The sequence below is a fragment of the Ochotona curzoniae genome, unplaced genomic scaffold (assembly GCF_017591425.1).
Source record: "Ochotona curzoniae isolate NIBS_2020 unplaced genomic scaffold, NIBS_Ocur_1.0 contig_1274, whole genome shotgun sequence".
Taxonomy (NCBI): domain Eukaryota; kingdom Metazoa; phylum Chordata; class Mammalia; order Lagomorpha; family Ochotonidae; genus Ochotona; species Ochotona curzoniae.
The window spans coordinates 16001582-16136218 of NW_024465023.1; the positions used below are offsets into that span (position 1 = coordinate 16001582).

The window sequence follows — 134637 nt, forward strand, 5'->3', positions numbered from 1 at the left end:
CCCGGCGCCATTTCCTTCTTCCTCACAGCTCATGAAATTCGCGCCATTCTAGCCATCCACCAATCGGATGTAGCCCGGCATTCCAGGTGTGACTCCCACCCCCAATCTCCCAGCCCCTTCCCCAACCCCGCCCACTCACCAATCATCCCCAGGCATTCACCTGCAGGCACCAATCCCCTGGCGCCTGCCCTCAATCCCTCCCAATCCCCGCCCCCTACACATGGCCCATATAAAAGCCCCCCCCCCCCCCAGGTGCGGCGCTCTCTCTTCTCCTTCCGTCCTCTTTTCCCCTTCCGGTTTCCCGCTGATCTCCACCACCTAAGATACCTCGTTGCGTCTGGCGTTTTCAGCTCACGGTAAAGAACCAGGTTACGGGAATTAGCTGCGCGTAAAATATCGTAATATCGTATGAACTAGAACTCAAACTGTTTTAAATAACTAACACACACATAAACGAGATCTTTTTGAATCTTCATGGTTTATAAGAATTATAGAAGTAAAAAGTTTCTGGGGGCAAACTTTCGGAAACCACTGCGTTCAGAGAGGTTAGGAAGCTTTGTCCTTCAGGCAGTTCTGTTCTCCAAGCTGATAAACCCTGAGGAGTCCTTCCTGACCCTTCCTCCTTTTGTCAGCTAGATCCGAAACCTAACAATTGCTGGATGCCTCTGATTTATTTCACATACCCGTATGTTCCCATTATGTCTTCTAAAGCAAAGGGTTCAGTGGCCTCGATTGGATTTTCAGATTTGTTGGCCTTCGTGCTCTGGCATTGGCAAAGCGTCAGTTCTCTCCCATGAATAGCATATTTATAAACCAGCTCCGAGAGGGAAATGGCTCAACTGAGGCGTGAGTGGCTGGGTTCTGCTAATCCCAGAAGAAAATGTCAGCGTTTGTTATTTTGATTATTTTATTTTCAAGTAGATATTAGCTTATTTTGGAAGGACCCAGTGGGGGAAGTGGGTTTAGAGAGAGTGGGGGGTCGAGCCTGCCCAGACAGAGCAAAGCAAGCCGGGCGAGCCTTTGAAGCCAGGCTTATTCCGACCCTGAGAAGATAGCTGGGGGATCTGCAGAAAGGCTCCTTGTTGAGGCTGACAGTGCATTGTCTTAGCAGTTTGGAATGTCCCAGGTGTGGCAGCAATAAACATGAAACTAGACTTTATTTACATCTGTGCCCAGTTTCATCTGGTTTACGGATTTAGACCCCCTAGTGGCCTTACAGATTCTAATAAATCGAATACTTTACCATATATAGAAAAATATGTAAAAAACAAGAAAATAAAGAAGGGGAAGGAGGGAAGGAGGGAAAAAAGTTGTGATGTTGGGTTAGGGAGACGGGACAGTTTCCATGGCTGCTTTCTGCTGAGCGGAGGTGCAGGTGGTGGGGTAGTCCCTGCTTCCCTGAGAGGGATCCTGGAAAGAGGGATCCTGGAGCAGTGACTGAGGTTGAGTACTGCTCAGTAGAAGGGTATTGTTGAAACATGTCTGAGTGACTGTTGTGTTGTGGACCACTGAATGAATGATTCATTTCATTAGCTTCATGACCCTAGTTAAAGCCAGATTTTTTTAAATGAAAGAATTGAAAGAGGGCGTAAGCCAAGGTAGCCAGGAGGGCTTTTGAAAACAGTTGCTCTGTGAGTCAGAAGTCCACTGTTGAATTCTGGATGCTCTGCCAGCTTAGAAGCAGCATCATGAGCAAGACTGGATCGATTGACATAAAAGTAACATAGATTAGCAGAGACCCTTATTTTCTGCTGTCAGCAAGTCCAATCTGCATTGATTTTTTTGTAATTTAAAAAAATTTTTTGCATGATTATTCCTGCCACTGAGTCAACTTGGTCTTGAACTTTTAAAAGAATTTTCATGCTGCTCTTCCTGACCGCACCTGCCTCCCTGCTGCCCATTTCCCATGCAGGATTTTCTTGCTACACATCGCTTAGAGCATACACTCAGTCTCATTTTGTCACTCTTTCTCATAGATACCCACAAATGTTTGATTCTGTACAAATATAAAATGTCAGTGGCTTGTTTTGGCCGCATGCATATTAAAATTGGAACCAAAACAAAATATCAGGTGCAAACCCCTTCCAATCTCCCACATCAGTAGGCACTCTCAGTGTCTGGGGGAAGGAAATCAGGAACAAAACAAGGGACTTACGTATTTCTTTGTGCTTGTGAAATATGTACTATTCCATTGAATATATTGTTCATAAGAGGCTAAAATATGCCGGGGGCTAATAATTGTTTAAAATTTATGTTTTATTTTTCATGATGTTTACATAGTTGATCAGGGTAGGAAATGTGAAGGATTAAGGGAAATTGGATGAGACCATTGTTTCCAAATTTTCTATTTCTTCTCCCTGTATCTGGGGTAGGAGGGAGATAAGGGGAGAACACGCACCCAGCCTCCCAGTTGCCCCAGTACATAGGGACCAGGAACGGCCACCCAGCATCCCAGGGCCCCCAATGTGGAGCATGCTTCAAGGGGTCTGCCAAAGTGGTTTCAATAGTTCTGATATGCTGTCGATCTCACCAATCCAAGGATGAGGAAGTACTTCCGAGGTCCATTGGCTGACATAGTCCAATTTAGAGTCTCCATTTGCCCAGATATTTGCTGTCAGTGCTTGGCTGGGGTAATTGACCAATTTGTTCTGTCCTCCTTCCTCTGCTATGGTATCAGGTATCCTCTGCAGACCCCAGTGGACTGCCATATTCTCCATGTGCATCTGGGCATGCCATCCGTTGCTCTGTCTTAACCACAGAGGAGGCCCAGTTCTGACACATGTACTGCATAGTTGGAGTAGCTGTTCAGTGGGCGGAGGGGGGGAGGGATGGAAGGGTCCCCAAAGAAGCCTTGTCTGATGCGGTTCCAGACCTGACTCTTGTGTGTTTGTATGTATAGGATTCAGCTCAGTTCATCATCCATATCAGCCTACACACACACTGGCAGTTGCAATTGCTGGGTCAATTCTGTCTCCAGTTCCATCACTTAAGCGAAACAATGGATGCTGTGTCTCAGCCTACCACACACTCAGACCTCACGCACACCAGCAGGAGCTGCAGCCTAGTCAGAGCGACCCCCAATAACCTCCACCAGGCCTGCTCCTAGCCCTGGTTCCTAGCCAGGGTTCCTGTGCATGCCGGTATGTGAAGCTAACTGGTTCAGTCTGTCCCACATCCCATTCAGCTCACACATCAGTGGGTGTTGGAGCCTAGTTCAGCCCAATCAATCCCACTATCCTGCTCATATTCATGCCCGCGGGTGCCACACCCTGTCTAACCGGGCCTTCCCTCAGCCCTGGTTCTCATGCTCATCAGTGGGAGTTGCAGCCCATCAGAGAGGTGCCCACAGTTTCCCTACTGGGCCCACTGCCTGACCCAGATCTTGTACTCTCCAGGTGGTTCTGCAGTCTAGCTTGACAGGATTTGCCCCCAGTCTCAGCACTTGCCAGCTGATGCTGCAGCAAAGCCTGACCTGGCACTTATCTGGTTTATGCATGTACCAGTGGATACAGTCGTTTAGCCCAGGCTGGTTCTCCTCCTAATCCAGTTCACACACAGGCCAACAGGTGTTGTAGCCCTGCCTGGCCTGGTCTGTCCCCAGCCCCAGTTCTCACACTCACCAGTGGGAGCAGTGGCTCAGCAGGGAAGCCCGTATTGCCACCCCCCCTACTGGGCTCGCACCCCTCCTCTCAGGTTTTGTGTATGCTGGTGGGTGCTACGACCCAGTCTGGTATGGTCTGCCTCACCTTAGCATTTGCCAGCGCATACTGTACCCTGGCCCAGCCTGGTCTGCATCTGATTCGAGCTGTTGCTGGTGGATGTTGCAACCTAACCCCATGGGGCTAATATTTATTTAGCATCCACTCTAAACCTACAATTTTACATTACTTCATTTCATCCTGCAAGCAGCTCTGTGACATGATACTACTCCCATTTCACAGATGAGAATGGATTAGACAGCTGCTCCATAGCAGTGGAGGGAAAAAACCCAGCCTTAGTGCCCAGAAAGCAAAGCGACAGTGAGATGATCTGGGCTGTGTGAATACTTTACAGTGGCACCTTATGGATGGGGAGATGAAAACATCTCAGTCTTGAGAATTGCCTCAAATCAGTGATTCCCAGAGTGTGGTCCTAGGATCAGCAGCCTCACTACCCTGGGAACTTGCAAAAATATAAATTCTCAGGCCCCATTCCAGAGAAGCCTGAGTGTGGGGCTTGGTAATCTGCATATTAACCAGCCCTACAAGGAATTCCTTTTTTAAAAAAAAAAACTTTATTTATTTTTGTTTGAAAGGAAGATTTACAGAGAGAAGGAGACAGACAGAAAGATCCCCTGGTTTACTTCCCAAGCGGCCACAATGACCAGAGCCAAACCGACCTGAAGCCAGGAGCCAGGAGCCTCTTCCGGGTCGCCCCCACTGGTGCGGGGTCCCAAGACTTTGGGCCGTCCTTGACTGCTTTCCCAGGCTACAAGCAGGGAGCTGGATGGGAAGTGGAGCATCTGGGATAGGAACCAAAGCCCGTATGGGATGCCGGTGGTTGCAGGTGGATGACTGACCAATTGAGTAATTGAGCTGCCTCCCCCCGCCCCACTCCCCTCAAATTATTTTTTTCTTAAAAAGGAAGGAAAGGCAGAAAGAAGAGAGGAGAGGAGAGGAGAGGAAAGGAGAGGAGAGGAAAGGAAAGGAAAAAGGAAAGGAAAAAGGAAAGGAAAAAGGAAAGGAAAAAGGAAAGGAAAAAGGAAAGGAAAGGAAAAAGGAAAGGAAAAAGGAAAGGAAAAAGGAAAGGAAAAAGGAAAGGAAAAAGGAAAGGAAAAAGGAAAGGAAAGGGAGTTCCATCCAGGTATCCCAAATGGGTAGCAGAGGCCCAAGTACTTTGGTCATCTTCTGCTGATTTCTCAGGTGTAGGGGTGTAAGGGGCTGGATCAGAAGCCGGTTGCCTCCTCCCAGGGAATTCACTGGAGTGGGAGGATTGCTAATGTGGTTAACACAACCGCAGGAAGTTCGCGTATAGGGCAGACAACTGAAAAGACTCCAGTTTTCTTTCTTCCTGATAGTGTAAGCAGTGTTGTCTAAAGAGGAAACGTTGAGAAAGGCGAAACATATCTATAGGTTTGAGTTGAGAATGAAGTCAAATGGCGTGCACGTAAAAAAGCAGACTTTGAGGCTTTCTGAGAAAAAGTTGATTATATTTGGCAAAAAAGATGCCTGAAGAAAAAGGCTACACTGTGCATCTGATTTAAAAATGACCAGGAGAATGATGAGATTTTGTGGTTGTGAGGGATCGTGTGGCAAGGCGCAGGGTCCTTCTAATGAGGGAAATTTGAGGATGAACTTGAACAACCCATCTGATACCTTCTGGAAAAATCATCCCCACCCTCTCTGCTGAAATAACATACTCCACTAAATCCCACTCTCTTTTGTAAGTGCTTCCAATAAATTATAATAGACATAAAAGTCACTCTTGACACATACTGGGGAACTAATTTTTTTCCCTGTAACATCACGAGCTGTTTTTTTCCCACAAGATGTTTTTATTGCATCTTCATTGCAAATTTAATTTTTGCTTGCTTCCTCATTTAAACGATAGTTATCTGCTGAAGATTATCACTCAACCAACATGGAAATCATCTTCTAATAGTAGAGTTGGAATATAAAGAAATACATTTTTTAAAAAAATTTTGTAAAATGTGTTATTAATTTTTTTTTAATTCCACTTAGGCGATTTAACATTCTAACTAAATTTTGTCAAATTATATAACAATTCAACAATACAAGCTTTATTCACTCTTAAGAGAAATCAAATTCCAAATACACAAGAATAATTCAATAACACAAATTCTGATTATTCCAAACAATTGGAGGGAAAAGACAAGCTAAAATGCAGCAAGGTGTAGAGTTAGGGAAACCTCCAGTGTGGGTATAAGTAGATGTAAGAGAAGCACGCGGATGTGAGAAAGTTGTATTGGAGAACTTGAGCTTAAGAAGATGTTACTCTGTAATGGAACTTGCTTAGCTGACTGGGTCTCCAGGGTTTCAACACTTGCTAACAGAGGCTTCTTTTTGACTTGTAACATTAAGTATTCACTAACAAAAAGAGGTACATGATCTTGAAAGGGGCTTTGCACCCATGACTGGAAATGAATCTAGACTTTGGGCACAGTAACAGCTACTTTCTAAGAATTTCATGCTTTGCATTCACAAGTGAGTATCTGTCTACTTTATTGGTCTGAAAGCTGTGCCACCTGTGCAGGATGTATCATTTGGCTTGTTTATTGGTCCTGGGGAACATATAATCACAGCTCACAGGTCTGAATGCCTGTTAAGTGTTTACTTATAAATTAGCCTGGGTGATCATTTATTAAGGTAATAAGCCAAGATTACATTTAATAGCTTAGATGTTGTACAATATGAACATAGTATTTTATGTTTATTTGAGGCAAATGTGTACAGTAATTAATATAATACCAAAATGTACCTCAGAAAAATTGTAAATTAGAGTTTAAATCAAGCCAAGAATTATGGTACCTCAGCACTTCACCATGGCAAAGCACTAGCATGCAGCTAGCTCCTTCACACCACACGTTAGGAATTTGTTTATGTCTTACACTCTTTTCTCCTTTCTCCATAAGCTCGTCCATTCTATCACTGAAGAACAGTGTCCTTCTCTTGAGAAATGTCATGTCATCAAAACTTCGGCATCTGAAGCTGAGGTGAGTAATCTGTTAGCAGGGACACCATGACAGCCTGGGAAAATGCAAGGTGGAAGAAATGGAGAAGCATTAAGAACTGTCTGCTTTGGGACCTGCAGAACGGGAACTGGATTTCAGCTTTACAAATCCAGAATTAAAATGTTTTCCCAAGAAAGTAAGGGAACACTTATGAAATAAGATTTACACTGCGGGGAGGGCATCAGAAAATGTCAAGAGGCTGACCCCAACATGAGAGAACTTTTAACAGTTGGTGGAAAAAGAAAACATAAGGTACACAAATTTTGGTGAAAAATCCGACATTCATGTATACATGTATAGCTTTTAAAAATAACCCACATTTCCACTAATTGTTGGATGTCCTCCAGCAGTACAGACTTTAATAAAATGCTTTGCACCACAGCAGACTCTCTTAAAAGTTCCTTCATATGTGCTAACCAACAGGCTTACCCAAGCCTCATTCCAAGTCCAGGGCGTCAGAGAGCTGAAATGAGATGTCATGGTGGTGGCGATGCTTAGATTGCCCAGTCATCAGTGAAAGTTAGGCATTTCTATTGGAGGGCAACAATTCCTCTCAATCCCAGTGCCTCCAATTTACAATATGTTTTGGTTATTTGCAACCTATAGAAGCTTATTTATTGTTATTGAGAAGGCAGATTTAGAGACAGGTTTTTTGTTTTTTTTTTACTGTACATGTGTTCAAAAAGTTCACGGATCATATTTGTACTAAAAAAATAGTTGCTATTTTTTTTCTAAAAATTTGTTGTTTATCTATGTACTCTGTATTTTACTTGGCCATCCTAACTTGGATAGAAGTATAAGCCTAACATCCTCGAAAGCACATTTGCAGCAGCATTAGGCACATATACTTACAGTCAGCTGACACTAGTGCCCTGAGTATCAACTCTTTTTGCAGGCTCTATTTAGCTTACTTTAAGCTGCATAGTAAAATCTGTGGGAGGAGGAAGAGAGCTACCTGACATTTTAGGAGTCCTACAGCAGCAGTACCACTCTTTGGTGGTGGTGGGAGGGTGCGGGTAGAAAAGGATTGTTTTTGTTTTCCTTGATAAAAAAAAAAGGGGGGGGGAATCCAAAGGTCTGTGCAGAGTGGAGAGGATGCTGTGATTACTGAAGTGTTTTGAATAGCACTGCTGGACGTCACCCTGCTTGAAGGGCTTCTAGTGCTCCTTCAAGTGCCACTCAGAGTCCAGTCTTCACCTTCTCTGGGTTAAACACCATATATCCATTGTAACAGGTATAACAGGCATCTTAGAACTGGAAGCCAGATTGTATCTCTCTCTTTCTTTCTTTCTTTCTTTCTTTCTTTCTCTCTCTCTCTCTCTCTCTCTCTTTCTTCCTTCCTTCCTTTCTTGCTTGCTTGCTTGCTTTCTTTCCTTCCTTCCTTCTTTCCTTCTTTCCCTTTTTATATTCACATAGTTAAGAAGGCATGGGTTCTACTCCAGCTGCTGCACTTCTAGTCAAGCTCCCTGCGTAGTGGCCTGGGAAGGCAGCAGAGGATCACCCAGGTGCTTGGGCCCCTGCACCCATGTGGGAGGTTGGGGGGAGGCTCCTAACTCTGGGATCCAGGCCATCCCAGCTTTGGTCATTGGAGCCATTTAGGGAGTGAACTGGCAGATGGGGGAGTCTGTCTCTCCCATTTATATCTGTCCAATTCCTAAAGAAAAGAATGGAAGGAAGATAATGGGGAGAAAGGGTAGGAGAGTTAGTTTCTTTCTTTCTTTCTTTTCTTTTCTTTTCTTTTTTTTTTTTTGAGTGTTTATTTTGTACCAGGCTTTAAATTAGGGGCTTGCATAAACATGCACAAGGAGATTCTGAAATAAAAATTATAGTTTATAATGGTCGCTAGGCAGTGGTGACTGGTGCTCAGGCTAATGGAGGCCAATAAGAATTTTGATTAATACAAGTTTATTTGGAAGGGACTACATTTTATTCCATGAAAAAGTACTATACTAATGAGTGATAATGATTTACTAAGGATTTTCAGGAAAAAAAATACATACCATACAAGCAAGTAATGTCATTGGCTACTCCTGGCTGCTTAGGATTCACTCAAAGGCAAGATCAACCAAGCTAGAGTACACAGAGAACTCGCCTTTACCCCCTGCGCCCTATTTCTTGCTTACCATGATTGTCCACTTTCTGTTTTCTGCCTCTGGAAACACCAGTGATCGTGGAGAGTAAAACACTTCATCATCCACTTCTTCTGGCTTTCTGGGCAAGCAGTGTAAAAACGTCCAGTCAGAGGCAGCAACTTTAGCAGTCTAAAGAGATGGTGACACGATCATTGTACATGGCAGTCATACTTGCCTACTTCAGTATTTCAAAACATATATGTATGGTGACCGGAGCTGAACACAGAATAACATAAAGGTCAGAGGGAAGGCTTTGACTTTAAGCATTCAGGGAGAATACATGGTATTTCGACTTTCACAATTTCATAGTTTTTTTTTTTGATTAGCTAAAATATCACTGCAAGTTAAATCACTCAGTTTTTCAGTATTCTATAATGAACAGTTCAGTAAAGGCCTCTGTGAGTATAACACATGGCTGATAACAAAATCGCCAATTGCTCTCCAAAATGTAAAATAGTTGCTTTGATGTGGCAATATTTTTATTGAGTTGATCTCCAAATCAATGCTTTTTTTTACATTTGAAGAAAATTTTGACAATCACCAATGATTAAAATAATTTTGGAAACAGCATAGAATGTATTAAACAATTATGGGCACTATGCAATAGATAGTTCATTCCTATGCAAATGTAGTAGCAGATGCATTAGCAGATTTCATTTTCTTCAATAATTATTCCTTTAAAGTTGCATTTCCCTATTCAGTTCCATCTTCCACTAACAGATCCAATATTACACTTCCTTATACATTCTTACCTCAGTATTACAGCTTTTGTACTTCATAGTGTCTTACCTCTCATCCTAGCTCTACATTCAGAACATTACGCTTCTAAAATACAAGACAGATGAAATGGAGTAACATTTACACTTGTCATATATCAGTGAAATGACTGTTGTTCATACCCTTAATTTCAGCAACAGAAAAATACTATATATTGGTGAAATTAAGTATGGGTAAACTATAGGTAGGTCAACATTTCCCACATATAGGACAAGGGATCAGCCATCACATATAAAGAGATTCTATATTCAATAATAAAAATTTTAAAATGAAAATTGGCAAAAAATATGGAAGCAAGGCATATACAAAGAAGTGGAAATTGCCAATAGCATGCTTCCAGATTTATATAAAATTTAAATGCAAATACCATTTAAGAATAGAGAGTATGTGGAGAAAGAAATATACAGTTGGAGGAGTACAAATTGTTCATCATTTTATGTGGGAAATTCAGCAACATCTCCTATATTTTATAAAGTATATACCACTTCACACTGAAATTATTCTTTTGAGGATCTTGCTTCTACTGATGACTTGCAAAAAATATATAAGGATGTTCAGTGCAGCATTGCTTGTAATTTAGATCCTGAGAATACAGCCTAATTTGTCAATATGATATATTTGAGGTAAATTACATCCACTTATGGTTTGAAATTCTACACAGCCACAGAAGAATAATGAAAAATAACTAAATTAATGGATAAGAATATATAAAGCTTGCTGGATGGAGGAAGTAAGTCAGAACAGTATGTCTTAAATATTATTTATGAAAAGATCAACAGTTGTATGCAAAGGCATATATGGAGTGTGTTTCAAAATTTGTATGGAAACTGGAATGAAACCAAAAATTTATTTTGGTGCAAAAAAAACTTTGAAATCTATGCTTATAAGGGGTCTTTTAAAGCTCATAGAATAGGGCCTGGTTCAATAACCTAGTGGCTAAATTCTCGCCTTGCATGCGCCAGGATTCCATATGGGCACCAGTTCATATCCCAGCTACTGTGCTTCCCATCCAGCTCTCTGCTTGTGACCTGGAAAAGAAGTAGAGGATAGCCCAAAGCCTTGGGACCCTACACTTGCATGAGAGACCCAGAAGAAATTCCTGGTTCCTGGCTTCAGATCAGCTTAGCTCTGGCTGTTGCGGCCACTTGGGGAGTGAAGATGGAAGATCTTTCTCTGTGTCTCCTTCTCTTTGTACATCTGCCTTTCCAATGAAAAGTAAATATTTTTAAAAGCTCACAGAATATTCATATTATGAACAAAGCATAGATTCCTTTGCTAACTTTTATTGATTTGTATTTTAAAGGCAGAGAGACATTGGGAGACTAATAGTTGCACAGTGGCTGGTCTCTCACCTGTTGCTTCATTCCCTATGTATCCCCAACAACTGGGTCTGGGCCAAGCCAAAGCCCAATCCAGGTCTAACAAAGAAGTGGCAGATACACAAGTACTTGATCCATCACTTGCTGCCTTCCTGTATGTGCAGAATCAGGAGCAGGGCTGGAATCCAAAGTCAGGCACTCTGACATGAGATGTTGGCATCCTCAGTGCTGTAGCAAATGCCAGCTTCTACGTATGAATCAAAGACAATTTTTGCACCAAAACAAATTTGGTACCAACAAACTCCTATTCTCCATGAACCTGTTAAATGTCCCCTTATACATGTGAATGTGCAGAAAAGGGCTGCAATGATACATGTCAAATTGTTTAGCCATGGCTATCTCTGTGAATTTCTTTTTGTTTGTTTTACTTTTTTAAAAAACATTTTTATGATACAGTTCCTTAGGCTCAGGGAGTTCCCCTTCCACCTACCCACACCCTTTCCCTTCATTTTTATTTTTAAGACTTTCATTTTATTTGACATGTAATAGTCAGGGACTTCTATTTATGTATTAGTTTATCAATAAAATATTTATTGTACTTGCTCAATCTTTTTCACTGTCAAAGCCTATTAGTTGTTCTGTTGACAAAACTCCATAGGCACCTGACATTTTAGGGTAGACCTCTTCCAGAAGAGGGATTCTCAAAATGTGATCTTGAAACAAACAGCATCATGCCACCTGGGAACTTAGTAAAAGTGCACAGGAAGGAATCAGGGTGAGTGATAGCCCCCCGGGAATGCCCCAGCGGGAGTTGGGAAAGCTGAAGTGCATTTAGGGGGCATTAGAAAATAAAGGCAAGGACTGCTCAAAGAAGCCTAGTTATGGGGCTTTGCTTAAGGGAGAAATCAGAAGGAGTTGCATATATTGGAAATAACTGCAAGTCTAAGCTGGCAAAGAGCAAAGCACTCCGACACCTGTGTGGCTGGCCGTGGCAGAGGAAAGCTTGGCTTTTCAATTGCTCCATCCAGCACAAAAGTGTCTTTCCAAAGAGAAGGAATAGAGTTAGCGAGTCCTTTATAAGATATGCAAGGACAGTTTGTTCTCCTTAAAGTGAGTTAAGTGATGAGGTGGTTCTGGCGTTTAAGAATGTAATTAATGAACCTTCAGAGAGGCATCAATTTGTACCTTCATTGTAATCTGGTAACCTTGGAAAGCCTGGAGTCGCTTTTTTTTCTCTTCTTCTTGTCCCATGCTTATCCAAGTGTCTGTAATTAATACATTGCCTCCACGCGCGGCTTCCAACGGCTCATTCGTCAGTGACAGCTTGGTACCATTCTAGCATATAGAAGCACGCCGGTTAAACAATCTCACGGGATAGAGAAAGGCAATTATAGTTTCACAAATAAGAAACATACCTCCTTGGCATACTGCTCTGCCAATTTGGTTATCCTAGGATCTGGCTCATAACCCTGAAGGAGTAAGAAGTTAACTGTTATTTAGGCAATTTCATCACATGTGTTTACTTATACATGCACCATTTTCTTCGCAAAAATATTCCCTCTCTTTTCCATTAACAAAAGTATTTGGAAGGCAGATTTACAGATAGAAGGAGAAAAACAAACAAAGCTCTTCCATCTGCTGGTTCATTCCCCACTTGCCACAATGGCCAGAGCTGAGGCAGGCAGAAACAGAAGCCAGGAGCTTGAGCCAGGTTGCCCATGTGGGTAGCAGAGGCCCAAGAACTTAAGCCATCTTCTGCTGCTTTGCCCAGGCCATCAGCAGACAGCTGCCTCGGAAGAGCCCTCCTGTGGAAAGATGTAGCCCAACCATATTCATTAAAATACTATTTTCACATCTAGAATTTCCAATTATAATGTGCCTTTTGGAATTTAAAAGGCACACATTTCCCCATTTTTCTGTTATTATCACTCACCTCTGTAGTTACAAAAACAAATATAGAGTCAGTGTTTTTTAACTCTTGGTAGAGACTCTTCTTATTCCCCTAACAGCATAAGAGGAATATATTTTTAATTGTATAGCTGAATGCATTTTTGTCTGATTCTTTTTCTTTTCCTTTATAAGATTTATTTGGTTTTTATTTGAAAGGCAGATCAGACTTACAGAGAAAGGGAGACAGAGAGAAAGATCTTCCATCCACTGGTTCACTCCCCAGGTGGCTGCAATGGCCAAAACTGAGCCAATCAAAAGCCAGGAGCTTCAATCAAAAGCCAGGAGCCAGGCGCTTCATTCAGGTCTCCCACATGGGTGCAGGGTCCCAAGGCTTTGAGCCAGAATCCTCCGCTGCTTTCCTGGACCATAAGTGAAGAGCTGGATGGGAAGTGGAGCAGCCAGGACATGAACTTGTGCCCATATGGGATTTTGGCACTTGCAAGGCGAGGATTTAGCCTGAGCCATCTCATTGGATCCGATCTGAGTCTTTTCAAGCACCACTCCTTTTGGTTTTTTTCCCATCTCAGGTTAGTTCAAATGTGCCCCCCTCCATGCCAGCCCTAGAAGATTCTTCCCTGGCCACTGGTCAAATACTTACAAATCTCCCCAACACACAGCTTATTTTTGTGCATTTTCCAGCAAGAGTCCTGGGTACAGGGCACTTGATTTGGATTGGTATTTATGCAAGTACAGTTTTCGCTGCAAATTTGTGTTGGTTCGGGAAGGCTTGCTGAGGGTACAGTCAGAATCCAGTGAGGAGAGTGACGTATGGCAAGACAGAAAATTCAAGGAGACAGTAAAAATATGTCAAGAGGCACTCATTCTTAGGGCCACAGAGACATCAAGTTTGTGCTCTGGCTGCCTGATTTGCTCACCCAGGTTCCATCTTCGGGTAAGCAGACATTCTGAAGGCAACTAAAGTCCCTGGATCATCGTAGGCCTTCCCGAGGAGCCACACTGCCTCCCTTCACCCTTCTTCCAGCTGTTCTGTATACAGCAGTGAAAATTGCTTCCTCTCAGGCTTTCAATGTTTACTCCTTGTTTCTTACGTCAAAGCTGATTAAGCACAATCAAGCCTCCCCGCCCACATTCCCTGCTACTGTCCCTTTCAATTCTTCTCAACATCCTGCTGCAGGAAAGCCAATCTTCTTGTCAACCCTGAATACATTATGCCCTTTTCTGCCATTACAGCCTTTCACCCTTGAACACATCCTTCCTTCTCCCCTCCTGGGGATTTTCAGCAGAGTAACTCCTCAAAGCTGGAAGCCAGCCTCACCTTCAGGCCCTCTGTAGGCAAGCTTTGTCAATTCCAGCACCGTAATTACCCTCCCCTTTCTCTATCCTTCTGATTTTCCTGAATTCTTAACATTTCTTATGTCGGGTTCCCCCCCTAATTTTCTGTGGGGGCATTATGGTAATATGCCCCTCCCCCAACACCCCATTTCCCCTTCATGAATAATCATGAAGAAAGGACTGTTCCCTGCAGCTGCTGGGAACAGAACATGGTCTACTCAGCTGCAGAGAGCTGTCTCAGTCAAGGTCACACACCCTTCCAGGGCAAGCCACATTTCATCAGTGACTGGCAGGACAGTATGAAAACCTGACTCCCTCTGTCCAACTCTGGACGAGTCTGAATGACCATTCCCCCAAGAAGCTGGCCAAGACTGTTTCAGGACTTGCATCACAGCTGGGCTTTTCTCTCTGCCCACTCCTGCTTCCTCCATTTCAAGGTCATGTGTACATCCTACAAGCTGAACTCTGTCTGAATCTACTTCCTGGGAAACCGCTAACCTGTGACAAACATGTCCACGTTTTCTCCTCTGAAACTGTATTTATTTACATGTGACTGTTTGCCACAGTTCCTTTTCTCAGTACAAACTCCTTGAGAAAACAAACTACACAGATGGTGATGGTGATGGCTGCAGACACTTTAACGGCTAAGCTACCCTCAAATTGCTGTGAATTCTGCAGTCTTGCTTTTAGGGATTTGAGGAAAGCAATTAACCAAGACTTGCTAATTTAGCAACTAATGTTGTGAATAGTTATCCTGGTACGTGCAAGTGAAGAGATTTGGATATTACCCCAGGTACCTCCTGCCTTGAAAATTTAGCCTTCCCTTTAGAGAAGGGGTTTTACTCCCTGAGTACAATGATTCTCTGAGAAGGAATCAATACGTACTTAGAAAACCAACAGAGAAATTTGGAAATTAGAAAATCACCCAACCTTGCATGCACTGAGCCGTGACTTAGAATACTGAGAGGGATTCTTGACTCACATCTCAGCTTTCAACACTAAATCACTCATTGGCCTTTCCATAAATCCTCAAACCAGATGAAAAGGTGACTAACAAATCCACCTCAGTCTAAATATTCACTCACAAATATGTTAGAATCATTACCACTGGTAGTTTATGGAGCACATTAATGACTACGGACAGATATCTATATATATCTATATATATCTATATACTTTTTTTTCCTGAACACGTAAGTTATCCTTGGTTGAAGGATGGGAAAATAGGTTAATTACAGCCCTGGAAACTTTTCAATATTTCTTACGTTTACTCTTTGTCCTAGCTGTATCTTTAAAGGTCTACTAACAACTGAATACTCACAAATTGCTATTAGATTTGCCAGAAAATTTTCTAAAACTCTAGCTCCCACCAAGATTTAACTAGTTGTTTTTTCTTTATCACTTAAATGAGTTTCTCTAATACTAGACATTTTTTTCTCTGATGCTAATAAAAATGCCTTTGACAAACAATAAAATGTTCAAACCATACATTTCTTCAACAGAGTAAAGGTTTTCCAAGAGCACCTTATACCACGGAAAAATTATTCTTAATTTATGCCCTATCTGTGAAAACTAAATATAACAATAGATTTTATTAATATAGATCCTTTCTTTAAAACTAGATTTTGGGACACCAGTGTGGTGACATAGCCCATGGAGCCAGAATTCCATATGGACACTGGTTTGAGTTCCAGAGGCTCCACCTACAATCCAGTGCTTCGCTAATGGCCTGGGAAAGCAGTGAAGGATGGCTCAAGACCTTGGGCCTCTGCACCCACATGGGAGACTGGGAAGAAGCTCCTGGATCCTGCTTTGGATCAGCTCAGCTCCAGTCACTGCAGCCATTTGGGGAGTGACCCAGTGGATGAAATCTCTCTCTTTCTCTTCTCTGTAACTCTGCTGCTCAAATAAAAATCAAATACATCTTTAAAAAACTAGATTTTCAGCAAGAATAGCTTCACCCTTTCTATATAGTGAGCAGTTGGTTTAAGTACATACCTCAGGTTGCAAGGATTTGCTATGGTGACCTGCTCTGGTTTGAATAAGGCATGACTTCCGAACTCACGCAATTAGATTCCAAAGTCAAACAGAGTACTAAGAGGGTGGAGATTTAAGTCAGCTCTATTTTGGGGGGGCCAACTAAGGAGGTCCTACATCCCTAGGGACATACCTTCTGAAGGTACTTGTCATGAGAGGGTTGGTTAGAAAAGCTGGGTTGGGCTCAGTCACTCCCTCAGCTTCCCTTCTTCCCATAAGATCTGCACACTCTTTGTCATAGCCATCTTCTAGTTTGATCAGAGAGCTGAACCAATGTCTGCTGTGATCAGGGATTGTGAACCTGCAAAACTATGAGCCAAAATCTAGTTCTTTCTCTAAGTAGCTTGTCTCATATACTCCATTATGGTAGTGACAAGCTGACCAATCCACAATCCTGGGAAACTAAGAGAGCAGGATACATTGTTTCAAATAGATTTATCCAGAACACCAGAGAAAAACATTTGATGGCATTTAATTTTGCTTTGGCAGGAGGTCACACACAATGCTAGGGCTCTAGTCAGGTGCCCGTTTAGGGTTTGGTTTCACCTCCTTATTTCAGCACCTGTGGTTTTTCTTCAGTAACTTATGGACACCAGACTGCTTTTCCTGCCAAAAGTTCCAGGATATTTACCACCTGACCTCCTCTGCTGCCCTCAAGTGATAACTGGTTAGAAAAAAAAATGAATGCCTATGTCCCTCACAATGGATTGGGACAATTCTGGGAGATTACTTCTACCCCCAGCACACCTGCGGCCTCAGGCTCCTTTGTGTGGGGTTATGCATGAGGGGACCAAATCATCCAGCTGAGCACCCGGATCCCCTCAGGATGCTTGCTCACCATCAATACCTTTGCTCAGACTTTTCCCCCTTGCCTGACCTACTTCCCAGGTCCCTTATCAGTTTCCCCTGGGAGTAGTTCCTTAATAAGTCACCTGTACAGACATCCTCCCTGTGGGGTGTGCTGTGAGGGTGTTTGGCTTAACACATTGCTGCTGGCAGGTGAGGGTTTGGAAAGTGCACAAGAAACTCAAGGAATTGAGTATTTTTTCATTGTAGAAATTAAGCATATAGTCAACAGTGTATAATTCACGTCCCCAATCGTTGGCAAATAATCACCTCAAACTCAGGAAGCAGGAGCAGGGAGGAATGTTCAAGTCTCATATATTCGCCTTTGGCTGTTTTAGCTTTTCAATGAACAGCAGTGGCTTTGGAGATGACAGCAAGCATGCGCTTGATCAGAAACATGCTGCTGTGTAAGAATTGTGAATTGCCCTTAATGAGATGGTCAGTTCTATCTTCTACCACAAATGAAGATTTCATTTCTGAAATGTTTTGTATTTAGGGGGGATTTTTCCCTCAAATGGCTCTTGATAGGGTCTTACTAACCAATGAAAAACATAATGGGGAAAACAATCCAGGAGAGATTGGATCTTTAAGCATCTCAGGGGGGTGGGTATCCTTTTAGAGTAGTGTACTTATTGATTTATAGTATTATGTAAATAAAGCATCTACGTGTTAAGGGATTAAACTCTATAAAAAGATATGTGGTGGAAATAACATCTCCCTCCTCTGTTTATTTGTGAAACAGCCAGTTCCTGTCTTCAGAAGCAAAACCTATTAGCAGTTTCTTGTGTAACTAAGGGCATACATATGGTCTGTGGAAGAAGGTCATGCTTCTTACACATTTTATTCCAAGAGTTAGCGCCAAGGAAATATGCACGGGTTATTTTCGCAGCCACACTAGACTCAAATCTAAAAGCTCAAAGATCCCTAGAGTTAATTTTTGAAACATTAAGCTAGTGTAGTGCTATGCACATTGGATTGACATTTCTTCTCACCAAACTGTGGTATTTAAAAGAAACAACAACAGAATTCTTGCCCTGCAAGGAGAATTCTATGCTAGCCGGATGCACTGCATTCTTGAGCCGTTGTGGTGATACTGCACAAGGATGCCAGTCATCACAATGGCTGCTATTAAGACATCCAAAGGCATGATTCAGACATGTTTAACACAGACTCACAACAACAGGCACAGGTCAAGGCTACCTACTATGGTAGGAATGGGAAATTGGACTCTCCTGAGGCCAGACAGCTATTTAATAGAGCTGACAATAGAACACAGTTCACAGGCTCACCTGTGCTGTCCTTGAATGGCAGAGAGCTCTGTTGTCACTGGGTGACTGCATGTGGGTCTGATTTCAGAGGAGGTTATTTTCAAGGCAGAAAGCTTTCGTACCTTTGGAGTAGCTGCCTGAAGGTGCATTCCAAATTTCGCTGCGCTCATCATGATGGAATGCAGGATATTGTTCCCATCCCCAATCCAGCTGAGAGTAAGACCTTTCAGAGAGCCATAGTGTTCCTAAAAGGCAAAGGGTGAGCGAGATTACATTGAAAGCAATGCCACCTGGATGCAGCAATTACTAGGGGTGTTAATATAGGAAACGAACTTCACCTCAGTGTTTAATACTTTGTTGGAATGAATAAGTGATTATTTTTATATTGTACAGAGCAATGACATGAATGTAGAATCAAAAAAAAAAAAACAGCTTCAACTACTCTATGAATCCCACAGAGACTCAGATTTTCATGCATTTCAAATCTTAACCTTAGTTGTGCTCATTCATTCAACACCATCAATGTCTAGGCAAAGGAGTCAAACATCACTGTTGTTACGTTGTTTACATTCTGTGGTATAAGAAAGGAAGTACAATGCACCTGGACCAGGATAGTGTGGCAGCTCTGAGCTGTTTCCATCAATATAAAAGTGAAATACATACAGAATACTGTATTACACATAGTGTAAGACTAGTACAGTAAGATTTATGGATATACATGTGTGTAAGTTAAACTATAAAACATGCCTAGGAATTAAAATACAAACATTCAGATAATTTCTTTCTAGAGTGGGAGAAAACAGGATCAGGCAGAATTACACAATGGCCTTCAGCTCTGTCTGAAATATTTTATTTATAAAGACAATTCTAAAGTAATTGCTCCACCACTTTAATATTTGACAAGACTGTATAATGGGCACATGGACAAATGTTTCCTTTTTTTTTAAGCAGTGTTTTTTAAAGCATGTATAAATGTTTATAAAGATAAGATGAAAAGGAGAAAGGCTAAGAAATTTGGACATCATGGAACTACTTCAGAGCTAAGCTAGGACATACATCCTTGTCTATCTGATTTGAATCCCATGCTTTAAATAAGCTGCTATTTATTCATTGACATCCTACTTAGAGTATCTCCTACATAAAACCATTGTACTAGGTTCTGAATAAGATACTATGATGAGTAACAAAGTTCATTGTTCCTCAATTCTTTTATATCCTAACAATGATAAAGTCTGTGGGAGAGCATTAAATTATCTGATGTTCATGTAAACCCACACCCACAGCCAGCCACTTGTATCTGATATTATTGGCTCACCCCTGCATGGGTGCCATTATCAGCATCTGGAATAGCATTATTTTGAGTTTAACCTCACATTTCAATGTGTGTTCTTACGTAAATTTGGAGGAAAATATGACTATCTGGTTTGTTCTATGTTCTCTGAGTCTTTTATAGACACAATAATTGTAATTATAATTGTTACAGTTCAAGTGGCAATACCATGTAGATAGGTTGTGGCAAAGAAAATCCTGATTTGGAGGAAAGTGGCTAGATCTGAGCCTCAACTCTATCCCCTCTTCCAAAGTGGTTTTGTGATTGGCCATTATGAATATTGAAAACAAGTTCCAATAGTCTTTACTCCCAAGCCACAGAATTGAATGTTAGACCACACAAGGCTTGTCCATGCTGTGTCTTCCAGCATTCTCTTTCAATATCTGTGTTTACTATGGCTCCAAAAGCAAAATGGTGAAGAGAACGAGGAGAGACAGAGAGAAGCTAAAAGGGGCTGAACACAGGTGACAACAGAATGATATTAATGTCTTTCAACAATTTCCCATTTCCCCCAGGTATATTGTATGCACACATATGTAACAACTCATTGCCAAGATAATATAAGAAAATAAAAAGCCAATGCCATCATACAAGTAAATGGCTGCAGTTAAGGTTGTCAAGTAATTATCTGTCTTGTTCTTTTGTAAAGCAAAAAGATAAACCAACCTGAAGTGTAAGGTAATCAGCCAGGATCTGGATAGGGTGGTACAAATCTGAGAGCCCATTGACCACTGGGATGGATGCTTCTTTAGCCAACATATCCAGATCTGATTGTTTATACACTCGAGCCAACACTGCATCTGTCATGCTAGACAACACACTATGGCAAACCAAGAAAAGATACTCTAAGTTAATTATGCTTGACAATCCCCTCTGTAACATAAGATCCTAAGCAATAATAACAAATGTAAATAAATTACAAGTTTTGCTAGATTACAGCCTGTCAACATGACAGATTTCAAAGCCAATGCTAAATATGTAGTCATTACAGAAGCAAGTAAATAAAATTAATTTTACTTTTATCTGAAAGGCAGAGTTACAGAGAGAAAGAGAAACAGAGAGATCTTCCATCCACTGATTCATTCCCCAAATGACCACAATGGCCAGAGCTGAGCCAATCTGAAGCCAGGAGTCAGGAGCTTTTTCTGGGTCTCCCATGTGGGTGCAGGGTCCCAAGGCTTTGGGTCATCCTCTACTGCTTTCGCAGGCCACAAGCAGGGAGCTGGATGGGAAGAGGAGCAGCTGGGATTAGAACTGGCGCCCATTTGGGATTCCGGAACATGCAATGTAAGGACTTTAGCCACTAAGCTACCATGCTAGGCCCACAAAAATTCTTAAATGAAACAAGTTGTGTTTGTAAAAGGTCATAATGTGTATAAGAATAGCTTCTTCAATGACTAGTTTTCCTTTCCAGCATGGTAGAGTTACATAAACTCTGAGAAGGTGTGAATGTAGTTTCTTATGGGGAAGACATTGGGTGCAGTAGTTATATAACTCTGCTTCCCATATGGGAGTGCAGGTTAGTGTCCTGGCTCCTCTACTTACAATCCAGCTTCCTGTTAATGTGCACGCTGGGAGGCAGCAGGTGATGGCTCAAGTAGTTAGACCTTTGTCACTCACATGGGAGACCTACAAGGAGTTCCAGGCTCCTGCCTTCAGCCTGGCCTTGAACTCGCCCTTGGAGGCATTCAGGGATGAACCAGTGAGTGGAAAATTTCTTTCTACCTGTCTCCATCTTTGCTTCTCTGCTTTTCAAATAAATTGAAATAAATAAATAATGTAAAAATAGCCTCTTCTGGAAATCCTGACAACCAAGCAGTGTGTAGAACCGTAAATTCCAGAACCATTTAAGTGTAAGGATAGAAGGAGATTTAAGAACAAAAAATAAAGTTAAATCTATGATATTAACAGTCTTGTGCTTGGTTTTGTTTTCAAAATAAAAATCATCTCTATAATCAATGTGGTATTTTATGTGCATTTCTTTTCATTGTAAAACATTTATAGCAATGGAGGAAATCAGAAATGCCAGTCTTGTGATTAACTTAAGTGCTTAAAAGCATTTGATTAAGTTTGCAATCAATGTTTAAATGGTTAAGGAGATTTGTTCATTTACTACGCATTTGATTTATTGGTTGTATAAGTAATACGTGAATATTTAAAGCAATGCCAAATTGAACGTGCATCAGAGGCACTAGCAGGGCTTCCTGGAACACAAATGATTGTGTTTCTGACTCAGTGGGTCTGGGTGGAGGGCTGGGAATTTGCATTTCCAATAAGCTCCCCAAGGCTGCTTGTGCTGCTGGTTATGTGACCACACTCTCAGAATCAGTGGCTTAGAGAAGTGCTTGCGATTTTATATTGCAAAATGCTAAATAAAATGCTTGGTAATTTTATAAGATTAATGAACAGGGTGGCGAACAAAGAAGCAGGAGAACATTCCTGCAGGCATAAAATGCCACTTGAACATTAAAGCATCCATGAGCAAAAGGGAGCATGACAGGCCAAAAAAAATGTCACTTAATCCTCTTTCAGTCGCAAAGGCTGCATGTGACATGGAGTCCAGTGATACTGGGTGCCAGAGGATGCAGCTCCCAAGTTTTTTTTCATCCTGGAATCACTAGAGCAACAAAAATACCAAAGATGCCTAATTAATCAGTTTATATTATTTTGCCATTGACACTGGTTTTTACTGTCATGCTTAAAGTTGTTACAAATCATGGAGAAATTAACTTTCTTATACCCCCAGGCTAATAGAGATTCTTAAAATTACTTGAAAAACAAACCTTTTCACTGCACACATTGACAGCCCTGCAACCAGAGATGAACTACCAGAACATTAACAGCAATCTAGGTTTTCTATAGCTCTCCACCAATTTCAAAACCTTGCCTTTAAACATTGCTCGAGCTTTATTATATGTTATATACAAATGAAAGGCTGACAAGTTAAAAATACTCTGATTCTGTAAAGACTTTTCATTAGGGCCTCTTTGCAACTCCATTGATCCTATGGATTCTTGCCCTCCACTGGATTCCTGCAGCGTTGTAGGCAGTCTCAGGCATTTGCCAACAATAGTAACAAAACAGCTTTTGCAAAACCTGCACTACCTACATTTCAGGTTCTCCACACGTATCGGCTTGCACTGGACATTCAATAAACCAACATTATGGCTTTTCAAAAACAATTAACAGGTTAAAATATTCAGTCAACCAATTTGGACTAAAAATTTAAGGTATAATCTATTTTCATCCATCATTTCTTTTTCTTCTTAGTTAAAGTGCAGTTATGGCAAGGCACTTTAAATGGAAAGGCAGTTCAGGAGATAAAATGTTAACATGATTATTGCTGGATGATGGTGTTATCATTGGATTTATTAGAACTTTTATCTCTTAATATTTCTATCAAAAAGAATATTCCTATAATAGAGCAATCATATATTAAAAAAGAAATTTCCTGCAAATATGATTTGGAAAGTAACCAAAAATGAACTGGGGCTCTCTAGAATAATGGCTAATTGTTGATCTTAGTAAAAAATACACAAAATGAGCCTGGAACATCTTCCCATAACAAAGAACAAGAGGAAATTATGAAAAGATAAAATGAGTTAGGTCAAAATGACCCAACTTGAACACAGATCACTTGGTAAATATGGGACAATTTTAGAATAAATAAGAAAAATGACCATAATACTTCGAAAATTTCAAATGTATTAAAATTGACAAGTTTATAAAGATACTAAAAAGCAGAGCACTGTAAGTCATAGCAAGACCAATTTCAACTCAATTTAAGAGAGAATTCTCATATTGCCTAAATCCTTAGAGCTGTCAAACTACAGAAAGATAGAACAAGATGGGTTAGTCTGTGAAGATATTTTTATGCAGAGCTCAATAACTAGTCTGAAGGAGTGGCATGGAGGAGACAGGAAAGGGATGATTGATCCAAACAGATCCTTCCCATTCTCAATTTTCTGCTATTCTGGGATATTTTCCCCTTTGGCATAAGATACAATATTTTTTTAGTAATTAACTAAATCATCTCAAAGGTCAAATAAATCAAAGAAAAACAGAATTAAAAAATACAATAAGCAAAGCCCCCTAACGGCCCCAGGAAGGCCTGATTCAGTCTTTATTTCTGGGGAACAGATACTCAGAAAGTATAAATACTGTGGAATCAGGATAGTGATGGGATGAATAATCACACAGCATACTTGACACACTTAGAAAGGGTCAAGCTGTCCCTAAAATATTAAAGCAAGCTGAGTGTGTCACAAAAATGAAGAAAAATAGAAGTTGCATTTTCATAGAATTCTTCAATCCAGTCTCCTTTTTGACCCCATCCTGCCTTGAATCAAACTGCATATACCCTAAAGTCCAATTTGTAGTTGAGTAGCTTACTGAGAAACAGTGGGAAGAATTCTCGGTCACGTGTAATGATACCTTCAAGAATCTTGTAATAATCTTTATAATATATATTTTCTATTTTTTAAAATGAAAGCAGGCCAAAGCCTTAGAAGAGATATACAAATGAATCAAGGGATCAAAGCCAACTCTCTGAATCTCCCTTCAGGAAATGAACTATTCCAGATATCTGGTCTCTCTACAAAGACTATCATTTTAGTTACATTACTAGAAGAATCATGAAGAAGTTACGTAGTACTATCAGCAAACCAAGATGCGATTTCATCAAAAGGGTGGCTTTTGGAAGAAGTCACAGATGTTGAATGAAATGGCCATATTCACTTACTTATCAAGGGCTCTATAATGGCCGGATTGTTTTAGAGTAGAGTTAGATCTCAAGTTTGAAGAGCTTGGAGCAAAATCAATAGAAAATGCTAGAATTGACGATGTTCACTTCAAAATGTGCTGTAGGAAGTTCAGTATTGGGTCAGCTGTCTAGAAAATTACATCATAGATATGGCCAGAGTTAAATTAGATCTCATGATCTCATACTGAAATTGAAATAGAGTATAACTTGATTCAACTGACATCTGAATTTCTTTCTATACGCCTATCATTGACAAGCACCGGCTCATTTGTCTTCATAAAGCTCACTGGAATGAGAATTAGTGTATCGATCTTGCAACTCAGCAACCTGAGACTCAGAATCAACGAGACCAAACCACAAGGGCCACTATGTGGTAAAGCTGTGAATTGAACTTAAACCTGACCCTGATTCAAAGCACCTGCTCTATCCACTATGGAACAGTGCCTCTAAGAATACATTGTAGTCCTGGTGTGGAAGACTGGTGCTTATCACCATTTATCCAAGGCTATACAACTGCCATGCTTGCTGGTGTCTTGATGTCCTCTATACCAATGTATCAGTACCTAATTAGGTACATATTTCTCATTAGGTAGCACTATTTTAAAGTCATTTTACTGAGAAACAATGATTTTTACTTTTTGATCTTAAGTATCAATGGTATAAGGACCTTAATAATGGTATTTCAGTTTTTACAACCATTCCTTTCTGTGTCACAATTGCTTATGTCTTCTTTTGAGGACCTTGCCTTTTCTGTGAATCCTTCTATAATTTCTTTTATATGAGGAATCAGAATTACAGTGTTTGGAAATCCTTCCATATTGTCTCAAGGGAAAGTGGATACTTGGTTGTAATTTCTTGAGTGGTGTCCCTCCATCTCCCCCCAACTGCTCCAAATTCATCCCACCTAGGGACTAAGAACATGACCCTTGTGTTGAAGTCGGATCTTTGCTTATATGATTAATTAAGATGAATTCCTACTGGAGCAGGATAGGCCTGAAATCCAGTGATTGGTGTCCTTGTAAGAAGAAGAAGAGGATATATAGAGATACACACAGAAGCAGCTCAGGTGAAGACAGTGGCAGAGTTTGGAGTGAGGCAGTTATATGCTCTGGAATGCCAGGGAATGCCGGGACTCAAAGGAAAGAATCACCAATAATCTGATTTTGGAAACTGACCTTCAGAACTTTGAGAGAATAAATTTCTGTTTGAAACCTCAATATTTGTAGGCAGCTAATACAGTGGTTTAGGCTGATTTTCTTCTAGTTTTACATTAGCACAACATACTTCAGCAATCAGTGCCATAAGTAAATTGCATCTATAGGAAAAGTAATTAGAGTAGAACAACGTGACATTATTTGGTTTTATATGGAGCTTTTCATACACATGGCTCCTGAAGCCACATTATCAAGGACTGTATTAAAGTGAAAATGACTGTGAAGCTATTATGTACTTTTCAATAGTGCAATCACAGTGTTAGGCATGAACACATGAACAGCTATCATTATGGAAGAAACAGAAAGCCTTGAAACCAGAGCAATAATGTACCATTGCTGCTGCTAAGTTCCATCTGATTTTAAACTTCTGAAGAAATCAGTGATCTGAGTCATGCTAAGGCGTCCCATCTAAAAGGACAAGCCTAGAGCAAGGGAATAGATTATCTGGCTGTTAACCTTTTGACAACACTAGGGGATTGATAAAATCTGAAAATGCTCTAACATTTGAAGCAAGTTTAAGTGAATGTGTACATAAGTTATGTTTTGTGATATATTAATGTAGAGACATGATTTGCTAATAGAGAACTTTCCAAAGAAGGACGTGAGTAAGGTAGTTGATTCCATCCAAAGGGAGCCTTTCCCCTGGGAACTCACATTGTATTGAGGAGACAACTCAAACCTTAAGGCTGGCCTCTCATGGTTACACAATACACTGCCTGATCAATTAGAATACATGTGCATCAAGGAAATTTAGCAAAATAAGGAAGAGAGATGAGAGCTCTGTTTTCGCAGAAATTAGTTAACACAGCAGCCCTGAGACAGTTATCATTTGAAGGCCTGCTTACAAGGTCAAAGAGGGTATGCATAATTGGACTTTAAAAAGGTTGCAACCATTCCACAAGGATGGCTCACTGAGCCCAATTTTTATACACACTAGGATTTATGCAGAACACCTGCTTTGCTTCTGGGAGTTTGAAACTTGAGCTCATGCAAGACAGAGTGTGCTTATGTCCAAGTCCTCAGTAAAAACCCCAGGAACTGGTTTGCTAAGGCAATAAAGTGCCTCTTGTGTGACACCATAGGGAAAGGAATCTTGGAAATTTGTGCCTGGCTTCCCCCAGACCACACCCCATGCTTTGTATCATTTTGCTGTAATAAATCTTAGCCATAAACACAAATGTATGTTGAGTCCCAGGAGTCCTCCTGACCATATCATTGAACTTGGGAGTGGTGTTGGGGATTCTTAACACATTAGCTCCTCCAAAATATCAGGGGACATCTCCATCTCCATGATCTCATACTGAGATTACATGGTAATCAGCTCAGATTTACCTAACATAGTACAATATTTTGTACAGTAAACTGGTTTTAATATGCTAATAAAATGAAAAGGAATATAGCCATTTTAATATTATTAATGATGAAATTTTCATTGAGATACTTTTGCATTATGAATTAGGTTTTTAAATCTTATTTTACTTGAACTATATGATTAAAATTTTGTTAAGAATATTTAACATGAAATCTAAAGAATTCTGCACAGCTAAAAGAATCAACAAAGTGAACAAGCAATCCACAGAACAGGACAGAATGTTTCCAAACAAGAAATTTGATAAGGAGTTAATACTAAAAGCACAAACAGCAAAAAGCACCAAAATTAGTAGGCAAAAGACTCAGACACTTTTGTCAAAAGAAAAAAAGACATACAAATGCCAAAAGGCATATGAAAAGAAGTTCAATGTCATTAATTAGAGACATTGCAATCAGAAGTAAAATATCATCTCACACCTGTTAGGGTGACTAGCATGAGAAAAAAAAAAGTAAGTGTTGGTAAACATGTAGAGGCATTGTAACCCTTATATATCACTGGTGGGAATATAAAGTGGTGTAGCGGCTATAAAAATAGGATGGTCTCTCAAGAAATTAAACATAGGAAAGTGGGCAGTTAGTCTAGTGGTTAAGATGTCCATGTTCCACGTGAGAGTACTTGGGTTTGACTCGTGGCTCTGGCTCCCAACTCCAGCTTCCTGGTAATGCAGATCCCTGGAGGCTGCCATGATGGTTCATTTAATTGCATTCCTGTCATGCTCATGGGAAACCTACACTGAGTTCCCTTCCCCTGTCTGCAGCCTCTGCCCAGCCCTTAGAAAGGCTGATTTACAGAGAGAAAAATCTTCTGTCTGCTGGTTTACTCCCCAAATGGCCACGATGTCTGGAGCTGAGCCAATCCAAAGTCAGAAACCAGAAGCTTCTTTTGGGTCTCCCACATGGGTGCAGGGTTCCAAGGCCTTGGGCCATCCTCAGTTGCTTTCCTAGGCCACAGGCAGGGAGTTGTATCAGAATTGGAGCAATCAGGACTCCAACACCATCCATATGAGATGCCAGTGCTTGAAGGCTGAGGATTAGCCAGTTGAGCCATACTGGTTTTTTTTTTTTTTTAAAGTGCATATTTAAAATGTTTATTGGAGGACTTCGGACTTTTCTGAGTTTCCTCCTACTCTTGAATATATGCAGTTTCTTGCTGATTTAAGTTTCCTCACAAGCAATTCTTTGCACTTGTGATGCTCTTCCCACAGCTTTGTGCGCCTGGCTTGGTCTCTTAAGTGAGTTCTCAACCATCACCTCCTTGAGGCCTTCCATGACCTGCAGTTTAAAGTACCTCCCACCTCACTGACAGATCATTTTGCATTAACTTCATCAAAGCACTTACTGCAACCCGGTCTTCAAGCCTCATTTATTTGCCAGTAAAAGCATTTTTGCTTTAGAATGTATTTCTAGTCCAACAAAGATCTTGTTTATCTGGTCACAATTTTATTCTTGGTACTAAAAAAAAAAATGATCTTGAAGAAAAACTAGACATGAAATACCTATTTTTAAATAACTGAATAATTCACTTATTTGAGCAAATAAGTTATATTTTGCTGACGGCATTTAACGGCTTCCTGGAGACTGGTCCAGTTTTTGCTTTTTATTTTTTATTCTTTCCTTCAGTGACTGCTGCATTCACTGAATTCTCCCTCAGGTTTTTCTCTCACCAATAGGCTGGCACTTTGTATCCTACCAATCCTCCAAAGCAGCCAGAAAGGCAGGCAGAGAAGCAGCAGCCATCAGTCAGTGTCAGGTGCAAACTATTCCCCTGGAATGAAAGGGCCAGGACTATCATTTAAACATCGTCCAATCTGTTCACATCTTAGAAAGCTACACTGCTATCAAAAGCAGCGGACGAAGCTTCTAAGGGTTGTACAGTGCATATCAGCAGAGGATATCATTAAGATTCACTTCCTTGCTTCTCCTGTTCAGTTGCTTCCAGGGAAGCTAGTGGATTTCTCTTGTCTTCTTCAGTTGAGGTTTCTTGAATTTCTGAGTCTCAGAATATCTTGTTTGTCAGGTTTTTTGGCAGATTAAGTAGTAATTGTAGTTACACAGAAGGAAGTCAGATATCCACAGTAGCTACTCCAGCCCTTTTTCTGACACCCTGTGTCTTCCAGCTTAGCCTCTTCTGATATGATACTAACCTTCTCCTCTTCTTGTATCCTGATGATTTCCTCCTGCCTCTCTTGAATTGCATCTGCCTTCTGAAAGTCTCCCACAAAGAGACCATGAAACTCATGTTTTTAAGCCATTGAGCTTCTACTTATGTTTCTACAGCTTTTAGTTTTACCTAAGCTTCTTATCACCAGTGGCTTGTAGACATTTGCACTTAGAGTTGGAGCCTTTAATACAATATGTCCAATACCCAATCTACCACATTCTTCCTAAAGCATATACTTTCCTGCATATATAATACATATTTTACATATAACTATATATGGTTTAACAATAGAAAATGTATTATACAGTTTGTTTACTACGAGTTTCCAGATTTGTGGAATACACACACATATAATGATTCCAGATTTGTTATTGTTACATATACATATTTACCTCCACTATCTAGTCACCCTTCACAATCAGCTATTGTGAAACCATGAAATTTTTGGTTGCAGACTGAGAAGTTTTATTTGCTAAGTGATCAGACAAATGTGGAAATAAGAAGGAAGGGAAAACCACCTTCCAGGAGAGAGCCAGGAGGTGGGGTGCCTCTTGAAATGAGACAGGGAAAGATAGCCTATTAATCTTCTTTAAGATTCCTTTGCTATTGCCTTAGTCTAGATACATAACACAACAGCCTAGGTCTTCTATGCCACATCTTAACTCAAAGTATGGTCCAGTCACCCTGGTGTTAAAATCATACGGGCAACTTGCTAAAGTGCAGATTCCCAGACACTACAGACACTACTGGAATTTTAATCTGAAGTTAGACTGATTGTAGGGCTCAGAATTCTGCATCTTAACTTGTTTCCTAATATGATTGCAAAACTTTATTTCAGAACACCTGGAATTAACCTCTCTACCTCCCATGTCTACTCTGACTCAAATTGTTCTACTTCTGGCCACATAGAGTTTATACTGGGACACATCTATGCTTTCAAACTGATAAATCTGCATGCATTTACAAATATAGTTAAAGTGGACCTTAGGAATCAGAACTCCTTCATTTTGTAGAAAAAGAAACAGGATCGAGAGATTTTTTTTTTGCACTTATGAAAGATAAAAAGCAGGTAATAGGCCTGGCTGGGATTAGGTCTTAAGATGCCCAATTTACAAATCATGTGGAAAAGAGTTAACAGAGCAGAACTCTGAAATGTCTGCTTGCAAGACTGGCTCTTGGATGATATTTGGGAAGTTCAGTTTGGGAAGAGTTTCCTCTGTTCCTAGGATTGAAAAGAGGGGCTGACTGAAGCTAAAATATTTTCCACTAACAATATGGATTAAGGTAAACTCTTACTTCCTTTTTAAGGTCACAAATTTGGGAACCAGGCAGGGTATGCCAATGTGACCACTCCCAATAAAATCCATGGGTGTTGAGCCTCTACCAAATTTCTTTTGCTGGGCTCACTGTGATGGCTCAGTGGCTAAATCCTCACCTTGCAAGCGCCAGGTGTGGCTTCCCTACCTTCCATCCAGCACCCTGCTTATAACCTGGAAAAACAACAGAGGATGACCCTGCACCCTATACCCTGCAACCGCATGGGAAACCCTGAAGAAGCTTCTGGCTCCTGGCTTCAGATCAGCTCAGTTCTGGCCTTTATAACCACTTGTGGAATGAACCAGCAGATGGAAGATCTTTCTTAGTGTGATTTGAACTCTTCAACGTTCAGTTTCTAACCTCCATTTTTCTCTCAGAGTCATGGTTTCCCAGTCTATGTAGCTAGGCCAACAATCCTCATCTTGCAAGATTGTGACAAACATTTGGCACAAAATGAGCCGATAGAAGATGCCCTTTAAGAAGCAGCTACTATTTGTACCTAATCTTTGGATAAGATAATGCAATTTTCAGATCCATATATACATGTTGTAATGGAAATTGTCACATGTATGCAAAATGCCCTGATTGTTTAGGATTTTGTGAACATAAGATCTATAGAAAGCTCTGATGCAGAATTTCTATGAGAAATGTAGAGAGCTGGGACTGGCACAATGGTTCAGTGGCTAAATCCTTGCCTTATATCTGCCAGGATTGCATATGGGTATGCTGGTTCATTTCCCGACTGTTCCACTTCACACTTAGCTCCCTGCTTATGGCCCGGAAAAACAGTGGAGTACGGCCCAAAGCCTTGGGACCTTCCTGCATGGGAGATATGAACGAAGCTCCTGGCTCCTTGCTTCGGATTGGCTCAGCTCCAGCCATTGCAGCCGCTTGGGGAGTGAACCAGTGGGTAGAAGATCTTTCTCTCTATATCTCCCTCTCTCTTGATAAATTTGCTTCTTCAATAAAAATAAATAAATCTTTTTAAAAATGTAGGGAGCCAGCACAGAAAAGAGCGTGTTATACTCATTTTCAGCCTTCAGTCCCTGCTTGGCTATTTTCCCCTTGCTTTGTCCGGGAGGTGTCCTGAATTCTCTCTCAGTCTGCCAATCTGTACTACTTAAGTGTTTCCTGGATTTTCAGTTGTTCAGTAAACTGGGACCCTCTTATAGTCACTGGTGCACATTTGATTCATTCAACATCACATACTGGTCCTAGATGGAAAATCCCAACTGAAACATCTCTCCTGGATGTGACTCTGGCTTCTGGCTTTGTTCCTTAACCTGCTTGTAATATTTGCTCTTGAATGAAGTACATTTCACTCGTTGAGAAGTAGAATTATTAGGCAAATATAACCCTAGTTGGTGGCAATGCATTTGAAAGGAAATCTCATTTATATTCATTTATATTTTGTCACTAGCATCCAAAAGATAACCACGGTACTTCTTAATATTATTGTCCCTTCTGAAATAACAACTAAATGGTTTAAAGATGAGTGATTTGAAATCTTTTTAGTAATTCAAATGAGCTGAATTTTTTAGTATATACTAGGATAGTTGCTATGAAAAGCAGACAGTGTCTGCAAGAGATTACTATGTGGCATATCATTTTCAGAGAAAATCATCATTAGTTTTCTCCTCTGAGGGGAAAAAAAAAACATTTAACAAAGACATTTGCTCTGAATTTCTTACCCAGACATGCTAAAATGGTGAGAGTACTGCATAGGGGAGACGGAAGGCCTGTTTCACTGTAATGGAGTGGCCAGGAGCTTTTTTCCTCTCTCCTTTCAACTAGGTGAGGTGCCACTTTCTTGCTCAGGTGACTTTGAAGCCAAGATTTCTTCTTCCTGCTCTCTTTTGTCTAGATCCTGACTGTGTGTTGACATCTACTATGAGCTTGGATGCTAAAGATGGAGGAGCCACTCATAGCCAAACTCCTTAAATGAGCACAGAACTTAATAATTTCTCCTTCCCTTTTACCCATCAGGAATATCTGCACTATGTTAAGACTTTGAAATGTGAGATTTGGGGTTATAGTAGGTAATTATGTTACTAATTAAGTTGTTGAATCTATTTTACGCCAGTCTGCTTGGGTTGTTAGATTAAAACAATACCTGGCACACAAAAATGCTCAGCAAATGGCAGTTATTGGTGGTATTACCTACTCTGGTACTAACTAATTGGGTATCATTGAACGCATTTGTTTCTCCATTGCTTCACTGCCTTAACTGTTGAATGTAAGAATTATTCCTGATGATTTCTAGGTTTCTTTAAATGTGAAGTTTTATTGTTAGAAGCCTCTTCAAAAAAGTTGCTAAGAAGAGCAGCCATTTTGCCTAGTGATTAAAACATGCGTCTTACAACAGAGTGCCTGACTTGGATTCCCGGCTTGGGCTCCTAAGCATCACCTGGTGCGTATAGTGAGAGGTGGTAGTGATGGCTCAGGCAGCTGGGTTTCTGCCACCCATGTGAAAGACCTCGATTGTGTTCCCAGCTCCTGGCTTTGGCATCAGCCTAGATAGACCTAGCTGTTGCAGGCCTTAGGGGACAAACCGTCACATAGAGGCTCTGTTTGTGTCTCAAACCAATAAATGAAAATTATTTAAAGTTGATAAGGAAAGATTACCTTAACTTATGAAAAGTGGCCAGAAGAAAAGGAAGAGTCATTCACAACGTTAGGGAAAACACAGGACTCAGATACAGAAAACAACTATTTAGAGAGAAGTAGACAAGTGTTTTCTTTGGAAATTTTATCCATCATATACTACAATGAACAGAAGGAAGAAAGATTGACCTACCGGGCTGTGTCTGTGAGGCTTTCATTCACTCCCAAGTGGATATCTTGTGTGGTAAGGAAACAAGGGTGACCTCCCAGAAGTGCAAAGCCTACAATAAAGCAGAGAAAGGATTTTAGTTTTAAACGAAAGGACTGAAGTGGGAAAGAAAATCACATTAGTAGGCCCCATGTCAATTGAAAAGACAGTTCTTCAAAGTTCTCCGAACTCTTTGGTAAGCAATTCCCAGGCAATGCAAAATGGGGAATTAAGGGAAATAGATGTAATTGTGTGCATAAAGACCTAATTCTCCCATTTCTCCATTCTCTTGTACTGGTAGAACTGGCAATAAGGGGGCATTGTTCCTTTTGGGGGAGCTATATGCTTGGTTTTGATTCATTAAAATGTAATAAGACATCTAATAGAATAGAAGAATCAACTGTAGCTATGTGGGAAACTATGGATTACAATGGGGTACTAAATAAGACACTACAATAGAAATGAACTACTAATTCATACAATATAGATTACTTCCAGAAGTGTACTGAATGAACGAAATTATAAACAGTAGATACTATAAAATTTCATTTAAGTGAAGTTACAACCTGATCAAAACTAGCCTGGAGAATGAGATTTAAGTGACCATTGCTTTTGAAGACAGTAACTACCTGGAGAGGAGCACTGAATAATTTTTCTGGGGAAAAGAAATGTTTTTTTTTTTTTTTAATTTTGCTAGAATATGTGGGTTACATGAGCATACTGCTATGCCCAGCACTGTACACTTACAACTTATCCATTTTACAATATATAAATTATAGCTTGAGTTTAGAAAAATTGAAAACAAGATAAAGCATTGACAAGGTAGTATTAAGTCACTAGGAATCAGCTACTGTTTTATCTTCCAAGCAAGATTAAGCTAAATATCACCTATGTATGACCCTTACTAGTTTTCAACCTCCTGGGCAAATTGAGATTACTGCAGCTACCTGAGAGTGAGGACAGCTCCTGCCCTGCTTAGTGCACACGTCTGAGGATCATGCCACGCAGAGGGGTCTGCTCCAAGCCATAGTTGAAATTTCAAGAGCCATTATGTGACACATTCTGGGATAAAATGATAGAAAATGATGATATTCCATCAGAACTTTACCATATTGTTTGAGACAGGTGCCATGGCAAATATAAAACAGTTGAAATTTACTACTATTAGCTTTTTCCTATGAAAAATTAGAGTCATTTTAGAACCATGAAGGGGAATACAACTCAAGGTCTTGTTTTAACACCTCATGAAGACTCAACGCAATTTCAACAATGTGATTTGAAGTTTTATTTTATTTTTATTAGAAAGATATACAGAGAGGAGGAGAGACAGAGAGGAAGATCTATCTGTTGATTCATTCCCCAAGTAGCTGCAATGGCTGGAGCTGATCTGAAGCCAGGAGCCAGGAGCTTCTTTAGGGTCTCCTGTGTGGATGCGGGGTCCCAAGGCTTTGGGCCATCCTTGACTGCTTTCCCAGGCCACAAGCAGGGAGTTGGATGAAAAGTGGGGCTGCTGGGATTAGAACTGGCGCCCACATGTGATCTTGGCACATGCAAGGCAAGGACTTTAGCCACTAGGCTACCACTCCAGGCCCAACAATGTGATTTGAACATGGACTGGAATTGATATTAAATAGCTAGTATTTTGTTAGATATAATGTCCTCGTAGTTATATAGGCGAATATTATTGTTTTTGTGAAAGATACAAAATGTTATGTTGTGGGACACTTCTGAGCAGCTCCCTGACAATATGCTTGGGAAAGCAGCAGAAGATGGGCCCAGTGCTTGGGCCTCTGCACTGGGAGACCTGGAGGAGACTCTAGGCCCAAGCCTTGCTGTTAGAGTGATTTCAGGATTGAACCAGCAGACGGGAGATCTCTTTCCTTCTGTCTCTCTAACTTTGCCTTTCAAATCAATAAGATCAAATAAATCTCTTTTCCTTTATTTTCTTTCTTTTGTAAATAATAAATTAATTTTATTTTTGATGATGTTTACATAGTTGAAAGGCATGCGTAACCATGTGGACCATTAACTAGAGTGGCAAGTGTCAAGGAATAGGGGAAAATGGATAAAACAATTGCTTCCCATCTTTTGGTCTTATGTGTGCTGATGGGATCTGCAGCCCAGACTTGCATGGCTTGCCTCACCTTGGTATTTACAAGTTGGTGCTGTAGCCTGGCTCAGTTCTGTCTTCCCCCAGTTTTCACTAATGCTGGTGAGTGTTACAGCTTAGCTCAATCCAGCCAGACCCCAGTCCTGGCCCTAATGTGAACTGGCTGATGTTATGGCCCAACCTGGGCTGTCCTGCACCCCATCCTGGTTCTCAGATCTGCCCTTGGGTGTTATGAACTGGCTCAGCCTGGCCCACCCCAGACCTGACCCCCACAAATGCTGGCGCATACTGTGAGCTGGCTTGGTCTGGGCTGTGCACAGCCTTAGTTCTTGTGCTCACCTACAGGAACTGCATCCTGAGAGAGGAGTTCCCCAAGCTCCTCTAACATCTCACCTCCCAGTCACAGATCTCACGCACACCAGTGGGTCCTTGTCCTAGTCTAACTTGGTCCACCTATTGTCCTGACAGGTACAGTGACCTTGCCTGACCATCCCACACCCATTCCAGCTCTGACTATTGGGTGTTGCAGCTCAGCACTGCCAGGTCCACCTCCAGACCCAGCTTTTGCATGGTTTAGCAGGTGCAGAGACCTAACAAATTCTGTCCTACACCCACTCTGACTCTTGCAAGCATGAGTAAGTGCTGAAGTTAAGCCAAGTCTGGCACACCCCGGAACCAGTTCACACCGATGCTGAATAATAAATTTCTTTAGACACTCTTCGTGCATGTGTGGGGTCCTCATGGTCAAGAATGGAGTCAAATGGCGCATCTCCTCTATGTGAAAAGACCGTGACAAGTCATAGGCTCACAGCCATTCACGCACTAGTTTCTAGAAATACGTGCATAGTGAAATTCTAGGAAATGGGGAAAGCATTATAAACACCAAGACACAAATGCCTGACTGCATGGAACTTACATTCTTGTAGAGAGAACAGAAATAAACTGAATGTGTAATAAAATGTATTGTATATCAGATGTTGGCAAGTTCTATGACAAAAATAGAGCCGTGCAAGGGGCAAAGAATATAAGAAATAGGAGTTACAATTTGAAATATGCGTTGAAGGAAGCCATACTAATTGAGGGACGTTTGAATAAGACCTGAGGAAGACAGATGAATGAATAATGGAAAACAGAAGACATTGCAAACAGCGTGAGCAAAGATAAGGTCATGGCTATTGGATTCAAAGGATAGCAGTGGGGTTGCTGTGGAAGGTGCAGTGTGTGAGGAAGAGTGGAAGGAGGTGAGGCTGCAGAAGGAGGCTGAAGAGAGTTTTGACTTTTATCCATGATGGGAAGCCTCTGGAGGATTAGACTAGAGTGACACAATTGGACTTAGTGACAGTTGATAGCTTGGACTAGGATGCTCATAACTGAATTGATGAGGAAGTTGCTTGGATTCTTGATACAGTTTCAAAATACAGCCACGACTCAGTTGTTAATCTTCCTTCTTATCTCACTGGGGAAAAAAGCAGCAAGCAGAGGAGACCTTTCAAACTGCACCAATACATTTCCCCATCTGTCAGCATCTTTACCCATATACTTTGCTTTCTTTTGTATTAAGCATAGCTGAACCTTCCAGGCCTGTGTAAATTCTCCACTCAGGCACTGGAAGGCATCTCCCCTTACCTATTCAAGTATGTTACTCCAGAAGTTCTTTCCTTTCTCACATCACCTGCACTTTGAATACACTCATTTTTCATTTATTCACAGTGTCAAAAACAAAATAAATAGGATGTTTCTCTTCATCCCACTTCCCCTGTCAAGTAGCCCTTTAATTCTTTACCTCCCTTTTCAGTAAAATTCATTATTTTGTTTCTTTTACTTCTCTTTGTCTATCTCCCTTTTCTGGCCTACTCTGTGCCTCTCTTCGCATTTCTATCAAACCTGTTCCCATAAGGCTTTGCCTCCCAACACCACTGCTCCCAAACTCCTCTTACCAAGGTTTTCAAATTACCTTGATGTTGCTACATCTAGAGCCATCTGTCAGTCTTCTTCTTGACTTAATAGCGTTTAACACAGTTGATTACAGATTTCTCTTTGGCAAACATTTTGTACACAATATGAGAAACAACATTTCTTGTTTTTTATATCTACCTTGGGAGTTTATCCTCCTCTGTCTCCATTATGTTTCCTTCTATTGTTGACATGCTCCAGGGCAGTCCTTGGTCCTCTTGTATCTAAATACTCTCAACTACAATCATGCCCTATCCTGAAGCCTTAAATATTGTCTATACTGGTGACCCCTACACAGCTCCAGTCTTAGTCTCAACCTCCAGTTTTCATAGCCTTTTTTTTTTTTTACAGCTGTGTTGTTGTATCTCCTTTCTAATTGATAACTCAAACTCAACACATCCAAAACTGAACTCTCGATATCCTTCCTCCAACCTGCCTCACTGGGAGATTTTATGGCTGTTCAAGCAGAAATCTTGACATTTTTTGACATTTTTCTTTTGCCAACTCTATTAGTAAGCATTTTCTTTCTCCCTTCAAAAAAATATCTAGAATCTGTTCCTGTTACCTCCACACTGCTACTAACCTTGTCTCAGTCTGTATACAATTAGTAAGTTTTTACAAGTTTCGCTCCTTCTGTCTTGTTTCCAGTTTTTCCAAGCATCAATTCTCAATAGATCAGTTAGAATAATCCTTTAGAAACACAGTTTCAAACGTCTGTGATTCCCCAGTGCATTCCTAATAAAAGTCAAATGACAATGTCATTCCATTAATGACAAACATGGCACATTTCTCCTCATTGTGAGCTCTTATTTCCTTTCATTCACTACATCACCCATTTATTTCCTGTATCTATTGTCTATTGTATGAATACCCACAGTAAGTTCTGTGAAGCCAGGTGATTTCGTGCATTTTGATTACTTATGTGTCACTCAAAAGCACCTGTTATGAAGACTGCAGAACAATGTGCACTCACTAAATGCTCTTTGGCTGAATAAAAGAAGGATTTTGACTCTAGAGAACATTCTCCTCATTTGCAAACACCCTGCACTCTGTTAACAGAAAGAAGAGAAATGTTGTATTCTGTGAAGAAAGCTAATGGAGTTTAATGTTCATTACAGCCTCTAGTAAATTTTGAGCACTTAATTTGATTATCAACATGAAGTGACCTAAAATGTAAACGTTGTACATTCATACTTAGGTATATTTATTGTGTAGCTATTATACGCCTATCACAGGGATGGGTACCATTAAGAGTTGGCAACTGCAGAGAATTTCAAGCAAAATTTGAAGAAAACTGGTGGCTCTGCTCCAAGTCATAATCTCTCCCAACGTGGACGCCATTTTGCTGTAGCAGCTTAGGATTTGTCTACTGCCCTTTCATTTCTCTCAGTGTGCTGTGAGGAAAATTCAGCATTGTGGTACAGTGGGCTGTGTTCCTTGCAATGCAGCCATTTCATATTAGTATGGTAGTTCAAGTCCTGGCTGCCCCATTTCCACTCCAGTTTCCTGCTAAGGATCTTGGGAAGCCAGAAAAAGAATTGTCAAAGTATGTTGGCTCTTGCCACCCATTGTAGGAAATCAGGATAGAGGTTCTGGCCCTTGGCTTTGGCCTGGCACTGTCCTGGCCATTGTGGCCTAAATGGGAGTGAATGAACTCTCTTCCCAATGAATAAATAAATAGATAAAAACTTTTATGCACACCAAGCCTGAATTTATGAAGTAAAGGTCGGAAGAAGGGTCTCAGAAAGTGTTCACAAACAGGAGTTAGTCTTCAGTGATCCATAAAAGAAGTAAAAGGGTTGTGTGTGTGTGTGTGTGTGTGTCTGTGTGTACATTGTCTCTGAAAAGGACTTGTAATTTTTGTCAGTGATCAACAAGAAGCCTTGGCCCCTAAGTCTAACAGTTCAGGCCAGGCATTTACCAGTGCATCATGGCATGGACTGGTGTTTGTGCACACGTGTACCAGAGGATGTCACAGGTTTTAAGACATCACCAGGAGCTTCCATTGCCAAAAAGAAATGGGCAGAGAGACTAATTGCTCTGGACCTTCTCTTCATCCTTCCACCTCAGAAACCTGCTTCCATCTGTTTTATTTATTTACGCTTTCATATCAGATATTTTTTGAACAAATACTTTCTTTTGTGGATTTGTCAATTTCTGTTTGGGACAATACATTTATTTTATCCTTTCCTTTCCTCATAGGTTTGGGGAGAAAAGATTTCATTTATGGAAAATATGAGATATTTCAAAGTCTTTGCTGGTCCCTGCTTTGCTTTTATAACTGTATAACATGATGACAAGTTTAACATTGGCATCTTTGTAAAGATGATGAATTTTAAATGGCTGCTAAAGCACCAGCTCCTATTTCACCTTGAAAGTGAAATATCAGTGTCACATAATGAAAAGAACCATCTCTCAGAATGCCCTGTGCATTTTTCTATCAGCTACTGCACTCACTAAGCTTAATAAATGCATCTGTCCATTGGCTCATCTAATTTGCAGTAAAAGAATATAATCATCAGTAGATACACTGGAGAATTATCTGGCTTGCCGGCCAGGCACACACAAAGGGTGGATAAGGAATGAATGATTTGCAGCCCTTCACAGAAGCATGGATACATATCGCAACCATAAAGCTGAGCACACAAAAGAGCACATGCTGAATGCTTCCGTTTAAATGAAGTCTGAAGACAGGCAAGGCCAATCTGTAATATTATAAGTAAGAATAATCATTACCCTTGTGTGGAGGGAGTAGCCACTTGAAGGGAGTCCAAGGTGGTGGTGGGCCTTCAGGGTGGTGTTAATGCTCTGTTAGTCTATCTGGATGTGAGCTTCAATAATGCGTTTACTGTAAGCATTCATCCAACTGTACACTTAGTGCTCTCTGCACTTTTTTTGTGGGTGTGTTCCGCTTTAATAAACACAATATGTAAGAAATTGCTAAGGTTTCGGTTCGGTGGAGAATTTTAATCTGTCTCCTGAGATAACTAGAAATCCTGCCAATATGTCTGAAACTCAGGCTTGAGCTAGAATCCTTAAGAACGATTCTGTGAGGATCACCCTACCCTACGGACTAGCACAATTTTTAAGTAGCAATAGATAAATATAGCCCGTGTTCATTCTAGATACCAAGGCAATGAGTTTTTCCTTTCTCAAACTGTGCCAAAGGACAATTATGATGCACACACACACACACACACACACACACACACATACACAATAGAAATTTTCTGCTATGATTTTAATTGGCACTTTCATTACCATTTAAGGCGACTATCCACTCTGATTCTCCTATGGTTGAATTGGGCAGAAATGCTATATGCAATTAGGCTCCTGGGTACTCATTGAAGATAATGAAAATACTCTATGAACCATAAGTTTTAATGGTCAAAGGTTCCTTTCTTCATGTATTTGTTACTTTGGTTTGCAATTTGTTCACGTCTCAGAGTACTTACAGAAAATTATCATTTAACACATAACTCAATGCCACCTGTAGAAACAATCTTGCTAGAATAAAAACTACTTTTGCATGCCTGAGTCAAATAAGATATTTAAAAATGCATTTAACAATAGCTTCCAGTCCTGTGTCTATGATTATTACTATGTGTCTACGGGCCATTTGCTGTACCCATTTCAGCCTGCTTTCCTCAATGGTCTTGCTCTCGTACAGTTGTCATAAATGTTTAGTGTGATAAACTATGTAATTAACACAGAGCACTCAGCTCACGGTCTACATCCAAAAACTTATTAATTTCTCTCTCTTGTTTTAGTAGTAGCTTCACTGACACATTATTGTAAATGATGAAACTGATCATCAAATTAGGGACATTTTGATGCCAAACAAATATGCACAGAGAAAAAATGGCAGGAAACAGCAACAACCAACCAAAAAATTATGTAAAAAACTTAAAATTGAGAAATTTCTATGTATTAATCAGTTATTTTGATGACTTCAAGCAATATCACCTCTCTTAAATGTTAATGGTTAAGGAAAGGTAAAATAAACTTTTGCCCAAGTCATGAAAGACCAATGTACAAAGAGATTGGAATTTGAGGATTTCCAATTGGTTTATTAATTTTCTTTCTACTACCTGTCATATTCCAACATGACCACTTCTTGGAGCCAGCTTTGAAAAATAAAATGTGCTCATTTGTTTTCTCCCTAGGGCTTTAAAGATTGGTGATAGGTTATATTTTCCTGCTCTTTCTCCTTCCTTCTTTTAAGAGGAAAGGAGGGTATTTTAGGAGGTATACTGTACTTGAGATCAGATTTTTGATACTAGGTCTATTAACTGAGTGAACTTAGAAAGTTAATCCCCCCCCCAATTTCATTTTTGTTATCTATTTGATGGACTTTGTTATTGAACATGCTAAGACAAAAAATTCATGTAGTACATGTGGTTGTTTCCTTCTGATACTTTTAAAGTCAGGATAAGATGTTCGAAGAATCAGTCAATGTGTTTTTGTAATGCTTTCTCCCTGACTCCTTTTGATTGCCCGTCTGGACAGATATTGGTTATTTAAGGGAAGTCTAATGGAGCAAAGATACAGAGAGGAAGAAAGATAAAGCAATTTGTGGTTTGCAAATTTCAAAACAGACTTTTCAAAAACGATGAATTTCTTTTTATTGAAAAGGCAGATTTATAGAGAGAAAGAGAGACAGAAAAAGATCTTCCATTTGCTTATTCACTCTGCTAATGGCCACAAAGCCAAAGATGAGCTGAAGCCAGGAGCCAGAATCCTCCTCCAGTCTCCAACTTGGATTCAGGGTCCCATGTTTTGGGCCATCCTCGACTGCCTTCCCAGGCCACAAGCAGGGAGCTGGATGGGAAGTGGAGCTGCTGGGACATGAACTGGAGTTCATATAGGATGCCGGCACTTACAGGCTGAGCCATTGTGCCAGCCCCCCAAATAGACTTTTCTCAAAGTCAAAGCAGGTATAACAGCTTTAAAGAAAAAAAAAAAGCCAAGAAGATTTTGAGTTCTCACAGTCTATAATTCTGAGCACAAACAAATCTGGAAGAATGTGTGGATAATCAGAGCCAGTTCGTCCTCCTCTTTTCTTGCCTGGCCTCTTATTCTGGGGAGTGGAAATGCAAGAAGGGGAGCAAAAGAAGCAACAGAAGTAAAAGTTGATTTCACATTTGCTGTGGTACCTTGCTGTGTGCTCCTCAGGCCAGTGAGGAGCCTAACAGAGATGGCAGATGAATTTTGGGGGAACCCCTGAAATGAAAACATCTGTCTTGCTGTTAAGACAGAGCTATAGGAGGCAGCTCTCCTTGGCTGCCAGCATGAGGAAGGAACATTAGATAGCCTTTCAGTATCTCTGTACCCAGTGTGACTTGGAGAGCTGCCCAGAAGCAGAGAAAACCACATTAATAGATATCTCAGATCTTGTGAGCAAAGCAAAGCAAAGCAAAGCAAATGGGAAACTGTCAAAATTCAATGGCAATGCAGAAGTTACAACAGATCCCAGCACAGATATTTGATGATGATGTACTGACAAGCAAGGACCAGATCGCCAAAGCTCTAGATATCCCGATGTTCAGATGCTCTTGAGGATTCAGCCAAAATTGTGGGGAAATGAAAAAGAGAGCCCCAAAGCAACAGAGGACTGCCTAACGGTGTAGAGATTAAATTTCTGTTAGCCAATAGATTTGAGAAACACGAGCAAAAGTTCTTCATATGTCAGGAAAGTGGACACATTTCTTACCTGCTACAGTTTGAAGTCTGAGAATTGGGGTCCACCTACATTTTGTCCTGAACTTGAGGAGGTACATATGGAACTTCTACTCAGGTAGAATCTTGTTGTTACAGTGTTTATGGGAATTAGAAAGAGCATTCCTAGGCATGCATTGCTTGTACTGGGGCAAATGTTTTTCTTTTTCACTGCTAAAGAATGAGACAAACGCCCTCCCTGGTTACCCTCCCATCTCCTCACTCCCAGGCCCCCTCTGTGAACTCACCTGTTTCTGTGGACAATCTTGTCCGAGTACTTCGTTTCTCAAAAATCATGCTTAAGGACTTCCCTTGCAATAATGGTAAGTACTGAAAGTCAAAGACAAAAATACAAGTAAATATGCGAACTATGTCTCCTATTCAATACTGAGGATTATGCTGAAGCTGTCATCCTTTACATTGTTAGAAAAAGATAGGCTAATCACTGCTGCCAAATAAGTGTTCAAAATATTATTAAAAAATGAGTTTAAAGTGCCTTTTCCTATGTTTTAGACACTTTGGGAAACGCAACAGCCGTTTCCACAAGCTTACTTACATGCAATTAGGAAGCAGTAATTGTTCTGTGTTCACTGTGGACATATGGTCACAGAATAATTACACTTCAAGCTGGAATCGTCTTCTTTCCTTAATGCCACTGAAATCTACATTTCAATGCCAATGCCCTTGTAGAGGCAGGTTCAGAGGTGATTTCTCAGGTAGAAACATGGGGCACCAAGACTCCTCCTTAAGTCCCTAGAAATTCAGTTACCCATGCCTCAAGTATGCTCAAATGAGTACAGATATTTTGTTTCTCAAAGTTATTTGAAGACAATCTGGAGAGTTCAGGGATGGGGTGGGTCGCTTCTTCTTTCCTTTTCTGTAGATAGATTCCTGATACGATGACTTCTGGAATAAATTCATTTCTGACAACTAACCCATTTTGTACATAAAGTGGGGGACGGAGGACAAAAGCCTTGGATCTGGGGAGACCTTTGAACCTCACTCCATGAGAATGTCAGCCACTAGCAGTTGAAGTTACTTCTGTTCTCTGCTTTTAGCGGCTTGAAGAACTAGGCAATTATGTAAAAAAAAAAAAAAACTCACAGTTGTGTAAAACTTCTAAACCTGAAAGCAACTCTTTAGGAAAGTTTTTGAGCAAGCTTGGAATACAAAAATGCTCTCGCAATTAAGCAGTCTAAATGAAGCTACTGAGTTAATTAAGCGTGTTTCAGACACAAATTGCTCAAAATGCAGAATAATGCTTACACTAAGCTCCAGGTCCCAGCTCTTCCCCTACTTGGCCACCATTTAATTGTTTCTTTGCGAATCTAAATGCTCTTTTAAATACTATTATAACATTTTAAAATTTCTGACATTATCCTAATGATTATATATCTGATATGCATTCCAAATTGAAATTTGTTGCTAGAAAAAAAAAACATCATCTTGAATTTTAAGTTGATAGAAAATACTGGATAGAGAAGAGAAATAAAAATAACATCTTTCCGGACAAACGACTTCTTAGGTTCTGATCCAGTCGATAATGAATTCCAGGATTTCACATTAAAGAAACGCAATGATGTGCCATTGAATAACGGATGTTTATGCTCTTGTTGGTATGCCTGCACACTCGGTGATAATCAATTACCTTGACTAGGAAGTTTCATTAGTCAGCTACCGCCTGGGCATTCTAATGCATTTACTTTTCCCTCTTTCTCTGGGAAAGAACACTTTGAAAACACGGATTAGTACTTACCTCTCCTTTCTGTTTTATTCTGAATTTCAGATCTGCTGATAGCCAGAGCATGTATTTAATTTCCTCTCCTGTAAAGTCTTTGAGAGTGAGGAGGTCACGCCCCTTCAGCTGTACTTTATTCTGTACTGGTTTGCCACACCTAAAAAAAAAATAAAAAAGGAAAAAATAATACAGATTTAAGGGGGAAAAAACACTACCAACCTACTACGGTGATGTATTGCTTTGTTCTTGAAACAAATCACAGTGACTCAAATGTAGTCTCACGTGTTTCTGCAACATGTCCATGCATCGAAGCTGCTATAGCTGTTGTTTACATTTTAGGTATTTCAATATTTAAATACTTAAGTATTCTGGATAGTTGAGACAAAAGAAGAATTTGGGGGAAAAGACTGAATTTTTCTTTGTCCCAAGTAGTTACATGAGTAGTTGTGCCACTTACTGGCTGTGCAACCTAGACAAGTTGTATTAGGCACTTTCTCTGTGCCTAAGTTTCTTACCTGGAAAATGAGTGTAATAACCTTATAGGTTGTTGTAAGGATGAAATTACCTAATTTACGTAGACAGTACCTGGTGAATGATAAATGCTTGATATATTTCAGCTATTATTATTGAAATTATGAGGCCACAGGAACAGAATGTGTAATGCACATTAGAAAATAATTTCATTTTCTTTCATCATGCCTTTCAGATCTGCTCTTGGAGACTTGTTCTTTTCATCATTGAACAAAAATTGCAATGGGCCCTGTAGCTTTTCTAGTCACTTGCAGGAAAAATTTTGAAAAGTCCTGTGTTTATTTTTGTGACCTCAAAGCATTCCAGTAAAATCATGTGTAATAATAATATTGTTATAATAAGTTATTCTTATAAAAGTGAAGAAATCGAACGGAAGCTGGTGCCTTTTTCCTTCCAGTTCCTGCTTTACACAAGCTGGTTTCTTTTCCACAGGAAGAAAGGCTGTAAGCTGTTTTCTCTGTCTCTTAGCCTTCACTTCCTATAAGCGAAGCCAAGGGAAGGTGAGTGATTAAGAGAAATCTGAATCAGAGTAAGGCTGACCCTGTCCCAGCACTCTAGCTCTGGCAGGTGATGGAGGCTAACTCATTATAATGCACAGTGCTTTCAGGGATTCTCTGAAGAAGTCTCCAGTCACTGGGACTCCCTCATAGTAGCCCCTGATGGCAACAATTACTTTTCCTCTGGTATCCAAGTGAACACACATTGCTGAGATCACCTCACTCCAAGAAGTCTCTGGGTCTCCTTCCCACTTCAGGTGGTCTCACGGGAAGTCCTCCATGACCACTGCCCTAACAGTATAGACTCTTCCAGGTATCTCCCCAGAACAGCTGGCAAGCCAAGCCTTCTTCCTTTAGACTTCTCAGAAAGAGGCCTGACAGAAGTTTGCAGCATTCCCAAACTTTTTAATTTAAGAGAGTAGTCTCACAGAGGCCACTTTCTTTGGGCTTGAAGCTTCAACAGAGTACCCCTTCTATGGATGGGTCTGCAAACAGTAACAATCCCTGCAAGTTCTCTCTCTCTCTCTTTTTGGTTGTAGCATTTTAAAATGAGAAATAACAATTGCATACATTAAGCTGTACATATTGACACATGTAAATATGGAAAGATAAAATCAAGCAAAGTAACATATCAATCTCTTCTAATATTGATCATTTCTCTAAGGTGAAGCATTTAAAATCCACTTTTTAAGGTATTTTGAAATAGGCAACATTTTATCATTCACTATAGCCACCATGCTGCTATAGAACTTATTCTTCCAAACTGTAATTTTGTAAAAATTGACCAATTTCTCCTCCTCACCTGTACAGTTCATCCTTCAGCCTCTGAGAACCACCATTCTACTCTCTGCTTCTGAGTTTGCCTTGCTAGATTTCACACACAGGTGACAGCGTGCAGTATTTTTCATTTCTGTATATGGCTATTGTTATTTAATGTTGTGTCTTCCAGATCCCTCCACATGTCCTTTCATGTTGTTATAAATGACAGTGTGCTTTTTTTTAGTGGAAGAGTATTCTTTCATGTATATACACTACATTTTTATTCATTTGTCCACTGATGAACCCTAGTTGATTCCATATCCTGGCTTTATGAGTAGTATATGCCGAAGACATATTTGCACTCCCACATTAAAACATCCTCTCCCAATTTTTAAGTGTGTTTTTTGTGCTAACTAGTGGGTTGAGAAGTGAATTTTTGTCTATCTCCTTTGCAAGTATGTATTTAGCATCTAGCATCTCATTTTAGAATGAGGGAACAATCTGCACCTATTGGGCCTGGCCAGAATCTAGGACAGAAAGTGACCTGTCTTAGCGTATTTTTATATTGTGATGAAAGTGATTATTCTTTGGTAAAATTATTCTACAAAATGGATAGCACTTATTATTCCAAATATTACCTGTATTGAAAAATAATCAGCTTTATCTGACATTAGAAATTATGAATCACTGAGGGCTAACTGTGATACATCACATTAATTTCGACTAGAAGTAAAGTAACTCACAAAATGACGATTGAATTCTAAGTAAGAGTTTATGTTATTCAGGATGAAGGGCAAACCCTCTGTTGGGACTCAAATATGACTTTTTTTTGCAATGATAACAAGATCAGAGTTATGAAAATCTCAAATCCAATTTATTATTTCTACTAAATGATGTCAAATAATAGAAAAAAAATGAACAACTCTTTTAAAAACCTAACTTTCATCACTTCATTTAATGTTCAGCAGGTGACTTTTTTTCTGAGTGAACATTTTATGAAAGTAAGTCTGTTAGAGACTGTGGCTTGCACAGAAGAGAATTTTCACAGGGATTCAGAGTTTGTGGGTTGGTTGGTTAATTGACGGATATCATCATTTAATAATATACCATTTAATACTAATGATGTATTCAATGACAACTAGAAATTAGGATTTACAGTTTATGCTCATGTGAGTGTGCATTGATTTAAATTTTTTGCACTACAATAAACTTGTCTCTTAATCCCATTTTGCAATAAAACCTTAAAATGTCTTCATCTACAACAAACTGTTAAGAGTCCTCTTTCAAAGGTGTGCATTTATCTTCTACTCTTGAAAATGTGTGAATTCTGTGTTCTTCAATTGGCAATTTCTTTAAAGTGGTGGTACTCATAATATTTTCTTGATTAACATGTAATAATAATACATATTTATGAGCTACAGTATGATATTTTTATACATGTATATAGTGCATTCTGATTAAAGCAGGGTGATCAGCATTTTTATTTCATAATTACATACACATAACAGTAAAGAAAATTTGGACATGGCCCACATATATGTTTACTTACTATATTAACAGTGTGTCTAAAACAAAATACAAATAAAAAACTCTGGACTCAGAAGAGCAAAATATTACAAAAATCAATTTACACATATGCAGAAATATTTTGCTGGCTAAAGAACTTTCTAGAAGAGCCCTTCCCTTTGTTCCTTCTGCTGGAGTCATGACAAAATATTATAAAATTATTTCCATGATTTCTTAGTGTTCAGGCATGACATAACTTTAACTGTCTACATTTAGGTAGAAAATTTGTATTTACATGAGTTTCAGTTACGCATTTGTTATGGTCATTTTGATTAGTGATAATATTAAGCAACACTGGGCATGTATAAGTACTGATACTATAAAGTAAAGGTCTTGATTGATAGCCATGCACATTTCAAGGTCAGCTGGAATCTTCTGGGAATCTGTAGGTCAGGTTTTATATATCTGACCTGTAGGAGCCATGGCAACTTCATCCTTGGTGATTTACATTCAGGGAAAATTTAAATATATTTTCTTCTGAAATAAGAGCCAATTAAGATAAAATTATGGAATATTCTGTACCGTATGATAATGCATTAGCATTCGCTCAAGACCTCTACCTTCAGCATTTTGCTATTGTTATTTGTTTTAAGTTTTATTCATTTTTATTGAAAAGTCAGATTTACAGAGAAAAGGAGAGAAGGAGAGACAGAAAGATCCTTCATCTGCTGATTCACTCCCCAAGTGGCCACAATGGCCAGAGCTGAGCCAATTCAAAACCAGGAGCCAGGAGGTTCTTCCAGGTCTCCCACATGGCTGCAGGGTCCCAAGGTTTTGGGCCATCCTCCACTGATTTCCTAAGCCACAAGCAGGGAGCTGGAAGGGAAGTGGAACTGCCAGGGTATGAACCTGTGGCCATATGGGATCCCTGGAACATGCAACATGAGGACTTTAGCCACTAGGCTCCTGTGCTCCACTATTATTATTTTTAGAAAGGTTTATCTATTTGAAAGTGAGAGCTACAGAAAGAGAGGGAGAGACACACAGAAAAAAAGGTCTTCCACCCATTGCTTCACTCTCCCCCGATGATTACAGTGGCCATGGTTGGGCCAGGCTGAATGAAGAGTCTGTAGTTTCCCATTTAACTTTCAGTAACCCAAACACCCCAGCCATACTCTTCTGCTTTTCAAAGGTTATCTGCAAGGAGCTAGGTCAGAAGTGGAGCAGCCACGACATGAATTGGAGCCCATATGGGTGAATAACTTTGTGGGTGGAAGCTTAGTATGCGGCGCCACAACAATGGCCTCCATGACTAAAGTGTTTTAGAAGGAGAAAGAAAGCTTACTGCAAACGCCACTTCCTGTTTCAAAGAATTTGGGGAACATCCACAGCTGTTGACTCCTAGCTGTCAACACAGGGAAAACAACTGAGGAACTAACCGTGAGGCTCGAGTTTAAATCCACACAAAACTGGGTCCTTGAACTTGCTCTAGAATATGATAGTCTTCCTTTCCCAGCCCTGAGGACTCGCGCGCCTCCTCTCCCTTCTGAACACGCACAGGCCGAGAGATGTCATTTAAGACTGTCAAAGGCAATCAAATTGTGGTCTTCTTGTTGAATCTCAGAGAAGCAGACGCAAACATAAAAAGGAAATACAGATCATACGAAGAATTAAGTGTTTCTCCCTGATCTCTGTGAAAGGGTACGGGAAAGAGGAACTACAACATGAGTGGCCGTTTCAGAAGTGTGGCCTTGCAGCTCTTGCTACCCCCGAAGAAGACAGATGGGGGGAGGGAAAAGGTCTTTCCTCAAATTTGTCTGTCCACATGCAAGAAGTTTCTAAGCGGGAGGTGGGGTTAAGCTTGTGTTTAAGAGTCAGAGCTAATGTTTTAGTGTGAAATGTTACTATTTCCAGTTCTGGAATGACAGAACATGAATACGTAGCTAGAAAGAACATAGAAAATCTTGCTTGAATCTTTTTTTAAATCAAGATTTAATAAATCTGATTTTATAACATTTTTATGGAACAGAAAATTCATTTCAAATTCGTTTCCTTGGACCACGTGGCAGCCCCTGATAATGTGGAAGTGACTCCTGTGCCCTCGGGATTGCACTGGTAATAAATGTTAACAGATAAGCTTGCCCTGCAAAGTTTCTCTGTGTCCCTCTGCGGTTCTAGATCTTTATTTTACGGTAAGGACACAGGGGGAGAACTTCTCTCCCAAAATATTTAAACTGTTCAATATCATATTGTTAACTACAGGATATGGTAGGGTATATATCTAAACTTATTCATCCTGGGCAAGTGAAACTTTAAATCCATGGAGTAATAATTCCACATTTCCCTACCCCTGACAACCACTAATTTATTCTCTGATTAATAGACTCAAGGCTGTGGCTATTTTAGATATCTGATATAAGTGAAATTATATAGTGTTTCTCCTTTTATTTCACCCAGTATGCTATCCTCCAAAGCTGCTTTATTATTACTATTGTTATTATTATTATTATTTAAATTCAGGCAATAATGGCTTTACATGGCAGAGTATGATGATAAATGTAGCTGCACAACTACACAAAGGGTAATAATTAGTGGGGGAAAAATCACAGTTGTTGGGACCAGCATTTTTGCACAGTACATTAAGATGTCACATGCAACGTTGGCCTCCCAAATCAATCCGAATTCAGAGTGCTGGTTCTAGTCCAGGATGCTCTATATCAGACCCAGCTGCCTGCTAATGTGCCTGGCAGGGCCATGAATAATGGTCCAAGTACATGAGCGCCTGCTCCCTGCCCTCGCTCCCCTGCTCCCATTGGACACCTGAATGGAGTTACAAGCTCCTGGTTTGGGCCTGGTCCCAGGCTGGGCTGTTGCAGGCATTTGGGAAGAGAACTGGAAGATCGCTCTCTTTCTCTCCTTCCCTTTCCTTCTTCTCTGTCACCCTACCCTAAAATCAGTAGTAATAGAGATTAAAAAAACAAAATCACAACTGTTCTGTTTTGCCAATACATTGAAAGCTGTCCTATTGTTGGTAATAAAGGAAGAAGTAAAAAAGAGGGGGAGACGAAAAAATCGTAAAACAGATGTATTCTTAACAAACTATGATTTAAGACGTTAGAAACACTGAACATTAGAGTGATTTATTTCTTTGTAAATACTATCCATCGCAGTCTGAACAGTGATAACTTCTGTTATAATGCTTTCTCAGTTTGGACCAACTCCCAGCAGTCTATCATTTTTACTTTCAGTGTTGTATAATAGCTCTGAGAATTCCTTTAATGTAAAGTGCTTCGCCAGTGTCACTTCCCTTGGGACTTCGTCATCCTTTTCGTCTCAGCCACTACTCTGCAGTTGTTCAGCAACTTTGTGTTCACTAAGGTCCTCCGGCTGTAAATCTAGAGTGTCTCAAACAGCAGCAACACCAACAATCCTGCAGTCAGCAATTTTTTTCTCTATCTACATTTCCATTTGATTCTCATTTAACTTGTAGTGTTTATTCCTCTCCTGCAGTTGCACATCTGATAGAAATTCACTTTTCAAATGTGGCTGTTTATACAATGTCCATGGCTCTACAGAGGAAGAAAGGAAAGCAGCTACACTATACCCTTTGTCGTTTTTTATATAAACTGAATAACAGAATAGACCCCTATCACCACAAAAGTTTGGAAAAAGAGATATGATTGGTAATTGGTCATGACGTACATGTTATTTACACAATGATTTGTGGACTGAAGAGCTAGCATCAATGTTTGTACTTTATGCAGTTATTGACAATGAATACACTATGGTGAATAAAATATGAACTGTGTCCTTTGAGGATGGATGGCATTAATGTGATGATGATAACTGAAGTCCATGCACATCGTGACTGCAAAAGAAAGGTTGCTTGTATTTCATGTGCTTTTCCAACACAGATCTTGATACACTAGTACTGCTTTCCAGAACACTCTTTCCCTCTTTTCTCAGATCCCAAATCTGACTACTTCTCATCCCTAGATTAGCAGAGTATTCCATGCTACCTCTTGCGAGATTCCTTCCCTAAGTAGTGATCACTTTATCCCCATTTTTGCTCATGCCACTTATCATAATTTGTAATCTATATCTATGCACAAACAGTAAACTGCTTGCTTATACTTATCTTTTCATTGGATCACATATTCCATGATGTCAGGAACTTCTCTTGGCTTATTCATTAATACCTTCCCATTGTTCATTGCCATACTCTGCATATTTTATTAAAACATTTTTGTAAAAAAATATTTTTGGAAATATAGCAAGGTGAGCTAGCATTCACTGACTTATGTTCCCCCTCCCCTCCACAAAAGGCCCTGGGTCAGCCTGAGGGCTGAAGCTTAGAGCAAAGAGCCGGGGACTCAAGCTAGGCCTCCCATATGATTGGCAGGAAGGCAATCACTTGATCTGTCACTGCTTCGTCCCACAGTCTACACTAGCAGAAGCTGAAGTCAGACATGACTGGGCATCGAATTGATGCACTCCAATAAGGGATGCACATCTCTCTATAAGCATGCTAATTGCTTGGGTAAACACTTGCCCTTTCAGTGACTCTTTGTTTAACATTTATTTTATTTTTATTGGAAAAGCAGATATACAGAGAAGAGCAGAGTCAGAAGGAAGATCTTCTGTCCATTGATTCACTCCCCAAGTGGCCGCAACGGCTGGAGCTAAGCCGAAGCCCGGAGCTTCTTCCAGGTCTCCAACATGGGTGCAGGGTCCCAAGGTATTGAGCCATCCTTAACTGCTTTTCCCAGGCCACAGGCAGGGGGCTGGATGGGAAGCAGGGCTGCCAGGATTAGAACCGGCACCTCTATGGGATCCCAGAATGTTCAAGGCAATGAATATTTCTAAAGTAAACGGATGAATGAATACTATCAGACAGCTGGGGCCCAGTAGACCATTTTTTTTTTATAATAATTTCAGTAGATTTGGAGGAATGAATTTAGAGATATTTGTCATGGTGCATTCTTAATGCACCTTATTAAATTCTAATGACAAGACAAGACACTGATGTCTCCCAAAACAATTAATGTTGCAGCAAGAGCAAATATGGGCTGCAACTCAGGCTGAGCACAAAAACAAAGAGTCCTGGCAGACAGCTGACTGTGGCCTGATGTATTTCTAAAGCTGAAATCTCCCAAGGTCTAAAATGTCTGGTGTAGTACATGTATTACCGAGAACAACGGTTGGACATTTGGCCGCATCACTTTAAGTCACGGCGCCAAATCTGCAACACTGTTGAGAAGAACCTGGTGGGACCAGAACTTGCTCAGAGCTGAATCTCAAATACAGTAACAGTGAACTACACTGAGATTTTTGTTGCCTCTGTTCACAATCCCGTTTGGGAAGGAAAAAATTCCTGGATGGCTTGAGGGCAACAAGGTATGGCAGTAGCTATTGTACACCTTTTAATGTCAACATATGCGGCCGTGAGTGATCAATCAGAAAATGTTTAAATGATGGAACGTTTACTGGTGTAGTGGGTGATACTATTCGTACCACAGAAAAATCATTAGAGCAGTTACTGCCTCTCAGTTCTATCTAAGAGGTGGGGCAGGAAGTGTTAGCTTGGGACAAAGAGCTATTTTTCATAGATATCGAGAACCAACCAGGAAAATATGTCACTGGAAGGAAGGCAAACACAATGGTCCCAGTTTAAATTCCTATCCTCAAAGATCTCTGCGAAGATCTCTCGTTGGCTCCAAAATGAAGCTGCCACACCTCTTTCCTAAACCACTTGAAATATTAGAATTATTAGAAACGCCTCTGTCACAAGCGCCTATTTCTGCTACCTTTGCTTGCGTTGTAATGATACCCCCACACTCAAAAATTAGGTGGAACTGCGTGAATGGCGACTACATTTCCACAGAGATTCTCTGTCTCGATTGCAGGTAGCTACTCTGGTTCATAAGCACCAGAACCAAGGCCAAAACCATGATTTCAGTCTTATAAAATGCATGCACTAAACTGCATATGACGTAAACCAGAAATCAAGACAAAAATCTCCTTGGTAAACCCAAATTATACCGCATTATCAGTGTTCAGCCGTGGGAATAGACCGTGGGAATCACACAGAGCTTTTTCATCAAAACTGTATTTCAGTCTGGTTAGAGCTAGAGCCTTTGAAAAAAGCAGGACTGGTTCCTCTTATTAACTTTATCCCTTGGAAAAACAATTACAGATATTTCTTAACCCCCAAACACTAGATGCTAAGAATCTAAGCCAAAGTAATAAATGGATCCTTTTATCCACTTCCCCCAAATATCTTTGTAGCTACAAAATGGAAGAGTATTCACGACTGGCAGAATGAAACCTTTCATTGCTGGAGTCTGCAGTTTTCAACTCTGGTAAATTGTTTGGGGGATGGGAGAGCTCTGGACGGGGTCCCTGGTATAATTGTATTTTGTGGAAAGAAAAAGTGCTTGGATCAAGTAAAATGTGGTCAGTTAGAAGCTGACTTTGCCAGGATAGGAAAAAACTCGGTGTTAAATGATATTCTGATCCCCAAGGAGAAGCTGGGATAAAGACAAGCTACTGGAGGCAAAACAGAGGGCGCATGGACCTCATGGCTGAGATTCTGATGTTTTTCTAACTTCGCAATAATTCCAGAGTTAAGGTATATTTTGTGGTGTGTTTTTTTTTTCTTCGTGCTTTTTATTAACATACTTTGGTTACCACCCAAAAAATGGACAGAGGGCCATGGTAAACTGGTTAACTTGATCAACTTGGAGAGATCAAGTAATCAAGTAAGTTATCAAAGTAATGGGATGAAAAGAGAAGTGGTTTATGAGCCCAGTGCGGTAGCCTAGCAGCTAAAGTCCTCACCTTGCAAGCGCCAGGATTCCATATGGGCGCCAGTTTGTGTACCGGCTACCCCAGTTCCCATCCAGCTCCCTGCTTGTGGCCTGGGAAAGCAGTCAAGGACGGATCAAAACTTTGGGACCCATACCCACGTGGGAGACCCAGAGGAGGCTCCTGGCTCCTGGCTTCGGGTCAGCTCAGCTCTGGCCATTGTGGTCACTAGAGTGAATCAGCGGATAGAAGATTTTCCTCTTTGTCTTTCCTCCTTTTTGTATATCTGACTTTCCAATAAAATAAATAAATCTTTAAAAAAAAAGAAGTGGTTTTAAATATTTGGACTATAGAACTAGTTCAGCCAAAAGTTAGAAACAAACTATAATCTTGGGAAGGTTGTTTTCCATCCCTGGTCTCAATTCTGCATATGAAAAAGTTAAGAAAGGAATTAAGTCAGTGGTTGTCTGTTTGTCTTCCAAAATATTCATCAAGTTTATAATTTCTCAAGGGCCATTCCGGAGCCATTCTCAGTTGTCTAACTTGAATCCTAACCTTTTCTTTCCTTTTCAAAAATGCATGTGAGAATTCACATGAGGGAGGATACCTTTACTTTCCCATGAAATCCTGAACTGATCTCAGAAATGTGGGAAAAAATCCATAAATCATTTCCAAATTTATTTATTTTACTATTAACTAAATAGTGATGTTGATAATAATTTACGCGAAACTTCCCACACTGTTGTCACATTCCCATATGTGACACAAATTGTTGATCACAGCGTGACAAGGGCATTTTTAAGCCATTTCACATCATCAGCGTCCAAAAATCTGAAACTTCTCATGTGGAAATTGAAGAATTCCAAAGAGGGCTAGATTTATGCAGGCCTTCCATTAAAGAACTGGAAGCCTGAAACTGTTAAAAAAAAATCTGTGGCTTATTTTACTTTAGCTAAATTTCCAAATTACTAAAAAACAAAAACAAACTAGGAGAGAAATTTGACTGTTGGCCAAAGGAAATATCATGATGCTTTCCTAGTCTATATCAATCCCCTGTGTGCTTTTTTTTTTGAAGTTAGGATGCATGTTTTAAAGTTTGTATTTTAAGTTTCTACATGAACGTGCGTGAGCATGCAATGAGCAGTGTTACGTTTCTTCTTTGCTAAAGCAGGTATGATGTGGAATCGCTTTGTTTGTCCCCATGTGCTGGATGGGGAAAACATAATGAATTATGTCAGCCCTTACAGAGTGTGCAATGAAATATCTCAAAGCCAGTCCGCCTCCAGCCTCAGTCCATAACCTCCACAGTATCGGGTGGCTTAGTCCAATATTCTCCAAAGAAATTTTCTATTTGTGAGATGAAATTGAACAGCGCTTACAAACTGGTCTCTGATAAAAAGATTTTTTTTTTAAGTGGTTTCATCAAAACTCGGAAGTGATTTCCCTACCAGGTAACACATCATAGGATGCTCTCCAGTATCCAGGCACAGCGAGGCGCAGTGCACTGTTTGTGAGATGGAAAGCCTATGGAATGGGTGTTTTCAGAAATCTTGGCTGTCTGATCCTATTGATTTTGTTAAAATTAATAGACAAAATGATTGATCCAGGAGCCTGCCTGGCTGTCTTCAGCCTCGATTAAGCTCTTATTTTATCATGTTCACGGCAACATGGCTGTTGGCTTCACACTTGTGTGATCCCTGTTTTGCGCCATTGCCAAACCCTAAGCACCTATTTCCTATTACTTGCTAGTAGCAAGCTCACATGGAATGTTGTATAACAAGGAACTTTTCTGAGAGATGAGGAAAAAAAAAAAAAGATTTTGAATCTCGGTGGAAGGCTGACAGTAAAAAGTGTCACAGGCACAGAGTTGACAGGGAGAGATTTTCTCTGCCGCTGGGGGGCTTATCAAATGTTGTAGGTTTTATTGGAGTTAAATATGTCTGAGTGACAGACTGGGGAAGAAAAACACTCAGGCTGCATGAGAACGCCATGTCGAAACCATCTCAACATTATCTAATTTTTCCTACACACTGATGCTACTGAGATTGTACAACATGCGTTATTTGAGGTTCTCATATTTTAAAAGCTAAATTTACCTTGGGCTGATTTAATGATGCTTTTGCTTCAGCCCCAATTCACTGGGAGAGATGGCTAGACAAAATTTTCAGAAATTCTTTTCCAGAAGTGAATATAGCCAAGAGAATATTTGTAAATATCAAAAATAATCCAATTATTTGGAAGAGATTTTACTTGTAAAATATAATCTGTAGTTCTTGTAAAGAGTAATCACACATCACTGTAATTTTCAAAGAAGAGTTCGAGTGTTGTGGCATGGCATGTTAAGCCACCACCTACAGTGCCATCATCCTATATGGAAACAGCGAATTTGAGTCCCAGTTACTCTTTGGTTCCAGCACCCCGATAATGCTACAAAGCATCCCAGGGAAACAACAGAAGATGGCCCAAGTGTTTGGGCTCCTGCCCCCTCCACGAGCGGCCTGGGTGAAGTTCTGGGCTCCTGGCAGCTCTGGCCATTATACACATTTGGGGAGTGAACCACTGAATGGAAGATCTCTTTGTCTCTCTGTCATTCACTCTGCCTTTCACATAAATGAAAAGAAAATCTTCTTTTAAAGGAAGTCTAAGTTTAAATTACAAGCTTTGCTTATTCGTTTGGTGATTATGTTCAACTCAGTGACGATTTTTTGTTAAAAATTATAGAATAAATTGTCATCTCACCATTATCCAATGTGACTCAGTGAGATGGAATGACAAAATAAATATTGCTTTGTTAGCTCACACGTTTCATGCACACTATGTCATTATCAATCGCTGGATTGTGACTTCATGTGCGTGGAATGAAGCATCATAAGCTTTTTTGATCTCTGTGGCTCTAACGCCTTGCATACAGCATGGCACAAAGTACGTGCCCAATAGACACTTGTTGAATGGATGCTTGAATCACTTTGAAACGCAAATATTCTTTTCCCCATTTTATCAGTGAAGCATCATTACAAGAAGTGTAGTGATTTTCTCAGGGTCATGCAACTAGCAAGTGCTGGTGCCAGACCCTAAACCCAGTTCCTTAGATGCCGAAACCTGAGTTTTTATCCAGATAATTGGCCTGTGTACTCTGGATCTGGCATTAATTGGTAAACCCCCAAATCCCTGGCCGTCACTAACCTTATCTATAGAAATAAGAGTAGGCCCTATTTTATGGCTGGGCGGGCTCACCTCAGTCTATTTCTGTGGGTTTACTTCACAGCACATACAATATCATCCCTGCTTCTGAAAGTTTTATATTCACTTTTAAAAGTGGTGCTAACGGTAGAGTCCAGAGAACCGACCAGAATGTCGGATGATCCACGGAAGGGAGGCCAAGGCTGCTCCTACAAGCACACTGCTGAACACTGCAACAAAGCTTCAGATTGGGAAGACACTGTTCTGAGATTGGTTTAGGTTGTTTATAGGCTCTGAGGAGATGAATTCAATCTGATTAGTAACATTTAACTACTCTAGAAACTTTGTAGCAGTGATGCCTGTGTCAGTGGGCTTTGCTTACCCAGCTAACTCATCTCCCTGTCCCTTACCCCTTCCCTGCTGACACACTCCATGAGTTCAACCCAGTGTTTAATGGCTCTAAGCAGGATTATTAATCTTTTATCGTGAGTTTGCTGAAGCTGTCTTTTTATTAGCACATGCCATCAAGAAATTCAGAGCTGCTTTTCAAATCTGGATTTTATAAAAACAAACCAAAAAACTGCTATCCCCATCACATTCGGTGCTGCTTTGCAACACCTTTGTAAATATTTATCTAATTGTTATTTGGCGTTAGACTTTGTTTTAAGGACCCGATTAGTCCTGAGAGTGATACGCTGTATTCCAACAAGCCCCAGTACAAGCTGAAGGCCCTGTGTATATTAATCTCACTAATTTCCTTCAACCGGTTGCTTGCTTAGAATGTACACAAACGGAAGACGTCCAGAACATTTACCCATTATACCTGTTGTGGTTAGCTTCCCCCACAGCGCACGATGGAATCTGATTACAGGACGACTGAGAAAGGAAAGCTCAGCTGGAATTAGACAGCTGTCTCAAGCGTGGAGCATGCACTGCACTCTGCAGAAAGAGGCCTTTGTGGCCTCACTCCTCTGCAGATTATCTTGTCTTTCATCACTACAGTTCCCAAGTCAGAGTCAAATCTCTGGCTATCACTTACCCAAAATGTCGCACCATGAAATTGGGAGCATTCCGAAGTGCGGTGTTGTTCAGCAGGCTCCTCAGATTAAACAGCATCTTCTGCTGTGAAAAGGACGATTCTATGTCTCGAAAGCGCCACAGCAAGGTAGCCAGTGGGGGCCACCTGAAAGCTAAGAACGCTACTGATTGCAGTGCAGGAGCAAAGGTAACTTCACCCTTCAACTATCTTATCAGATCCCCTGGTTAGCAATACTGTGAGGCAGGGTGCAAGAGCGTTTGAACTTTAAGCTAAGCTCCGCCACTGTGTTTTTTTTTTTCTTTCGAGAAAAGAACCCTGATGCTTTTGGTGCCCAGCTTCCTCATTTTTCATAATATATTTATGCTGTCACATGCTTGCATAAAATCAGTTGACAAGTACTCACGGAGCAGATAATATATGCAGTGCACTGCAGAGCTGACGGCTGTGAAGGCACATAGAAATAACTCATTCAGAAAAATGTGAATTGGCAGTGCGAAACCCGATATTCACATGACAGCCCTGAGTATTTCCACTGATTTCACCTTTCTACCTCGAAGTCTCAACCTTTTCACAAAAACAAATGGAAAACAATGCCCTTGGAGATTCTTTTTCTGAGATGATGAGGAGAGGGGAGGAGTGGTTGGCAGGGAACATAAGAAGGGGACAAAAATATAGTAAGTTCTCAGTCTTGGAGTTCCCTCCGTGCCTCACACATGGATCTTCAATCAATCAATCAATAGTCATCTATTGATTCTAGCAAGGTCTTACAGCCTGTGAACTCTACAAAGATGAAATAATCTTCCTTCTTTGATTTTTCCAGTGAACCCTGATGTCTAACACAGAATTGGCTTCGAAAACATCCAATTCATAACTATGAAAAACAAGTGAATGTGAAGCTAACAGTGATTCCTTAGGAAGCTGGAGAGGCTGCTAGCAGAGGGCCATATGGTACTCCTCCCTTCATTGCTATTGACTTTGGGCCCCTGGCAGCATTCTCAAAGCTGGAAGAAGCTACAGAGGAAGAAAAGAAACATTGGAGTAGATCCAGAGAATAGAACAAATAGAGTGTGTAGGAACAGATGGACTGACCATTTAAACAAAGCCCCATCCAGCACCAAGAAGGCTGTGAAAACACAAAACAAAGTGTCTGTCATACCCCCTTTGGTATTCAGTCTTCCACTATGTACTTGCCACTTAATACAAGCACCTGCATTCCTCCCTCTTTGTGTTGGCAACTACGAGGCGTGCTTTACACCTTCTCTCTAAGGTCTTCTGTAGCAGTGAGTCTCGATTGCCCACAACAGTGATCTGCTCTGAAGTGCACCCCGTGTTAATGGGCTTCCCTTCACTGTCTCACTTCCCCACTAACCTGTGAGTGCTTCCTAGCATCACCTCCCAAACAAATTATTTGAACTCAAATCCCCTTCTTGGTGTTGACTTCTGTGAAAATTCAGTCTTACCCCTGGCCCCTTTCCCAAGTAGTTTTCAACCATCTGCTTCTTATTCTCTTCTCCCAAGCCCTCCTATCTTTGACCTTGTACCTGGGCTTTCAGTGTCAACATTGGCCTTGTATACCATATTACAACATTACACTTAATTTAGGCCCCATTAGTCTGAAACTATTAGTGGGCTGATAAAATGTTTAATAAACAGCTCTTCTAAAACAATAAGAAAGGAAGAAAAAGGAAGAAGGAAGGAAGGAAGGAAAGAGAAAGAAAGAAAGAAAGAAAGAAAGAAAGAAAGAAAGAAAGAAAGAAAGAAAGGACAGTTCTACATTGTAGCATTGTCTGACTTTTTTATGGTGTAAAACCTCTACCAAGCCAACTAATGCAGCATAATTGAATGTGGAACTGGGAAGACAGATGTAAAATTGGCTCTTGTGTGCCAGTGAGGGCTTGGTCCAATACACCGCTGTCTGTAATTCCCACCCAGAAAGTAGGATTATCTCATAGTTTGTAAAGGAACATTGAAGGCCTATTCCAGAGATCTTGGAAGCCAGACTTTAGAGTTAAGAATTTAATCTGTAATCAAAGGGAGACTGCTAAGGTTCTGCAGCTGAGGCGGACAAGAGGACAATGTCATTATTATCTTGACTGCAGTTTACTAAACATTAATCCGGTTGTATCCTGTAAAATGGGGGAGAAAATGGAGGCAAACAGACAAAGAAGTTGTTATGTGATAACAATGGCCTGAACATATACTAAAGTTGTCAAAAGAAATAGAAAAGGGGGGGATGAATGCAAGAGAGATTTAGGGATTAGAATCTACTCAACAGGACGACTGACTCAGAGCAGGAAGATGGAAGAGTTAGAGAAATCCCAGGAGTTCAAATCTATCCTAAAATTCTAAAGAGTCAAATGGTACCACAGAAGATATAAATAATTGTGATTTTCTGACATATAATGTTTATAAACATCATGTATGAATTTGAAATATATCTTTGAAATGCCATGTTTTTCCTGAAACGCAATCCTTAGAGAGGCAAACCATGTGCTCTAAAAGGAAAGGGAACCAATACTGTCATTTCTATTTTTGGTAAATGACTGTACTTTATATGTTTCCTCATTTAAAAAAAATTAAGCTAGCACACAAAAACATAGCCATTTTGGAATGTGGTATGGAATGTGCAGATTTCTGTAACCATCACCACAATCAAGGAAAAGAACAATCCCTACACTTCAGAAAACTTCCGTTTTCAATACAGTAGTAATTGTATCCCCCCTTTTCCCCCAGCCCCTGATATAATGTATTATTCTCTCTTCCCTATAGGTTTGCTTTTTACAGAATATAACATAGAGGCATGTCATCTTCTGACATGATCTTTTTCCAATGAGCACAAAGACTTGGAGACTTAATCTACTACATTGTTGCGTTTACTGCCAGTTTGTTGCCTTTTATTGTTCAGCAGTATCCCATTGTTTGGATATAGCAGTTTATTTATGCATTTCTTTACTTTTAGGCTGCTTCCCATTTGGGGAGTTGTTGGAGCTTTTTTTTTTTTTTTTTTTTGGAAGGCAAGATTTATTTATTTCTTATTGGAAAGTCAGATGTACAGAGAGGAGGAGAGACAGAGAGGAAGATCTTCTGTCCACTGGTTCACTCCCCAAGTGGCCACAATCGCCAGAGCTGAGCTGACCCAAAGCCAGGAGCCAGGAGCCTCCTCTAGGTCGGCCACGCAGGTATAGGGTCCCAAGGTTTAAGTCTGTCCTCAACTGCTTTCCCAGGCCACAAGCATGGAGCTGGATGGGAAGTGGGGCTACCAGGATTGGAACCGGCACCCATTTGGGATTCTGTCACTTACAAGGTAAGGACTTAAGCTTCTGGGCTACTGCTCCAGACCCATTCATAGAGCTTTTGTGTATAATTTTCTTTCTTCTTTCCTGCCTTCCCTCCTTCCCTCCCTCTTTTTTTCCTTCCTTCCTTTCTTCCTTCCTTCTTTCCTTCCCTCCTTCCTTCCTTCCCAAAGCACAAGAAAAGGGAGGAGGAGAGGAGGAGCAAGCACGTGCACCTGAGACACAGGGTTTCTTCCCTTCATTGATTTGGGCCAGGCCCAAGGCTGGGGGCCAAGAACTCCATCCAGGCCTTTTGTGTGGGCTAGAGAGACCCATGGACTCCAGTCATTGTCACTGCTTCCCTGTGTGTGCATTTGCAGGAAGCTTGAATCAGGATGGGAGAAAGGATCCAACTCCAGGCACTCCAATATGGGATGTGGGTTTCTGAACTGGCATCTCAACTGCTTCCCAGTATATCGACTTTTGGGAGAACATTAAGTTTTATTATCCTTTTTAAATATTTATTTTATTTTATTTATTTAAAATGCACAGAGAGGGGTAGGATACAGAGAGCAAAAATGAGAGTGAGAATGAGTGAACGAGTGAGAGAGAGAGAGACAGAGATCTATTTTACTGGTTTGCAACCCAAATGGTCACAATGACCAGGGCTGGTCAATGCTGAAGTCAGGATCCTGGAACTCCTTGCGCGTCTCTCATGTGGATGGTAGACACTCAAGCACTTGAGAATTCATGTGCTACTTTCCTGCACACATCAGCAGGGAGTTGGATTAGAGGCAGGGCCAGCCAGGAGTTGGACTGCCGTTCTGATATGGGATACCAACATTCAAAAGAGTGGCAAAAGCTATTATGTCACAATACTGGCCCCAGCTTCATTTAGGATGAATATCTTGGAGTAGAATGGATGAGTTAAATGGTAACTGTATGTTTACCTTTTGAAAATACCATCACACTATTTTAGAGTGACTGTAATTTTCTGGTGCCAGCAATATTCCATGAGAGTTCCAGTTGCTCCATATTCTTGTCGGCACTTGGAATTATCAGTTTACATTGATGTCACTCTAATAGTTATGGGAAAAATTGATTTTTCATTTGCATTTTACCAAGGGTTGATAATGTTGAGCATCTTTTCATTTGCTTATTTGCCATCCATGTATATATATTATTTGATGAAATTACTATTAAATTTTTGTGTCTATAAAATTGTTATCTTCTTTTAAAAATATTTATTATTTCTATTGGGAAGGCAGATTTACAGAGAGAAGGAGAGGTAAAAATCTATCTGCTGGTTCACTCCCCAAGCGGCTGCAACCACCAGAGCTGAACCGATCCAAACCCAGGAGCCAGGAGCTTCTTCCAGGTCTCCCATGCAGGTCTAGGGTCCCAAGCCTTTGGGCCATCCTAGACTGCTTTCCCAGGCTACAAGCATGGACCTGGATGGGAAGTGGAGCACCTGGGACAGGGACTGGCGTCCATATGGAGTGTTGGTGCATGCAAGGTGAGGATTGAGCCATTGAGTTATTGTTTTGGGCCCTATTTATTTTTTCTTCTTCTTCTTTTTTAAAGATGTATTTATTTTTCTTGGAAAGGCAAATAACTTTCTCTCAACATCCTCTGTAACGGTCTCTTTGTAACTATAACTTCGCCTTTCAAATGAATACATCTTCAAAAAATTTGAAAACACTCTGATCAAGTTCAATTTTTCATTTATTCTTTTTTATTGATCACAGAAAATGCTGTCAGAATTATGGCTGTGAACTCTGCATAACCTAAGATCACAAGGATTTTTTCCTAATGTCTTCAGAATTTGTTGTGGTCTTGTACCTTATATTCATACCTACAATCCAGTTGTGTTAGGTTTTGTCTATGCTAAATTTATCATTTTCCCTCACCCCAAACACGCATGTAGATGTCCAACTTCCTTTTTTTATAAGAGCCCTTTATGTTTTAGGTCACTGAAAATCCATAAAGTTTTATGCATTAACATCTTCGTAATGATTATTAAGTTGTAAACTTCTGCCTGACTGTAAAAACATATTATTTTGTAGTCTGAATCTGCACGGTAACTGACAACAGAAAACAAATTAGAATTATGCTAATAAGGAAATTACCTGTCTCTCTGTGTGTATCACCCAACAGAGTGCCCTATTTACATAAAAATTACTTTAAAATTAATAGATGATAATAACATTTTATCTAGAAATATGATACAGGAGTGTTTTATTGCTACATTGCCACTAAGCACTTGGTCAAATAGGTAAGTTCGAGGGAAAATTGTGAAATAAGTGAAGGTTATTGCCAGTCTCTTTCCTACAGCATTCTTTCAATGGAGGTATTTGAAGAATGCAGACAGGGTCCCCACTGAAGAACAAATTTACAAGCAAAATGTGAGATACTGACCACCACATTCAAGTGTAATCTCCCTTCTGTCTTGTCATATAGGCCACATTTCCATTGAATTCATTCTTCTGTTAATCATTTACTGTGGTAGTTGTTGATTTTAGGCAGATTGGCAAATTTTCCAGAGCTTTATGGGCAAAATCTCGAATTTTAAAACTAGTGCTTTTCATTTTTTGGTGAATTGTTAAAATTTTACATAGAAAATTTTGAATGAAAGAAAATGTGCAGCCAATTTTATGAAGTAGGAAAAGGGTAAAAAAAAAAAATCTGGTTAATGATCCAACTTTATGTCAGAGGTGAATGAGACACAAAGGGCGAGGTTCTCTTCCAAAGATTCCCTTTTATTTGTTCAAGCTCTCACCCAGAATCCTAGAGCCATCTGTTTGGCCACAGGCTGATTCCTACTCCTCCCCCTTGGAAGTGCAGAGGTTAAGCTGTGCATAAAGGAGATTTATTAACAGACCAAAGGCTATCAGGCAGTAAGTAAACAGGGAAACCACAAACGTTCAAAGCTCACTCATCTCTCAAAAATGATGATGCCTGGGACTCTGAGCTACTTCCAGTGTCCGAGTGATGCAGACCCTGTGGGATCATTGGCATTGATCGCTTCCTGCTGACCAAGGCTTGCTATATCCACTTCTAGGTCTAGTGACACCTACAATCTTCTTTTTGTTGGTGCCTCTCTCCAGACCAAACCTGGGGAGTCATCTTGATCTGCTCCATTCTTGTTCTATTTCTTTTTTTTAAATCTGCTCTACTCTTAAACCAAAAATTATTTTTTCATGTATTTGAAAGGTAGAGAAATAAAGAGGTATCTCTTATCTGTTCACTCCTCAAATATCCACAATAGCCCTGGGTTGGTTAGATGGAAGTCAGGATGCAGAAATTCCAACCAGGCTTTCCAAGTGGGCAGCAAAGGCTCAAGTATTGAAACCAGTACCACCGCCTCCCAGTGCCTCCGCAGGAAACTGGAATTGGAGCTGGCAATCAAACCCAGGCACTCCAATATGGAGTATGGCCATCCCAAGCAGCATCTTAAATATTGCACTAAATGCTTGCCCAGTTGACCTGCTCTCAATTATTTTATTAGGCCACATCTGCCAAGCAGGTGATCTGTCCTCACCCTAAGCTTTAGGGCAGATGCAGGCTCCTTCTTTTAAGGCAGTTTCCTGGATAAAACCTTTGCAGCCTGTACAGGTGGCACCTATTCAGAACCCAATAGAGATGGGTACTTTCTGCCAAGAGCCATTTGGATATTTATAGCATTATGAACAAGCCATGCAAAATTACCAACTTAAAAACTAGCCTCATTGGATTCTGAATTCTGAGTCATGATTGCAAGTTTCTTGGTGGGGTTTGACCAGGTGATTTTACCAGCTTGAAACAAACAGACAAAAACATTCTCCACCTCATTGTTGAAGATAGACTATGGGAATCATGTTTCTAACACAAAAGAGAAAACAAGCCCTTCTTTTCACGTAGCTGTGTTGAAGATATAGATTGTGGGTCATGTAGCTAGGCACTCAGCACTACAGATTCCTTCACAGAGCTTCAATTGAAGTTCAGTATCAATTCTTCCATAGAACCAAGAAGTTCATGGGTTCACAGGTTGCTACTCAGTATAGTTAAGGAATAAGCAAATTACCAGAGTAGCACTCTAAGGAGAATTAATTCGAAGTGGGGAATCGGATATAGCTTGGAGACTTTAAGCAAATCTCTCCGAGCCTTGCTTTTTACTCTGTTAACTGGTGGCACTAGCAACATCTGTTTATGGTTTTGTCATGTTCATGAAACATGATAACAGATACAAAGCAATGCAGCATGACACCTGGCTCAGTATTCAACAAATGTTAGCTTTTCTTTATTATTATCATCCACACATGTGGCAAGAGGGCCACTCTGATCTAGTAGCTATTCTGTCTGTTTGAAATACAAGTTTTGATATGCTTTCTCTTATATACTCTCTGGAGTTTTCGTAATCAAAGTACCATTTCAAATCCCACTACTGTTCTCTAACCTAATTGAAAGTGGGAGAGAACTAAATGCAATGCTTTCTAGTGATGGCTGTGCTCTATTTTATTCTTATCTCCTTTCTTTTCCCCCTAAATGATGGGAAAGCCAGGAACTTTGTTCCCCCCTCCCCAGTACTTCACTTGCCTAATATTACAAATTCTAATCTTTTATTATCCTTCTATGACCTGGTCATGTTTACCAAACTATCTCATATGAGATGAAAATGAGATAAAATAATTAATGATTGTTAAGTGCTGCAAAAATATGAAGAACTCTGTAAATGTCAAGAGTGATGATTACCTTTCAGTGTAATGAAGAGGTATCATAAAAATGGATCGGATCATAAAGTAGGATGACAGCAAGGAGTGCAACTCCCTTACCAAACACAGGCAGAAAAAAAAAAGGGACTGGAACATTATCTTACCTTCCTCACCTTCCTTCCCATTTCAACCCTCCCCATCTCAATCAGAGCCCCACATGGGCATGCATCCCTATCAATTATGTAATAAATATTTTAAAAATTAAAAATTATATATATATATAAAGATCATAAGATTTCTCCATTCTCGTGGTCCCTACTCTTCTTACCAATTAAAAGTTACAAAGACAACTTATTTAAAGCAAAAAAGGACACAAAAAACATTCATTATTTTCTCTTTTTTTCCTTTTTTAAGGATTCTTTTAAATTTTATTTTTAAGATTGTTTACATAGTTGAGAGGGATGCGTGCCCATGTGGGTCTCCAATTATAAAGTGGGGAGGGTTGAAGTATGGAAGAAGTAGGTTAAGACAAATATTCCAGCTTATTTTCTCCTGTGTTTGCATGGTGGGTGGGGGCCACTCCTTACTGTCAAACTACATCAGCCATTGGGTATGGGGAGGCAGTCATTTGATGATGCCTTGGAGACCCTGATGTGGGGTATAGTGTTCGGAGAATGTTACTTGAGCAGTTTTGGTAGTTCTGAGACGTCTTGGGCTTCATTGCAACAGGACTGAGAAAATCTTCCCAATGTCTATTGGCCGACCAGGTCTACCTTAGTGCACTCACAGACCCAGGAACAAGCTGCAAAGCTTGGCCAGGAGAGTGCTCCAACCTGTTTTGCTTTCCATCCTCTAACAAGGCACTTGACTTCCTCTGCTGGCCTAGATGAGTTGGCTGTCATGTCTCCCACGTGTATTTGGGAATGTTGTCCACTGCCCAGGCGTCAGCAACTGAGGAGGCCCAGTTCCAACACATGCACTCCAAGGTTGGACCACATACATTGTGATTTTTCCCTATGTTTGGGATTTGAGCCACCAATCTGGTTGGAGATTCCCCCAAGAAACATCACCTGGAGTGAGCTCAGACTTGATTTGTATGCTCCAGTCAGCACAGGGTCAGGGTTGGTCTGTTACCCGCACCAGCCAACACATTCACCAGTGGATGCAGCTGCTGGTCAGTCTCACCCTAGCCCCATTTCTCATGCAAATTGATGTGTGCTGCAAGTGCTTCAGTTCAGCTTGGCATGACCATCTATATAGTCTCAGCTCTCACCAGCAGGTGTTGTAAACTAGCTCAGCTGGGCATGGCCCACACCCTGTCTTGGCTCTTGTGTGTGCCAGAGGGTGCTGTGGCCTGACCCAGTCCAGCCTACCCCCAGACCTGGCCCACACAAATGCTGATGAGTGCTGCAGCCTTGCCTGGCTTGGCCTGCCCCCAGCCCTGGCTGTCTGCTCCCTAGCAGGAGCTGCAGCCTGGCAGGGGAGTTCTCCAAGTTCTCCTACCAAGACTGCTCCCAGCCCCAGATCTCATGCATGCCAGTGAGGGCAGTGGCCCTGATTGGCACGGTCTTTCATCAGTCCTGGCCTTTGCATATGCTGGAGAGTGCCACAGCATAGCCCCGCCTGGCCCCCTCCCAGCCCCAGACTCCTTGGGTGTCAGGTGAGTTCCACAGTCCAGCCTGGCTAAGCCAATTACCACCCTTAGCTCTTCACAGATGCTGCAGTCCCAAAGAGGTAAACCCACAAGTCCCTTACAGAATCTGCCTCCAGATCTGGTTCTCTCATGTTTTGGTGGGTGTTGTAGCCCAGCCCAGTGTGGTCCACTCCCTGCTACAACACAGGTACTGTGGCCTCGCCCAGTCAAGCATTCCTCCCAGCCCCAGCTTTTGTATGTGCAAGTGGCGGCAGGTGATGTTATTTAGCCCAGCCCAAGTTTTCAAAGTGAGGAAGTACCTTGGCTGGACCCAGATAGGCCCTCTGTTTTCCCCCCTGTAAACCACTCTGTCTCAGCTCTCTCATCTACCTGCAAGTGAGTGAAGACCCTGGAAGTCATTCCTCCCCTATTAAACATGCCCTCAACTTCTCTCACTCCAATATGTTCCTAGACCCTCTTCCCTGGGTAATCAGCAGCCCCATCACACACACACCTGGGGGCCAGGGTGGCCTGTTCTGGCCCAACATACCCTTCCTCCCCACTAACTGGCAGAGTGGTATAGTTAACACAAATTTGGCTTCTACCAGGCCCAGAATGCTTGTAAGCTACTGGCTCTTTTTCTCCCATTAGTGTAACTCTTGCCCAGGCACAGCCTAGGCAGTTGCCTACAGCTGGGTCCTATTATTTTCTAAATTCCTCAATCACTTGAACACAAAATGACTGAAGACATTGAAGATAAATTTGCAAAATTTGTATCAAGGGCCCTGTGTGACAAATCAATTGGCTAATCACCTACTTGCAAGTGCTGACATCCCATACGGGCACCGCTTTGTGTCCCAACGGCTCCATTTCCCATCCAGCTCCTTGCTTACGGATCTGGAAAGTGGCAGAGGATGGCCCAAAGCCTTGGGGCCCTGCACCCATGTGGGAGAACCCAAGGAAGCTCCTGGCTCCTAGTTTTGGATGGCTCAGCCCCAGCCATTGCAGCCATTTGGAGAGTGAACCAGTGGATGGAAGATTGTTCTCTCTGTCTCCCCTTCTCTCTATAAATTTGCCTTTCAATCAATCAATTAATTAATTAAAAAAAAAACATACCGGGGCCCGGAGCGATGGCACAGTGGTTAAGGTCCTCGCCTTGCACGCCCGGCATCCCATATGGGCGCCGGTTCTATCCCGGCAGCCCCGCTTCCCTTCCAGCTCCCTGCCTGTGGCCTGGGAAAGCAGTCAAGGACGGCCCAAAGCTTTGGGACCCTGCACCCGCATGGGAGACCCGGAAGAGGCTCCTGGCTTCCGATCGGCATAGTATCGGCCGTTGCGCTCACTTGGGGAGTGAATCATCGGATGGAAGATCTTCCTCTCTGTCTCTCCTCTCTGTATATCTGCCTTTCCAATAAAAAAAAATAATAAAAATAAATCTTAAAAAAAAAACATATCAAGCTTATTTGCAGTTTGTAATGATATCACTGAATGCTTCCTCAGCCCAGAATCTTTCTGCAATGAATGTGCTGCTCACGTCACTTCTGCCTTTACTGGTGAGTACTCAGAGATGCTCCTTAACTCATGATGGGGTTACATCCTGCTAAAACTACTGTAAGTCTGAAATATTGTCAGATGCTTTTAATATGCCTAACCTGCCAAACACTAGGGTGGCAAGATAGTACACTGGAGAAATCCTGTTCATGATTTCAGGGCTGTCCAGGAGCTAGTGCTGCCCAATATTATAATAAAGGATGGCACTACACATCACTAACCCAGGAAAAAATTCCAAACAAGAAATTAAAGGAATTTCTATTGCATGTGTATCACTTTTGCATCATTGTAAAGTTGTAAGATAAACTTTTCAAGTCAAACTATCATACGCAGGACTGTCTACATTACCATCAGCTGTTTGTTCCTCTGTACAATGCGTCACAACAGCAGGTGACTGGACAGAGAGGATAAATAATCCAGATAACCTTTGATTAGGAAGGGGACAAAGGGTGAATTCATTATTGAGTTTAGAAGAAACTATTTCATCAACTTAAAGTGAAAGCAATTTCCTAGTTTTCCTGTTACAATTCCTAAAGGAATAGGACTTTAAATGCGCAGCTATGACTGTTTTACCTGGACGTCCACCTATTTTCTTGTGTTTGGAGAAGCCTGGGGGCTTTAGTAGCATTCCATATATATTACAGACTTGTGAAGGGATGTAAATAATCGGAATCCCACTGAGCAGCTTGAACATATTCAACTCAGGACTCAGGGTTGCTCTGGAATCAAATGCTATAAAAATACTTCTCAACTTTAAAATTCATCACAATTTTCAAAATATTCTGTACAGTTTTCTTATTTTCTTCATGCCAACAGTGCCCTCTGATTTGATAAAGTGATGTTGGCACCTGACACTATTCCTTAACTTTATAAAGTGAGTATAATTAAAAGTTATTTGTGTTTAATTATTTGCTTATCTGCTTCTTTGATTGTGCTTTCTCTTTTCATCAATACCAATTTTAGGTTCATTTAATCAAAGTGGTGAAATAATTAGATAGATAAGAGGTTTAAAGTAAAATTGATGCATCAACCTTGATAAGACACCCTAAAGCCTCCTGAAATATCAACTTTCTTTATTAATGTTCTACCTAAGATCCACCTTGTTTTTTAATATGTTTCTTAACTTTGCAGAGGTGATTACCAAAGGAATTATTAAGATCTGTATAATGTCAAAGAAAGTGAGGTTAAAATGCTTCAATAAGTAATGTATAGGGAAATTTAAAAAATATATAGATTCTGACAAAGTTTTACATTCAGTCAAACACTGGCTCAAAATTAGTCATTTAAACTGATTACTTAAACTACCCATCAGATGAAAGATTTTAGACTATGCATTTATTAAGCTCTTACAGTAAGCATAGTACTTGGCATTACTAGGTTCATGAAAGTTTTGAGGTCATGAAAAACTGTGCACAGATGGACCCTGAATAGCTTATTCCTTCTCTCTTCCTCAGAGGACCAGATAGTTAACGTGACCCTTTGTAAATCAGGCAAGGAGAGAAACAAGAGAGAAAAAGCAGGTAAAAGAGTGAGAAACAGAAAACAACTTCTGGATTCCTAATGGAAACCCTTTCTGCTACCAATTGAGAGAAAAGGGGTGCTTTCCCCACCTAATATCTGACTCTCCTCTCTGGATTTCCATTTTTCTGAGAGTGTTACTTGTTCTCCCCATCCCCACAACCTTGCAGAGCAAGGTCACATGCACACGATCCGGTGGATGCTCCCACCTGGAGCTTTAACTCTCAAAGGACTACAAACAAGGAGTCTATGAAATGAAATCTACTTGGCTGTAACTGGCCAGTGCCAGTGGCAGTGGCTGTGTCCAGTGGATAGCATCACCTTGCTGTGGTAATTACGTGCAGTGGTGGTTGTGAACCACAATAAAGCCAGTGGAGAGAGCCCAACCTAGTCTTCTGCTGCCTTCTGTTTCCAGTTTCCCACCTTTGTTCAAGAATTCCCCTTCAGAATATTTGTTATTTTTATGACTTCCCTGATGGTTTCCCAATAAATCTGCGCCCCCCCCCCCCCACTCCAACAAACTGACTGACTCAGAAGCTAGAATCACAAAGTAAGTAGCAAGTAACAGATCCATGTGGAAAACTAATGAAAAAAATCAAGATTGGTTGACAGGACTTCCTCTTAGAAACAGTTGCTTGTGGTCCCCTGAAATTCTCTTTGGAAGTACAATTCAGGAAGCGTAGTGAAGAACGTGAAGAGGTTGATGATGGCCCAATGAGGTAGCTGCTTCTTATAAAAAAAAAAGTCATTTGCCCCAGCAGAACTGGGATAATTAAAGAGAAATTCACATTTTGGTTGGAGCCAAAATGTGAATTGTAATAATGAATCACAGTATCAGTACTATTCATGTTTCTGACATATTTCTTAGGTGGCATTATTGGGTCAGACTGAAAGCTGAAAATCTGACATGGAAAAATATGAGAGAATTTAGAGGACCCTACCAATACCGAACCCTTAATTATCATTGAATTCCCTTTGCCAGGCTGAGACACCTCTTCCACCTTGTCCTTTCAACCTGTTCTTCCCTGAATCAAAGATGTTCTTTGCATGAGGGAGTTTCCTTGCAAGAGGAAGCCAGTTATCTTCATTCTGCTCCCTCCCCACCACTGATTCCCAAGATTTTCAGATTTCAGCATGATCTAGGGGAGGGGTGACAATAACAAAGTCAGATGCGAGAGAAGGCCAAAGAACTTATGAATTTCTATGTTAATATTGGAAAATATCTGGGAAGTGTATAGAGGAATATGGATGATCAAGGATGAACAATGCAATTTTATATTTGGTCTGGATCTAACAATTCAAGTTCACTGTGGATTTCATAGTTATGATGAATCTAAGGAGGAAGTAAGTAAGGCACATGCTACCAGTGAGCAAAATTTCAAGCAGTGCATCTCACTGCATTTCACTGAACAGGACAAAAGATCCAAGGTATAGATTCACACCAATTCAGGAGCAGTGGGTAAAGCTTGGGCCAGATAACTGCAGGCAAGGAAGGGACAACATGAAAAAGTAGAAACAAGGAGGTTTTAAGAAACATGTAGATGGAATTCGCAGAGTGTGAATAATGGTGGTGTCCCTTGTGACTGCACATAAGCGGTGCATAGTATATTTTTTTATGTCAGTCTTATTTATAACTTTGCTAAATTGCATTTTAAGGCCATAAAAAAGACCCTTACATTGCATTGAGAAATGCATCTGTAGTGATGTCTGGGTATCAATCACCCAAGAAACAGGGTTAGGTGTTCTGGCAGGAAAATGTTGATCAGGGCATTCTCAGGTAAGCTTTTCTGTATTTTACATCTGCCATATGTGAATTCCAATTAGACTTGAGGATCTTAGTCTTGCCTTCTTTATAAACATCTAGAAGGATGAATGGGCCTTCTTAAGACTAGGAAGCAGAGGAAGGAAGGAAACCAGAGAGATAAGTCAGAGAACTGAAAAAACAGCAAACATATCTCTGTATTGTTCTCTGATATATATTTCTTAAAATATTTATTTGAAATGCAATGTGATAGAGACAAATGGAGAAAGGGAGGGAAAGAGAAAGGTACCTACACTGATCTTCCACCTATTGGCTCATTCCTCAAGTGGCTGCAAGATCTGCAGCTGGGTCAAGCAAAAGTCAGGAACCACAAACTCCATGCGGGTCTCCCGTGTGGGTAATAGGGACCCAAGCACTTGAGGCATTATCTGCTGCCTTCCCAGGCACATTGGCAGAAAGCTGGATCAGAAGCAGAGAGAGGATCTGAGAATCCAACCAGTGAATATGGGATGCAGGCATCTCAAGTGGTGGATTAACGTTACAATATCCACCCCTTTTCTCATAGTATTATTTTTGCACTCATAAGGAGGATTTAAGAGGTCATTTGTCAATGTGGATTTGTTTATTTATTTATTTATTTATTTATTTATTTATTTATTTATTTATTTATGTTTTGAGGAGACAGAGAACTGATTTGTCTCTGAGTCCTTATCTAGAAATCTCCAATTGTGTGAGTGATAGCAGCTGAGTTTCCACCAGGAAAATCAAAGACAGGGCATGTTTCCTTTTGCCGCCTCTTGGCAAGATGGGGATGACCATGTGAATTGGCCTCAGCCAATTGGATGCTCCCACCCTGGACTTTGCTCTAGAGTATGTAATCAAAAGATGAACAGACAATGAGATTAGCGGTATAGTGAAACAGAAGCTACCCTCAGCATACCAATAAGAATTACTTCTGCTGAATATCATTTCTTTATCTCTTTTAATCTCCCTGACCTTTTTTCTCCGATCTTCCTACGGACTCTGTGCACCAGCTGAGAACTACAAGTGCTAGATAACTGTGTATGAAAGATTTCAATAGGTTACCTCAGTGAACTCTAATGTTTCCAGGATTCTGGTCATTAAAATTCAAGCAGGGGACTGCAGGGAGGGAGCGGAATGAAATTAGAGTTTTTAGTCTCAAGGTTCTTTCCTGATGAAGACGACTTAAGTTGTCCTTTCAAGTTCTAATAAATTCTTCATCCCTTCGTCTCTTTGGGCCAAGGAATAGTAACAATTCCAGCACTGTTAGCCTGGTTCCTTGCACTGCATCTTGGGCATGTCCCAACTCCTTCCAATCATCAAAACTTAGTTCCTTTGAAAATGAACTTTTCTTAAATTATCCTGGTAAGAGCAAGTCAATTGTTAGTTGGAAACCTGACTGATATGGCTTCAAGCATATTCCTTTGTCAGTGGACTTGATGCCAAAGAAACTCAACAGACTTAGTATTTTTTTTAGTATTGTCTTGCTGGATAGAGATGGGGAAAAATTCTGGCATTGGGTTCCACGATTAAATTATCAGTGAATGATAGTAAATGAGACTGGATGCAGCCAAGGAAACCTGTTAGGAAAATGTCGTCATGGAAAAGCACCAATCGAAAGAGCATGAAATAACAGTTCTCCAGCCTGATTTCCAATCACAAAGGGGGACGACTAACAACCCATGTGAAAAAGGAGCTTCTGTTCATAGACATACAATTGCTTGAATAGTTGGGACATTCAGTTTTAAGTGTCTGATCAACATTAAGCTTCCCTCCCCCCGACCATCATGTAATTATTTTTGCAAAGTAAAATGCACACAGATTCTTCCCGATGTCTCCTCCCATTTTTTTTTTTTTCCTGTCATAGAGTCACAGCTGCACTACATTTGGACTGCAGCAGCATGAAAAAGCTATTAATCTGGCTCCATCTAGATGCACCAAGTCTTACTGCAGGGCTGTCTTCAGCTTCTTTATAAAGGAGTGTGTACAAAGTCATGAAACTTTAAAGACAGAGTCCATGGAACACAATGAAAAAGAATAAAACTGAGGGAAACATTGAAATGGCTTGTTGAAAGCCAAGCATTACAGATTTTTTTTACACATCATCTTACTTACGTCACAGAACAATCAACCTGTCAAATGACAAGTTAGAATACTGATATAACAAAGATTCAGAGAGTAGGCAATCTAACAAGATTACTAAGGTAAGTAGTAAAGATTGAATTCAAGACCATGCTGTGCCACACCTATTCCCTAATTTGGGGTGTGGCTCCTTAGAGGAAGTGCAAACCCAATTCAATCTTGGCGAAGCATAACAAACAATACAACTGGTAATTAGGTTTGGCATCCCACTATTTAAAACTTCCATTTCTGTGTATATTTTACAATGTACATGAGAATTAGTACATAGTACATGCATATAAATGCAGTATCACCATCACACTACATAACCCTTCGAAGTATTCATTCAGCATATTACTTCATCCTAGAACTACACAGATCTCTCAAAATACTTCTATTGAGTCAGTGTCCTAATTTAGTTGTGAGCCATCTAAGGTCACCAACTCTGCTTTAGAATCACCCTTTCTTTGTTAGTCCAAATAACATTTTCCTTCTTGCTAATATTTTATATTCTCTTCAAATATTTTTTTTTGCTTTTATTACTCTTCAAATATTTTAAAGATACATTCATTTATCTCAAGGTCAGAGCTACAGAGAAAAAAAGGAGACAAAGAGAGAGAGGGAGAGAGATTCCATGCATTCTGGACAAGGCTAAAGCCAGGAGCTAGAAGCTTCCTCCAGTCTCCCACATGAGTGACAGGGGCCCCAGCATCCAGGCCATCTTCTGCATTTCTCGTTAGCAGGGAGCTGGATCAGAAATGGTGCAGATGGGACTCAAACGGAAACCTCACAGTATGTTGGCATCACATGCAGCAGCTTTGCCCTCTATGCTACAATGTTGGCCCTTGGAGATATAGCCTGAAACTGCAGGTTTCTGATTGTAATTTAAAGGATATGTAGATTAGCGGTCCCATCCACTTATGTGACAATAAAAAGCACACCAATAATGGTATGACCAATGGTGCAGTGAACGTGAGACCTCAGACACCTGCTTGAGATAACTGATTTCTCTTCCTCTGGACAATTATCCAGAGGTGGGAGTTGCTGGATCACACAGTTCCATTATCATACAGTATCATATAGAAAATCATTTACTTATTCATTAGTTTATTGAGGACACTTAGCTATCTGTAAGTTAAACAATTTTGCAAATAAGTTTATATGTTTCCATAGAAAGAAATACAGAAGAATTTACAGAATTGACTATACTAAGTAAAAATTACAAGCCTTTTTTAAAACAACAACAACTATAATTTGCATTGCTAAATTGCTTTATGGAAACTTTGCAGGTCTTTGAATTCTCACAAACAGAATGAAAAGTGATTTTTCCTGCTAATAGGAACATATAAATCATTTTAATTCTTGCAAGCTAATAAGAAAAATATAAATAAATGTCACTATTTTATTTGCACTTTTAATCATATGTTCATTATCTTTTCAAATCTTAATTCCAGAATAAGGGTACCAGTTCAAGTCCTTGCTGCTGCATTTCTGATTCTGTTCTGTGCTAATGGGCTGGGAAAGCAGTGGAGGACGGCCCAAAGCCTTGGGACCCTGCACACTTGTGGGAGATCTGGAAGAACCACCTGGCTCCTGGCTTCAGTTTGGTCCAGCCGTAGCTGTTGTAGTCATTTGGGAAGTGAATCGAGACATGGAAGATCTCTCTCTCTCTATGCCTCTCCTATCCCCTGCCTCTCTCTGTAGCTCTGCTTTTCTTTTTCTTTTTCTTTTTTTTTTTTAAGATTTATGAATTTTTATTGGAAAAATCAGCTTTACAAATAGGAGAGGCAGACAGAGAGATCTTCAGTCTACTGGTTCACTCTGCAAGTGACCACAATGGCTGGAGCTGAGCCAATCGGAAGCCAAGAGCCAGGAGCTTCTTCCGGGTCTCCCACATGGGCGCAGGGTCCCAAGATTTTGGGCCGTCCTCTACTGCTTTCCCAGACTACAAGCAGGGAGCTGGATGGGAAGTGGAGCATCTGGGATACGAATCAATTACCTATATGGGATGCCAGCATGTACAAGGCAAGGACTTTAGCCACTAGGCTATCGTACTGGGCCCTGTAATTCTGCTTTTCAAACAAATAACATAACTTTTACAAAAACCCATTAATTCAAGTACTAAATGAAGTCTCTCCACTCCTCCCTCACCATTGCTTCCTGCTCCAGAGGAAATGATTGTACCCATTATGGTGAAATCACTCTCATGAAGGATTATTTACACAGCAGAATCTCATACAGCAATAAAAAATATCAAATACTTCAACAGCTATGGACATGAAGAATTTTTAAAAATTTAATGTTGAAAGAAAAAAAAAACACAGTCAAGTTTATGCTATCATGCTATTTCATCTAAAATAATGACCCAATATGTGAAAATAGACTCTTTGAATAGAGACACCTATGTAGAAAAAGTAACAGCCTGTTTATTCCACTTGTTTCTAGTATAAACAAAATGCTGTGCTGAACATCCTTATGCATGTATCTTCAGGCGCACACTAGTTTTGGTCAATTATTCTCTATGTGGTTGTGCTACTATCACTAACGATCTTATGAAGGCACTTCCTGTATAAATACAACTAATTAAAAGTGTGTTACAATTATTCATTCATTCATTTGAAAGACAGAGTTACAGAGAGAGGGAAAGACAACTCTTTCATTTGCTGGCTCATTCACGAAATGGCTGTAACAGCGAGGGCTGTTCCAAGTCGAAGTCACAAGCCAGGAACTCCATCCTGGGCTCGCACAGGAGTGGCAAGGAACGCAGTATGGGCCATCTTCCACTCCTCTCCAGATGCATCAACAGGAATCTGTACTGGAACCAGAGAAGCCGGGACTCGAACAGGCACTCTCATATGGGACAGCCTCTACTTAAAGTTAATATCAGTATATTAAACGTAGAGTCAATCTTATGAGAATAGAATTTTATCTAATTATTATTACTTTGTATTTACACTTTCTCCAGTAAAATTTAACATCTCTTTGTTCTTTTTTTTTTTAAAAAAAAAAAAGCTGGTGGTGAGGGAGGTTTGTGTTGTGGCACAGTAGGTAAAGCTGCTGCCTGCAATGCCAGCATCCCATATAGGCAGTGGTTTGTGTCCTGGCTGTTCCTCTTACAATCTAGTTCTCTGCTAATATACATGGGAAAGCAGCAGGAGATTGTCTAGGAACTTAAGTGCTGTCACCCACATGGGAGACTGGAATAAGGCTTCTAGCTCCTGGCTTCAGCCTGGTCCAGGACTGGCCATTGTGGCCATGATGGAAGTGAACCAGTGGATGGAGATCTCTATATTTCTCTTTTTTTGTCTTTCCATCTGTGTGTTACTCTTGACTTTAAAATAAATAAATCCTGGGCCTGACACGATAGCCTAGCAGCTAAAGTCCTCAACTTGCACACACCAGGATCCCATATGGGTACCGGTTCTAATCTCGGCCGCCCTGCTTCCCATCTAGCTCCTAGCTTGTGGTCTGGGAAAGCAGTAGAGGATGGCCCAAAGCCTTGGGACCCTGTACCCATGTGGGAGACTCAGAAGAGGCTCCTGGCTCCTGGCTTCAGATCAGCACAGCTCCGGCCATTGCAGTTGCTTGGCAAGTGAATCAACAGATGGAAGAGCTTTCTCTCTGTCTCTCCTCTTCTCTATATATCTGTCTTTCCAATAAAAAGAAATAAAAACTTTAAAATGAATAAATAAAATTTAAAAAAATAAGATAGTATTTATTTGAAAGTCAGAGAGATAAAGAGAGGGAAAAAGACGCACATAGAGAGACAGAGATCTCTCATATCTAGTTCACTCCCTAAGTGGTGGCAACAACCAGGACTTGGCCAGGTGAAAGCCAGGAATCAGGAGCTCCATCTGTCTTGCGCATGGGTGCCAGGGCATAGTACTAGGACCGTCATCTGTTGCCTTCCTAGGCTCATTAGCAGGAAGCTGGATCAAGAGTAGAGCAGCTGGAACTTGAACTGGCACTCCAGTATGGAACGCCCCATACCAAGCAGCTGCTCAACCTGCTGTAACACAATGCTGGCCGCTAAATGTCTTTGCATATATTTAGCAGCTATTTGGAATTTCATCTGTGTGAATGTGATGCCATTTAAAAAATATTTACAGGGCCTGGCACGGTAGCCTAGTGGATAAAGTCCTCGCCTTGAATGCGGTGCCAGGATCCCACATGGGCACCAGTTTGTGTCCCGGCAGCCCTACTTCCATCCAGCTCCCTGCCTTTGGCCTGGGAAAGCAGTCGAGGACGGCCCACGGCCTTGGGACCCTGTACCTGCATGGGAGACCCAGAGGAGGCTCCTAGCTCCTGGCTCAGATTGGCTCAGCTCTAATCTTCGCAGCCACTTGGGGAGTGAACCAGCCAATGGAAGGTCTTCTTTTCTTCTTTCCTTCTCTCTGTATATCTGACTTTCCAATAATAAATAAATAAATCTTTAAACAATTTTTATTGTTTTATAATGATTACATGGTTTATCAGGGTGGGAAGGATCAAGGTTTAGGGAAAATTGAGTGAACTTATTGTTTCCAAATTTGCTATTTCTTCTTGTTGTTTCTGGGAGAAGGGGAGAGACAAAGGGGGAAGCCACACGTGACTTTCTAAATGTCCCAGTACCCAGGGATGAGGAACCGCCACATCATATAACCCAGAGTCTCAATGTGTACATATTCGAGGGTTCTGTCCACGTGGTTTGGATAGTTCTGAAATGTCGATTTCACTAATTCAAAGATGAAACCACCCTCCCAATGTCCATTGGCTGGCACTGTAATCCTCGAGTTTCCATTCACTGAGACTTTTTGCTGTCATCGTTTGACTGGGGTAGTTGTCCAGTTTGTTCTGTTCTCTTTCTTTTGCTACAGCACCAAAGGTGCTGTCATATTCTTTTTATAGCTGGACCTGTGTCCAATGCTCCGCCTTTTTCACTAAGTAGAAAATGCTCTTGCAGATAAGTCCAAGGGCCTGGGCCAGGTGTCCCCAATGTCACCGGATCCCACACCCCTGGGGCTCACAGATCCAGCACTTCCCTCGCAGGTGGGCCCCAGGGCCTGAGCCAAGCCACCCGAACCCTGTTAAATCCTCCGTCCCTGGACTCACGAACCTGGTTCCTGCTGGCTCCAGACTGGGATAACCCATCTCACTTCAGCATCCAAAATCTTATTGCACAGCCTGGCCTGGTCTAGCCTGCTCTCTGTTTCTGCTCCTGTTGGCTGCGGCCTATCCCAGCCCATCCTGGTTGTTGGCCCTAATGTGAACTGGCTGGTGTTGTGGCCCAATCTAACTCCTTCTGCCCCCTGCCCTGGTTCTCAGCTCTGCCAGTTGGTGTTCTGAACTGGCCCAGACTGGTCTGTCCCAAGATCTGATCCACATGTATGCCAGCAGGTACTGTAACCTGGCCTGGTCTGGGCTGCTCCTTGCCTTGCTTCTTGCACTCACCTGTAAGGGACTGTATCCTGATGAAGGAGTTTCCCAAGCTCCTCTGTCCAGTCTCCTCCCAATGGCAGTTTTCGTGCATACCAATGGGTCCTTGGCCCAGGTTGACTTTGTCCATCTCCTGTCCTGGCAAGAACAGTGACCTTGCTCAACTGGTCCACACCCATTCTGGTTCTTGCTATTGGGTGTTGCAGCCCAGTGATACCTGGTCCGTGCACAGACACAACTTTCAATTGGTTCAGTGGGAGTCAAGACCTAGCCCGGTCTGTTCTACATCCAGCCTGGCTCATGGATACCAGCCATTCTGTTGCTCCCCAGAACCAGTGCACACTAGTGCCAGTGGAGGCTGTTGCCATGTCCAGCCCAGCTTCCTGCCCCAAATTGTACTCTCATTCTCACCAGTGGGAACCCCAACCCAGCTGGGGCACCCCCTTATCTCCCCAGTAAGCCCTGTTCCCATCAGCAGTTCTTGGGCGCGCCAGCAGAGATTGCAGTTCAACAGGGGTGAGTCCACATTTCCCCCACAGATTCTGTTATCAGACCCTCTTCTCTGACTTGTTCTCCCCTCTGAACCAACTTGGTGTCAGCGTCCTACTCACATTATCCATGTTGTGGACTTATCTATGGAAGTCATTCAGCTGTAATTCCTAACCTGGCATAAAACCACAGGGCATCACAAACTACCATCTGTGCAATCCTGCCATTCTTCTGTAAATCCAGACCCATCAAACCACCAGGGTGCGCTGCTGGGCGGCCCTAGAAGCTTTGCCCAGTGCCTTCAGCACCCAGGCTGCCAGGCTACAGACATGCACCCGTGCAGGTCAAAAAATACTTCCAGGTGATGTGGTCCCTGAAGCCCACTGAGCATCCCTTCCCTCAGGAAACCAGCGTGCTCAGCTGTGCGTACTTGCGCTGGTTAGAAAGGCCTCCCAGCTGGGGATCCTGAAGGCCCACTGCAAACTCCCCTCCCCCAAGGGAATCAAGTGGCCTGGGTACAAGCACCTGCGCAGGTCCAAAAAAAAAAAAAAAAAAAAAACAAAACCTTTCAGGTAGGGTAGTCCATGAAGCCCACTGAGCTCCAGGGAGTTTCCAATAATAAATAAATAAATCTTTAAAGAATATTTACAGATGTATCCATTTTTGTTTATCTGAAAGGCAGAGTTACAGAGGGAGAGAATGGGGAGAGAGAGAGAAATTTGAAGAGAGAGATTCCATGCCTAGTTCAATCTCCAAATGGCTGCAAGAGCTGAGGTTGTGTCAGGCCAAAACCCGGAGCCAGGAACTCAGTCCAGGTCTCCCACATCAGCAGAAAGCTGGATGGGAAGTGGAACAGACAAGATTTAAACCCAAGCTTCCTAGTGGATGGCAGGCCCTGGTGCATACAAAGGATATGGCAGCCCATTGGGGCCTGCAGAGGACATCTGGTACCATAACAGAGGAAGGAGAACAGAAGATTGGACAACTACCCCAGCCCAACGATGACAGCAAATATCTGGGCGAATGGAGACTCTGAGGTCAACTGTGTCAGCCAATGGACATTGGAAGGGTTTCCTCACCACGAATTGGCAAAATCAAGAGCATTTTACAACTATTACAATGCCTGGGCAGAACCCTTAGCATGTGCGCCACACAGGGATCCTGGGTTGATATTGGGTGGCCCTTCTGGTTCCCCGGGTGCTGGGGTGGTTGGGAAGCTGTATGTGGCCTCTCCCTTTATCTCTTCCTTACCCCCAGAAACAAGAAGAAAGAAAAAATTTGGAAACAATGACCACACCAACTTTTCCCTAACCCTGGACCCTTCCCACCCTGATCAGCTAGCTATGTAACAGCTATGTAAATATCATCTAAAATTAAATAAATAAATAAGTAAATAAATAAAATAAGCCGAAGCTCCAGTATGGGACACAAGCACTGAAAGTGATGGCTTAGCCTGCTACATCACAATGTCAGCCAGGATGTGTTACCCTTTGCCTATTTTTATTTCTTTTTAAGATTTTTTTTTTTTTAATTGGAAAGTCAGATCTAAAGTCAGAAGGAGAGACAGAGAGGAAGATATTCCGTCCGATAATTCACTCCCCAAGTGAGCACAACGGCCGGTGCTGTGCCGGTCCGAAGCCGGGAATCAGGAACTTCTTCCAGGTCTCCCGCACAGGTGCAGGGTCCCAAGGCTTTGGGCCGTCCTCAACTGCTTTCCCAGGCCACAAGCAGGGAGCTGGATGGGAAGTGGAGCTGCTGGGATTAGAACCAGCGTCCATATGGGATCTTGGCGCGTTCAAGGCAAGGACTTTAGCCGCTAGGCTACCATGCCGGGATTATTATTATTTTTTTTTTCAAAGCTAAGTCAAACTTGCCTTGCTAAATACTTCTTGGTAATTCCCAGTTTATTTTTGTAAGCAATGGTTGTTTGTGTCACATATAGTTTAATCTCTCCTCTCCATTTTTACGCAAACTACCTAAGAGAAGGTTGCAACCACACTCCAGTATACATAAACAAGTTCCGAGATCTTTGAATGCGGTTTCACCCGATTCTACGGGGCGTGCCCACCACTACCACATGTACATAAATCTACTCATTCCGGAAGAAAAATAGCTTTTCCTTTCTTTCTTTTTACCATGGCCAAGTGCGGGTGCGTGGAGAAGCACGGTTTGGCTAGACAACCGTAATATCGCTGAGCGCATTCTGCAGCTGGAGGTGAAGCCCTTTGTGCCCATTCTTGCTAGTAACAGATGGCACAGTTTTCGCTCAGGGGGCAGTTTAGAGTGGAGTAGTTGACTTATACTAAAATAGCGGTGATACCAATCACCTAACGGAATTGTAACAGTACTCATGCAGTCAATATTTAACGGGCATTTAGTACACCCCGGTTTTAGCTTGATGTTGCAGGTTCTACATTCAATTCAGGATGTGAAGTATTTAGCAGACTGCCTAACTGATTTCATGTTACAGATGGTCACCATTACTAGCCCTGCCATAATTCTGTATCGACGTTTGCGTGTGTCACGGAGCTCAGGCGACAGACTACGTGAGATTTGCGGTGTTACCACTGCGCAAAGAGTTGGAAGCCTGCGGGACTTGGAGTCAGCAGCCCATAATGCGCAGGCTCTGCACATCACCACATGGAGTGACTGCTCCCCCTCTCCTGGCCGCGAGAGGGTGCAGCAACTCTTCCACCCGCCCTCTATATTCCTGTCTGCGCCTGCGCCGCCAGGCTCTGGCTCCCCCTCCCTCAGGCTCCCCGCCCCGGCTTGCGCCACAACGCTCCTCCTCCGTTGCCCTTAGCGGCTGTTTGTTGACATCCGGTTGCGCGGTAGTTACCTATGTCAGAAAACTGGCTATGGGGGAGTGAGCTTTCCTCACGGCCAGGTCCAGCGATGAGGCGGAGGGGCTGCCCTAGGCCTCATCGGGTGGCCCCCATCGTCTTTGTGGTCGAGGAGAGACCTCAGCGTCCCGCCCTGAGCATGGAAGAGCGTGAAGGTCTGGTGCCGGGTTAGTGGTTCGCGCCGGGGTGGCGGAGGGTCCGCGGACGGGCCGGCGGGCGGGCGAGCAGGCCCCGCCGGGGGGGGGGGCGGTCTTGTGGGGGACGCGATCGGGAGCCCGGGAGACCTGATGGGGTGTTGGGGCGCGAACTCTGGCCGCGTCGCCGCTAGTGACTGTGGAGAAGGACCGCGAGCGGCAAGCAGGGCGAGAGGTGTGGGGGACAGGCCGTGACACGAAAGCAGGAGATGCCCGCCTTTCTTCACACGTTAAGCTTTCGGTGGGTTTCTCGAAGCATAAGGGCGGTTTTGACCCTTACAAGCCCTTCCCGAAAATCCCTGTTTGTCACACACGTGCGGGGAAAGAGGTCCCCAGGGCGCAGTCGAACTATTGAATGTGGTCAAGAATGAATGAATCGCCCGCGGCTGTTGGGGGTGGGGTGGGGAAAGGGGTAACTTGAAAAAGGGGGCAGAAGAGGGAGGCTTTTGGTAGGATGTTCTTAGACGTGTTCATCCTGAGCGCCAGCGAGGTATGATTGACGTTGTGACGCGAGAGGCAGGCGTCACGCGGCTAGCGGGAAGAGGGCTTCAGGAGGCAGTGCTGGCGCTACCCTTGGGGCGCGCCTGGGGTCTAGAAATCATTCCATTTTACAGATGCCTCAGGCTAGAGTGGGGGATCAGGTTGGCTTCCCGGGGAGCCAGGACAGAACCCTGAGTACGATTCTCCAATCTGAACGACGGCTAGCACCCAGAAGGCTTCCAGTAGTTGTCCATAATGGCTAGGCTGTTGTGAATGAATTAGCATTGTGTGTGCTGCTATTTGCTAGGTTTCTATGCTGTGTGCGTGACCTTCCTTGAGATTTCTTCGAGAATTGGACCTGACCTCTGTGTGTGTGTGTGTGTGTGTGTGTGTGTGTGTGTGTGTGAATGTTACTTGTTAATATCCCCCAGCGTCCTAAGACCATGACATTTTGGGATGAAAAGAAACCAGCTTTTCCCATACAATGTTTATGGGGAGCAAAAAGATCTCTCCACTAGTTAAGAAGCAGAAGTGCCACAGACAGTTCCATGGAGAGGGCCTTTTCATTTTATTTTGTACTGGATCCCTAAACTTTGTGAATTCTACGATAGAACTGTTCGGAGGAGCTAAAACTTTTTGTTTCTGTTGAAGATTTCAATGACTTGCAAGCTTTTGGTCTCTAACATTTTGAATAACTGTTGTTTATATCACGTGTCAGTTGCTCAGTGGACGCCATCTTTCATTTGTAGATTCAGGTGCCGTATTTACATTTGGAAAAACCAAATTTGCTGAAAATATTCCCAGCAAATTCTGGTTTAAAAATGACATGCCTACACATCTTTCATGCGGAGATGAACATACTGCCATCGTTACAGGTTAGTATTATGGTCCTAAGACTGTCACTTAGAGCAGCCTGGATGTTGTAATTGTGCTGTGTTAAACATGCTTAAATATATATATATATATAAAGTGTTCTTTTATTTTATTAGAATTTTCTGATTGATTCATTAGAACATCTCAATGTTAAGCTTCTTATTATCTGTAAATACGGTTTTCTAATGAAACATCTAGCTTTCCTGAAATAAATCTGTTTAGAAAGATATAGAGAACTGTTACTGGATTATCTTAGAACTCTTAAACCTAATGAGATGTGGCTATACATACCGGTGGATATGGTAACCTGTTTCAACATGGAAAGGTAAGGTCATGTTTTAGAAAGAGAAGTGTTTTGTTTTCTGTTTAAGATTTGTTTTTATTGGAAAGTCAGATTTACAGAGAGGAGAGACAGAGAAAGATCTGGTTCACTTCCCAAGTGGGCCGATGTGAAGCCAGGAGCCAGGAGCCTCCTCCAGGTCTCCCACGTGGGTGCGGGGTCCCAAGGCTTTGGGCCATCCTCTGCTGCTTTCCCAGGCCACAGGCAGGGAGCAGGATGGGAAGTGGAACAGCTGACATACAAACTAGCATCTGTATGAGATCCCCGGGGCATGAAAGGCAAGAACTTTAGCCACTAGGCTATGATGCTGGGCCCCAAGGCAACGTCATTTTTTAAGTGCAGCTTTTTTTTATTGCTTTGTGATTGCTTCACTACAAGGTATATATGAGAAAAATGCTTTACTTTATTATTCCTTTTTCTCTCCACCAGGAAATAACAAGCTTTACATGTTTGGCAGCAACAACTGGGGCCAATTAGGATTGGGATCAAAGACAACTGTCAACAAACCTACTTGTGTCAAAGGTTTGGGGTCTTTATCACTTTCAATGCGTAACACACTACGTCAGATAAGTTGCTTAGTTCTTTAGTGTCACAAATGATAGTCTTTATTTTGTTTTCTCACAGTTCCTTGAATATTAACATTTAAGCTCGTTTTTGTTTGAAAATCAGAGCTACTTTTATATGTTAGAGTCTAAAAAATCATCTTGCTTTTGAGTCTAGATTCCATAAGGAAGCAATGACTACGTAGCACAGTTCAAACACCCCTAATTTGAAAATCCAGACTCCAAAACTTTTTTTTAATCTCCTGAACATTTTTTTTTTTTTGGCAAACTGAAAAGTTTATTTGTGAAGGGACCAGGTGAGCAGGGAAGGGGGAGGGAAGGGAAGCATCCCCGGAAAGGAAGCCGGGAGGTGGGGTGCCTCTCGGAAGAGGAGGCAGGGAGAGACACCCTCCTGAACATTTTTTGAACTTTGAAACTTTTTGAGTGCCAACATGACAGTCATTTTTGGATTTTAGGGCATTTTGGATTTCAGGTTTTTGTATTGAGTGTTCAACTAGGGAAAGTCTGATGAAGATATTCCGAAATCTGAAAAAAAAAAAAAATGAAATGTGAAACACTTGTCAAACTTTTTTGGATGAGGGAACCTCAGCCTGTTTTGTGTTTGAGCATCCTTTTTGTGGCTTGTTTGTAAAGCTGTTTAAATATTGGTGTTGTTGTCTAGAGGAAGGCCGAGCATCACAGGATGTGAGAGAATTGTCTCTCCCGGTGCACTTGTAGGTATCATGTTTCTATAGAGTTGACTTACCAGTTCTATGAAATATATTTGCTCCTGCTGTGCAAAGTAAGATGGACTGAGTAAAACATCAAGACTGGGAGGTCAGTCAGTGCTGTTACCAGAACAACAAAATGCAATATTTGAAAGAGTGTTTCAGAAAATATTGAATTGCTTAAGGTCACTACAAAGCATTTCACTGTTACATGCGAGGCATTTGGGTGTAGCCTGTAGGTATCAGCTGATGGTGAAGGGCAATGGAGATTGCTCTGGATGTTGCTGGGCTAGTCTTCTTTATCTTCTTAAGCAGACTTTAAACTCCCACTCAGTGTTTCAGGGTTATTTATCATATCCATGCTGTTTATTATAGATGTTGAAGTGCTTCTTATGCGAAGCACTTCAGAGAAATGGTTTTCTTTTTAATAGCAGAATGATAAGCAATTTTAACCTGGGTTATTTATTGTTTTCATATTCCTAATCATCTTAATTCTGTATTTAGCTCTAAAACCGGAAAAAGTGAAATACGTTGCCTGTGGAAGAAACCACACTCTAGTTTCAACAGGTATGATACTGAACTTATGTCACTTCCTGCCTAGTTTTGAGAATGGAGGCCATACTTGCATTAGGATATATATATATTTTTAAGATTTACTTGTTCTTATTTGAAAAGCAGAGAGCTACTAAGAGGAAGAGGGAGGGGGAAGGAGGGAGGGGAAAGGAGAAGGGAGGGGGAAGGAGGGAGGGGGAGGGAGGAGGAGAGGGGGAGGGAGGGTTAGGGAGGGGGGGGGGAGAGGGATTTTCCATCTTCTGGTTTACTCATGAGTTGGTCCAAGTTAGGATCCAGGAGCTTCTTCCAGGTCTGCCACGTGGGTGCAGGTCCCAATGCTTTGGGGCATCCTCCAGTGCTTTCCCAGGCCATAACCGGGGAGCTGGATGGGAAGTGCAGCAGCCAAGATTCAAGCTGGCACCATTATGGGATGATGGTTTCATGGGTGCAGGATTAGCCCACTATGCCCTAGTGCCAGTACCTGCGTTAGGGTTTTTAAATGTCAGTGTTTGGTGTGGGCGTTTGCCTTTTAGATATGTAGACAATGTTAAATAATTGAAGAGAGCCTGCTCTTGGATATATTCAAGGAATAACATCTCTATGTATATACCTCATGAGCTGATGGAAGCCACTCCGAAGACGACTGTGGATATGAGTCAGTGTAAATCCAATTTATAGCCAGTCAGGCTGTGTGTGTGTGCACGCATGTGTGTGTAGAAATTGAACATATGATTCTGAAATTTACGTGGAAAAATGAAGGACAGAAAGTAGTCAAAAAAAACATTTTAGAAAGTAACATTAGGGGCTAGCACTGTGGTTCAACAGACTGTTCACCCACCTTGCAGCATCAGCAAGCATCCCGTGTGGGTGCCGGTTCTAGTCCAGGCTGTTCTGCTGATCACCTCCCTGCTATGGCCTGAGAAATCAGAGAAGGAGGTCAAGTGCTTGGGCCTCTGCACCCATGTGGGAGACCTTGATGAATTTCCTGGCTTGAGCCTGGGCCTGAACTGGATGTTATAGCCATTTGAGAAGTGACCAGAGGGTAGAAGATCTCTGTATACTTTCCCTGCTTCTCTGTCACTCTGTCTTTCAAACAAATAAAATTAATCTTCACTGATTCACAGTGATTTTGTACAGATTGCCCTACAGCTTAGTGTGACTTTATGTGCATTTTTATGACAGATATAAATAATATATATATATGTTCAAAAGGTCGTTATGAGTTTACAGGCCACTGGAAGTCATTACAGTCTAGCCATGGCATATCTATTTAATGAAATAATTAACAAACATTTGTATAGTGGTTGGAGTAAGCCAGATGCTGTAAGAATATTATAAATGTCAACTAATTCAATCTTCATAGCAACTTTGAAGTAAGTGCCATTATTATCTCAGTTTTACAAATGAGGAAAATGAGGCACATCTGAAGTATGGCTTGCCCAAGGTCACACAGCTGGTAAATGACAAGTTGTCAGATTTTATACCTAAGCAGTCCCATTGAACTAGAAAGTTGAAATAATTGTTCTTTCATGTTTCTAATTGTATTATTCTTCATGTTGCCTCATTTTACTTATTTGTACTAATATACTTTAATAGGGATAGAAGTTCAAATTAACGAACCATATCCCTTTAAAATATAGATATCGGCCTTAAAGTAATTTTAAGGTTGCTTTCCTTTTCACTGGTAATTAGTAAAGTGCTATATTAGCAAGAAAATGAATGCATTCTGTGTATTTCAGTTGTCAGCTAAGCTTTAGAATGGTTGATAAAATGTGTGTAGCTTCCTTGATTTGTTTTAGTTTTCACCATGAGATAATGATGTTCATCTAGTAATAGTGGCAGCTTTTTAATATTCTTCCCTCTGAGTAGAGGAAATATCTTACGTATCCTGGCATGTCTCCAGTGAAGGATAACTATAATATATTAATGCTTTCTTTTCCAATGTACAGAAGAAGGAAATGTATATGCAGCTGGAGGAAATAATGATGGACAGTTGGGACTCGGGGATACGGAAGAGAGAAATATTTTTCATCTGATTAGCTATTTTACATCCCAGCATAAGATTAAGCAGCTTTCTGCTGGATCAAATACTTCAGCTGCACTAACTGGTGAGACTCGTTTGCATTGCAGTCTGGGGCACGCTTTTTGCTTTTCCTTTAGACCAGGATATGCCAACTCAGGAAAGTGAGGACACTGTTGTTGAGTAGTTTTCCTTCATCAGCTCCGTGCATGTAGAGGATTTTTGAAACCTAACCTTCGATCTCGACATATATTTAAATTTATTAAGAAGTAGATGTAAGCATGCATTTAGAACATAGTTGTTCAATAAAATCTAAACTGCACTGTCCATCTCCTCCTCTAGGGCTGTTGAATGTTACCCTCGTCGTGTGCTCTGACAGTTACACTTACAGCCTTAATACAGTTGCTATCAGAAACACCCGTACAAATCTGTTGCAGTGTATGTGGTTAAAACCAAAAAAAGTGTGATTGTCATTTTATCTGTGTGCCCTCTGAAATGTTTCCTTGGAAATTGGAGGTGAGACCAACACGGTCTCACTGAAGCCGCTCACCTGCTCTGTTCCCAGTGGGAGGCTCTAGCTTTTAGAGTTGCTTTGCTTGCCAGGAAAGCCAGAGTCCTGTCGGAAACTTTGGCCCTTCAGTTTTGCTAACCCTATAGTTAACATCTTGACTTTCTTCTTTCAGTTCTTGTTTTTAGTCATCTTTTATTTGCCTAGGTATTAAATCACTTCAGAGATTCACCAACTTTAAGTTGCAAAATATAAGTATCAATACATTTCTTCTAAATATTGTTCTTAATTTGACCTTTTCAGACATCAAAATCTTTAATAAAAAGAAATAAGTTAACGTGTTTTGATTTTATATACACGCTAATACATCTCTTCATTCGCTGAAGATAGAGTCTGTGTTCAGATGCAAATTATGACCAAGACATCAGTGCAAATATATTGCCTTTTTTAGTTTTAAACAAGTTTTCTTTTGTGTTTTCAAGATCAGGGTCTCCTAGGCACTTTTGACCTGTGACTTGCCTTTGTGACCTGTAGGTGTCTGGCAGGAGTCATGCTGTCTCTGAGTCCAAGTGGAATGCTAGCAAGGAGGAAAATATTTCTGATTAGGGACATAAGAGTTAGGGAAAGGTAGTTGATTATAAGCAAGTGGTAATCTGAGTGCTGTTGAGGTAGACATGGACAGGAGGAAACTGATTTACAGTCTCCTGTGTTCTCTGTTCCTTATCACTATGCAAGCATTTCGTAATAGAAAATGAACTCTTAAGTAGCTAGCTAATGTAAATATCTTAATAGTATTCTTGAAGACACAATTTTTCTAAGTTAAAAATCTAGGGATCTGTTAGAAATATGAATATAATAGCTTGAGAGCCCTGTTTCCTTTTAAGACCTTCTCTCTTTGTGTTTTCTTTATAGAGAATGGAGAGCTTTATATGTGGGGTGACAATTCAGAAGGACAAATTGGTTTAAAAAATATAACTAATGTGTGTGTCCCACATCAAGTGACTATTGGAAAGCCTATTTCCTGGATCTCTTGTGGATATTACCATTCAGCCTTTGTAACAAGTAAGCTGTAACATTTTAGAGTTATTATGTTACATACCATTGCTAAATTATCACCAAAGAATACAATTATATATGCCAATTCTACAGTTCTGTGCAAGTAATATCATGGTTGTTCAAATGATGAAAGGATTTTGGTGTTTTAGGTGACAGTATTTCTATGATAAGAGAGATTTTCTGACATGTTAACTTTTTTTGTTTTTTTTAAGCATTGTTTGGTTTACACTTAACTGAATGGCTGAGCAATAGAGAAAGAGATGATCACTATCACCTATCCACGGGTTCATTCCCAAATGCCCCCAATAGCTGTGCCTGGGTTAGGCCGAATCCAGGAGACAGGAACTCTCGCCACATCACCGGCATGTGGGCCAGGGACCCAAGTACTTGAGCTGTTGCCTCTCAGGGTGCGCATTAACAGGAAGCTGAATCAGAAGCAGGACTCTGATATGGAATGTGGGCATTCATCCCAAGCTGTGACTTAGCCTGCTGTCCTGTAACACCTGCCCCAGACATGTTAGCTTTTTGGGTGAATATTCATATTAAGTTTATTAGAGAAACAAAATTCTTAGATCAGAAGCTGAAATTTTTGAGCTCCTACTTCTTAGATCCCTTTGGCATCTTCACAAGACTTACGGGCCAGGCCAGTTAACTGTAGAACCAGAACCTCTTGCCTGTGTACTTTGATCTACCCCTGTCCTGATAATTTAGTGTTTAAAAAAGTGAATTTTACAGGCTTTCATCGTGAAAAACAGGTTCAAAGTTCCAGAGTTACAGAGAGAGACAGACATAGAGATCTTCCATCCGCAGGTTCACTCCCCAAATGTTGTCAATCATAGTTCTCTTGGATGTAGTACAAGGACAAGGTAAACCAACAGACTGGGTTACCTCTAAAGTCACACCAATGTTTGTATGTTCTGTTGTCACTCATTAAATTAGCTTATGTGTTTATAAAAATAGAAAAATAAATATGTAAATGTATTTTCCTAGACTTATGCTTTCAGGATACTTATAGTGTGACAAATACAAATTCATAGTGTTAATAAGGACAGGGCAGTGATTAAATGTCAGGACCTTTTTGGTCGGAGAATAACATCTGAGTCAAATCTGCCTTCTTCCAATTCATTGCCCTAGTTACTAGCGAGTTTTTCAATGCAAGTTTTATAAAAGGTAATTATTCTTTAACTCATTTAACAAGTATCCACTAAATGCTTATACTTGATCCTGTTAAGTTTTTTGGATATCAGTATGACAGAATCCCTGTCTCTATGGGTCCTGATGAGTAGACGTTAGCCTCCTTTTGGATGCTGGTGAAGATGCTTGCATTCCATGCTGGAGTACCTGTGTCCATTACCCTGCTCTGACTCCTGAGCGCAGTGTCCTGCTAATGTACACTCAGAGGCAATGGTAGTGACTCAAGCGTTTCAGTCTCTGCCACACCTGCGTGAGAGTCTTGGTTGGATTTCCCAGTGCCCGGCTTTGTCCCAGCGCCAACCAACGCCGGCCTTTGGGCAAGTGAGACAGAGGATGAAAACTTGCTGTGTCTTTCCTTTTTCTCCCTCTCTCCTCTCTTGGAAAAAAAAGATTGAAAAGTAAGCAGGGAATAGTCTTTGCTATGCTTTGTGAAAGAGCTAAAATGATTTTGTTTGTTTAAGAATAGACAAAATCTGTGATGATTAGATTTAAACAATAACATGCAGTTACAAAGTCTAGCTTCATTTCCTTGGCATTCCATAAAATTACCTCTAAAGAGATCAAATTGGTGAAGTTGTCATTGCCTTCATTTTTTGCTTGGATATGAGAACGTGTACTAACAAGACAAGTCTTGGGCATATTCATGTCATTATTTATCACAATACTTCTCCTTCATTAGTGGATGGTGAACTGTACACATTTGGAGAATGTGAAAATGGGAAGCTAGGTCTTCCCGAGGAGCTGCTGATCAATCACAAAACACCCCAACTGGTGGCTGGAATCCCCGAGAAGGTGCTGCAGGTGGCTTGCGGTGGAGGACACACTGTAGTTCTCACAGGTATGTGTAGAGCCTATTGCTGCATTCTCTGCTTTTTCTGGTGACTGATGACCCTTTAATATTTTTTAGGAATCATTTTTAAGGTTGATTTTTAATTTATTTGAGAGACAGAGTGTCAGAGAAAGGGAGAGTCGGAGAAGCCGTCTCTCTACTATTCTAGCCCTACCTTCACCTGCAGTCCTCAACAACAACAAAACTCCTGCAACAACCAGAGCCAGGCCAGGCTGAAGCCAAGAGCCTGGTGCTCCATCCGTGTCTCCCACACGGGTAGTAGCTGCTTCCCCGGGCATGGTAACGGGGAGCTGAATGGGAGGCAGAATAGCTGGAACTGTTCGGATAGGGGATGCCCTTGTCACAGGCAGTGACTTAGCCCACTTTAGCCACAATGCTGGTCTCATTAATGATATTTTTAATGATATTTTAAAATGTTATTTAAAATTTCGTTTATTTGTTTGAAAGGCAGAGTCACAGAGATGGAGAGATAGACAAATGGAAGTTCTTTGTGGTTCAAAGCACAAATGCCTCTGCAATGGCTAGAGCTGAGCCAGTTCAAAATTGAGGGTCAGGAGTTTTCTTCAGTGACTCCCATGTGAGTGCAGAGACCCTAGGCTTTGGGCCATCCTCTGCTACTTTCACACAGGTGGATGATCAACTAGCAATGCCACCATCCCAGTCCCCTGTCCCCGCCCTTGCATATTTTTTAGACCTATAGTTGATATACACTTCTGGCCTATGTAAAATTTTTTTAAGTAGGAAAATATCAGTTCTTGAATTCTTTCTGCTAACATAATGGACATTTTCATGACTTTAATCCCTTTAATAGCAACAAATAGCTTTTTACTTGATGTTTAGTGACAAACTATCTTGTTCATATATAGGTATTTCATATTTACCTAAGATTGACATTATTTTTCCTAACATGCCTTTTCATGGGGAAACTCCATGTTCATGCTGTTTTCTGTATGTTGTTAATTCTTTGTTATATTTACACTGTGTACCTGAGGATTTCTTTGTGATTTTATTTTCTTTGATAGAAATTAATTAAAAATAGTGCCAAGTTTTAATTTATAAATAATTGAAGATTAATAGTAATGAATCTTTGCCTTTTAAACTTTAGATTTGATATGACTTATCACTTCTCAGGATTCTAGTCAGTGTATTGAAATCTGCTCAGTTACTTGCTAATATGTTAACTAAATTGATGCCCCCAAATTTGGATTTTAAGAAAAATTTACTTAGTAGCAAAAGCAAAATGACAGACAGGGTGAAACAGAGGAAGAAAGAGATTTTCTGCCTAATGTTTCACTCCCCAGTCGGTCACAATGCCCGGGATTGATACAGACTGAGACCAAGAGCCTGGAACTTCTTCTGATTCTTCCATGCAGGTGGTGGGGGTTCAAGTACATGTACCACCTTCCTATGCTTTCCCAGGAGCATTAGCAGAGAACTGGATCAGAAGCAGAACAGCTGGGTCTTGAACCAGTGCTCAAATGTTGGCCGTTACAGGTGGCAGCTTAACCCACTGTGCCTCAGCATTGTATTTTTTTTTTATGAGTAGTAGGTAAACCAGGTAGTAAATTATAGTATTTTATGGTCCAAAAGAATTAACAGTTTTTAATGTCACCACCTAATCTTCAGTTAGCCAAAATTAGAACTGTTAGACAAATTTTGTATGTCCAGTTCTTAGGTAATGAGTGAACAATATTTTCTCTTTAGATGTTCCTTTGTTAACTTACTTTCTTTGACTTCCCATTTTAGTTCTGGTAATGCTTGTTGAACTTTGCTTTGCTAGAATCAAAATTTCCAGATGGAATTTTTTAAGTTAAAGATCATTTTTTTAAAATCTAGGTTCTGAATTTGTAAATGTGAGTCAAACTTTTTTGTGTGTAACTACTGATAAAATGAACTTTCATATAATTCCAGAATTATTTGTTCTAGAAAATAATTTTCATAAAGTATCAGAAAATTCCTAATATAGTCAGAGATGAAATTTATTTTGTATGTGCTAGTATTTTCCCTAGATTCTACAAAAATTATAGAAATAGGTTACTAGGCAATTCCAGGTTATTCTGAATGATGCAAATGCTAATTATGTAATAATGTTATTAAACTATGTATTATAAACTCTCTGTAAAGGGGCACGGCGGTTAAGCACAATTATAAAAATCATGACAGCTGATTTCATCTTTTATACATAAACACAAGAAGAATTGTTATAAATAAGCAACAACTAGCATAATAGAATATACTTAAGTTGAGAGCCTGCTTGAATTGTTCCTATAATTAACATCTATGCTTAAAACGCAGCAGTTGTCATTAAAGTAATTCTACTTATTACCTCAAATAAATTATAATTGTTTGACTTTTCATTTTCCTATTCATCAGTCAAAAATTGATACTTCCCTGTTAAAGATTCATAATGCATGCATTTCTTTCACTGTAAGAGGTTGAGAGTCACAGCTTTTCTGAATATGGTAATAACAGTGTTTGCTCCCATGTAATCTTTTCCTTGTATATGACCCTCTTTTTTCAGAGACAACTGTGTATACATTTGGACAGGGACAGTTTGGTCAGCTGGGTCTTGGCACTTTTACTTTTGAAACTTCAAAGCCCAAAGCTATTGAGTATGTTAAGGATCACAAAATAAGTTCTGTTTCCTGTGGAGAAAATCACACAGCTTTGATAACGGGTATGTATTAAAATTTCTTTTTTTTTTTCAAGATTTATTTACTGTTATTGGCAAGTCAGATATATAGAGAGGAGGGGAGATAGAGAGGAGGATCTGTCTATCAATTCATTCCGCAAGCATCCACAATGGCTGGAGCTGAGCTGATCTGAAGCCAGGAGCCCAGAGCCTCTTCTAGATCTCCCATATGGGTGCAGGATACAAGGCTTTGGGCCATCCTCTGCTGCTTTCCCAGGCCACAAGGGAGCTGGATGGGAGCAGGGCTGCCAGGACACGAACTGGCACCCATATGGGATCCTGGCACATTCAAAGCAAGGACTTTAGCCACTGGGCTACCACACCGGGCCCTAGAATTTCTTTTATGTGTTTGTAGAAGTGAGTATATTGTGTTACAAAAGCAATAATACACTGGTATGAATGTATCTAAGTGAAGGAATCAGTGACTGAGAATAATGTTAGACATTCCAAACTATTGTTAGCATTCCGAAGAATTGTTAAACATCCTAATGGACAAAGTTATGTCTTTTATTGTTTTAAGTAATTTTTTAGATTTATTTCTATTTCTTTGAAAGACATAGTTAGCAGAGAGAGACAGAGAGACTGACAGATCCTCCCTATGCTGCCTGACTCCCCAGATAGCTGCAACTGCTAAGGCTTGGCCACACTGAGACTAGGAGCCAGGGGTTTCTTCTGTGTCTGCCACATGGGTATAGGGACCCAGAACTTGGGCCATCATCCTTTGTTTTTTTATAGACACATTTAGTAGGGAACTGGATTGAAAGTGGAGCAGCTGGGATTCGAGCTGATGCCTGTATGGGGTGCCAGCCTTGCAGGTTGCAGCTTTACGCACTATGCCACAATGCTGACCCCTTTACTTCAACTTAGAGTAAAAGTTAATGATCCAAAGATGTAGAACCTCCAAATAGGCCATGATATCAGAAGTAAAGCCACAGTAGTACACTTGAACAGAAAGTTGGAATCTTTTTTGAAATTCTGCGTTTGAGGGCTCTTAACTCAAAATAATGAATTTATTTTAAAATAGTGTTCCTATTCGATTTGGGAGAGCTGGATTCAGGATGAGTAAGTTAGGCTTTTGCCCCAGAAAGTGTTTTTCAGAAGCCAGTCCTCTGTCTTGGCATAGTGAGACACAGAAGTGCACCTCAAAGCCCACTGACTGCCTTTCCGCCTTCCTGATGGGAGGAGCCGTTTCTCTGGGACTAACTCCCCAGCTTCGGAAACCAGTGCTGCTGACAGTGTATGATTGCGGTGAAGAGTCTTCCCTAAAGGGATTCAGGCGTGCTCCTCCCCCTTTACTCCCCAAATTGTGCTCCACACAGATTGGCTGCTGTTCAGCTCCTTGCCTGAACCCCATTTTCTCCTGATTGTTCTACAAATGCCCTTCTGGCTACTGCTAAATCTCCATGGAAAATTCTTTGTTCTCTTCCTGCAGCTAAATCTTTCTCGTTGTTTAGGTTTCTATTTGAAGCCTTCTTTAATCCCAGACTAGAGGAACCCCTCCCTCCCTGTGTCCATGTGGGCATCCAGTGAGTCTGTTCCTAAGACACTTACTCCACCTGAGGTAGTATAAAGAGGGGCTAGAAAAGAGGAATAAAGGTTACAACAATGGAAGAAAAGAGAGGTGACGAGGTATTCATTGTCATCATTGTCATTGTGTGACCAGTGATGGTTCCTACCCAGGTGTTAGTATTGGCACTCGCCTACATCATTAGTTTGACATTTTCGTCAGTGGTGCTTCATAGGTCAGGACCCGAGTTAGTGAAAAGGCACGTTTAGCTAAGCCAGTTGTTCTCTACCAGGGGCAGTTTTGTCCTCCTAGGCGACACATACTATGTCTGGGGACATTTATGATTATTACAGCTGCAGAGTGGAGGAGACCTACTGGCACACAGTGGGGTTGATGTGGCTCCTACAATGCACAGCATAAACCACATAACAGAAATTATATGACTGTAGATGTCAGTGCCAAGGTTGAGAAATGGATCCATTAAAAACTTGACCAAAGAAGCTACTGCGGTGGTACAGTAGACTAATCTCTTGCTTGCAATACCAGCGTCCCGTATAGGCATCAATTTGAGTCCCAGTTGTTCTGTTTCCAATCCAGCTCCCTGCTAATTTACCTGCGAATGTGGCAGGAAGATGGCCAAGTGCTTGGGCCTCTGCACCCATGTAGGAGAACCAGAAAAAGCTCCTGGCTTCAGCCTCAGCCAGTCAGTCCTAAATGTTATAGCCATTTGGGAAGTGAACCAGAGGAGAGAAGATCTCTGTGCCTTTCCCCCCTTCTCTGCCACACTGCCTTTCAAATAAATAGAATAAACTTTAAAAAACAATCTCAAGAAAACAGGAAGGTCTGTGCATTGGATTGTTAGAGGTGAGGATATGAGTATCTCCTCCTCTTTGAGGATCTGATATATATCACAAAATTGTTGCTGCTGCTCCATATAGTACTTTGAACAGCAGGACTTCAATTTGACAAACAGTTGCCTGTTATGTGATGTGTGTGTGACCACAGACAGCCCTTAGAGAATGTGGAAAGATCAATGGATCATGGGGAATTCAGTGTAAAATATGAGGGGAATTTAGTAATTGAGTTGTAACAGATTTGTTTACAACTAAATCCATATAAGTAATGCTTTTATAACTTTTTTTTTTTTTTGCATTTAGAACTAGGCCGGATGTATACTTTTGGAGACGGTCGATATGGAAAATTAGGACTTGGACTAGAGAATTTTACCAATCAATTCACTCCCACTTTATGCTGTGATTTTTTGAGATTTATGATTCAATTGGTAAGAAGATTGCATTTCCCTGTTTATAATTTCATGCTCCTATACTTGAGGCTTTTAGTATTTCACAGACAAGTAAGTATTTTATGTTGGTATGAAAGCATACCATGGATATATGTAATAAATATAATTTTTTCCAAAAATCCCTATTACAGACATTAAGCCGCTATGAAAGCGTCCCTTTCCTAACTTTCCTCCTTAAGCCGTTATGTTCCATCATTCTGACGCCTGGAAAGACTGAGACTGAGCAATAAACGTACTACTTACAGTAACTTCTACATAAATATTTTATCATTGTCATTCAGATAATTGAAAATTTTAAACTTAATGGGTTCCTTAGCTTTGTGTAAAAAATTTCGACTACTGTGCTTTGTTGTTGTACATGTCTTGGAGCCCTGAACAGTGCTTTGTCTGTAAACCTTGTATCTTGTGTAATACCCAATAGAGTAGTACCTTGCTTGTGGTAGTTTTTAGTAAATACTTATGGAGTTAAATGTTACTTAGATTCTCAAATCGTACACATGAAAAAAATCTGATAATAAGGTTTGGAACGTTCATTTCATTGGCTAAATGTTATTTTAATAAGAATGTTTCATTATTACATCACCATTGGGCATCATAAGTCTATTGCTCCTAATCATTTTTGCCAGTTATGATAGATTCATGAAAATTGTTTAATTAATGGTAATTTCACTTAAAAATTGTTTTTCAGAGATTTATGATCTCATTGCATAAAACAACTATTTACTGATTGCCTATTATACTCAAGATACTGGGCTAAGTATAAAAATTGATTTAAAAAAAGACCTATTCCTCAATCAATATGCTTAAAATTTTATGGGGACAATAATTAAAAAAAGAAAAATATGTGCAGAGGCCAGCACTGTGGCATGGTAGGCTAAGCCTCCATCTGTGGCGCTGATATCCCCGCATATGTACCAGTGCATGTCCTGGCTCATTTGCTTCTGATCCAGCTCCCTGCTTCTGGCCTGGAAAACCAGTGGAGGGATGGGCCAAGTCCTTGGGCCCCTGTACCCACCTGGGAGATCTGGAAGAGGCTCTTGGCTTCCTATTGGCTCAGCGTTGGCCATTGTGGCCATTTGAGAAGTGAGCTGGATGGAAGACCTCTCTCTGTAAAATTTGCCTTTTGAATAAAAATAAATATTAAACCAAAAAGTTACTTGCAAAAATGGATATGAATTTTAAATTCAAAAATGTTATATAGAATTGGAACAGAATGCTATTCTTTTAAAAAAAAGATTATTTTTATTGGAAAAGCAGATTTAGAGAGAGGAGAGACACATAGATCTTCCATCTGCTGGTTCATTCCCCAAGTGCCCACAGCGGCTGGAGCTGAGCTGATCCGAAGTCAGGAGCCAGGAGCTTCTTCTTGGTCTCCCAGGAAGGTTTATTCTTGGATCATTTTTTTTTTTTCCTGGTAGAACTTCTATTTTTTTAAGATTTTGAATATTGATTTCAAATTAAAATGTTAACATTTTCTGACCTAAAAGTACATGCAGTGTATCAAGTATTTTTTTTCAGTCTATGTTGTATTGAAAGTGAAATGGTATATTAGACTTGTTGTTTTAGTCATTAGTAAAGACTGTGAGAAAAAGAGTGGTAGGGGGAAGAATGTTAATTAGGAAGTCTACCATCAAAGAAATGCCTTGTAGCTGGTAACTATAAAAACACCTTTTGTATTTGAGGCCAATGTTGATTAACCTTTCTGTGGAATTATGTTGCAGGTTGCTTGTGGTGGATGCCACATGGTAATTTTTGCCACTCCGCGACTTGGTTTGGCAAAAGAATTTGTGTCCGATGAAAAAAAGTATTCTCACTTGCCTTTGTCATCTTCTCTACCTGTCAAAGATCTGATCTCAGGGAGGGAACTCCACAGCAATTTATCAGCACGTGTGCGGCGAAGAGAGCGGGTACATTTGTAGCCAATTCTATGTCAGATTGTTGTTTAGCACTGTAAAGAAAGCTGGGAGAAAATGTTTAAGTTTTTTTTTTTTTTCAAATCAAAGAACATTATCTTCAGATGATATTGCTTAATAATTAGAATTGAAGGCTTTGAAACATTTGATGTGATTTAAGTTTCAGGCAGTTTAAGATACAAATTTAGGAAATTTGAAGGATCTTGGAATTTGCTTATAGGCACTGCTACTACAACAAAATGGTCTTTGTAGCCCATTCTTATCCACTTAGACTGAATGTTGAATTGTCTTTTCAATTGTATCTGGCTTAGTTTCTTTAACTTGTTATATTCTAAGAACACTTAAAAGAGAAAACTGCCATGCAACAGATTTTTACATGTGCAATATGTAGTATTCTTGCTTATAGGTGTAACATTATATTTTACAGAGCTCTACAACTTCCTAATTTTATAGAATGCCATATTCTTTTATCATTACACTCCACCAGCAATGAAAATTTAGTAGAAGCTGTGAAATATGGAAAATAAAAAAAAACTTTGAGAGAGGGAATTTCTCCGTGAAAGTTAGGCATTTCCTGTGTCTCAGTTTCTGGGACATATTTTTTTTTTAATGTCAGATAATATTTAACTTTTGAAATTATAACTCTAAGTTCTAAAAACATATTCCTTTTGAATTAGTATGTTTAAGTCAAGTTCTTATTATGAAAAAAAAATGTGTACGGAAAGATTTAGAAATATCCCATCTCTGTTTTGAAGTTGTTTTTTTAGAACTCATGACAAATTTTCTGTTTTGCAGGAAAGGCAAAAAAAATATACACACACTTTTCCCTATCATTTGAAGAACAGGCTTTGAAACTGACAATTTAGAACAACTAGGTGACAGAGACAGTAGGACAAAACATTTCTGAGCCCTTGGGAATTATTAAGAAGTGAATGTTGCAAGATTAGTACATTTTTGAAGTCTGCTAAATATCTGCTAAATATGCCAACATTAAGTACCTGATATAGTTTGACAGTTTACTTAATCTTGTTTTAAAGGAGAGATCTCCAGATTGTATTAAAATGATGCAAATAGTAAATCCAGTTGAAGAAATTGAACCCGCATCTAGAGGTTTGCCCATCAGTTTAGTTCCTTTCCATTTGTCTCAGAGTAACTTATCAATGCTAAACAGATCTGGAATGAAGGAGCCAAAGTTACCAGGTAACATTCTTTACTCTGCGTGCTATCAAGAGATAAGTATGCTTGCTGTGTGTATGGGTTTCATGTGTCTCTTAAGATATTTTGCCCATTAATTGTAATACTTCTCTTGGTGTGGATTCACCTGACATATGCAAGAGCATCATTTCCAGGCATGTGATTAAGCCTTTCTCACCAGCTTCTTTGTTCTATTCTATTCCTAATCTTTTGCAGACTACTGTTCAATTGCTTTATTAGAAATGGGCTTCATTTTCTTCCCATTGTATCTGTCTATTTTTATGTGTGCCATCTCATTGAAACCTTTCTCGATTGCCAACATTTGCATATCATTTTTTCCTCTGTATTGTATTTTATATTTTCTTCTAGACTGTAAATTCATGAAGAATTAGCCACTGCTGCAACTACTAATTTTTCATGAACCCTATAGGCTATGTATATGAAAACATTTGTGACAGGCCTGGTGTGATAGGAAAGTCCTGGCCTTGCACACACTGGGATCCATGTCCTGGGTGCTGCACTTCCCATTCAGATCCCTGCTTGTGACCTGGGAGAACAGTCTCTGACAGGCCAAAACCTTGGGACCCTGCACCCATTTCGTAAACCCAGAGAAAACTCCTGGCTCCTGGCTTTGGATCGCTTAGCTCTGGCTGTTGCAGCCACTTACAGAGTAAACTAGCGAATGGAGGATCTTTTTCTTTGTATCTCATTCTCTCTGTGAATGTGACTTTCCAATACAATTAAATCATAAAAAACGTTTTTAAAAAAGCATCTGTTATGTATCTTAAGTATAGGAAGAAAATAAAAACAATTTCTTAGTTGCTATCTCTGCATGTTATCTTATATGGGAGTAACACAAACTAAACATGTATTCAGATGAATGGATTTTAAAAAAAAGATTTGAATTGCAGATTGATAGTGACAGGGAGAGAAAGATTGAGAAGGGAGTTTAGCATCTGGTACTAAATGTCCTCAGTGGCCTAGCTAATCCAGGCCCAAGTCAAGGGACTAAAACGCCATCCAGGTCAGGTGGCAGGGGCCCAAGTTCTTGAAGCGTCTTCCTCTACTATCCAGGTGCATTAGCAGGGAGCTCTATCAGAAGCAGAGCAGTGGAACTCCACCCGGTATCCAAGTATAGGATGCTAGAATCTCAAGTGACAGCCTAACTTCTTGTACCACAGTGCCATCCCCTAATTGAATGGATTTTAAAAGGGAGAGTGTGGATTGGTATTTTTAGTGAAGACTACATTAAAGGGTTCTTTTCAAATAAATGGATAGTCGATCAATGAGAATACGGTGAGAAATTGAGAAAAAGTGTGAGGTTAAAACAACTTACTATTTTTAGTTACCTGTTTTAGGATATGATAACCTGCCAGTTTTCTGTCAAAGGCTCCAGGTGCTTATAACGTTTCTATGAAACATGGGAAATTATCATAAAAATTAGCAGATGAAAATGTGTTTATTATTCTACACAGTGACTGAAAGGAATTGAGGTGCAGTATAGCTGAGTGGCTCTGACTCGGGGTTTTCCTAGGGCTTCAGTCACACTTATAGGACACTGCAGTTAGCTGAAGGTTTCCCTGGGGCCACAGGATTTACTTCCAGCCTCCTTCTCATGGCCTTCACTTTTGTACCACCAAGGCTTCTCCAGAGAAATGCTCAAAGCATGGCTTCCCTAAGGACACTTAATCTAAAAAAAAAAAAAAAAAAAAAAAGAGAAGAGAGAGGGAAAGAACAGACATGTACAGGAGCACAGGAACTTCTATGGCATCATAATGCATCCTTTCTTGCATTGGCTGTATTCTCACAGACCCACCTGACATAATGTGCTAGGGGAACTATACAAGGTTTGCAAGAGTGAAGAGAATGTGGATAGTCTGGGCTGCTCTTGTGGCTGTCCCCCACTGCTTGATGATTGGATTGTTTTTATATAAAAACAGAGATGTCTGTTTTCACACATGCGTGAAACAGTTGATATTTAGGTAACAAAGTTTTTAAACTTGCAAAAAGAGGTGTTGATATATCATGACTATAAATTGCATCCTACTTAATTCCTCCCGAAGTGAGGTAGAAGGATCATTAGTGAAAATTATATCTGTACATTCTACTACAGAAAATTGTGTTTTCTGTCTCGTTTCTTTTTACTTTTCTGTGGAAATGTGAACTTCCTTTTTTCCCTTTTAATCATACAGGTTGTTTTCAAGATAAAATGACCACAGATAGCCTAACAGAATGTTCATCTGCAGGAGATTCAGAAAGCCTTGGAGAAACCAGTGATATCCTAAATATGGTAAAATATTCTATCTGCCTATACAAGAGACTGAATTTTATTTCATTATGGATATATGTGTATCTGTACTTTCTATACTTGATGCATAATGGCTATATTTTATTTTTTTCTTATTTATAAACCAACTCTATTGCATAATTTATAGGCAATAAAATTGATTTTGATTCCCAGATCGTTAGTATGACAACTGAGAATAGATTATTTTAGAATATTGAACTGTTTCATAGTAGTTTTATTTATATAAATACTTATTTATTTAGAATGTATGAAATAAGCTGTCATCAATATAGTCTTCATTCCTTTTAGAACACTTATTTGTATTTATTTCAGACACATATGATGAGCCTGAATTCTAGTGACAAGCCATTAAAGTTATCACCACTTCAAAAGCGAAAGGTATAATGAGATTTTTTTTCAATATGGTAGGTAAAAACACTTTAAAATTATTTTTTCTATGGAAGTTTCTGGAAAGGACAAAGGAAAGGTAAGTGTTCACTTTTCATGAAGATTGGGGAACCTTTCTTTTCTGCTAGCTACAATTTAGATATTTATAACATTTGTGGGCCATATGACGTTATCAGTGTCAAAATTAGCCCGATTAACATTTATTTATTTTCAAATCCCATCTGCAATTGCTCCAACAGTGCCAGAAAAAATGACTGTGTGGGCTTTACGTGGCTTGTGAGCTAGTTAGTTCTCATCCCTGCTTCAGACTTTAAAAGACGAATGCAGTGTAGTACTTCTGTTTTGGCCTGTTCAGGTAGTACCTGTTTTTTGTAATCTAATTAAGTGTGATAGGATTTCATTGCTCTTTTGGGTCACTAATGAGTTATAGTAATCATTTTCTTGCTGTGGAGCAACAAATTATGATTACAATTTTTAGGTATAGGAAGATGCTAATGTGTGTTAGAGTGAATCTCTGGTTTTAGTTGAGTTTGACTTGAGGTAGGTTATTAAGATGGCTTTACTGGTTGGTATCAGTATCTTTTCTTGCTTTAAAATTTCATGATTTTAATGGAAATATTTGATGACAGCTTTTCTAATTTTGGAGTGGGTTTTAATTTATCAAGGACTTGACAATATAAGAGCATTGTGAAACACTTGTAGATTAGAGATTGTTCATAGCTGAGAGGGAACTTCTGTAAGTAATAGAGGAAGGAATAGTCTATACCGTTTCAACCTTTGTGTGAGAAAAACCTTTACTGCAATTCTTTGCTTTTCCTGGCTTTGAGGACCACTGGGATGAAATAAATTGGAGAAATGTAAATTGAGGAAAGCTGGCTATAAAAATCATATATAAAAGATGGCTCTTATGCATTTGTGCATTGTTAAAATTTCTTAAAACTGAAGCCACTGAAATAAGTAAGACTCTTGCTAAATTATAAGAATTATAAGAATTTTTGTGGCTTTCTTTTAGATTCTGAGTTCTATCTATCTGGGCTGCTTTAAAATCTTTTTTTAAAGATTTATTTTTATTTGAAAGGCAGATTTACAGAGAAAAGGGGAAGAGAAAGAGAGAGAGAGAGAGAGAGAGAGAGATCATTCTTCCATCCACTGGTTCACACCCCAAATGGCCTGAAACACCTGGAGCTTAGCCAATCTGAAGCCAGGAGCCAGGAGCTTCTTCTGGATCTCCCACATTGATGCAAAGACCCAAGGACTTGGGCCAGCATTTGCTGCTTTCCCAGTCCATGTGCCAAGAGCTAGACAGAAGTTGGAGTAGCCAGGACCAGAACCAGTGTCCATATGGAATACTGGTCCTGCAGAGTAGAAGCCTACTGAGCCACTGTGGGGCCCCTATCTGGGTTACTTTATGACCTGTTCATTTAGGAATCAGTTCTGGTAACTGGGTGTATCTCTCTTTTGGCCTCTGATAGAACTTTGAAATTTCAGGGTAGTTAAAGAATGAGATAGAAAAGAAACATAAAAAATAAAGCACTATTTTTTAAGGTGATATATATTCTATTCTCTCATAGTCCTTTTAAGTGTATCTAACAGGCCACCTTTATTACATGCAAAGCATATTTATTACATAGTTTTTATGTGTGAGTTAAATTTTAACCTGTTTGATTTAATAGTCTTTGGCAAATGAACTCTTCCAAAGTACAGCTTAAAATTTTTGGTTTAGCATGATTTTGCAATTCAGAGACCCACATTTATCAGGTACATAATAAGTCTATTTCCTGGTAGAGTTTATGTCAACAATTTCTTGCCTCATTTTGCCAATCAGGAAATTAATTTAATATTTTGATGTATTCAAATCTCATTTTATTTTATAGCTTTATATAGATATTACATTTTATCCTATTTTCTTCTCTTAATAGTTTCTTTCATGTGTGCAGTTAAGGATTTAATAGATGAAAGAGAGGGCCAGAAAATTGAAAATATATAAAACATTTTGCTTACCAAAGAAAAATACATACATTTTTATTTAGCATATAGGTACAAAGATTTCACAGATGGTTTTCACTTTTTTCTGTGAATAAGCTATTTTTTTTTCCAATTTTAAAAATGTACACATTTCAATTTTTTTTTTAATTTTGTGAGTTTCATGGGCTGAAAAGGCATTCATGGTTGGGAATTTAGCCTGTCTGTTTAAGATGGTGTTTGTGGACCCCAGTTTCCCTAATGAAATTTCTGGGTTCAGTATCCACCTCCAATTCCTGAATCCATCGTTTTGCTAATTCAGTCCCTGGAAGGCAATGGTGATGTGATTTGTTTCCTGTGATTGGGTTCCTGCCATTCATGTAGGAAATCTGGATTGGAGATCTGGATAGCAGACCCCAGTTCTTCATCTAGGCTTGTCCTCCTGCCTCCCTTCCCTGCCCCTCCCCGGCCACTGTGGACAGTGGGGAGTGAAGCAGCAGAAGGGAGTGCTTGCTCTCTCTCTCATGTGCCCTCTTGTTTATTCTTTCTTCTTCTCTTTCAATTTTCTTGTTTTCTCTCTGCACTTTGCACGCAAATAAATTTTTAAAAAGATCAAAAATTAAAAAATTAAAAACTATGCAGAAGGAGGGAAAAAGTGTACAGAGCTGCTCAGCGTTTTATAATGGCATCTGGAATCAGTGTGTAAATATATGTAAGGATTCTGGTTGAGGAGCCAGTATTGGTGGGCTGATGAGTAACAAAACTGAGATAGGCAGTGAGCATTGAAACTAAAACACATACATGTTGCTCAATCCAGATTGCTTATAGCATTGACCTAGAGAGTTGAAGAAATTATTCCTGACTAAAAGGGAACTTCAACAAAATGTCTGGTTAAAATAGATGCCATCGCTCTTCTGAGAAAGTGTGTAAAAAATTTGGTAGTAATTTGTAGTAGATAAGTTATCTTTGTCAACTAATAGTAGTATGACGATTGCTTCAAAAAATTTGCAGAAACAAGAAGCATTCGTGATGCAGCCTACAAGTCATACTGAAAAGGATGATACTAATGAATACGAAGATATGGCAAAAATGAAACAAGGGGAAATGTATATGCAGCATATGGCAAAAGGAATATTCATGATGCAAGCTACTGAAAGTATGAAAGCATTTTCAGATGAGGAAGTAGGTAATGAACCAGGCCAGCTGACACCTCAGGCTGAAGATAGACACGAACATGGAAGTGGTGTTGATGAGCCTACTGCTGAGGAAATAGAAAAGGAGAGTGCTGAAGGATACAGCCAACAGGATTCAGAAGCAGAAGATATAGTCTCTGAGAGTGAAAGTGAGCTGGCAGATGTAATAGAAAATGAAGAGAATATAAAGAATGTTAGTGTTTTCTCTGATAACTTATCAGATCGAGATATGAATATTGAAAATGAAGAAAATAAGCATTTTGTTAATATAAGCAGATATGGCAAGCAAGATGTGACCTTTGATGGTGAAAAACAGTTTATAGAAGAGCAAGACGGTTACATGGAAAGTCAAAGTGAGAGTCAGCATGGTATGGCTGATGGATTCATGCATCCTGAATCAGTAGAATCTAGTAATGGAGAGAAAGAGGATGATAATGTGAATACTGCTGTACGTATGTGGTATAGTAGAAAATGTATTGAGCAAGAACATGATCAAGGCACTGAACCCAAATTTTTGAGATTCCTGAAAAATTTTGATTTTAAGTGTGACCGTTTGTCAGAAATCCCGGAAGAACAGGAAGGAGCAGATGATTCGGAAGAAAGTACACTAGATGAGGATGAGCTAGAGACAACTGAGCAAACTGAGATGCTTGAAGGAGTAAAGGAGGAGAAAGCAGAGATCCTGTTAGATGATGTTTCAGACAAAGCAGAGGTGAGTGAAGGCAGGGGAAATTTAGGGGGAGAGATAGAGGATGGCTCTGGGGGGGAAATAAGTGGAATCTGTGAGGTGGGTACTTCAGGAATGAAACAGTGGCGAAAGAACTTGGGAAAGAAAAACAAGGGTGGAGGAGAAATGGAGAATCTGAATATGGACCTAAAAGAGAATAAGGAATGGGAGAAGAGAGATGAGGAAGAATGGAAGAAAAAGGAGATGGCGGGAGGTCGTCAGAAAGAAAAAAGCAAAGAGACGGAAGAAAGGGAAGAACAATCAGAGGGAGAAGGGGAAGAGGAAGGAGAGGAGGAGGAGGAGGAGCAAGAAGAAGCAGAAGAGGAGGAGGGAGAAGGGGAAGAGGAACCAGGAGAAGGTAGGAAAGAGGAAGGAAAGGGAGAAATGGAGAAAGCAGAGGAAGAGGCAGAAGGAGAAAAGGAAAGAACTAGGGAAAGATGGGAAGGTGAAGGAGATGAGGAGGGAAAGGAAGAAGAAGAAGGGGAGGAAGGGGAAGAGGAAGAAGAGAGAGAAAGGGAGGGGGAAGAGGAAGATGGAGAAACTGGGGAGTATGCAGAAGAAGAAGAAGAAGGGGAGGACAGCGAAGAGAAATGGCAGGTGAGAGAGGAGGGGGAAGAGGAAGAGGAGGGGGAAGAGGAAGAGGAGGGGGAAGAGGAAGAGGAGGGGGAAGAGGAAGAGGAGGGGGAAGAGGAAGAGGAGGGGGAAGTGGAAGAGGAGGGGGAAGAAGTGGAAGAGGAAGAAAAGGAGGGGGAAGAGGGAGAAAGGAAAGAGAAAGATGGAGAGGGGGAAGAAGAAGAGGAAGGGGATGGAGAAGAGGAAGAGGAAGAAGGAGAGGAAGAGGAAAAAGGAGAGGAAGAGGAAGGAGGAGAGGAAGAGGAGGGGGAAGAGGAAGAGAAGGAGGGAGAAGAGGAAGAAAAAGAAAGGAAGGGCAAGGGAGGAGAAGAATATGGGCAGAATGGAGGAGAGGAAGTAGATGAAGAGGAAGAAGGGAAATGCCAGGAGTCAGGTGAAGAAGATGAAAGGCAAAAAAGGCAAGGTGAAGGAGAAGAGTCCCAAAAAATGGACAAAAAAAGAAGGTTTGTGAGCTATAACAAACATAGACAACATCAAAATGTGTTGCTTACTAACACAGAGTTAAAGAGCGAGCAGGGGTTCAAAATGCCAGGGCAGTCCAAAAACCATTTAGAAAATGAGACACCAGGTTCTAAAAAATTCTGGAATAATGTGTTACCACAGTATTTGGAATTGAAGTAACAGACTTTAAATTTGATGGCAATGAGTCAAGCCATTGTAATACTTTGTATATAATAGGCACTTGCTACATTTTATTAAGTTGATTTTTAATTTATGCATATTTTTACTTGTGATTAACAAAAACAAGTGATGCCAATTGTGTTAGGGGTGAAACAACAGGAGGCATGAGTAATTCTTGGCTCCTCAAACTAATGTTTTGGTATATTTTCCCCAAGATTGTAAATATATATATGACTGGAAAATATCAAAAGTGATATCAGATAACATTGTATATTCTTCATTGAAGACATTTAGAAAATAGGACTTTATTATAAGAGTACTTTGTATGTACAAGTAGATCTATTTAACAATAGTACAGATCCTTAAGGGCTATAAATATAATTTTTATAAATATGTTTACATAATTTTTCAGCTTGTGTTTACAGTTTACCTACAACAAATAGTAATTTCATAAACATAGATTGTATCTAAGTCTAACATAAGGAATTTTAAAGAAATAGCATTGCCTTTTTGCCTTTTATGTGTCCATTTTGTAAAAATATCCAAATCAACAACTGTGTTCAGAGCTTAATTCCTAACAATCGTTTGGTTGCTGAATGGCCAGATGATAGTGAGTTTAATGAGATGCAAATCGACTTAAGTATATAATCTGAAGGCTTTAAAAGTTCTAAGCACTTATTAGTCAGGCAAAGCTATTCTATGGACCTTACATTTTTTATCTATAGAATGGAGTCAATGAGATGAGAGGATAGTTATAATCTGTTCTAACTCTTAAATTCTCTTCATTCTACTTCATCATTTTTGTTATTTGTATAATAGATTTTTAAGGAAGAAAGTTATGTTTTCAGGCTCATTTAGTTTTCTACAAAATACTGTCCTTAAATGTTAAAAAGTTGTGATAACTTTAACATCGCTTGTCTTCTGTAACTCCAGGTCTCTTTACTGTTGTAATTTCCTGGCATTAACTGTCCTGTCAGAACCTTCATTGCCACTATCTGTTTTGTGGTTTCAGTGTGTGCTTTATTGACCATTCTGTAATTCTTGGTTTTTCCATCATATGTCTAGTTTCACGAAAAATAAAAATTAAATGTATATTGTCTAATTGTAAAAAAAAACCTGTCTAATATTAGACACTGACTTTTAGAGAAGTTAGACTCTTACTAGACTAATTTGTCTTCCCTTCAAATTGTCTTATATTGATGATTTGCTTGATTTCCTTGAGCTTCCTTTTCAACTGATTCTTTCCCAGTCCCATCCATATCTTAGATATGAGGGATTTCTAATACTTTACCAAGAGGATTTTGATGGTAAATTTCTTGTGAACATTAAAGAGTTGAGTTATTTACACATTAGATTCTCTGTGAGTGAGAAAGTATAAGAGTATGAGGAAAAGGATTAGGACCATGCCAAGAATTTCCTAAGAACAAGTGTAAATTTTATCCTAGCTTCAGAGATCTGATAACTTTCCCTAATTAATCAAATTCACTGACTGGGTATTGCAGGATTTTACCAAAGTCTAGCATACTCATAAAATATTAGAATAATAGTACTATTGTGACAAAGTATCTCTAACAAATATGATCATTTCAAAAGTTTTAATATGTTTGAAAAAATTTAAACAAAATGATTCAATAAGGTGGGTGACACAGGGAAAATTCATAAAAGAAAATCCTTTGGGGATATGATTAACTCAAGCTCTTCCACTGAAGAGACAATCATCTAGCAATATGGAAGCATTTCTAAACAGCATTTCTTAATTAGAGACTGTATAAGTACCAGTTAGCCATCCATTAGAGTTTTGTTACAACAAAATTTCCAATATCCATGTTCTTCAATGAAAATATTTAGGGTTAAGTTGCTCAGATTACCCCATCTTCAAGCTGACTAGCACTTTTTTATATTATAGTAGCAGTTATTCTGAATTAAGCATACCAACTTTCTGTGCCCTCTGTCCAGGGAACATTTATGTAATTATGTTTGCAGGTCTAGTACCCTCTGGACAGGAGTTTATTGCTGCTTAGTAAATGTGGGTGGGGCAAGGGAGAGTATAGAGAGTAGAAGAACAAGCTCTTGATAGATTTTCCTGAATAGAAGCGATGTACATGTTTTTAAATCATATGACTTTTAGGAGAAAAAGAAACTTAAAATTATGGCTACTTTTGTCCATCAGGAATTAATAATTCCATTTAGTAACAGTTACTTAATGTCCCAATTCTACTAGTTGGATCGGATTGCTTAGGCTTTTGCGGTAGTTTTTCGCTGGCCATGACCTGAGGGAGTTTGAGTTATGTATTTAGAGTCCTTTCAGTTACAGTTTTCTAAAAGAGATTCTGGCAGAAAGACTTTCAGGTGAGCTGCAAAAGAGAACCACAGGAGCGTCTGCTGCTGCTCAAGAGCAGCACCCAAGGTACGTGCGATTGCAATGTCTTCTGTTATTCCCCTGTAGAAAGAAACTCACTATATACGCACAAGGAGACCTCAAAAAGTTTGTGCAAGATGGAATTAAAAGATAATGCAAAATTTCCATGAACTTTTAAAACCCCCTTGTTATGTTTCAGAAATAAGATGCATGCAGCCATGTGAAAATTCAATGAGATATATGCCCAATACCTGACATTTAATATTTGATTCATGTTTTCCATTAGCAGATACTTATGCACCAAACACCAGAATGGAAATGTCCCCAAGTGAGGTAATTTTCAAAAAGTAAGGGCAACTTACAGTTAACCTCTTGCGGTCCTCTTACCTGTCATGGACTTGTGGTAATGGCTTTCTCAAAACAACACCAGGCTCTGCCTTAACTGTTTCTTAACAATGCCCTTTTGTTTTTAATACCCCTCTGCTCTAAGTTCATTCCTCCCAAAGACAAATATGACCTGAAACCTACTCTGTGTTTTTCTCTATTAAATTCCTTAACCAATGGGAAGAAAGTGATTTTTTTTAAATCTTAGATGCAGAGAATAATAAGTGGCTCCTGATCTCAAGGAACTCCTAGGCTGTTTCTAGGCTGAGCAGAAGCTTAGTAATATGTTAGGATGCTTTATTCTGCAACTTCTGCAGCCACAGATAAAGGCTAGGGAAGGGCTTCCAAGGAGTAAATGGGGAACTTGATTGGAGTCGTGTCAGATAAAACTTAACCCAGTCAAGGAGTTGAGGGGGAAGAGAGTTTGATGGATATCATGAGAGTGTTTTGGAGTGACTGCGGTTTTGGACCTAAATAGAGAAGAAAATGACCTTGATATGTTTGGGAAACAAGCCAAACCAAAAGAATAAGTTGACTGCACGTGAGTGTCTTTTAGCTCATTCTGGCAGCATTGTTGAGGGTGGACTGGAAGGAGTCAGGGATGTCAGAAAGGGGTTATGGTAGACCAGGCAAGGAATGAAAAGGACCTGGACTAGGACAATGGGGATGGAAAAATGGGGACCTGAGTTATCAAGAGAGATTTAAGGATAACATTGGAAGGTTTAATAGAGAGATGTAGATGGGAGAGACAGAAAAGACCAGGCTTTTCTTATTTCTGGCTTAGAGAAATAAGTGGAAAGAATACTACCCATCAAGATTGATAATAAGGGAGCAGGGGCATAGGAAGGCAACAGTTGTGAACTTGTTGGTTTTAGGTTGTTTCTCGAAGATGTTAAGTAGTTGGACATTGATATGGAGCTCCAGGGAGATGGCTGAGTATCATGTGCTTGTTTGTAAACTGGGGGTTGAGTGAGAAGAATTCCTAGTGTGAAAAGAGAGAAAAAAAACCCCTAAAGATAGAATCAATAGATAAGGGAGCAATAGAGAAGGGGACCTCTCAAAAAGGAGGGGTGGAGAGGGAGCACTTAAAGGAAAAGAGGGATGGCATCTAAGCCAAGAAAGAGGTTTTCTGGAGGAAGGCATGATGGAGGCTGCAGAGAAGGCCTCTAAAAGGTGGCCTGGTAGAAGGTCAAAGTTGAACCACATTGCAAGGGAAGAATGAGCTCAAGGCAAATTGATTTGTAGAGGAATAGAATACAAACTAAACTTAGAAAATACATATCATACAGAGAGTACTACTGCCATGTTCCTCAATTTAGTAAGGGAAATATATACCCAGAGACTCTGGCACTCAGAAAAAATCCTAAATGTTTCTTTGGTGTTCTTATATAGTGTAGTACATGAGAATCAGATGTCATTGATAGGCCAGACCAAAGACTAAAATTTGCAGTGCTATGTTTGACCGACGAAACAAGGACATTTTTGTGAGAGGCCACACCTATTTGTTTCTTTTACTGTGACCCAAAACAAGATGCACACCTGTCCATTCCAGGCCACCTCGTGTCTTATACGGTTCTGATGCTAAGACTATACTTAAACTTTGCCTTTTTTTTTTCTAATATAAAATGACAGTATTCTGCCAGCCTTTTCTAAATTGTTTCAGTTTGAAGGTAAGTGCTTTCTGTGATTAAAGTAGTTGCCCAAGTGTGCATAGAATAATTATAAAAACATTGTAGAATAATTGTAAATGTGTGTAGAATAATTGTAAAAGTGTGAAATGTTACATTTCACGTGATTTCAAGTAGAAAATGTCATTTTCTAATAGTTTTCTCAAATTTAGAAAATGATATAGATCCATGTTCTTTGTTACTGTAGATCTCCTTAGTTAATAAATAAAGTTACCACTCATTATAAGAAATGAATGTTTTATGTTTTGTTTCTAAAATAAAGTCAAAATCGCATAATATATTAATCTATGATTCAATCAGTGCCCTAGTTTAGCAAGGTTGATTGGAGTTGATCCAGGTGCTGTCCAAGTGAGGACTGTTGGGAACACGGCTCTCTGATTCAGTCATCACTATAATTCTCTCTCAAGAGCACTCTTTTTTCCAGTTAGTCCTTCCTTTGGGTATATTTGTGCATTTATTATGAGCTGTAAATCTTAAATCTAGGATTCTTCTCCTTTCCTTTCCAAATACTCTTGATAATTTTAGCTACTCCTAATGCACATCTGGCTGGGCACAATATACAGTATAAGTCACTTGAATGGGGAAAACATACAGGAAAAAAAGTTTTACAAATTGTTGGTTAACTCTACCCAACAGCTTTCACCCTTTCCCAGGTTCTCTTCTTGCACACATTGACTCAGGACTTGAATTAACCTAAGTCAGATTCTCCCCTAGTAACTTGTGAAACTCTTTCAATTTCAGATTTTACTTAATAGATTGTCTGTGTTGGAATGTTATTAGGCTGCGCCTTGAGTTCTACTAACCTGAGAATACCTTTTATATTGTTAAGATGTACATGTAAACATATTCCCTCGCTAGCCTGAACTGTCCCTTTTTTTTTTTTATCTTTTGCAAACAGAATGTGGGTAGTTATCAATATTGTTTTCAAACTAGCAAGTGAAGATTTGGAGTTTCAGGCTTTCGCCTTAGTCAGACAGGCACTAGTGATCACCAAAAACCAGTTACAGTGCTTAAGGGGATATATACATTATTTAGAGTATACAGCAAATATTGCCAAGGTACCTTTTGCACAATATTATACAGGTGAGTGAATGATACTGATTGACCTATCTTAGGGACTGTAATTCTTATGAAGTATGAAAATGAAAAGCATGGTAAGGGGAGTCCCTTAAAGAACTTAATATCTTAGTGAAAGTCAATACAAATATTTTATACAAAGTATGAAACTGGAAAAAAACCCCTCAGTTTGGAATAAAAGATAACCAAATCATTTTCTACCTATGCTTAAGCATTATATAATATACAGTTATGTATCAAATCCATTGGTAGGTTATTTTATAATTTGGATTATGTAGACGAAGTTTTGCCTCTATAGAATTTTCTCTCTGCTCTTAATAATCAAGAAAAAAACATCTTAGCTGTCTGTATTCCTTTGTCTTCTTCCTGAAATTTAAATAGTTACAACTAACTTCTTGAATATCAATAAATTATACCTCTGAAGTGATTTAAATACTTATGTTTTAACATACAAACATTATATGTAGATATATTATCTATACCACCGTAAATAAGATATTTGTAAACTTTTCTCATGTTTAAAACCAAGATTTGTGACATTTTAGGCTTGCCATAGGTGCTAATAGAATTTTGGTTATTCTAGTCATTGAAATAGAGCAACATAAAATACTTGATAATACAGTAACATGATATTAAATATGAGTTTGGTGTTTTTCCTCGATTTTAGTATGTGAATTAATATTCTGTGTTCTTTGGGAGAGTATAAATTGTCTGTGTTAGCAATATCAAATCTACTTTTTAAAAAAAGGAAGTCTTATTCTCTGTTGATCAACTTATCACAGGGTCAGGAATTATCAGAAACTGAAGACATGGAAACAGAAATTGAACCAGAAGAAGTAGAACCTGAAGATGTAGATGAGGAAATCAACACTAATGATGATGAGAATTCTGTGGGAGATAATGAATGTCCTCTTGCAGTTGATCATGGTGAAATAGCAAATTCAGAAAAAAGCTGTGATGAAATGGCAAATTCAGAAAAAAGCTGTGATGAAATAACAAATTCAGAAAAAAGCTGTGATGAAATAGCAAATTCAGAAAAAAGCTGTGATGAACTAGCAAATTCAGAAAAAAGCTGTGATGACTCAACTGAAGCTGTTGAAAAGGTATGATGATAGAGACTTAAATCATGAGGTACTGTCTGTAAGTAAGCATGTGGGGCTCCTAGATCATGAAGGAGGAAGATCTCAATTCCATTTGGAAGCAAATGCTTAATATAAATAGCTTCGAAAACTCATGTGCTGTAGCAAAGACTTTGGCTAATTTATGAATCAGGAAAGCTTTTTCTCTAGGTCGTTTTCCACATTCCTGTCTAGCATTGTATACTCAGCATTAATGAATATTAACCAGTATAAGCTACTACTGCTGGAAAAATTAACCAAGAAGTTCAGTATATTGTCCTTGAAATGCTGAAAAGGCCATGTTAGCAACACTGGTACTGGTAGCAGAATTGGGATATGTATTTGTGTATACATCTGATTATGTATGTATGGACAGACTGAAGTTGTTCACAGCACTATCTGAGGTTATGGTGAGTTCTTCAAAGAAACAATCTAAACAAAGAGGGAGATTAGGAGGAGATATTACTGAAATAGCAAAAATTGTCCTGAAATTGGAGCCAGGGATACACAAAATGGTTTCTTCCATTTGGTAATTTTGCCCACGCATGACCCTGTTAAAAGACTGTTGGCAAATTTTTAATGATTTATTTGCTACCAGAATTCTGGGTTAATTTCAGAGGTACATAGTTCTGAAATCCAAGCTGAATGAAATTGTGTCCATTCGTTTTCATTTTTATTTTGTTTGGACTTCTCATGCCCAACCTGTGTTAAGCAGACTTTCTAGTTGATGAAACATTCTCATCAAGATTTTTCTTCTTTGGGTTTATTCCTCTTTGTCCTGTTCTATTCTTCTTTTCCCTAACACAGACAAACTGAAATATATTTATCCTTTTGTTAGAATGTATACTTATGAAACATACGTTGTTCTATATGCCTGTATTTTTAAATTTAAAACAGATTGGGACTTTTTTTGTCATCAAGGGCCATTTGAATATTTATAACATCATTTGTGGGCCATACAAAATTATCAGATTAGAAAGCAGACTGCTATACATTTATTGGCTTTCAAGTACCACTCGTAGATGTCTTATCTGGGCCAGACCAAATGATTTTGTAAACCTCATATGGCCCGTGGGCCAAACATTCCCCACCACTCATTTGAAGGGTGTTACTATGCTACAGAGATCATTTCCTTCCTTCTGTTGCCAAGACTCTTTCCTCTCACTAACAACAACAACAAAAATCTAGCCATTATTTTCTTTCAGAGGAGGAAAATGATTGTGTTTATAGGGAGTATTTAGAGTTCAGGCTAGCGTGCTCCCTAGAATTGTTTAATATGAATCATTAAACACCAGTCTGAGATTGTGAAATGTTAAAAAAAAAAAAAAAAAAAAAACAGACCACATGCCAGTTAGTCCCTGAATCTTCTGTGAGAAGAATTCAAACAACATAATCTTAAAATAATTTTTTTTTCAGCTAGGACATGGGTAATCATTCAGTATGTATCTTAAGACCCCTCATTTTATAGGAGTCCAACCAAGAGAGGTCATTGTCACATGTTTATGTCATTAGCTAGAAGCAGAATCTGGAACATTACTTAAAAATGAAGCCTAAGTTTTCTAACACACCAAAAATACAGGGTTTGGTTTTTTTTTTTTTTTTTTTTTTGGTCATATTGCTTCTTGATTGTTTCTAGGATGAAGAAACCAAAACAGTGGAACGTGCCATTTGTGAATACAATGAAAACCCAAAAGGTATCAACGTATTTGACTTCAAAACTGTGTTTTTAAAAGTCTAGATGTATAACATACATGCATATGTCTATTACAGATGTGAGGAGCTCTTAAATGTTATTAGAAAATGCATATTATGAAAACTATGTGCCTGGATCTCATTTTGTTTTTGCATAAGAAACAAACTTTTAATTCCACTATTATGTTTTTTAAGTATCTTCATATGCACTTATATGTACTATGATTGACTAATTATAAGTTTATATGCATATGTTGTTTTACTGTTGTATGGTCCTAATTAGACAATGAAATGTGTGACACAGTCTTGCTTGTTATCCTTTACAAACCCTACTGCTTCTTCACTTGCAGTATTCATATTATTCATATCTGTTAAGGGATTTAGGACAACCTTTTCACTACCTTTGTTTTTCTCTACTCAATCAGTTCTTAATAGAATTGATTTTTCCCTAAATAGAACCAAGGTTTTGCCTTAAATACCAATTTATATCTCTGTTGAACAATATGAACTTCTTTGCCCACGATAGAATGGGTTTAGAGGCACAGTGGCCATCTACTTTATTTCCCCTCACAAGAGCCCAGACCTCCATCTCTGATCTTACCACAGCCATTGTGTGAGAGAACAGCTGCCACCAGAAGGAGGACACTAGGATTACCGTTGATACCTTAGACATGACCCAGATAATACATGTGTTTGCAGTGACACCTGTGTTGTGTCTCCACACCATCACACTAGAGCATGCTCAATTACAAAAAAAGTTCTCACAAAAAATAACTGTAGTACTGGATGTCTGATGTGAACTTAAGCAGAGGAAGGGATAGTTTTCTTATTCTCATTTCTGCAGATAGAGTGGTAAATTTAGAGTATTTTAAGCAAAATGACAAAATACTTATTCACCTAAGAGTAACATAAAATTACAATGTAAAATTAAATGAATGTATATACTTCAAAGATCATTACTCAACTATATGGCATTAATTTGAAATATCAAAAATAACATGCCCATTTGAATATAAAAAGTTTAATAATTATGCTAATTTCAAAAGTAATTTATATTTTTTAGAAGTCTTCTTTGGTAATTACCATTGCTTGTGTAGCTATATTTACATACTGGTCATATAAACCTTTACCATATTGGTTAGGTCATCTTGGGCATTTCTAGTTAACTTACCATTATAGGAAGTATGCGGAGTAGGCACTGTCCACTGCTCCTGTAGTGAGCTATTTTTTGTATTACCTCACAACTCAGGGTTGATGAAGTTTCACTGAAAAGCACAAAATCTTTTCATTTTGTTATTGAACTAGAAGCAATATTTCTAAATGTGTCCAATTTTAGGAAGCGTACATGATCGTGCACGGAGCAGTTCTCCAAAAGTCGTGGAAGTTAATGAATTGGCAAGTAATGACACAAAAAAACTAAAGAAGGTAAATGAAAGGAGCTTTCCATTTTTATATTAATGCCAAAGCATTGAATTTTTCCTGTCTTTCATGTGATAGTTCTCCCTATTTAACTCCCTTAGTATGAGTTTCGGTGACTCCAAAATACAGAGTATTTGAAATGGGGTTTCATTTTATTAGCATTTGCCTGATAAATTTTTTCTTGTATTTTAGTTGAACTTTTTATCAATCGCCTATATGCCTATATTTGTCTTTGAAGGTTTTTTTAAGGATTTGTTTATTTATTTGAAAGTTACAGATACAGAGACAAAAGGGAAGAGAGAGAGATGTTCCATCAACTGGTTCATTCCTCATATTACTGCAATGGCCAGTGCTAGCCCAAACAGAAGCTAGGAGCTTTATCTGGGTCTCTCCAACATGGGTGATAGGGGTACAAACCGTTGGACCACATTCTGTTTTTCCCAGGACATTCCCAGGAAACTGGATTGGAAGTAGAATAGCTGGAAAACAGATTGGCTCCCATAGGTGATGCCAACATTGCAGATGGCAGCTTTATCCATCCACTGTGTCATAATGCCAGCACCTCAATTTTAATTTTAGTCACGATTGTTCTCATATTTTTAAATGCAGTTCTATTTTGGTTCTTTTCAAACCAAATCAGTCTTTAAAAGTTAGTACCTTATATATTGTACTTAAGTTTTTTTTTTTAGTCCTCTAAATAATCAAAGCATACTTTCTTCATTTTCTCTGATTAGTAATTCCAGTCCCTCAAATCCTCAGGAGTCTAAAATCTCTGTGTTGTTCTGGCTGGCTTTCTTTTGTTGACTTCTTTCTGTGTATGTTTTGAAATTTCGATTGTGAATTCGTGTTCAAAAGGGCTTTTTTTGTAGAAATATGGTTTAGAGTGAGTCCATCCATAGAGAATTTGTATTAATGTATGCTAGCTCTGAAATTATTAAAGGACCACTTTAGATTAATGTCTCAGTTAAAGATTGCCTACCCACACTAGTAATGTAAATATGAACCTCAGACTCACATTAGCAAATATTTTTCTGCTTATACTCAATTACCAGGCCAAGAGAGGCTTGCTATTTTGTTATCATCCAATGTCTGTAGGTGGACCAAAGATATCGTCCTTAGAAGGTCCTTGTATTTTATAGGGCTCTTAGTTCCAATTCCACACATTCTGCATGATTCAGTCTGTTAAAATCCAAGGATCTAAGTCTTGAGTTTGACAAATTTCAGTATTCACTCGCCTCTGAAGTTTCTTCCTTCTTCCCCTTTTGGCCTCCTAGGAATTTCTCTTAATTTTTGTGGTATTAGCTATACATTATAAAAGTTTTTTGTTGTTGTTACTCAGCATAGCCTGAAATTTTACACTTTTTGAGATGTGTAATCTTCCATCATAGCAGAGAAAAGATTCTTCTATTTTAACTCATAGACACTTTCTAGACTCTGATTTTTGGGTTACAGCTTTTTACTCTTGTTCCTCTATTTTTTTTTGTTTTGCTTTTTGTTTTATATTTTTGTCGTGTGTGTGTGTGTGTGTGTGTGTGTGTGTGTGTGTGTGTGTGTGTGTTCCTCTATTTCTTAAGGCTAATGGTAGGTTGCTTTTACAAATACCAAGTTGATTCTGGAAAAGCAAAGTTTTGAACTGGTTTATGTTTTATAGGATTTCTTTTTGTCACCTTTTAAAAATATAAGCAGTAGTGGGCATTTAGCTTCGTGGTTAGAACATTGGTTAACATGCCGTGGCTCACATCAAAGTACCTGGATTTGATTCATGGCTCCTGTTCCAAACTATGGCTTCCAGCCAATGCACGTCCTGGGAGGCAATGGTGATTGCTCCTGTCATTCACTTGGAAGATCTGGATTGAGTTTCTAGTTCCTGGCCTTGGCTTTGACACAGCCCTCACCAACACATGAGAGCTCCCTTATGTACCTCTGCCTCTTAAATACATACATGCTTTTAGAAAGTTGATGGAAAAGTAAAACTAGAGGATGTTGTTATTGTTATTTGTGCTGTGACTCTTTGGAAATCCTATTTTCTCTGGGCACATCCTCCAAGGGCTGAACTCAGAAGATGTGTTTGACATCATCTTTTGGGATCTCTTCTGGTGGCCACCCCTTTCCTGAGATATTTCTCTCCCTTGGCTTCTGAGCAGCCTCATTTTCCTGATTTTGTCCCTATATACATACAAACCTTGGTAATTCTGGGTGCTCTCCTCTTCCTGTACCTGGCCTACGCTTTTTTTTTTCTTAGACTCTTTTCTTTCCATTTCTACCTGCCTAGATCCCTAGGTTATTTTGGCCACTTTCCTGGCTTCAGTTGTTATCTGGATTTTGCATAACTATAGCTGGGGTCGCCCCTGAGCAGCCGCTCCATACATCCACCTGTACTACCCATTCAGCTGTCCTTTGGCTGTGCTAATGTTCTGCCAGAAGTTCTGATCTCTCTGGAATAGAAAGATTTGTTGTCTTCCTCCTGCTCTGGAATATTACAGTAGAAATCCTGGGTAGCTACGAATCATCTGAGAATTGTGGGTGTGTTCCCAGCATGGCTCACCCTGGTCACATTTAAAAGTTATAATAAGTAATACGTTAGTGTTCATCTTTTTTCCTCTTATAATTCAACAAAGTAAAATATTAACTTTATTCCTTGAAGAAAAATGATACTATTTTACCAAAATATTGATGATATTGAAAAACCCTGAAAGATCTTGATTTAGTGTGGGGTTATGACTGTAGGGATTTATGGATGAAAAGAATGTACCACTGTACATTTGATACCTCATAAATCTGTGACAAAATAATATTAATACTTTTTGAAAATGCTAGCCCCTAAACACTATTAAGTGAATGTTTCTCTTACTGAAATGATTTCTTGGGATTTTTTTCTAGATTTTTCTCTTTAAAAGAATGCCACTGACAAGTCAGAAAAATATGCACAGTGGTGGTGAGCCACACCAAGACATAAAGGCCATAGGAGATCAAATGGCTTATAAAAAGGATAACAAAGACACCAGCCAGAACCATATGGAGCCACGCTCTTCAACACCAAACGTACAGAGGTCAAAATCTTGTACAATTCTATGAATACACGTTTTGGTGGTCATTGAGTGTATTGTCATTTATACTTGAAAAATGTTATGAATTCTGGGAAAGGTTTCCAATAAGACTTTTAAAGGTATAGTTGTTTTACTTGATTTGAACAGTGTGACCAGTTTTGATATTTATTTATCCTGAAATTTTTGACAAGCAGTTTCAAAATTTAGGTGTCTTAAACTATTTTTAAGTGTTGTGGCCTTAACTGTTCAGTGTTGTGATAAAAGTTCTATTTTTATATGTGAAAAATGAGAGGATATTTCAGTTTTTACTTAACAATGTTACTCCGTAAGACAATATTTGCAGTCTCATGAAATTGTAATAGTTTTTAATATATTGACAATTTTAAAAACAGGCAAAACTTTGTAATGAGCATATTTTGATAAACTATCTGTTCTGTTAAAATGAATATAGATTAAACATGGAGGTACTTGGAGTTACCAATTGAAGAAATGGGGATAACACATATAATTTAAAAATACTGAAGGTTACAAATTTTGTATACCTCTGACTGAAGACAGCATGTATGCAAATGTGTTAAAAGGTACATCTTTGAGAAGGAATTGAGTATGGAGGCTTCCTTTCTTTAGCTCTTTTCTTTAGGAAAGTGATTTGGCCTGGAAACATTATAGATTGTATGGGGTAATCCAAAGTGTTTGTGCCACAGATTGCCACCATAGAAGATCTAGGCATGGCCAAGCACCCTTATTTCAACTGTCTCTAGCATTGAGAGCCATAACCAAGTATGGTTCACTCACAAGGGATGCTGGCACAAAGAATAGGAAGGACAAAGCTGTTAAATGTACTCTACTGGAAACGTTGCTTGCCTTTCTCACGGGTGCTACTTATATAATGGAACAAACTCCCTTCATTTTCCTCATTTTAACTCATTAACAAAACACTATCCCTTTAAAAAAAAAAGATGTGTTTATTTATTTGAAAAGCAGTGTTAGAGGGAGGAAGAGAGATCTTCCATTCACTGGTTTACTCCCCAAATGGTCACAAGTGCTGGAGCTGGGCAGATCTGAAGCCAGGAACCAGGAGCTTCCTTCAGGTCTCTCATGTGGATACAGAGACCCAAGCACTTGGGCCAACTTCCACTGGTCCCAGGTATGTTAGCAGGGAGCTGGATTGGAGATGAAGCAGTCAGGATTTGAACTGTCCCCATATGGGTTACTGCATCACAAGTGGCAGCTTAGCTCTGTATGCCAAAACACCGCTTTAGCCACTCAACACCATTCTGTAATCACAGTGACCATTATTCCGTTCAAACAAAGAAAAAGAAACTCTGTTTCATGTACAAGGATTGTAAGATTATGATTCTGAATTCTCAGAAAATAGTCTGTGTAAATATTACCTCTAGTAGAACCCTAATTTTATTAAATGTGAGTGCATAGAATTTGTGACAGAGCTATTCTAGTACTACAATTTAAAAAAAAATGCCAAAATAGGAACTGGAGGAGTCAAGTAGAAGTAAACTTCACAGATGGTACTAAGGCATGCCAGTTTTCATAGGCAGTTTTTTTTTTTTAATTTATTGGAAAATCAGATATACAGAGAGGAACATCTTCCATCCATTGATTCACTCCCCAAGTGGTTGCAATGGCTGGAGCTGCACCGATGTAAAGCCAGGAGCCAGGAGCTTTCTCCAGTTCTCCACACGAGTGTAGGGTCCCACGGTTTTGGGCTGCCCTCCACTGCTTTCCCAGGCCACAAGCAGAGAGCTGGATGGGAATTAGGACCGCTGGCATTAGAACTGGCACCTCTATGGGATCCTGGTACATGCAAGGCGAGGACTTAAGCTGCTAAGCCACACTGCCGGGCTGAATAGGCAGAATTGTAAGATGGCCCCCAAGGTTGTCACCTGCAGGTACCACATGTCTGTAATAGCTGTAATAATTATTTCCCCCTCATTTTAAAAATATTTTATGTAAAATGTTTTTATTAACATGTAACACTTGTGCAGTTTAGTAGGGTACAGTGCAGTTTGTAACATATATGCACAATATAGACCAATCACACCAGGCAACTGGCTTCCGCCTCTTTCCTTTGTTTCTGGAGTGTACGAGCTCATCTCTTCTTTCCGTTTTAATCTAGTGACTAGCATGTGAGCTCTCATCCCACTGTGCTGTGGAGCGCTAGGACTCACCACTTTTCCCTGACAGCATCTTGGAATTTGTTATCCAACCTCCTTGTATCCCCGCTTCTCACACTATTCCCAACCTTGACGAATCACCGTTCTGAGTCCACGTTGGCTGTTGTTTTTTAAACTTCCACATAAGTGAGACAAGCCTTGATATTTTCTTTTTGTGTGTGAGATTTTTCACTTAACATAATAATTTCCAGTTCTATCCATTTTGCTGCAAGTATCAATATCAGAATTGTATTCTCTCTTATGGCCCAATAATATTATTTTGATTGCATATACCATGTTTTCATTATCCTGTCACTCATAGATAGCTATTTAGCTCGATTCCACATTGTGACATTGTGCATAATGTTGCAGTGACTTGGGAATATACGAGGTACCTCTTTCATATATGGATTTCATTTGCTTCAGAAACACATTGTGAAGTGGGGTAATTGGGTCTTGCGGCAGATATATTTTTAGAGGAACTTCTGTACTGTTCTCTGAACTGGCAGTGCAGACTAAAATTCCTACTGTTAGTGTGTCAGGGCTCTCTTTACATCCTTGTCAACATATGTTCCTTTTTGTGTTTGTGAAAATAGCCAGTTTCAGGAGGAGTGAGATGATATCTCAATGTGATGTTGATTTACATTTCTTTGGTAGCTAGTTATATGTTGAATGCTTTTTCAAGCTTTCTTTCTTTTTTTTTTTTTTGCCCTTTGTATTCCTTCTGAGAAATATCTATTGCAATCTTTCTTAGTTAAATTATTTTTCATTATTGAGTTTTTTTAAGGCTCCTTCTGTATTCTGGATATTAATCCCTTGCCAAATGCATGGTCTATAAATATTTTTCTTGTTCTCTTGGTTTTCTCATCAGTCTATTGATTGTTTCTTTTGATATAAACATCTCAATTTTATATTTATCCGATGTGCTTTTGTTGCCTATGTTCTTGGGGGTCTTATCCAAAACATTGCCAATGTTTGTGTCTTGAAGTCTTTATGAATTTTAGGATTATAATTCTACTTCTGTGAAGAATGTCATTAGTATTTTTCTATTGAATCAGTAAATTCCTTTGCATTTTGTAGAGATTTTAACAATATTAATTTGTCCAGTTATGAACATGGAATAATTTTCCTTTTTTCTCTTCCTAAATGTATTGAATTGGTAGCCTATCATTTTCTTGTAGTTGTCTTTTATATTGTTTGCTAAATTTATTACAATGTAATTTTTATGGCTTTTTAAAAAGTATGTGTGTATTTGAAAAGGCAGAGTGTGAGGGAGAGAAGGAGAGAGGAAGAGGTGTGGACAGAGATCTATCTTCCCAGTGGCTTTATAAACCAGATGTGAGCCAAGCCAAAGCTACACAAGAACTTCATCCTGGTCTTTCATGTGGGGGGCAGGGACCCAAGTATTTGGATTGTTAGCAGTTGCCTCCACAGGCCCATCACCAGGAAGCCGCATCAGAAGCAGTACAGCCAGGACTCCAGCCAGCACTCTGATGTGAGATACAGTGTTGTAAATGGCAGCTAAAGCCACAGCACCATTTTACAGCATCCCCCTTTAGTAGTTCTTAGGTATGAGATTGCACTTGACATTTCTTTCTCCAATATTACTGTAGAATAATACTGCTGATTTTTGTGTATTGACTGTCTACTGAAAACTTATTGCATTTGTTTATCCATTCTAATAGTGTCTTGTTGGAGTCTTTAGATTTCTTTCTCTGTAGAATCATGTATTCTTCAAGCAGGTATACTTTGAATTATTCATTTCCTATTTGTATGTCTTGTCTTTCTCTTGTCCAATGACTAAAAATTTCAGTACTATATTGAATAAGAGTAGTGAGAGTATGTGTTCCTAACTGGTTTTGCATTGTATGGAAAAGGTTTTCAGCTTTTTCTCCATTTGTTATGATGTTGGCTGTGGCTTTTTAAAAAGTATATTGTGTTGAAGCATATTCCTTATGTATGTATTTTATTCAAGATTTATTCTGTCATTAGTGGTCATTGAATTTTATTAAATGCTTTTTCTGCTTCAAGAAAATGATGATATGATTATGATTTTTAAAAAATATTTATTTATCTGGGCCCAGCATGATGGCTTAGTGGTTAAATGCTCGCCTTATATGCACCAGGATTCCATACGGGCGTCAGTTCATATTCTGGCTTTTCTACTTCCAGTCCAGCTCCGTGTTTGTGGCCTGGGAAAACAGTAGAGGATGGGCCAAAACCTTGGGACCGTGCACCCTCATGGGATACCCAGGAGAAGCTCCTGGCTTCAGATCGGCTTAGCTGTGGCTGTTGCAGCCACTTGGGGAGTGAATCAGTGCATGGAAGGTCTTTCTGCCTCTCTTCCTCTCTGTAAATCTGCTTTTTCAGTAAAAATAAATAAATCTTTTCTTTAAAGGCAGAGTTAAAGAGAAGGACAGACAGAGAAATATCTTCCATCCATTAATTCACTACCTAAGTGGCCGCATTGGCTAGGAATGGGCTGGGCCGAAGTCAGGAACCATGAGCTTCCTCCTGATCTCCCACATTGGTGCAGAGGCCCAAGTCCTTTGCTTGTGTTCCATTGCTTTTCCAGGTGCATTAGCAGAGAGCTAAATTGGAAATGGAACAGCTAGGACTGAAAATGGTGGCCAGTTGCAATGCCAACATAGCAAGCCGTGGCTTAAATCACTATACAACACCACCAGCCCTTAATTATGATTTTATCCTTATTTCTGTTGATGTCATGTGTTGTGTTTATTGATTTGCTTGGGTTGAACCATCCCTGCGTCTGGAATAAATGTCATTTAGTTATGATAAATGATCTTTGAGATGTATTAGATTCAATTCACTAGTATTTTGTTGGGAATTTTGTTCATACAGAAGTATGTTGTCAGTCTCAATGTGTTTGCAAAAATTTTAGAACTTTCCTTAGTCATTGCTTTCTAATGCTATTCCATTATGGCCAGAACAAATACATAATTTAATTTCATCTTTAAAAATTTGTTACTGTATAATATGTGGTCTCTTCTAGAGGATCCTTCATGTCCTAATGGTAAGAATGTGTATTTTGCAACCGTTGAGTGGAATGCTCTCCAAGTACCTGTTAGTTCCATTTGCTCTTTAGCTTAGTTTAACTCTGACATTTCTTTCTCGAGTTTTAGTCTGAGTGATCTGTCCCTTAATTGTGGAATATTAAAGTCCCTCATCATTGCACTAGGGCTTGTCTCTCCTTTTAGATCTAATGCTTACTTTTATAAAATTGAGTGCATTGACATTATGTGCATATACGTTTAAAACTGTCATATTTTCTTGTTGGATTGGCTCCTTACTCATTATGAAGTAATTGTCTTTGTTGCTTTTTACAGTTTTATCTTAAAGTCTATTTTGTCTGATGCAAATATGGCTGCTCCTGTTAGCTTTTGATTTCTGTTTGCATGGAATATCTTTTTTCATCTTCACTTCTGGTCATGTACACATTTACTGATTAAGGAAGTTTCTTATAAGCAACATATTGTTGGGTCTTATTTTTTTAATCCATTCAGCCATCTGCATCTTTTAATTGGGAAATCTATTAAATTTATGTTCACGTTTATTATTGATGAGTAATGAGTTAATCCTGTCGTTTAAGGAAAGCTTGTTTTGATCTGTTTCTAGTAGATTTTGTACTTTCACATTTTCATCAAGTTAGCTGTCCACTGATTCTGTATGTGGGACTCACTTAAGCATCTTTTGTTAAGTCTGGTCTGGTGGTGTTGAATTCCCTCAGGTTTTATTTATCTTGGAGTCTTTATTTCTCCAAGAAATATTTGTGAGTCACTTGTGAGATACAGCTTTGCTGAGGAAAATATTGTTGGTTGGCAGTTTCTTCCAGAGCTTGGAATATGTTTTTCTATTCCTTCCTTGTTTATTAAGTTTCTTATGAAAAATCTACTAATCCTCTGGGGGTTCTCTTAAAATTATCATGGCATTCGTTAAACTTATCTGGACAATAAGATGCTGGACTCTATACTTGGTATATGCTTGCAATGAAGGAATCTCAACTGAACTTGCACTGTGGTTATGCAACAAGGTGGAGGAATCCACCATGGCGGGAGGGTTAGAGGATGGGTGGGGGGAATCCCAGTGCCTATAAAACTGTGTCACATAATACATTGTAATAAATAAATAAATAAATAAATTCAACTCAAACTTTCTGAAAAAAATTATCATGGCATTTTTCTTTTACAATTTTTAGAATATTCTATTTGTGTTGTCCTTTTGAGAGTTTGTAATACATCACAGTGAAGACTTTTTTCTGTCCTTATCTATGTAGGGTCCTATGGTCTTATTCTCAGATATTCATATTTTTCCTAGATTGAGAAATGTATAGCTATTATGTTACTGAATAGCTTTTCTAAGCTTCAGCTGCTTCCTTAGCTCTCAGGACTATGTACAATTCAAACACTCCTTTGCATAATGATTTCCCAGAATTCTTGGAAGCTGTCTGTTCTTTTTTATCTTTTTATCTTTTTTATCTTTCCATCTGTTTGGGATATTTCAGAAAACCTGTTTTCAGGTTTCAGGTAGTCTTCCGTTTGATCTAGTGTAAGGGGTGAGGAACTTTTTTTTTCTGCCAAGGGTCATTCAGATATTTATAATATAGTTCATGGGCCATACACAATTAATAACTTAAAATTTAGCCTACTGTATTTATTGAATTTTGAGTCCCTACCCTAGTCTAGTGTGTTGTTTCTTTGGCATTTGTTACTAAGGCATTGTTGCATTCCTTGGAGACATCATGCTTCCATGGTTTTTCATTTTTCTATTGATGGAAATGAATATTATGATCAATTTATGCTAGTTTAAAAATAAATGGAGTTGTGCTTACTGATAACTCTGCCATTTCCCCTTTGCCCTCCATCTTGACAAACTGATAAGAACGGCCAGGTGCTCCTTCTTTGGCGCTAGCTGGAAGTTCAAGCCACAGACGCCTTCACAGGCATTCAGGAACCGTTATCCCAGGCCCGACTGGTAACTACCATAAATATTCCGTCAATCTTTTTCATTATTTTCTCCAGCCGTTTTCTGCTCAAATTGGAAAACCTGCCCTACTCTTGCTGGTAAGCTTCATTATGTGTGTAATAAGCCATTAAGTTTTACCTTCTGAAAGAGTGTGTGTGTGTATGTGTGTGTAGTGAGTGCGTGTGTGTGATGTAAGTTTTGACATCAGGAGTAAATTTTGTGATGGGGAGGGATGGGTTGAAGTAGAACACCATTCACAAAAATACTACTAAAAACAATCAAGAACAGTTATATATTACTTTGAAAAGATCATTATTAAGACTTGTCAACAGAAAAACCACAGAAACCAAAAAGCAATGTAATGATTATAATGTGCTGAAAGAAAGTAGCATAAGTATAAGAAGTCTGTATTCGTAGAACATTTGTTTCAGAAATATAGGTAAAACATGACACTTAGAACAAAGTTGATACTTGTCCCTGGCAGGACCATGCTAAAGTAACACCAAATGTTTCTGTTTTCTAACTAGGAGTTCTTAACTAGGGGGATTTTCCCCCTTCTCCTCTCAGGTGATATTTGGAAATATTTGGAAGCATTTTAAAAAAAAGATTTATTTTTATTGGAAAGTCAGATATATAGAGAGGAGGAGAGACAGAGAAGAAGATCTTCCATTTGATGGTTCACTCCCCAAGTGACCACAGTGGAGCTGAGCCGATCCAAAGCCAGGAGCCAGGAGCTCTTCTGGGTCTCCCATATAGGTACAGGGTCCCAAGGCTTTGGGCCATTCTCGACTGCTTTCCCAGGCCACAAGCAGGGACTGGATGGGAAGCTGGGCTGCCGGGATTAGAACCGGCGACCATATGGGATCCCAGTGCATGCAAGGCAAGAACTTCTTCCATGGTTTACTCTCCATATGGCCCCAACAATTGGAGCTGAGCTGATCTGAAGGTAGGAGTCAGGAGCTTCTTCCAGGTCACCCACACAGATACAGGGTCCCAATGCTTTGGACCGTGCTCTCCTGCTTTCCCAGGCCACAAGCAGGGAGCTGGATGGGAAGCGGAGAAGCCAGGACACCATTCAGTGGTGAGTGGAAAACAAAGTGCCTGAGGTCTATATAGTGAAATCCTAGTCACCTTTAACAGTGCATGCAGCCAGTTGAATGATAGCAAGAGTAATATAACAAGTGAAATAAACCAGTCTCAACAAGTAACTTTACTGTATGATTCCAGTTCTATGACTTTCTCAGGAACACAAAACTGTATTGATGGAGCACATACCATTGGTTATAAGGGGTCAAGTTTGGATGGAAAGTACTACTTTAAGGGGAAAGCATGGGCCGGTTTTTAGGAATGATGAAACTGTAATCTGATGGAACTATAAACTGATTTGGGAGACGTTTCATGGAAATATTAATGTGTAGGATTCATTGAACTAGTGAACTGTCCATCCTAAGAGATCAATTTTATTATATTAATTTTTGATGCATTTTTTTTGAAAGTCAGATTTCATGGAGGGACAAGGAGAGACAGAGAGCTATGTTCCAACCACTGGTTCACTCCCTAAGCAGCCACAAAATGGCTAGATCTGAGCTGATCTGCTGCTGGGAGTCATGAGCTTCTATGTCTACCACATGGGTCCAGGGTCCCAAGGCTTTGGGGCATCCTGTGCTGCTTTCCTAGGTCAGAAGAAGAAAGCTGGATTTGAAGTGGAGCTGGGACATGAATTGGCACTCATATGGAATGCCAGTGCCTGTGCATAGATAATTAGCATGCCACCACACCAGATCCTATGTATTAAATTTTAAAAACATACTAGAAAATGACATAATTGAGTAATTATATGTACCGAAAATAATGATATCTGATCATATAGCTTGATACAAAGATATAATTTGAGAATTTTAGAGTAGTGATTTTTGAGGCGAGTGTGTATAAAAGACATGTATAGTTGCCTGTGCCTTACCTGCTTCTTGCTCACTAGGTCAAGGCTAGTCTTTTGGGGTATATGTCTTTTGATACAGCTTTATGGATATTGCTGTTATAACACTGCGAGTGGAAAATACTCTGAACTTCCAAATTACTCCAGATCTTCAGAGTGCTATTTCTCATAAGGAAACTCCTAATAAGTAACAGAAAGCACTGGGTTGTTATTCATGAAATAATAATAATAATTCATGATTGTATTAGTGTTGACAGTTGAACTGTCATCACAAAGACACCCCAAATCTGACATAAGGAGTAGGACAAATGTGAATTTTCTTGTTATATCACGATCCCCGAAGGATGAGTGGGTGAGCGTGCTCTTCACACTCACACAGAGATTGTGGCTTCTGTCCTCTTGTGGTTTTGATGTTCTCTTTGGGCCATAGCAGTTTGCAGTCCTGAAAGTGGCATGTATTCTTCTGCCCATGTTTCATTGGCAATCAGTGACACAGCCCCAACTTGCTGCTAGGGAAACTTGAAAGTAGAGGCTGTGAGTCCAGGAAACAAGGAAATGGCTACAACTGCAAATACTTAATCAATGTGCCAATGCAAAGTAGACCCACATAGTTTCATAATTAGTGACATACAGAATACATACAGATTTAAAAGTTATTGCCAAAGGCAATTCAACCTCATGAAATAGCCAAGGTTTCAAAGCATAATCGTGTTAGGATTTTCCTCTCTCTGGAGTGGCTGTAAATCTTAGGTTTTCCCTGACTGCCATCCATGGGTTACTACTTTATCCTAGTGGATGGCTTGATGCCTAAATGTCCAACATGTGGCCAGTTGTCCCTGTCACAAAAGTCTTGTTTATACTGGCAGATGTTCTTGTAGAAGGACTTTCAGCTAAGTGGGAACCAAGGAACTAAATCTCACAGAGCCTTTCGCCTATATGGTTCTTATTTATGATTGGCTACGCGAGACTTCAGGAGGTGTAGGTAAAGTTGCAGCCATTATCCTCTGAAGGTAAGTGGAAGGTGCTAGGCAGGGCTGTGCGGTGTGCTGATTTCCACTGAATTGCTGGCCCACTTTTTAGATCTGCAGTTGAGCCCACAAAGGTTGCAGTCCTTCCTGACTTTTTCAGCTTCTTTTAAACTCTGAACCTATGTAGCTCCATGGTAGAAAGTGCTGACTTCTGCAGGCCACTTGCTTCACTGGAGCTGGCAAAGTTCAGTGACAGATGGTTCCTGGTTTGTTGTTGTGGATTCCAGTTTGTCCGTTCTTTGTCATGCTTTCTTTCTGACTGCAGTCTCTGTTACCTACAGTGACTTTAAGCTCATTTCCATGGGCAGAGGGAGCAGCTTTCTTCTCAGTTCCTCTCCAGTTTCCTCAAATTCATTAGGTCTCATCATTTTTATAACTTCCAGATTCCTCCTTCTCCCATCTGCAACACTTTGGCAAAAAACCCATTGCGTTTATCATGTGATTGTGGAAATTAAATCTCACATTTTGTGCTGTGGCTGTCCTTTGTTCAGTGGAAACTCGGTTTTCTCTATGGCTTCTGTTCCACATTTGTAAAGGAAAGGGTTTTATCCAAGTTAGGCTTTGGCAGGAAAAAATAATTTTTAGATTGGGGCCAAGATGAAAAATGGTTTTCTAGTTTTCTGGAAACACAAATACAACGATTCCTCCTTTCTTCCATTGTAAATATTCTACTGTCTGCAGCAGCTTCTGTTGGCTGCACAACTGTTGAAATATTTCATGTCCAACTGATATTTAAACAACATATATCTACGAAAGTTTGTTTCATTAATGTTTTCTACTGCTAACCTGAAGTTATTAAACATGTTAGATAAGTTTGATCATAAATTAAGAACCAGTTGGAAGTCATGTGACTTATGGCCCTTCTCAAGATGCTGCAAGAAAGACCTACATTCGTATGACCCAAGATAAATATTCCTTTCTTGGCTCATAGTCCAGAAATGTGCTGTCCAAGGCTAATAAAGCCACTCTGCAATCCTCAGTATGGGGCCTCCAGGAAATTGTTAATGATGCCTGTCCTGTTCTGACCCAGGAGAGCCCAGGAATCCTCCATTGTAGATGGACATTTTGAAAGTAGTCAGACTGCTTATGATCTACATCAAAGAATTGTAAAACCTAATATACTTTCAATACCCTATGTTATTCCGTAATGGGGCGGGAGAACAGAGAAATCTTCCATCACCCTAGAAGTTGTGAGGAAGACATGAAATATTAGTTACTCCTCACTAGGTTATTGAAGATTTTTCTGCACACCCCTCCTAAAACTGTTCTGCACCTAAACTGCTGACATATGCCTTGTTAGAGTTATAAGCTAGTCTAGACTACCTGAAAAAAGCCAGGTTCAGCAAAATTATGCTTCAACACTATAAAATGCTAACTATTATAATGAAAATAGACACAAGACAGCTGAACAGTAATCTATAGCCATTTTAAGATGTATAGAACCCGGTTGTATATAAATTAATATAGGAATGTCAATGAAGTAGT

At 39.9% G+C, this 134637-nt stretch overlaps 2 protein-coding genes across 3 annotated transcripts; one reads left to right on the top strand and one right to left on the bottom strand.

Moving 5' to 3' along the window:
• Positions 1 to 5566: 5566 nt before the first annotated feature.
• OTC (ornithine transcarbamylase) lies at positions 5567 to 59441 on the bottom strand. The gene is made up of 10 exons (XM_041001885.1): positions 59158 to 59441; positions 44857 to 44995; positions 43349 to 43430; positions 33305 to 33392; positions 20349 to 20502; positions 18475 to 18597; positions 12374 to 12427; positions 12144 to 12293; positions 8854 to 8991; positions 5567 to 6746 (listed from the first exon to the last, which is right to left on the bottom strand). Exons 1-10 carry the CDS (start codon positions 59232 to 59234, stop codon positions 6687 to 6689), a joined length of 1065 nt encoding a protein of 354 aa, XP_040857819.1. The 5' UTR covers positions 59235 to 59441; the 3' UTR covers positions 5567 to 6686.
• A 25040-nt stretch (positions 59442 to 84481) lies between these two features.
• On the top strand, positions 84482 to 123517 carry RPGR (retinitis pigmentosa GTPase regulator). 2 transcript variants are annotated; one of them, XM_040999971.1, is made up of 18 exons: positions 84482 to 84640; positions 85897 to 86022; positions 86790 to 86882; positions 88135 to 88197; positions 90132 to 90290; positions 91623 to 91772; positions 93640 to 93798; positions 96332 to 96487; positions 99167 to 99291; positions 101034 to 101219; positions 102263 to 102425; positions 104612 to 104709; positions 105040 to 105105; positions 108088 to 108981; positions 116541 to 116861; positions 118513 to 118570; positions 119905 to 119993; positions 122868 to 123517. In XM_040999971.1, the coding sequence occupies exons 1-18, from the start codon at positions 84526 to 84528 to the stop codon at positions 123060 to 123062; spliced, it is 3216 nt and encodes a 1071-aa protein (XP_040855905.1). In that variant the 5' UTR covers positions 84482 to 84525; the 3' UTR covers positions 123063 to 123517. The 2 variants fall into 2 exon arrangements, with proteins under 2 accessions (XP_040855905.1, XP_040855916.1); XM_040999982.1 differs by lacking the exon at positions 108088 to 108981 and having other exon boundaries at positions 84482 to 84628.
• The last annotated feature ends 11120 nt before the right edge of the window (positions 123518 to 134637 follow it).

Bases quoted from the DNA above. Each gene is read 5' to 3' on its own strand.
- RPGR (XM_040999971.1), top strand. From the start codon at position 84,526: ATGAGGCGGAGGGGCTGCCCTAGGCCTCATCGGGTGGCCCCCATCGTC. The intron at 86,023-86,789 runs GTTAGTATTATG...TCTCTCCACCAG, and splicing joins ACATACTGCCATCGTTACAG to GAAATAACAAGCTTTACATG. The intron at 93,799-96,331 runs GTATGTGTAGAG...CTCTTTTTTCAG, and splicing joins ACACACTGTAGTTCTCACAG to AGACAACTGTGTATACATTT.
- OTC (XM_041001885.1), bottom strand. From the start codon at position 59,234: ATGCTGTTTAATCTGAGGAGCCTGCTGAACAACACCGCACTTCGGAAT. The intron at 43,431-44,856 runs GTAAGTACTAAT...TTTGACTTTCAG, and splicing joins GAATAAAACAGAAAGGAGAG to TACTTACCATTATTGCAAGG. The intron at 12,294-12,373 runs GTATGTTTCTTA...TCTATATGCTAG, and splicing joins CAGAGCAGTATGCCAAGGAG to AATGGTACCAAGCTGTCACT.